Genomic DNA, 143,491 nt, shown 5'->3' with positions numbered 1-143,491 from the left:
TCCTCAATACACTTTGAACCTAAACACACAAGTACAGGTGTGGCACGGGGGCTCACACCTCTAATCACAGCACTTTAGGAGGCCACGACGGGAGAATCACCTGAGCTCAAGAGTTGAGACCAGCCCCGGTAACATGGTGTAACCCCATGTGTACAAAAAATACAAAAGTGAGCCAGGTGTGGTGGTGCATGCCTGTAGACACCAATTCAGGAGGATTAGATGGGAGGTGAGCCAAGATGGCACAATTGCACTTCAGACTGGGTGACACAGCCGGACCTTATCTCATAAGCAAACAAACAAACAGAAAACACACACACACATACAAACAAAAAAATACCCAAAGGGATATAAGAGTATTCTGTGTGTGTAGAAGAGTATTTTGTGTGTATATGATATTATACATATGATAAGAATATATGATGGCCGGGCCCAGTGGCTCATGGCTATAATCCCAGCACTTTTGGAGGCCAAGGTGGGTGGATAACCGGAGATCGGGAGTCTGAGACCAGCCTCGCCAACACGGAGATGCCTGTCTCTACTGAAAATACAAACTTAGCTGGGCGTGGTGGTGGGTGCCTATAATCCCAGCTCCTCAGGAGGCTGAGGCAGGAGAATGGCTTAAACCCAGGAGGCAGAGGTTGCAGTGAATTGAGATCATGTCATTACACTCTAGCCTAGGTGACAGGAGCGAAACTCCCTCCCAAAAAAAGAAAAAAAAAAAAATGAAGACTATATATTGTCATACGCGCAAACATCCTCTATGATAGACCACAGTTTAGGCCATAAAAGCTCCTCGATAACATTTGGATAGAAAAATTCAAGTATGGTGGGTCATGGTGGCTCCTATCTCTCACCCCAGCACTTGTCAAGTTGGGAGGATCACTTGAGCTCAGGAGTTCCAGTGCAGCCTGGGAAACACGGTAAACCCTGTGTGTACAAAAAATACAAAAGTTAGTCAGGTGTGGTGGTAAACGCCTGTATTCAGCTCTTTAGGAGGCTGAAGTGGGCGGTGGAGGTTGCAGGGAGCTGGATCGCACCACTGCACTCCAGCATGGGCAACACAGCCAGATGTTGTCTCAAAACAAAACAAAACAAAACAAAACAACAAACCCACAAAACCCCCAAAACGCACACAAACAAAAAAACCCCAAAGTGATATGAGTATTCTCTGTGTATACAAGAGTATTTTCTGTGTATATGATTATATGATCAATATCAGACAATATAATAAAATGTGTATTATATAGTTTTGAGGTCCAGTATCAAAAAAAGAAAGGTCTCTATGTTTTTTGTTCACAAGAAGAATCATTCCTACACAGAACAGCATTAAAAACATTGGAATGACAGAGATTCCCATGTCCCCTGTACAAAGTGACATCCAAATCATCATGGGTCCCATATTTAAAATTAGGAAATATAGGCCGAGTGTGTTGGCTCATGCCTAAAATCCCAGCTCTTTGGGAGGCCGAGGCAGGTAGATCACCTGAGATCAGGAGCTCAGGACCAGCCCGACCAACATGGTGAAAACCTGTCTCTACCAAACGCAAAGACTGAGCTGGGTGTGCTGGCGCACGCCTGTAATCACAGCTACTTTGGAGGGTGAGGCAGGAGAATCACGTGAACCTTGGAGGCAGAGGAGGCAGTGAGCCAAGATCACACCATTGCACTTCAGCCAGGGCAACAAACTGAGACTCTGTCAAACAAACAAACAAACAAACAAACAAACAAAAAGTCTAAACAAGGTGTGATCAGTGCATAGTATAGTCTGCAAATCAAAGGAGCCTCCCACCCCGACATCTGCAGTAGCTGGGACTCTGTGCCCCACATTGCCTGGCCACGTCAACTATCTTTGAAATGGGTCAGCAGGAGAACGTGGCTCACACCTGTGGAATCGCTTGAGATCAGGAGTTGGGACCTTCCTGAACAACAGAGACCACATCTGGATGAAAAATTAAAAACTTAGCCAAGCGTGGTGGCACGTCCCATGTAGTCCCAACTATGTGGGAGGCTGAGTCAAGAGGACCACTTGAGGATGGGTGAGGTGGTTCACGCCTGTAATCCCAGCACTTTGGGAGGCCGAGGGGGCGGATCACCTGAGGTCAGGAGCTGAAATCAGCCTGGCCAACGTGGTGAAACGTTGTCTCTTCTAAAAATACAAAAACTAGGCCAGACGTCATGGCTCATACCTGGTATTCCAGCACTTTGGGAGGCCAAGGTGGGCGGCTCACTCTGCCAATGTATTACCAAGATCGGCGTTGCTTTTCTCAAAGCGTAACGCTCTAAAGGGATGCGGTTCCTACTCTTATAGCCAACAGAAAGCGCATCCCTCTAGAGAGTCACATCATGAGATCTTCTTGCTCCAGCACTGTGGGTTTTTTGTTGGAATCTTCCCTCACCGGGTTAAAATGGACACAAAAATAAAAATGCATTTATTGGCCCTGTTGGCATGTTTTCTGGAATCCAGAACATAAACCCATAAAAGGACCATCTCCAGTTTCTTGCTTCAAAGAATCAGCAGGTTAGCCTTGTTCATCAAGGGACAATCCTCCTGAGTTTCGTCTCTAGAAAGAAAAAGCAATGCCCAATACACATACCTTATCTTTAACCAAGAGAATTGAGCTGGATTTCTAGAGAACAGCAATGGATTTTGAGCCAAGTGTTCACTTGAGTTCCAGGACAGGGACACACAGTCACGAAGGGAGCATCCAAAATAGAATCTACGATGTTCAAGAACATACATTGTCTCACACACAAACATCCTGCAGGGTAGACCACAGGTTAGGCTGTAAAAACTCCTCAATACGGTTTGAACCTAAACACACAAGTACAGGTGTGGCACGGGGGCTCACACCTCTAATCTCAGCACTTTAGAAGGCCACGACGGGAGGATCACCTGAGCTCAAGAGTTTGAGACCAGCCCCGGCAACATGGTGTAACCTCATGTGTACAAAAACTACAAAAGTGAGCCAGGTGTGGTGGTGCATGCCTGTAGACACCAATTCAGGAGGATTAGATGGGAGGTGAGCCAAGATGGCACAATTGCACTTCAGACTGGGTGACACAGCCAGACCTTATCTCATAAACAAACAAACAAACAGAAAACACACACATACACACACACAAACAAAAAAATACCCAAAGGGATATAAGAGTATTCTGTGTGTGTAGAAGAGTATTTTGTGTGTATATGATATTACACATATGATAAGAATATATGATGGTCGGGCGCAGTGGCTCACGGCTATAATCCCAGCACTTTGGGAGGCCAAGGCAGGTGGATCACCGGAGGTCGGGAGTCTGAGACCAGCCTGGGCAACACGGAGACGCCCATCTCTACTAAAAACACAAACTTACATGGGCGTGGTGGCGAGTGCCTGTAATCGCAGCTACTCAGGAGGCTGAGGCAGGAGAATCGCTTGAACCCAGGAGGTGGAGGTTGCAGTGAACCGAGATCACGTCATTACACCCCAGCCTAGGCGACAGGAATGAAACTCCCTCTCAAAAAAAGAAAAAAAAAAAATGAAGACTATATATTGTCATACGCACAAACATCCTCCAGGATAGACCACAGTTTAGGCCATAAAAGCTCCTCGATAACATTTGGATAGAAAAATAAAAGTACAGTGGGTCACAGTGGCTCCTACCTCTCACCCCAGCACTTGCGAAGTCGGGAGGATCACTTGAGCTCAGGAGTTCCAGTGCAGCCTGGGAAACACGGTAAACCCTGTGTGTACAAAAAATACAAAAGTTAGTCAGGTGTGGTGGTAAACGCCTGTATTCAGCTCTTTAGGAGGCTGAAGTGGGAGGTGGAGGTTGCAGGGAGCCGGATCGCACCACTGCACTCCAGCATGGGTAACAGAGCCAGATGTTGTCTCAAAACAAAACAAAACAAAACAAAACAAAACAACAAACCCCCAAAAACCCCAAAACGCACACAAAAAAACCCCAAAGTGATATGAGTATTCTCCGTGTATAGAAGAGTATTTTCTGTGTATACGATTATATGATCAATATCAGACAATATAATAAAATGTGTATTATATAGTTTTGAGGTCCAGTATCAAAAAAAGAAAGGTCTCTATGTTGTTTGTTCACAGAAAGAATAATTCCTACACAGAACAGCATTAAAAACATTGGAATGACAGAGATTCCCATGTCCCCTGTACAAAGTGACATCCAAATTCATCATGGGTCCCACATTTAAAATTAGGAAATATAGGCCGAGTGTGTTGGCTCACGCCTAAAATCCCAGCTCTTTGGGAGGCCTAGGCAGATAGATCACCTGAGATCAGGAGCTCGAGACCAGCCTGACCAACTTGGTGAAAACCTGTCTCTACCAAACGCAAAGACTGAGCTGGGTGTGCTGACGCACGCCTGTAATCACAGCTACTTTGGAGGGTGAGGCAGGAGGATCACGTGAACCTTGGAGGCAGAGGTGGGAGTGAGCCAAGATCACACCATTGCACTTCAGCCAGGGCAACAAACTGAGACTCTGTCAAACAAACAAACAAACAAACAAACAAAAAGTCTAAACAAGGTGTGATCAGTGCATAGTATAGTCTGGAAATCAAAGGAGCCTCCCACCCCGACATCTGCAGTAGCTGGGACTCTGTGCCCCACATTGCCTGGCCATGTCAACTATCTTTGAAATGGGTCAGCAGGAGAACGTGGCTCACACCTGTGGAATCGCTTGAGATCAGGAGTTGGGAAGTTTCTGAGCAACAGAGACCACATCTGGATGAAAAATTAAAAACTTAGCCAAGCGTGGTGGCACGTCCCATGTAGTCCCAACTATGTGGGAGGCTGAGTCAAGAGGACCACTTGAGGATGGGTGAGGTGGTTCACACCTGTAATCCCAGCACTTTGGGAGGCCGAGGGGGCGGATCACCTGAGGTCAGGAGCTGAAACCAGCCTGGCCAACGTGGTGAAACGTTGTCTCTTCTAAAAATACAAAAACTAGGCCAGACGTCATGGCTCATACCTGCAATTCCAGCACTTTGGGAGGCCGAGGTGGGCGGCTCACTCTGCCAATGTATTACCAAGATCGGTGTTGCTTTTCTCAAAGCGTAACGCTCTAAAGGGATGCGGTTCCTACTCTTATAGCCAACAGAAAGCGCATCCCTCTAGAGAGTCACATCATGAGATCTTCTTGCTCCAGCACTGTGGGTTTTTTGTTGGAATCGTCCTCCACCGGGTTAAAATGGACACAAAAATAAAAATGCATCTATTGGCCCTGTTGGCATGTTTCCTGGAATCCAGAACATAAACCCATAAAAGGACCATCTCCAGTTTCTTGCTTCAAAGAATCAGCAGGTTAGCCTTGTTCATCAAGGGGCAATCCTCCTGAGTTTCGTCTCTAGAAAGAAAAAGCAATGCCCAATACACATACCTTATCTTTAACCAAGAGAATTGAGCTGGATTTCTAGAGAACAGCAATGGATGGAGAGCCAAGTGTTCACTTGAGTTCCAGGACAGGGACACACAGTCACGAAGGGAGCATCCAAAATGGAATCTACGATGTTCAAGAACATACATTGTCTCACACACAAACATCCTGCAGGGTAGACCACAGGTTAGGCTGTAAAAACTCCTCAATACAGTTTGAACCTAAATACACAAGTACAGGTGTGGCACGGTTGCTCACACCTCTAATCTCAGCACTTTAGGAGGCCACGACAGGAGGATCACCTGAGCTCAAGAGTTTGAGACCAGCCCCGGTAACATGGTGTAACCCCATGTGTACCAAAAATACAAAAGTGAGCCAGGTGTGGTGGTGCATGCCTGTAGACACTCATTCAGCAGGATTAGGTGGGAGGCAGAGGTTGCAGTGAGCCAAGATCGACAACTGCACTCCAGACTGGGTGACACAGCTAGACCTTATCTCACAAACAAACAAACAAACAGAAAACACACACACACATACAGACAAAAAAATACCCAAAGTGATATAAGAGTATTCTGTGTGTGTAGAAGAGTATTTTGTGTGTATATGATAATATATATAAGAATATATGATGGTCGGGCGCAGTGGTTCATGGCTGTAATCGCAGGACTTTCGGAGGCTGAGGTAGGCAGCTCACACGAGGTCAGGAGTTTGAGACTAGTCTGGCCAACATGGTAAAACTCCTTCTCTACTAAAAAAAAAATCCAAAAGGTAGGTGGGCATGGTGGTGTGTTTCCATAATTCCAGCTACTCGGGAGGCTGAGGCAGAATTGCTTGAACCTGGGAGATGAAGGTTGTAGTGAGCTGAGATCACGCCACTGCACTACACCCTAGGCAGCAGCGAGACTTGGTCTCAAAAATTAAAATAAAAAAAGAATAATAAAGAAAACTACAAATATTAGCTGGGTGTGGTGGTGAGCGCCTATAATCCCAGCTACTCGGAAAACTGAGGCAGGAGAATCGCTTGAGCCCGGGAGGCGGAGCTTGCAGTGAGTGGAATTCCTGCCATTTTACTCCAGCCTGGGCCACAGAGCAAGACTCTGCCCCAAAGAAGAGGACCATCTGGGCTGGGCGCGGTGGCTCACGCCTGTAATCCCAGCACTTTGGGAGGCCGAGGCGGGCGAATCACAAGGTCAGGAGATCGAGACCACGGTGAAACCCCGTCTCTATTAAAAATACAAAAAATTAGCCGGGCGAGGTGGCGGCGCCTGTAGTCCCAGCTGCTCAGGAGCCTGAGGCAGGAGAATGGCGTGAACCCGGGAGGCGGAGCTTGCAGTGAGCCGAGATTGCGTCACTGCACTCCAGCCTGGGCGACAGAGCAAGACTCCGCCTCAAAAAAAAAAAAAAAAAAGAAGAGGACCATGTGAACCCAAGAGATCTAGGTTGGAAGTGCCACTGCACTCTAGCCTGCGCAACAGACATCGTGTTGTAGAAAACAAAAACAAAAAGAGAACACCACCATCAGCCAAGTCTGATGATAAGCGTGCTCTGCAAATGTATTACCAAGATCAACATCAATTTAAACGTTGCTCTTCTCAAAGAGCAACCCTCTGAAAGGATGCACATTCTTTGCTTTCAGACAACAGAAAGTGCTTTCCTCTAGACGGGTCACAGCACGAGATCTTCTTGCTTCAGCACCATGGACATGGTGTTGGAATCCTCCCTGGCCTGGTTAAAACAGACACAAAAATAAAGTTACATTTATGTGTCCTGTTTATGTGTTACATTTATGTGTGCCTGGGCAACAGACACCCTGTCTTAGAAAAAACAAAACTCCACCATCATCCATGTCTGATAAGCATGCCCTCCAAACATATTACCAAGATCAGCATCAACTTCAACGGTGCTTTTCTCAAAAGAGTAACCCTCTGAAAGGAAGCACTTTATTTCACAAAACAAAGTGCTTCTTACCTCCAGATGGTCATATCATGAGATCTTGCTCTAGTACCATGGATTTTTTGTTGTAATTTTCCTTGACCAGGTTAAAATGGACACAAAAATAAAGATGCATTTATTGGCCCTGTTTGCATGTTTCCTGGAATCCAGAATATAAACCCCTAAAAGGACCATCTCCAGTTCCTTGCTAAAGAATCAGCAGGTTAGCCTTGTTCATCCAGGGACAATCCTCCTGAATTTTTGTCTCTGGAAAGAAAAAGCAATGCCTACTACACATACCTTATATTTAACCAAGAGAATTGGGCAGGATTTACAGAGAACAGCAATGGATTTGGAACCACGTGTTCACTTGAGTTCTAGTACAGGGACCCACAGTCCCGATGGGAGCATCCAAAATCGAGTCTACGATGTTGAAGAATATACACTGTCACACACACAAACATCCTCCAGGATAGACCACAGGCTTGGTCATAAAAACTCCTCAATACAATTTGAACAGGAACCCACAAATACCAGTGGGGTGTGGTGGCTCACACCTCTAATCCCAGTACTTTAGGAGGCTGAGACAGGAGGATCACATGAGTTCAGGAGTTTGAGACCAGCGCCGGCAACATGGTGTAACCCCATGTGTATAAAAAATACAAAAGTGAGCCAGGTGTGGTGGTGCATGGCTGGAGACACTAATTCAGCAGGCTTAGGTGGGAGGTGGAGGTTGCAGTGAGCCGAGATCACACCACTACACTCCAGCCCGGGCGATAGAGCCAGACCTTGTCTCAAAAACAACCAACCAATCAAATAAAACACACACACACACACAAAGAATCAAAAAATACCCAAGGTGATATCAGAGTATTGTCTGTATTTAGAACAGAATTTTATGTGTACATGGTATTAGATATAAGAATATGATAAAATATACATATTTTTGAGACCCTGTCTCACAGAAAGTTCCATACATTGTATGCTCTCAGGAAGAATGATTCCTACACGAATTCTTTTTTTTTTTTTTTTTTTTTGAGACGGAGTCTCGCTCTGTCGCCCAGGCTGGAGTGCAGTGGTGCGATCTCCGCCTGCTGCAAGCTCCGCCTCCCGGGTTCACGCCATTCTCCTGCCTCAGCCTCCGCGCCCAGCCACCTACACAAATTCTTGCTTTGGCAATGCACATAAAAAAAATTGGAATGACAGAGATTACCCAGGCCCCTGCACAAAGGTGACACTCAAATTCATGATGGTCCTGTCTTTATCTATTTGTTTTTTTTTTTTGTTTAATTTTATTATTTATTTTATATATTTTTGAGACAGAATCTTGCTCTGTGGCCCAGGCTGGAATGCAATGGTGTGATTTCAGCTCACTGAAATCTCTCTTGGGTTCAAGTGATTCTCCTGACTCAGCCTCCTGAGTAGCTGGAATCACAGATGTGCACCACCGCACCCAGCTCATTTTTGTATTTATAGTAGAGACGAGGCTTTGCCATGTTGGCCCCGTTGGGTCTTGAACTCCTGACCTCAGGTGATCCTCCCGTCTCAGCCTCCCAAAGTGCTGGGATTACAGGTGTGTGCCACCACGCCTGGACTATGTTTTACTTTGTTGAGAATGAGACTCAGCTGCCCAGGCTAAAGTGCAGTGGCGCAATCTCGGCTCACTGAAAGCTCAGCCTCCTGGCGTCAAGCGAGTCTTCTGCCTCAGCCTCCAGAGTAGCTGGGATTATACGTGTGTGTGACCATGCCTGGCTGATTTTTGTATTTTAAGTATGGACAGGGTTTCACTATGTTGGCCAGTGTGGTTTTGAACAACTGACCTCAGATGACCCTCCTGTCTTGGCCTCCCAAAGTGCTGGAATTACAGATGGGAGTCACCATACCTGGACTAGTCCCATATTTAAAATTAGAAGAAAAAAAAAAAAATGTCCACACCTAAAGAGCAAATCATTTGTTGTTCAAGTACATTTCAAACACATTGTTTATCTAAAATGCAAGTTTAACTGAGGGCCAGGGTGAACCAAAAAATGGTCCTTAATTTTCTTCCTGCCTGTGCATAATATTTACAAGTAGTCCCACCTACCAAGGACTGGGGAGGGGCAGAGGTAGGAGGATCTAAGCCCACTTTAGCCTGGGCAGTGTAGTGAGACCCCCATCTCATGCATTTATCTCCTGGTCATGCACCCAAGAGTTCAGCTTCATTTCCCCAATAAACACTGAAGCCCCACGCACTCCACCTCCGTGCTCCTGCTGAGCCGTGCACATCCCATCTGCAGGGGACACTGAGGTCCCTTCAACTCCACCTGACCCCACGTGAGGTTCTATCCCAGTGCCAGATAATTTCCATAAAGTAAAAGGTGGTGATGGCCGCGTGGTGTCTCATGCCTATATTCTCAGCATTTTCGGAGGCCAAGGTGAGTGGCTTACTTGAGGTCAGGGATTGAGACCAGCCTGGCCAACATGGCAAAACCCGTCTCTTCTAAAAAAAAAAAATTGAAACGTAGCCAGGCGTGGTGGCAGGCACCTGTAGTTCCATCTACTCAGGTGACTGAGGCAGAACTGCTTGAACCTGAGAGGCAGAAGCTGGAGTCAGCCGGGATCACACCACTGCCCTCCAGCCGGGGTAACCACAAGACTCTATTTCAAAAATAAATAAATGAATGAATAAAAAAGAAAAATACAAATATTAGCGGAGTGTGATGTCGGGTGCCTGTAATCCCAGCTATTCAAAAGCTGAGGCAGGAGAATCGCTTGAACCCAGGAGGTGGAGGCTGCAGTGAGCCAAGATCACACCACTGCACTCCAGCCTGGGTCACAGAGCAAGACTCTGTCCCAAAAAGGAGGGCCATCTGAGCCCAAGAAACCTAGGTTGGAAGTGCCTCTGTACTCCAGCCTGGGCCACAGAGACCCTGTCTTAGAAAACAAAAACAGGCCAGGCGCGATGGCTCAAGCCTGTAATCCCAGCACTTTGGGAGGCCGAGACGGGCGGATCACGAGGTCAGGAGATCGAGACCTCCTGGCTAACACGGTGAAACCCCGTCTCTACTAAAAATACAAAAAACTAGCCGGGCGCGGTGGCGGGCGCCTGTAGTCCCAGCTACTCGGAGGCTGAGGCGGGAGAATGACAGGAACCCGGGAGGCGGAGCTTGCAGTGAGCCGAGATCGCGCCACTGCACTCCAGCCTGGGCGACACAGCGAGACTCCGTCTCAAAAAAAAAAAAAAAAAAAAAAAAAGAAAACAAAAACAAAACAGACTGCCAACATCCTCCAAGTCTGATGACAAGCACGCTCTGCAAATGCATGACCAAGATCAGCACCATCTTGCATGTGGCTTTTCCCAAACGGTCACACTCTAAAGGGAAGCACTTTGTTTTTTCTCAGACAACAAACAGAAAGTGCTTCCTCTAGAGGGCCACAGCATGGGATCTTCTCACTCCAGCACTCTGGGTTCCTTGTTGGAATTTTCCTTGACCAGGTTAAAACAGACACAAAATAAAGATGCATTTATTGGCCCTGCTTGCATATTTTCTGGAACCCAGAACATAAACCCCTAAAAGGACCATCTCCAATTCTTTGCTTCAAAGGCTCAGCAGGTTAGCTTTGTTCATCAAGGGGCAATGCTCCTGAGTTTTTTCCCCAAAGAGAAAAAGGAATACCTACTACTCATACCTTACATTTAACCAAGAGAATTGGGCTGATTTTGAATATATATTGTCACACATGCACTTTCCAGGACAGACCACAGTCTAGGCTGACTGTAGAGGACCACTTGAGATTAGTGGTGGTGGCTCGCGCCCAGCTCTTTGGGAGGCCAAGGCTGGTGGATCACCTGATGTCAGGAGTTTGAGACCAGCCTGACCAACATGGTGAAACCCCGTATCTACTAAAAACAAAAAAAATTAGCTGGGAGAGGCAGTAGGCGCCTGTAATCCCAGCTACCTGGGAGGCTGCAGTAGGACAATCGCTTGAACCCAGGAGACGGAGGCTGAAGTGAACCTAGATTGCACCACTGCACTCCAGCCTGGACCTCAAGAGTGAAACTCCATCTCAACAACAACAACAAAATAATAATAACTGGTAGGACACGATGGCAGGCATCTGTGTTCCCAACTATTCAGCAGGCTGGAACCTGGGAGTTTCTGGTCAACAGAGATCCTGCTACTGCACTCCAGCCTGGACAACAGTGAGAATGCATCTCAAAAAAATCAAAAAATAAAAAGAGCACCACTGGAGCCCAAGAGATCTCGGTTGGAGGTGCCACCCACTCCCGCCTGGGCAACCGAAAGCCTGTCTTGGAAAAAAACAAACAAACAGAACTCCAGGATCATGCAAGTCTGATGATAAACACACTCTGCAATGTACCACCAAGGTCAGCATCATCTTCACCGTTGCTTTTCTCAAACAGTAATACTCTAAAGGGCTGCACGATCTTTTCTTAGAACACAGACAGTGCTGCCATTTAGAGTGTCACTGCATGAGATCTTCTTGCTCCAGTACTCTGGGTTTTTTATTTTTTTTTCGAGACGGAGTCTTGCTCTGTTGCCGAGGCTGGAGTTCAATGGCACAATCTCGGCACACTGCAAGCTCCGCTTCCTGGGTTCAAGTCATTCTCACGCCTCAGCCTCCCGAGTAGCTGGGACTACAGGTGCCCGCCACCATGCCCGGCTAATTTTTTGTATTTTTAAATAGAGACGGGTTTTCACTGTGTTAGCCAGCATGGTCTCCATCTCCTGACCTCGTGATCCACCCGCCTCGAACTCTCAAAGTGCTGGGATTACAGGCGTGAGTCACAGCGCCTGGCATTTTTTTTTTTTTTTTTTTTGAGATGGAGTCTCACTCTGTCACCCAGGCTGGAGTGCAGTGGCACGATCTTGGCTCACTGCAACCTCCGCCTCCCGGGTTTAAGCAATTCTCCTGCCTCAGCCTCCCAAGTAGCTGAGATTACAGGTGCCCACCACCACACTGGGGTAATTTTTTGTTGTTGCTGTATTTTTAGTAGAGACAGATTTCCACCATGTTGGTCAGACTGGTCTCAAACTCCTGACCTGAGATAATCTACTCGCATCAGCCTCCCAAAGTGCTGGGATTACAGGCATGAGCCACCACGCCCGGCTTTATTTTGTATTTTTATTCATTTGTTCATTTTTTGAGACAGAATTTCACTGTGTCACCCAGGCTGACCATCTGAATCCAAGAGATATATTGGACATGTCACCGCACTGCAGCATGGGTAGCACAGAGCCTTAGAATAAATAAGCAAAACCAAAACAGAACCCCACCATCGTTCAAGCGTGATAAGCATGCACTGCAAATGTATTACCAAGATCAGCACCAACTTCAACGTTGCTTTTCTCAAACCGTAACCCAGCAAAGAGAAGCACTTTCTTTTCGTTTAGACAACAGAAAGGGCTTCCCTTTGTAGAGTCACAGCATGATCTTCTGGCTCCAGCACTCTGGGTTTCTTGTGGAAATTTTCCTTGACCTGGTCAAAATGGACACAAAAATAAAGATGCGTTTATTGGTCCTGTTTGCACGTTTTCTGGAATCCAGAATATAAACCCCTAAAACCATCTCCACTTCCTTGCTTCAAACATTCAGCAGGTTAGCCTTATTCATCAAGGGGCAGTCTTCCTGAGTTCTGCCTTGAAAGAGAAAAAGCAACTCCTAACTACATATACCTTATATTTTGCAAAGAGAATTGGGCAGGATTTCTAGAGAACAGCAATGGATTTTGAGCCAAGTGTTCACTTGAGTTTCAGGACAGGGACACACAGTCCCAATGGGAGCATCTAAAATGGAATCTAAAATGTTGAAGAACAGACATTGTCTCACACACTAACATTCTCCAGGATAGACCACGTTATGCTGTAAAAGCTCCTCAATAACATTTGAACAGAGACACACAAGGACAGGTGGGGCACGGTGGCTCACACCTCTAACTACAGCACTTACGTAAGCCAAGGCTGGAGGATCACTTGAGCTCAGCAGTTAGACACCAGCCTGGGAAACATCATAAAACCTCATCTGTAAAAATACAAAAGTGAGCCAGGTGTGGTGGTGCATGCCTGTAGACACTAATTCAGGAGGCTGAGGTGGGAGGTGGAGGTTGCAGGAAGCCGAGATCACACCACTGCATGCCAGCATAGGTGACAGAGCCAGATCTTGTCTCAAAAACAAACAAAAAATGCACACACACAAACAACAAAATGCCCAAAGTGATAAGAGTATTCTGTGTGTGGTATTTTGTGTGTGTATGATATTATATATGTAAGAACATATGAAGGCCAGCTGTGGTGCTTCATGTCTGCAATCCCAGTACTTTGGAAAGCCAAAGTGGGTGGATCACCTGAACTTGGGAGTTCGAGACCAGCCTGACCAACATGGAGAAATCCCGTCTCTACTGAAAATACAACAAATTAGCTAGCCCTGGTGGTGTATGCCTATAATCCCAGCTACTCAGGAGGCTGAGGTAGGAGAATGGCTTTAACCCAGGAGGCGGACATCGCGGGCAGCCGAGATCACACCACTGCACTTCAGCCTGTGCAACAACAGCAAAACTCAGTCTCAATAAAAGAAAAAAAGAAAAAAAGAAACTTCCGTATATTGTATGCCCACAGGAAGAATGCTCCCTACACGTAAGTGCTTGCTTTGGCGGCACGCGTAAAAAAATTGGAAGGATAGCCTGGCCCCTATGCAAAGGTTTCACCCAAATTCATGATGATCTCATATTTATCTATTTATTTTTACTTTTTAATGTTTATTTTAATGTTTATTTAATATCGTTTTATTTATTTAGAGACGGAGTTTTGCTCTTGTTGTCCGGGCTGGAATACAATGGCACAATCTCGGCTCACCGCAACCTCCACCCCCCGGGGTTCAAGTGATTCTCCTGCCCTCTGCCTCCCCAGTAGCTGCGATTACAGGCACGTGCCACCGTGTCCGGCTAATTTAGTGGAGACAGGGTTTCTCCATGTTGGTTAGGCTGGTCTTGAACTCCTGACCTCAGGTGATCCACCCACCTCAGCCTCCCAAAGTGCTGGGATTACAGGCGTGAGCCACCGCGCCCAGCCTGAGGTCCCTTTTAACTCTATCTGACCCCAAGTGAGGTTCTATCAATCAGCGCCAGTATCATTTTCATGGAGTAAAAGGTGTTGATGGCTCGGCGCAGTGGCTCACACCTGTATTTCTAGCACTTTGGGAGGCTGAGGCGGGCGGATCACTTGAGGTCAGGGATTTAAGACTAACCTGGCAAACATGATGAAACCCATTTTCTACTACAAAAAAAAAATACAAAAGTAGCAGCGTGTGGTGGCGGCACATATAATTCCAGCTACTTGGGAGGCTGAGGCAGGAAAATTGCTTGAACCCGAGAGGCAAAGTTTGACGTGAACCGAGATCCTGCCACTGCTCTCCAGCCTGAGCGACAGCGAGACTACGTCTCAAAAATAAATAAATAAGAAATATGAAAATTATAGCCAGGCATGGTGTCAGGCACCTGTAATCCCAGCTACTCAGGAAGTTGAGCCAGGGGAATCACTTGAACCTGGGAGGCAGAGATCGCAGTGAGCCAAGATCGCGCCACTGTGCTCCAGCGTGGGTCACAGAGCAAGAAGACTCTGTCCCAAAAAAGAGGACCAAAAAAGAGACCTAGGTTGGAAGGGCCACGACACTCCAGCCTGGGCAACAGAGATCCTGTCTTAAAACAGACCCCCACCATTGTCGAAGCCTGATGATAAGCAGGCTCTGCAAAGTTATTACCAAGATCAACATCAATTTCAGCACTGCTTTTCTCAAATGGTAACACTCTGAAGGGAAGTGCGTTCTTTTCCTTCAGACAACAGAAAGTGCTTCCCTTTGGAGAGTCACAGCGTGAGATCTTCTTGCTCCAGCACTCTCGCTTTTTGGTTGACAGTTTTGTGGACCAGGCTAAACTGGACACAAAATAAAGATGCATGCATTGGCCCTGTTTGCATTTTTTCTGGAATCCAGAACATAAACCCCTAAAAGGACCATCTCCAGTTCCTTGCTTCAAAGAATCAGCAGGTTAGCCTTGTTTAACATAGGACAATCCTCCTGAGTTTTGTATCTGCTAAGAAAAAGCAATGCCTAAGCCGGGCGCGGTGGCTCAAGCCTGTAATCCCAGCACTTTGGGAGGCCGAGACGGGAGGATCACAAGGTCAGGAAATCGAGACCATCCTGGCTAACACGGTGAAACCCCGTCTCTACTAAAAAATACAAAAAACTAGCCGGGCGACGAGGCGGGCGCCTGTAGTCCCAGCTACTTGGGAGGCGGAGGCAGGAGAATGGCGTGAACCTGGGAGGCGGAGCTTGCAGTGAGCTGAGATCTGGCCACCGCACTCCAGCCTGGGCAACAGAGCCAGACTCCGTCTCAAAAAAAAAAAAAAAAAAAAAAAAAAAAAAGAAAAAGCAATGCCTATTACACATAGCTTGTATTTAACCAGGAGAATTGGGCAATATTTCTACAGAATAGATTATGAGCCAAGTGTTCCCTGGAGTTCCGGTACAGAGACACATAGTCCCAATGGGAACACCCAAAATGGAGTCTACGATGTTGAAGAATATGCATTGTCACACACACAAACATCCTCCAGGATAGACCACAGGCTTGGTCATACAAACTCAATAAAATCTGAACAGAAATACAGAAGTATGGGGGGCGCGGGCTGGCTCACACCTCTCATCCCAGCACATTAGGGGGCCAAGACGGGAGGATCACATGAGCTCAGGAGTTTGAGACCAGCCCCAGCAACATGGTGTAATCCCCTGTGTATGAAAAACACAAAAGTTAGCCAGGTGTGCTGGTGCATGTCTGTAGACACTAATTCAGCAGGTTTAGGTGGGAGGTGGAGGTTGCAGTGAGCTGAGATCGCACCACTACACTCCATCCTGGGCGATAGAGCCAGACCTTGTCTCAAAAATAACCAACAGGCCCGGCTCAGCGGCTGATGCCTGTAATCCCAGCACTTTGGGAGGCCAGGCAGATCATGAGGTCAGGAGACCGAGACCATCCTGGCTAACATGGCAAAACCCCATCTCTACTAAAAATACAAAAAAAAAAAAAAAAAAAAAATTAGCCGGGCGTGGTGGCCGGCGCCTGTGGTCCCAGCTACTCGGGAGGCTGAGGCAAGAGAATGGCGTGAACCTGTGAGGCGGAGTTTACAGTGAGCCAATTGTTTTGAGACAGAGTCTCAAAACAAACAAACAAACAAAAACAACCAAAGAACACACATACACGAAGAAAAAAAAAAAAATACCCAAGGTGATGTCAGAGTATTCCCTGTATTTAGAACAGTATTTTGTCTATGATTATATATATATATTTCTGAGACCCTGTGTCAAAGAAAGTTCCATATATTGTATTCTCACAGGAAGAATAATTCCTACACGTAAGTGCTGGCTTTGGCAGGGCACATAAAAAAAATTGGAATGACAGAGACTACACTGGCTGCTACATAAACGTGACACCCAAATTCATGATGGTCCCATATCTACCTACTTGTTTTTATTTATTTTATTTTATTTATATTATTTATTTATTTACTTATTTATTTTTGAGATGGAATCTTGCTCTGTGGCCCAGGCTGGAACACAATGGCGTGATTTCAGCTCACTGAAATCTCCTCCTCCTGGGTTCAATCCTCCTGGATTCTCAGCCTCCAAGTAGCTGGAATCACAGACCTGTACCAGTGCACCCAGCTAATTTTTGTATTTTTAGTAGGGACGAGGCTTTGCCATGTTGGCCCTGTTGGTCTTGAACTCTCGACCTCAGGTGATCCTCCTGTCTCGGCCTCCCAAAGTGCTGGGATTACAGGCGTGTGCCACCGTGCCCGGCCTATTTTTTCTTTCTTGAGACTGAGTCTCACTCTGTTGCCCAGGCTGGAGTGCAGTGGCGCAATCTTAGCTCACTGAAAGCTCAGCCTCCTGGTATCAAGCGATTCTCCTGCCTCAGCCTCCCGAGTAGCTGGGACTACAGGTGTGCACAACCACGCCTAGCTGATTTTTCTACTGAAACAGACGGAATTTCACCATGTTGGCCAGGCTGGTCTCGAACAACTGACCTCAGGTGACCCTCCTGTCTCAGCCTCACAAAGTGCAGGAATTACAGACAACAGCCACCATATGCAGACTAGTCCCATATTTAACATTAGGAAAAATAAACCAGCAAACAAAGATATACACACTTAACCAGCAAATCATTTGTTGTTCAAGTACATCTCAAATACACTGTTTATGTAAAATACAAGTTTAAGTGGGGGCCAGGTGTGAACCAAAGAACTGTCCTTACTTTCTTCTTGCCTGCGCATGGGTTAATATTCACATGTAGTCCCATCTACCAAGGACTGGGGAGGGGCAGAGGCAGGAGGATCCAAGCCCACTTTAGCCTGGATGGCACAGTGAGACCCCCATCTCATTGCATAGATGACCTGGTCATGCACCCAAGATTTCAGCTTCATTTCCCCAATGAAAACTCAAACTCATGCACTCCACCTCCGTACTCTTGCTAAGCAGTGCACATCCCATCTGCAAGGGACACTGAGGTCCCTTCAACTCCACCTGACCCCATGTGAGGTTCTAGCCCAGTGCCAGATAATTTCCATAAAGTAAAAGGTGTTGATGGTCACGCACCGTGGCTCACACCTGTATTCTCAGCGCTTTGGGAGGTCGAGGCCAGCGGCTCACTTGAGGTCAGGGGTTTGAGACCAGCCTGGCCAACATGGTAAAACCCCATGTTTACTTAAAAAAAAAAAAAAAAAAAAAAAAAAAGGCTGGGCACGGTGGCTCAAGCCTATAATCCCAGCACTTTGGGAGGCCGAGACGGGCGGATCACAAGGTCAGGAGATCGAGACCATCCTGGCTAACATGGTGAAACCCCGTGTCTACTAAAAAAAATACAAAAAAACTAGCCGGGGGTGGTGGCGGGAGGCTGAGGCAGGAGAATGGCGTAAACCCGGGAGGCGGAGCTTGCAGCGAGCTGAGATCCGGCCACTGCACTCCAGCCTGGGCGACAGAGCGAAGACTCCGTCTCAAAAAAAAAAAAAAAAAAAATTCAAAAAGTAGTCGGGTGTAGTGGCAGGTGCCTGTAATTCCAGCTACTCAGGAGATTGAGGCAGGTGAATTGCTTGAACCTGAGAGGCAGAGGTTGGAGTCAGCCAGGATCACGCCACTGCCCTCCAGGCTGGGTGACAGTGAGACTCCATCTCAAAAATAAATAAATGAATGAATAAAAAAGAAAAATACAAATATTACCCGAGTGTGATGTCAGGCGCCTGTAATCCTAGCTACTCAGGAAGCTGAGGCGGTAGAATCGCTTGAACCCAGGAGGTGGAGGTTGCAGTGAGCCAAGATTGCACCACTGTACTCCAGCCTGGGTCACAGAGCAAGACTGTGTCCCATAAAAGGACCATCTGAGCCCAAGAGACCTATGTTAAAAGTGCCTTTGTAGTCTCTCCTGGGCAACAGAGACCTTGTCTTAGAAACAAACAAACAAACAAACAAATAAAAAACAAAAAAGGAAAACAAAACAGAAACAGACTGCCACCATCATCCAAGCCTGATGACAAGCACGCTCTGCAAATGCATGACCAAGATCAGCACCATCCTGAACGCTGCTTTTCCCAAACGGTCACACTCTAAAAGGAAGCACTTTGTTTTCTCTCAGACAACAAACAGAAAGTGCTTCCCTTTGGAGGGTCACAGCATGGGATCGCGCTCCAGCACTCTGGGTTTTTTGTTGAAATCTTCCTTGACCAGGTTAAAATGAACACAACAATAAAGATGCATGTATTGGCCCTGTTTGCCTGTTTTCTGGAATCCAGAACATAAACCCCTAAAAGGACCATCTCCAGTTTCTTGCTTCAAAGGCTCAGCAGGTTAGCCTTGTTCATCAAGGACAACCCTCCTGAGTTTTGTCTCCAAAGAGAAAACGCAACACCGACTATGCATACCTTATCTTTAACCAAGAGAATTGGACTGAATTTCTAGAGAACAGCAATGGATTTTTGAGTCAAGTGTTCACTGGATTTCCAGACCAGGGACACACAGTTCCGATGGGAATATCCAAAATGGAATCTACAATGTTGAAGAATATACATTGTTGCACACATGAACATCCTCCAGGATAGATCACAGGCTAGGCTGACTTAAGAGGACCACTTGAGATTAGAGGTGGTGGCTCACGCCTGTCATCCCACTATTTTGGGAGGCCAAGGCTAGTGGATCACCTGAAAGCAGGAGTTCAAGACCAGCCTGGCCAACATGGTAAAGCCCGGTCTCTACTAAAAACATAAAAAATTAGCTGGGTAGGGCAGTAGGCGCCTGTAATCCCAGCTACCTGGGAGGCTGAGGCAGGAGAATCACTGGAACCTGGGAGGCAGAGGTTGCAGTGAGCCTAGATCGTGCCAGTGCTCTCCAGGATGGGCAACAAGAGTGTAGGACATGATGGCAGGCTCCTGAACTCCCAAGGATTCGGCAGGCTGATATGGGAGAATCACTGGAACCTGGGAGGTAGAGTTTCTGGTGAGCAGAGATCCTGCTACCACTGCACTCCCAACCAAACGAGAGTGCGTCTCAAAAAATCAAAAAATAAAAAGACCACTGGAGCCCAAGAGATCCTGGTTGGAGGTGCCACCCACTCCTGCCTGGGCAACAGAAAGCCTGTCTTGGAAAAATTTCAAATCAAACCCCACCAGCACCCAAGTCTGATGATAAACATGCTCTGCAAAAGTATTACCGAGATCAGCATCGACTCCACCGTTGCTTTTCTCAAACAGTAACACTCTAAAAGGATGCACGATCTTTTCTTGTAGACCACAGACAGTGCTTCCATCTAGAGGGTCACTGCGTGAGTTCTTCTTTTATTTTGACACGGAGTCTCACTCTGTCGCCCAGGCTGGATGCAGTGGTGCGATCTCGGCTCACAGCAACTTCTGCCTCCTGGGTTCAAGCGATTCTCCCGCGCTGAGTAGCTGGGATTAGAGACACCCACCACCACACCTGTAATTCCTATGCGTCAGTGCTTGCTTTGGCAGGGCACATAAAAAAAAATTGGAATGACAAGAGATTAACATGGCCCCTGCACAAAGGTGACAACCAAATTTATCTATTTAATTTTTCTATTTTTATTTTGTTTTTATTATTATTATTTTTTGAGACGGAGTCTCACTCTGTTACCCAGGCTGGAGTTCAGTAGCACGATCTCAGTTCACCGAAAGCTCAGCCTCCCAGCTTCAAGAGATTCTCCTGCCTCAGCCTCCTGAGTAGCTGGGATTAAAGGTGCGAACCACCACCATTCTGAGCTAATTTTTGTATTTTTAGTAGAGATGGGGTTTCTCCATGATGGCCAGGCTGGTCTCGAACAACTGACCTCAGGTGATCCACCTGCCTTGGCCTCCCAAAATGATGGAATTACAGGCGTGAGAGTTGCCGTACCTAGCCTTTTCCTATATTGAAAATTAGGGGGGAAAAAAAGATGCCCACACCTAAATAGCACATCATTTGTTGTTCAAGTACATCTCAAATACATTGTTTATCTAAAATACAAATGTAACTGGGGGTGGGGCGTGACCCAAAGAATAGTCCTTACTTTCCTCTTTTTGTGCATGGATTAATAAAATTCACATGTAGTCCCTGCTACTAAGGACTGGGGAGGGGCAGAGGCAGGAGGATCTAAGCCCACTTTAGCCTGGGCAGCATAGTGAGACCCCCCCCTCGTTGCATAGATGACCTGGTCAGGCACCCAAGAATTCAGTTTCATTTCCCCAGTGAAAACTGAAACCCCATGCACTCCACCTCTGTGCTCCTGCTAAGCAATGCACATCCTATCTGCAGGGACATCGGGGTCCCCTTCAACTCCACCTGACCCCACGTGAGATTCTGTAAACAAGTGCCAAAATAATTTCCATGGAGTAAAAGGTGTTGATGGCCAGGTGCGGTGGCTCATGCCTGTATTCTCAGTACTTTGGGAGGCAGAGACCGGTGGATCCCCTGTCAGGAGCTAAGACCAGCCTGGACAACATGGTGAAACCCCGTCTCTGCTGAAAATATAAAAATTAGGCCAGGTGTGGTGGCTCATACCTGTAATCCCAGCACTTTGGGAGGCAGAGGCAGGTGGCTCCCTTGAGGTCAGGGGTTTGAGACCAGTCTAGCCAACATGGTGAAATTCCATCTCTACTAAAAAAAAAAATACAAAAAGCAGCCAGATGCGGTACTGGGCTCCCGTAATTCCAGCTACTCAGGAGGCTGAGGCAGAAGAATTGCTTGAACCCGGGAGGCGGAGGTTGCAGTGATCACATCACTGCACTTCAGCCTGGGTGATAGAAAGAGACTCCGCCCCCTAAAAAAAGCCATTTGAATCCAGGAGACCTACGTTGGATGTGGCACTGCAGTCCAGCCTGGGCAACAGAGACCCTGTCTTAGAATAAAAAAGCAAAACCGAAACAGACCCCCTTAATCATCCAAGTCTGATGATAAGCATGCTCTGCAAATGTGTTACCAAGATCAGCATCAACTTCAACGTTGCTTTTCTCAAACCGTAACACTCCAAAGGGAAGCGCCTTCTTTTCTTTTAGACAATAGAAAGAAAGTGCTTCCCTTTGTAGGGTCACAGCATGAAATCTTCTCGCTCCAGCACTCTGGGGTTTCTTGTTGGAATTGTCCTCGCCCAGGTTAAAATGGACACAAAAATAAAGATGTATTTATTTGCCCTGTTTGCAAGTTTTCTGGAATCCAGAACATAAACCCCTATATAAAGACCATCTCCAGTTCCTTGCTTCAAAGAATAAGGAGGTTAGCCTCACCCCTAATCTCAGCACTTTGGGAGGCCGAGGGGGGCGGATGACCTTAGTTCAGGAGTTCAAGACCAGCCTGCCCAACATGGTGAAACCCTGTCTCTACTAAAAATACAAAAAAATTAGCTGAGCGTGGTGGTGTGTGTCTGAAAATCCCAGTTACCCTGGAGGCAGGGAAGGAGAATCACTGGAACCCGGGAGACAGAGGCTGCAGTAAGCTGAGATTGCACCACTGCACTGCAGCCTGGGCGACAGAGCAAGACTATCTCAAAAAAATAAAAATAAATAAAAATAAAAAATATTTAGTGTCAGGGACAAGGAGATTCAATTAAAAAGACACAAATAAATAGAAAAAATAAGAAAATTATATTAATATTGACATCCATTGGGGATTACAGAATAGACTGGATAGATGTGGAGGCCTACATTTTTTTGTTGTTGTTTTGTTTTTTTGTTTTGAGATGGAGTCTCGCTCTGTCGCCCAGGCTGGAATGCACCTGCGCAATCTTGGCTCACCGCAAGCTCTGCCTCCTGGGTTGAAGCGATTCTGTTGCCTCAGCCTCCTGAGTAGCTGGGATTACAAGCACGCACCACCACGCCCACCTAATTTTTGTATTTTTAGTAGAGATGGGGTTTCACCATGTTGGTCAGGCTGGTCTCGAACTTCTGACCTCATGATCAGCCTGCCTCGGCCTCGCAAAGTGCTGGGATTAAAGGTGTCAGCCACCACCACGCCCAGCCCTTACTCTCCTCATGAAGGAAACATGGTTTGGATTAATTAAATTAAACTGATGAGAGGTCTGTGTTTGACCAACCCAAATGGAGCCTCTGGAACCAGGTGCCGTGTAATCTGTGTCTTTAAAGAGATGGGATCATGCTATGTGGCCCAGGCTGGAGTGCAGTGGTTATTCAAAGGTGTGATCAGTGCATGGTATAGCCTGGAAATCAAAGAAAGGACCCTTCCACCCTAGCCTTTGCAGTAACTGGGACTCTGTGTGCCCCAGGATGCCTGGCCGTGTCACCTCTCTTTGAAATGGGTCATCAGGAAAAGGTGGCTCACACATTGAGAATCACTTAAGTGCAGTTGAGACCATCCTGGGCCAAAGAGACCCCATCTCTACCAAAAATTAAAACCTGAGCCCAGTCTGGTGGCACGCTCCATGAGATCGGGAGTTCGAGACCAGCCTGACCAACATGGAGAAACCCCGTCTCTACTAAAAATACAAAATTAGCCGGGCGTGGTGGCACATGCCTGTAATCCCAGCTACTAGGGAGACCAAGGCAGGAGAATCACTTGAACCCAGGAGGTGGAGGTTGCGGTGAGCCGAGATTGCACCATTGCACTTCAGCCTGGGCAACAAGAGCAAAACTCCGTCTCAAATAAAATAAAATAAATCGAAACAAAATAAAATAAAATAATACAGCAAAACTTGGCCCCAAGAGATCTAGGTTGGAGTGCCACCCCTCTCCAGCCTGGGCAACAGAGACCGGTCTTGGAAAAAAACAAAACCAAAACAGAACCCCGCCATCGTCCAAGCCTGATAAGCACGCTCTGCAAATGCATTACCAAGATCAGCATCAACTTCAACGTTGCTTTTCTCAAACCGTAACTCTCTAAAGAGAAGCGCTTTGTTTTCTTTCAGACAACAGAAAGCGCTTCCCTCCAGAGAGTCACAGCATGAGATCTTCTCGCTCCAGCACTCAGGGATTTTTGTTGAAATTTTCCTTGACCAGGTTAAGATGGACACAAAAATAAACATGCATTCATTATCCCTGTTTGCCTATGTTCTGGAATCCAGCACATAAACCCCTAAAAGGACCATCTCCAGGCTCAGCAGGTTAGCCTTCCTCATCAAGGGGAATCCTCCTGAGTTTTGTCTCCAAGGAGAAAAAGCAATGCCCACTATACATACCTTATCTTTAACCCAGAGAATTGAGCTGGATTTCTAGAGAACAGCAATGGATTTTGAGTCATATGGTCACTTGAGTTCTAGCACAGGGACACACAGTCATGATGGGAGCATCCAAAATGGAATCTAAATTTGCCGAGCGTGGTGGTACCCACCTGTAATCCTAGCTACTCAGGAGGCTGAGGCAGGAGAATTGCTTGAACCCGGGAGGCAGAGGTTGCAGTGAGATGAGTTCATGCTACTGCACTCCAGCCTGGGCGACAGAGCGAGACTCTGTCTCAGAAAAAAAAAAAAAAAGAATATACATTGTTGTACACACAAACATTCTCCAGGACAGAGCACTGCCTAGGCTGTGAAAGCTCCTCAATAACATTTGATACAGAAGTACAGGTGGGGTGCAGTGGCTCACACCTCTAATCCCAGCACTTTAGGAGTCGAAGGCGGGAAAATTACATGAGCTCAAGGGTTCAAAACTAGTCCACCCAACATGGCAAAACCTCATCTGCAAAAATACAAAAGATAGCCAGGTCTAGTGGTTCATGCCTGTAGACACTAATTCAGGAGGCTGAGGTGGGCAGTAGAGGTTGCAGTGAGTTAAGGTCACAACAACTGCACTCCAGCCTGGGCCACAGAGCCAGATTGTGTCTCAAAAAAAAATAAAACACAAACAAAAACAACTCCAAAGTGATATAAGAGTATTCTCTGTGTGTAGAAGACTATTTTGTGTGTATTAATTAGACACAGAAGATTATATGATGCCATGTATATATTTTGGAGACCCTGTCTCAAAAAAAACAAAGTTCCATATACTATATGCTCACATAAAGAGTAATTCCTACATATTAGTGCTTGCTTTGACAGCACACATGAAAAATGAATGGAGTGACAGAGATGACCACGGCCCCTGCACAGAGGTGATGCCCAAATTCATGACGGCTCCCATATTCAAAATTAGGTAAAAAGGCCAAGTGTAGTGGCTCATGCCTGTAATCCCAGCACTTCGGGAGGCCTACGTTGGCGAATCACCTGAGGCCAGAAGTTTGAGAACACAGCCTGGCCAACATAGAGAAACTGTCTCTAAAAAAAAATACAGAAGACAAAATAACTGGCGTGCAGATAGGCGTCTGCAATGCCAGCTACTTGGAAGGTTGATGTTGCAGTGAGCTGAGATCGCACCACTGCAGTCCAGCCTTGGAGACACAGTGAGATTCTGACTCCAAAAAAAAAAAGAGAATTGTTTGAACCCAGGAGGCAGAGATTGCAGCGGGCCGAGATCATACTACTGCACTCCAACCTGGGTGACAGGGCAAGAGTGTCTCAACAAGTCAAAGACAGAAACAAAGAACGGGACTTGCTTTCTTCTTGCCTGTGCATGGGCTCACTTAAGGAGACGAGGCTGGCCAACATGTGGAACCCCTGTCTCTACTGAAAAAATACAGAAATTAGCTGGATGTGCTGGTGGGCATCGATAATCCCAGCTACTTGGGAGGCTGAGGCAGGAGGATCACTTGAACCTGAGAGGAGGAGGTTGCCGTGAGCAGAGACTGTGCCACTGCACCTGGGCAAGAGTGAGACTCTATCTCAACAATAAATAAATAAATAAATACAGAAAATAGCCGGGCGTGGTGGCTCATGCCTGTCATCCCAGCTGCTTGGGAGGCTGGGTCAGGAGAATGGCTTGAACCTGGGAGGCAAAAGGTGCAGTGAGCAGTGTTCCTGCCAGTGTAGTCCAGCCTGGGTCACAGAGCGAGACTGTCCCAAAAAAAGAGGACCACTTGAGCCCAGGAGATCGAGGTTAAAAGTGCCACCACACTCCAGCCTGGGCAACAGAGACCTCGTCTTAGAAAAAAATCAAAACAGCTGGGCACTGTGGCTCACACCTGTAGTCCCAGGACTTTGGGAGGCCGAGGTGGGTGGATCACCTGAGGTCAGGAGTTCGAGGCCAGCCTGACCAACATTGAGAAACCCCACCTCTACTAAAAATACAAAATTAGCTGGGTGTGGAAGCAGATGCCTGTAATCGCAGCTACTCGGCAGGTTGAGGCAGAAGAATTGCTTGAGCCCGGTTGGTGGAGGTTGTGGTGAGCCATTGCATTCCGGCCTGGGCAACAAGAATGAAACTCCGTCTCAAAAAAAGAAAAAAGAAAAAAGAAAAAAAAACAAAAAACGAAAAACAGAAGCCCACCATCATCCGAGTATGATGATAAGCATGCTCTGCAAATGCATGACCAAGATCAGCATCAACTGCAACGTGGCTTTTCCCAAACGGTAACCCTCTAAAAGGAAGCACTTTCTTTTCTTTCAGACAACAGAAAGTGCTTCCCTCTAGAGGGTCACAGCCTGAGGTCTTCTTGCTCTGGCACCATGGATTTTTTGTTCAACAGAAAGTGCTTCCCTCTAGAGGGTCACAGCCTGAGGTCTTCTTGCTCTGGCACCATGGATTTTTTGTTGGACTCTTCCTTGCCCAGGTTAAAATGGACACAAAAATAAAGATGCAATTATTTGCCCTGTTTGCATGTTTTCTGGAATCCAGAACATAAACCCCTAAAAGGACCATCTCCAATTCCTTCCTTCAAAGAATCAGCAGGTTAGCCTTGTTCATCAAGGGGCAATGCTCCCGAGTTTTGTTCCCAAAGAGGAAAAGCAATGCCGACTACACATACCTTATCTTTAACCAAGAGAACTGGGCTGGATTTCTGGAGAACAGCAAGGGATTTTGAGCCAAGTGTTCGCTTGAGTTCCAAGACAGGAGCACACAGTCCCCGTGGAGGCATCCAAAATGGAATCTAAGATGTGGAAGAATATACATTGTTGTAGGCACAAACATCCTGCAGGGTAGACCACAGGATACCCCCGTAAAAGCTCTTCAGTAAAATCTGAGCAGAAACACACAAGTACTGGTAGGGCACGATGGCTCACACCACTAATCCCAGCACTTTAGGAGGCCACGGCGGAAGGATCACCTGAGCTAAGGAGTTCAAGACCAACCTGGGGAACATGGTGAAACCACATCCGTAAAGAAAAAAAAAAAAAAAAAAAAGCCAGGTGTGGTGGTACATGCCTGCACACAGCTATTCAGGAGGCGGTGGTGGGACCTGGAGGTTGCAGTGAGCCGAGATTGCACCAGTGCACTCCAGCCTGGGCAACAGAGTGAGACTCTGTCTCTAAAATGAATAAAATAATAATAATAATATAAAAATTAGCCGGGTGTGGTGGTACATGCCTGTAATCCCAGCTGCTCGGGAGGCTGAGGCAGGAGAATCGCTTGAACTCAGGAGGAAGAGGTTGCAGTGAGTGAAGTTCCTGACACTGCACTCCAGCCAGGGCCATAGAGCAAGACTCTGTCCTAAAAAAGAGGGCCACGTGAACCCAAGAGATCTGGGTTGGAGGGGTCACCACACTCCAGCCTGGACAACAGACACCCTGTCTTAGAAAACAAAACAAAACAAAACCCACAAAACCCCAACATCCAAGTCTGATTATAAGCATGCCCTCTGAGATCAGTGTGAACATCAACATTGCTTTTCTCCAAGAGTAATCCTCTAAAAAGAAGCGCTTTCCCTTCTTTCAAGCAACAGAAAGTGCTTCCCTCTAGAGGGTTACAGCCTGAGCTCTTCTTGCTCCAGCACTGTGGGTTTTTGGTTGGAATTTTCCCTTCACCAGGTTAAAATGGACACAAAAATGAGGATGCATTTATTGGCCCTGTCTGCGTGATTTCTGGAATCCAGAACAGAAAACCCTAAAAGGACCATCTCCAGTTCTTGCTTCAAAGGCTCAGCAGGTTAGCCTTGCTCATCAAGGGACAATCCTCCTGAATTCTGTCTACAGAAAAAGCATTGCCTACTACACATACCTTACATTTCACCATGAGAATTAGGTTGGATGTCTAGAGAACAGCAATGGATTTTGAGCCAAGTGTTCACTTGAGTTCCAGGACAAGGGCACACAGTGCCAACAGGAACATCCAAAACGGAATCTACGATGTTGAAGAATATACATTGTTGGCCGGGCGCAGTGGTTCACGCCTGTAATCCCAGCACTTTGGGTGGCTCACTTGAGGTCAGGGGTTTGAGACCAGCCTGGCCAACATGGTGAAACCCATTCTCTACAAAAAAAAAAAAAAAAAAAAATAGTAGCCGGGTGTGGTGACGGGTGCCTGTGAGTCCAGTTACTCAGGAGGCTGAGGCAGGAGACTTGCTTGAACCCAAGAGGCAAAGGTTTGAGTGAGCCAAGGGTCCTGCCACTGTCCTCCAGCCTGAGTGACAGTGAGACTCCATCTCAAAACAAATAAATACATGAATAAATAACACGCAAATATTAGCCAGGTGTGGTGTCAGGCACCTCTAATCCCAGCTACTCAGGAATGTGAAGCAGAAGAACTGCTTGAAACTGGGAGGCGGAGGTTGCAGTGAGCCAAGATCGCATCACTACACTCCAGCCTGGGTCACAGAGCAAGACTGTCCGAAAAAAGAGGACCATTTGAGCCCAAGAGACCTAGGTTGGAAGTGCCGCCACGCTACAGCCTGGGCAACAGAGACCCTGTCTTAGAAAAACAACAGTAACAACCAACAGGACCCCACCATCCTCCATGTCTGATGATAAGCACTCTCTGCAGAGTTATTACCAAGATCAGCATCAGCTTCAATGTTGCTTTTCTCAAACGGTAACACTCTAAAGGGAAGTGCGTTCTTTTCTTTCAGGCAACAGAAAGTTCTTCCCTTTGGAGAGTCACAGCATGAGATCTTCTTGCTCCTACACTCTGGGATTTTTGTTAAAATTTTCCCTGACCGGTTTAACTGGACACAAAAAATAAAGATGCATGTATTGGCCCTGTTTGCATGTTTTCTGGAATCCAGAACATAAACCCCTAAAACAACCAACTCCAGTTCCTTGTTTCAAAGGCTCAGCAGGTTAGCCTTGTTCATCAAGGGACAACCCTCCCGAATTTAGTCCCCAAAGACAAAAAGCAATGCCTACTACACATACCTTATCTTCAACCAAGAGAACTTGGCTGGATTTCTAGAGAACAGCAATGGATGGAGAGCCAAGTGTTCACTTGAGTGAACACAGGGACACACAGTCCTCATGCGAGCATCCAAAATAGAATCTAAGATGTTGAAGAGGCTGGGCACGGTGGCTCACGCCTGTAATGCCAGCACTTTGGGAGGCCGAGGCGGGTGGATCACCTGAGGTCAGGAATTCAAGACCAGCCCTGGCCAACACGGCAAAACTCTGTCTCTATTAAAAATACAAAACTTAGCTGGTTGTGCTGGTGGGTGTCTGTAATCCCAAGTCCTCAGGAAGCTGAGGCAGGAGAATCCTTTAACCCGGGAGGCGGAGGTTGCAGTGAGCCTGGGTGACAGGGCAAGACTCAAAAATAAAAAGAAAGAAAGAAAGAATTTGGGTGAATGGTAAGAAGAAGAGCTGCCACGCATCCCACCTGTTACCGGGGAGCCCCTTCTAGGGTTCTCAAGGTTTTTGTGGAAGTATCTGTGGTTTTGTCCCATGTCACGTTTATCACTTTCACTGAGACTCATCTTGTCTACAATAGTTTGTTTCTTATATCAGCCACAGCAAACATTTCACAGCTTACCAGGCAACTGGCATTTAGATGCGAGGTGTCGCCTGTTGAAATGGTACCTTGGAATCATTAGCTGAAGAAAATAGTATAAACAGGGCAGCTGCAGTCAAAGAACTCACGGGGGTTGGCCTTAGTGGGTGACGGTTGAATCAACTACACCATTCCTCAGAGAAAGCAGGTCTATTCCGAGAAACCACGGGAAGTTGTTGGAGAGAAAAATGTTTGAGTGTCAAGGACAAGCAGATTAAACTAAAAAGACACAAACAGGAAAAACAAGAAAATTGTTAATATGGACATCTATTTGAGATTACAAATTAAGACCGGATAGACTTGAAGGGTTACTTACTTTTTTTTTTTTTAAGTCGGAGTCTAGCTCAGTCGCCCAGGATGGAGGGCAGTGGCACAATCTCAGCTCACTGCAACCTCCGCTTCTCAGGTTCAAGCCGTTCTCCTGCCTCCAGAGCAGCTGGGATTACAGGTGCCCGCCACCATGCCTGGCTAATTTTTGTATTTTTAGTAGTGACGCGGTTTCACCATCTTGGCCAGGCTGGTCTTGAACTCCTGACCTAAGGTGATCCACCTGCCTCGGCCTCCCACAGTGCTGCAGTTACAGGCATGAGGCACCATGCCCCGGCTACTTACTCTCTCAATGAAGGAAATGATTTGGATCGATTACACTAAATTGTGGGAGGCCAGTTTCAAATCATGAACCCAGATAGAGCCTCCAGAACCAGGTACCATGTAATCTATGTTTTTAAAGAGATGGGGTCTTGCTATGCTGGCCCAGGCTGGAGTGCTGTGGCTATTCAAAGGTGTGATCTGTGCATGGTATAGCCTGGAAATCACACGACCCTCGGACCCCGGCATCTGCAGTGGCGTGAAGCCTGGCCATGTCAACTATCTTTGAAATGGGTCATCAGGACAAGGTGGCTCACACGTGTAGGATCGCATAAGCTGCAGAGATGAGATGATCCTGGGCAAAAGACACCCCAACTCTACCGAAAATTTAAAACTTAGCCAAGTGTGGTGGATGCCCCACGTAGTCCCAACTACTTGGGAGGCTGACTCAAGAGGGCCACTAGAGGGCGGGCGCGGTGGCTCAGGCCTGTAATCCCAGCACTTTGGGAGGCCAGGGAGGAGGATCACTTAAGGTCAAGAGTTGAGACCAGCCTGGCCAACATGGTGAAAGCCTTTCTTGTCTAAAAATACAAAAAGCAGGGCGTGGAGGTGGGTGCTCATAATCCTAGCTACTTGCGAGGTTGAGGTGGGAGAATGTCTGGAACCTGGGAGCCTATAGTTGCGGCAAGCGGAGATCCTGCCCCTGTACTCCAGCCTGGGTGACAGAGTGAGACTCTGTCTCCAAAAAATAATGAAATAAAATAAAAAGAAGACCACTTGAGCCCAAGAGATCTAGGTTGGAAGTGCCACTGCACTCCAGTCTGGGCAACACAGACCCTGTCTTAGGAAAAAACACAACAAAATCAGAAGCCCACCATCCTCCAAGTCTGATGGTAAGCATGCTCTGCAAATGTATTACCAAGATCAGCACCAACTTCAACGCTGCTTTACTCAAACTGTAATCCTCTAAAGGGGAGCGCTTTGCTTTCTTTCAGACAACGGAAAGTGCTTCCCTCTGGAGGGTCACAGCCTGACATACTCTCGCTCCCACACTGGTTTTTTTTTGTTGTTGTTGGAATTTTTTTGACCAGGTCAAAATGGACACAAAAATAAAGATGCAGTTATTGGCCCTGTTTGTGTATTTCCTGGAATCCAGAACGTAAACCCCTAAAAGGACCATCTCCAGTTCTTTGCTTCAAAGGCTCAGCAGGTTAGCCTTGTTCATCAAGGGACGATCCTCCTGAGTTTTGTCCCTAAAGAGAAAAAGCAATGCCTACTACATATACCTTATCTTTAACCAAGAGAATCGGGCTGGATATCTAGAGAACAGCAATGGATTTTGAGCCAAGTGTTCACTTGAGTTCCAGCCCAGGGACACACAGTCCCGATGACAGCATCCAAAATGGAATCTAAATTAGCTGGGCATGGTGGCGCACGCCTGTAATCCCAGCTACTCAGCAGCCTGAGGCAGGAGGACTGCTTGAACCCAGGAGGCAGAGGTTACAGTGAACCGAGATCATGCCATTGCACTCCAGTCTGGGTGACAGAGTGAGACTCTATCTCCGAAAAAAAAAAAAATATATATATATATATATATATACATTGTCATACACACATTCTCCAGGATAGACCACTGCCTAGGCTGTAAAAGCTCCTCAATAAAATTTGAAAAGAAATACGCAGGTACAGGTGGGGTGCAGTGGCTCACACCTGTAATCCCAGCACTTTAGGAGTCGGAGGTGGGAGGATCACTTGAACTCAGGAGTTCAATACTAGCCTAGGTAACATGGTGAAACTTCATCTGTCCAAAAATACAAAGGTTACCACGTGCGGTGGTTCATGCCTGTAGAGACTAATTCAGGAGGCTGAGGTGGGAGGTAGAGGTTGCTATGAGCCGACGTCACGTCACAAGACTGCACTCCAGCCTAGGTAATAGAGCCAGATTTTGTCTCAAATTTTTTTTTTTTTTTTTTTTTTTTTTTTAACGGAGTCTCGCTCTGTCGCCAAGGCTGGAGTGCAGTGGCCGGATCTCGGCTCACTGCAAGCTCCGCCTCCCGGGTTCACGCCATTCTCCTGCCTCAGCCTCCCGAGTAGCTGGGACTACAGGCGCCCGCCACCTCGCCCGGCTAGTTTTTTGTATTTTTTTAGTAGAGACGGGGTTTCACTGTGTTAGCCAGGATGGTCTCGATCTCCTGACCTTGTGATCCGCCCGTCTCGGCCTCCCAAAGTGCTGGGACTACAGGCTTGAGCCACCGCGCCCGGCAAAAAAATTTTTTTAAATACACAAACAAAAAACAACCCAAGTAACATAAGAGTATTCTCTGTGTTGGCCAGGTGCGGCAGCTCACGCCTGTAATCCCAGCACTTTGGGAGGCTGAGGCGGGTGGATCACAAGGTCAGGAGTTCGAGACCAGCCTGGCCAAGATGGTGAACCCCCATCTCTACTGAAAATACAAAAATTAGCTGGGCATAGCCGTGGGCGCCTGTAATCCCAGCTATTTGGGAGGCTGAGACATGAGAATCACTTGAACCCGGGAGGCGGAGGTTGCAGTGAGCCAAGATCTCACCACTGCACAGAGCAAGACTCTATCTCAAAAAAAAAAAAAAAAAAAAAAGTACTCTCTGTGTGTAGAAGACTATTTTGTGTGTATATAATTATATATAGAAGATTGTATGAAATGAGACCCTGTCTCAAAAAAAGGAAGTTCCATATACTGTATTCTCACACCTAATTCCTAATAATTCCTACACCTAAGTACTTGCTTTGACAGCACACATAAAAAAATGAATGGAGTGACAGAGATGACCACAGCCCCTGCCCAGAGGTGACACCCAAATTCATGATGGGTCCTATATTCAAAATTAGCAAAAAAGACCCACACTTTGGGAGGCCTAAGTAGGCGAATCACCTGAGATCTGGAGTTTGAGAACAACCTGGCCAACATGGTAAAACCGTCTCTAAAAATATAGAAGACAAAATAACCAGTATGGGTGTACACCTCTGCAATCCCAGCCTGAGAAACACGTCGAGACTCTGACTCCAAAAGAAAAAGAGAATTGCTTGAATCCACGGGGTGGAGGTTGCAGTGAACCGAGATCACATTACTGTTCTCCAGCCGGGGAGACAGAGCGAAATTGTCTCAACGAGTCAAAGACAGAAACAAAGAACAGGCTTTGCTCTCTTGTTGATGGTACCTGGGTTCACTTAAGGTCAGTAGTTGGAGACCAGCCTGGCCAACATGGTGAAAGCCCATCTCTATTAAAAATACAAAAATTAGCTGGTGTGGTGGCTCACGCCTGTAATCCCAGCTGCTCGGGAGGCTGGGTCAAAAGAATGGCTTGAACCTGGGAGGCAAAGGGTGCAATGAGCAGTGTTCCTGCCACTGTACTCCAGACTGTGTCACAGAGCGAGACTGTCCCAAAAAAGAGGACCACTTGGGCCCAAGAGATCTAGGTTAAAAGTGCCACCGTACTCCAGCCTGGGCGACAGACACCCTGTTTAAAAAAAAGAAAGAAAGAAAAAGAAAAGAAAAACAAAAACAGAACCGTACCATCAACCAAATCTGATAAGCATGCCCTGCAAATGTATTACCAAGATCAGCATCAACTGCGACGTGGCTTTTCTCAAACGGTAACCCTCTAAAAGGAAGCACTTTCTTTTCTTTCAGACCACAGAAAGCGCTTCCTTCTAGAGGGTTACAGCCCGAGACCTTCTTGCTCCAGCACCGTGGATTTTTTGTTGGGATCTTCCTTGACCAGGTTAAAATAGACACAAAAATAAAGATGCACTTATTGGCCCTGTTTGGATGTTTTCTGGAATCCGGAATATAAACCCCTAAAAGGACCATCTCCAGTTCCTTCCTTCAAAGAATCAGCAGGTTAGCCTTGTTCATCGAGGAGCAATCCTCCTGAGTTTTGTCTCCAAGACAAAAAGCAATACCTGCTAGACATACCTATCTTTGACCAAGAGAATTGGGCTGGATTTCTAGAGAACAGCAATGGATTTTGAGCCAAGTGTTCACTTGAGTTCCAGGACAGGGACACACAGTCCCCATGATGGCATCCAAAATGGAATGTAGCATATTGAAGAATATACATTGTCGTAGGCACAAACATCCTCCAGAGAGACTACAGGCTATACCATAAAAGCTCCCCAATAAAATTTGTGCAGAAACACACAAGCACAGGTGGGGCACGGTGGATCATACCTCTAAATCACAGCAGTTCAGGAGGCCGAGGTGGGAGGATCATTTGAGTTCAGGAGTTCATCACCAGCCCGGGCAACATGGTGAAACCATGTCTGTACAAAAAATACAAAAGTTAGCCAGGTATGGTGGTGCATGCCTGTAGACAGCTATTCAGGAGGCTGAGGTGGGAGTTGCAGTGAGCCGAGATTGCACCACTGCACTCCAGCCTGGGCGAAAGAACAAGACTCTGTCTCAAAAATAAATAAATAAAACTACAAAAATTATAGGCACATGACTGTAATCCCAGTTGCTCTGGAAGCTGAACCAAGAGAATCGTCTGAACCCAGGAGGTAGAGGTTGCAGTGAGCAGAGTTCCCGACACTGCACTCCAGCCAGGGCCACAGAGCAAGACTCTAACCCAAAAAAGAGGGCCGCTTGAACCCAAGAGATCTAGGTTGGAGGGGCCACCACACTCCAGCCTGGACAACAGACACCCTGTCTTAGAAAACAAAACAAACACAAAACCCCACCATCATCCACGTCTGATGATAAAGCATTCTCTGCACATCTATTACCACGATCAGCACCACCTTCAACGTTGCTTTTCTCAAAGAGTAACCCTCTAAAGGGAAGCGCTTTCTTTTCTTTCACACAAGACAAAGTGCTTCCCTCTAGAGGGTCACAGCCTGAGATCTTCTTGCTCCAGCACTCTGGGTTTTTTTGTTGGAATTTTCCTTCACCGGGTTAAAATGGACACAAGAATAAAGATGCATTTATTGGCCCTGTTTGCCTGTTTTCCGGAATCCAGAACATAAACCCCGAAAAGGACCATCTCCAGTTCCTTGCTTCAAAGGCTCAGCAGGTTAGCCTTGTTCATCAAGGGACAATCCTCCTGAGTTTTGTGTCCAAAGAGAAAAAGCAATGCCCACTACACATACCTTACCTTTACCAAGAGACCTGGGCTGGATTTCCAGAGAACAGCAACGGATGGAGAGCCAAGTGTTCACTGGAGTTCCAGGACAGGAGCACACAGTCCCGATGGGAGCATCCAAAATGGAATCTGTGATGTTAAAGAATATACTTTGTTGGCCGGGCGCGGTGGCTCAAGCCTGTAATCCCAGCACTTTGGGAGGCCGAGACGGGCGGATCACAAGGTCAGGAGATCGAGACCATTCTGGCTAACACGGTGAAACCCCGTCTCTACTAACAAATACAAAAAAACTAGCCGGGCGAGGTGGCGGGCGCTTGTAGTCCCAGCTACTCGGGAGGCTGAGGCAGGAGAATGGCGTAAACCCGGGAGGCGGAGCTTGCAGTGAGCTGAGATCCGGCCGCTGCACTCCAGCCTGGGCCACAGAGCAAGACTCCGTCTCAAAAAAAAAAAAAAAAGAATATACATTGTTGTACACACAAACATTCTCCAGGACAGACCACAGGCTTGGTCATAAACAGTCCTCAATAAAATTTGAACAGAAATACACAACTACAAGTGGGATATGGTGGCTCACACTTCTAATCCCGGCACTTTAGGAGGCTGAGACTGAAGTGTCACCTAAGCTCAGGTGTTCGAGACCAGCCCCGACAACGTGCTGTAGACCCATGTGTACAAAAAATACAAAAGTGAGCCAGGTGTGGTGGTGCATGCCTGTGGGCGCTAATTCAGCAGGCTTAGGAGGGAGGTGGCAATCGCAGTGAGCCAAGATTACACAACTGCATTCTAGACTGGGTGACAGAGCCAGAGCTTGTCTCACAAACAAACAAACAACACTCACACACACACACACAAACAAAAAAATGCCCAAAGTGATGTGAGTATTCTGTGTGTGTAGAAGAGTAGTTTGCATGTATATGATATTATATATATGATAAGAATATATAATGGCCAGCCGTGGTGGCTCACACCTGCAATCCCAGCACTTTGGGAGGCCGAGGCAGGCAGATCACCTGAGGTCGGGAGTTCGAGACCAGCCTGACCAACATGGTGAAACCCTGTCTGTACTAAAAATACAAAAAATTAGCCAGGCTTGGTGGCACATGCCTGAAATCCCAGATACTTGGGCGGCTGAGGCAGGAGAATCACTTGAACCCGGGAGGCGGAGCTTGCAGTGAGCCGAGATCGCACCACTGCATTACATACAGCCTGGCGACATAGCAAAACTCCATCTCAAAAAAAAAAAAAAAAAAAAAGAAAGAGAGAAAGAAAAAAGAAAAGAAAAAAGAAAAGAATAAAAAAAGAAAAAAGAAAAATGCCAATATTAGCCAGGCATGGTGTCAGGTGCCTATAATGCCAGACACTCAGGAATCTGAGGCAGGAGAATTGCTTGAAACTGGGAGGTGGAGGTTGCAGTGAGGCGAAATAACGTCACTGCACTCTAGCCTGGGTCACAGAGTAAGGCTCTATCCCAAAAGAGAGGACCGTTGGAGCCCAAGAGAGCTATGTTGGAAGTGCCGCCGAGCGCAGTGGCTCATGCCTGTAATCCCAGCACTTTGGGAGGCCAAGACGGGCAGATCACGAGGTCAGGAGATCGAGACCATCCTGGCTAACACGGTGAAACCCCGCCTCTACTAAAAATACAAAAAATGAGCTGGGCGTGGTGGTGCGCGCCTGTAGTCCCAGCTACTCGGGAGGCTGAGGCAGGAGAATGGCATGAACCCGGGAGGTGGAGTTTGCAGTGAGCCGAGATCGTGTCACTGTACTGCAGCCTGGGCGACAGAGCACAACTCCATCTCAAAAAAAAAAAAAAGAAAAGAAAAGGAAGTGCCACCACATCCACCACACCCCAGCCTGGGCAACAGAGATCCTGTCTTAGAAAAAAAACAAAAAACAAAAAACAGAACTCCACCTTCATCCGAGTCTGATGATAAACAGGCTCTGCAAATGTATTACCAAGATCTGCATCAACTTCAACATTGCTTTTCTCAAAGGGTAACCCTCTAAAGGGAAGCGCGTTCTTTTCTTCCAGACAACAGAAAGTGCTTCCCTCTAGAGAGTCACAGCATGAGGTCTTCTTGCTCCAGCACTCTGGGTTTTTTGTAGAAATTTTCCTTGACCAAGTTAAAATGAGCACAGAAATAAAGATGAATGTATTGGCCCTGTTTGCATGTTTTCTGGAATCCAGAACATAAGCCCCGAAAAGGACTATCTCCAGTTCCTTGCTTCAAAGGCTCAGCAGGTTAGCCTTGTTCATCAAGGGGCAATGCTCCTGAGTTTTGTCCCCAAAGAGAAAAAGCAATGCCTACTACTCATACCTTATCTTTAACCAAGAGAACCAGGCTGGATTTCTAGAGAACAGCAATGGATGGAGAGCCAAGTGTTCACTTGAGTTCCAGCACAGGGACACATAGTCCTCATGCGAGCATCCAAAATGGAATCTAAGATGTTGAAGAGGCCTGGCAGGTGGCTCACGCCTGTAATCCTAATGCTTTGGGAGGCTGAGGCAGGTGGATCACCTGAGATCAGGAGTTCAAGACCAGCCTGACGAACATGATGAAACCCCATCTCTACCAAATTAAAAAACTGGGCCGGGCGTGGTGGCGCATGTCTGTAATCCCAGCTACTCAGGAGGCTGAGGCAGGAGAATCGCTAGAACCCAGGAGGGGGAAGTTGAAGTGAGCCAAGATTGTGCCACTGCACTCCAGCCTGGGCGACACAGTGAGACTCTGATTTAAAACAAAAAACAAAACAGAAACCCACCATCATCCAAATCTGATAAGCATGCTCTGCAAACATATTACCAACATCAGCATCAACGTCAACGTTGCTTTACCCAAACCGTAACGCTCCAAAGGGATGCGCCTTCTCTTTTTTCACATACGAGAAAGTGCATCCCTCTGGAGAGTCACAGCCTGAGACCTTCTTGCTCCAGCACCGTGGGTTTTTGGTTGAACTCTTCCTTCGCTGGGTTAAAATGGACAGAAAAATAAAGATGCATTTATTGGGCCTATTTGCATGTTTTCTGGAACCTAGAACATAAACCCCTAAAACAACCATCTCTGGTTCCTTGCTTGAAAGGCTCAGCAGGTTATTCTTGTTCATCGAGGGACAATCCTCCTGAGTTTCATCTCCAGAAAGAAAAAGCAATGACTAGTATGCATACTTTATACTTAACCAAAAGAATTGGGCTAGATTTCTAGAGAACAGCAATGGATTTTAAGGTAAGTGTTCACTTGAGTTCCAGGACAGGGACACTCCAGGATAGACCACAGGCGAGGCCATAAAAACTCCTCAGTAAAATCTGAACAGAAATACACAAGTACAGGTGGGGCAGGGTGGCTCACACCTCTAACCCCAGCACTTTAGGAGGCTGACGTGGGAGGATCACTTGAACTCAGGAGTTAAGAGTCCAGCCTGGGGAACATGGTGAAACCTCATCAGTACCAAAAACACAAAACTTAGCCAGGTAGTGGTGCCTGCCTGTAGACACTAATCCAGGAGGCTGAGGTGGCAGGTGGAGGTTGCAGTGAGCCGAGATCTCACCACTGCACTCCAGCCTCGGCGATATAGCCAGGCCCCGTCTCATGAAAAGCAGAACAAAATACACAAGTGAAAACAACTCCAAAGTGATATGAGTGTTCTCTGTGTGTAGAAGACTATTTTGTGTGTATATAATTATATACAGAACATTATATGATGAAATGTACATCATATAGTTTTGAGACCCTGTATCAAAACAAAAAAAAACGAAGTTCCATATACGGTATGCTCACATAAAGAATAATCCCTACATATTGGTGCTTTGACAGCACACATAAAAAAATGAATGAAGTGACAGAGATGACCACAGCCCCCGCACAGAGGTGACACCCAAAGCCATGATAGGTCCCATATTCAAAATAAGGAAGAAAGGCCCGAGTGCAGTGGCTCATACCTGTAATCCCAGCACTTCGGGAGGCCTAGGTCAGTGAATCACCTGAGGATTCAAGAACAGCCTGGTTCACATGGTGAAACTGTGTCTAAAAATACATATATATATAAATCACTGGTATGGGGGTACGTGTCTGCAATCCCAGCTACTTGGAAGGCTGAGGTTGCAATGAGCTGAGATTGCACCTCTATAGTCCAGCCTGGGAGCCACAGTGAGACTCTGTCTCCAAAAAAAAAAAGAGTATTTCTTGAGCCCAGGAGGCAGAGGTTGCAGTGAGCCAAGATCACACTACTGCACTCCAGCTCGGATGACAGAGCAAGACTGTCTCAAACAGTCAAAGACAGAAAAAAAGAATAGGCCTTGCTCTCTTCTTGATTGTGCATGGGCTCACTTAAGGTCAGGAGTTGAAGACCAGGCTGGCCAACATGTTGAAACCCTGTCTCTACAAAACAAACAAAACAAAACAAAAAAAGAACACAAAAATTAGCCGGGTGTGGTGTGCACCCGCAATCCCAGCTACTCGGGAGGATGAGGCAGGAGAATTGCTTGAACGTGGGATTGTGCCACTGCCCTCCAGCCTGATGGAGAGAGCAAGACTCTGTCTCAAAAATCAATGAGTAAATAAATAAATAATAAAAATACAAAAATCAGCCAGGCGTGGTGGCTCACATCTGCGATCTCAGCTACTGGGGAGGCTGACTCAGGAGAATGGCTTGAATCCGGGAGGTGGAGGGTGTGGGGAGGAAAGTTCCTGCCACTGCATACTCCAGCCTGGGTCACAGAGCAAGACTCCATCTCAAAAAAGAGGACTGTCGGGTGCAGTGGCTTACTGCCTGTAATCCCAGCACTTTAGGAGGCCGAGGCGGGTGGATCATGAGGTCAGGAGTTTGAAACCAGCCTGGTCAACATGGTGAAACCCAGTCTCTACTAAAAACACAAAAATTAGCTGGGTGTGGTGGCAGGCACCTGTAGTCCCAGCTACTCAGGAGGCTGAGGCAGAAGACTTGCTTGAACCCGGGAGATGAGCTTGCAGTGAGATCACACCACTGCACTCTAGTCTGGGTCACAGAGCAAGCCTCCACCTCAAAAAAAGAGGACCATTTGAGCCTAAAAGATCTTCGTTGGAAGTGCCACCCCACTCCGGCCTGGGCAAGAGACTGATGGTAAGCATGCTCTGCAAATGTATTACCAAGATCAGCATCAACTTCACCATTGCTTTTCTCAAACCGTGATCCTCTAAAAGGATGCACTTTCTTCTCTCTCAGATGACAGAAAGCGCTTCCCTCTAGAGGGTCAGAGCCTGAGATCTTCTTGCTCCAGCACTGTGGATTTCTGGTTGGAATTTTCCAGGACCAGGTTAAAATAGAGACAAAAATAAATATTCATTTATTGGCCCTGTTTGCGTGTTTTCTGGAATCCAGAACATAAACCCCTAAAAGGACCATCTCCAGTGCCTTGCTTCAAAGGCTCAGCAGGTTAGCCTTGTTCATCAAGGGACAATCCTCCTGAGTTTTGTCTCTAGAAAGAAAAAGCAATGCCTACTACACATACCTTATATTTAACCATGAGAACTGGGCTGGAATTCTAGAGAACAGCAATGGATTTTCAGCCAAGTGTTCACCTGAGTTCCAGCACAGGGACACACAGTCCTGATCTGAGCAGTCAAAATGGAATCTACAATGTTGAAGTATATACATTGTTGCACAGATGAACATCCTCCAGGACAGACCACAGGTGAGGCCTTAAAAGCTCCTAAAGAAACCATGTCTCTACTAAAAATACAAAACTAGCCAGGCATGGTGGCGCAGTCCTGTAATCCCAGCTACGCGGGAGGCTGAGGCAGAAGAATCACTTGAACCCAGGAGGCGGAGGTTGCAGTGAGCCGAGATCGTCCCGCTGCACTCCAGCCTGGGCAACAGAGACCCTGTCTTAGATAAAAAACAAAAGAAAAACAAAATCCCAACATCATCCAAGTCTGATAATAAGCATGCTCTGCAAAGATTATTACGGAAATCAGCATCGACTTCACCGTTGCTTTTCTCAGACCGTAAGCCTCTAAAAGGAAGCACTTTCTTTTTTTTCAGACAACAGAAAGTGCTTCCCTCAAGAGGGTCACAGCCTGAAATCTTCTTGCTCCAACGCTGTGGATTTTTTCTTGGAATTTTCTTTGACCAGGTTAAAATGAACACAAAAATAAAAGACGCATTATTTATTGACCCTGTGCATGTTTTCTGGAACCCAGAATATAAACCTCTACAAAGAATGTCTCCAGTTCCTTGCTTCAAAGGTTCAGCAGGTTAGCCTTGTTCAAGGGGCAATCCTCCTGAGTTTTGTCCCCAAAGAGAAAAAGCAATGCCTACTACACGTACCTTGTATTAGCCAAGAGAATTGGGCTGGATTTTTAGAGAACATCAATGGATTTTCAGCCAAGCATCACTTGAGTTCCAGCACAGGGACACACAGTCCCAATGGCAGCATCCAAAGTAGAATCTACAATGTTCAAGAACATATAAGGTTATGTTCTTGACATAACAGGGACACACAGTCACGAAGGGAGCATCTGAAATGGAGTCTACGATGTTGAAGAATATACACTGTCGTATGCACAAACACTCTCCAGGGTAGACCACGGGCTAGGACGCAAAAACTCCTCAATAAAATTTGAACAGAAATACACAAGTACAAATGGGGCCCGATGGCTCAGACCTCTAATTCCTCAAACTTTAGGAGGCCCAGGCGGGAGGATCACCTGCTTCAGGAGCTCGAGACCTGTGCCGACAACATGGTGAAACCCATGTGTACAAAAATTACAGAAGTTACCAGGTGTGGTGGTGCATGCCTGTAGACACTAATTCAGCAGGTTTACGTGGGAGGTGGGGGGTGCAGTAAGCCGAGATGGCACCTCTATACTCCATCTTGGGTGACAGAGGCAGACACTGTCTCAAAAAAAAATCACACATACACACACACACCCCCAGAGTGATATCGGAGTATTCTCTCCGTTTAGAAGAGTATTTTGTGTGTATATTTTATATGTATATAAGAATATAAACTGAAATATACATCATGTATTTTTGAGACCCTGTTCCAAATATTGTATGCTTATAGGAGGAATAAATTCCTACATATAAGTGCTTGCTTTGGCAGTACACATAAAAACATTTAAATGACATAGAATAAATACCCTGGCCCCTGCACAAAGACGACACCCAAGTCCATGATGGTCTCATATTCATCTATTTCTTTATATTTATTTATTTATTTATTTTGGACAGAGTCTCGCACTGTTGCCCAGGCTGGAGTGTAATGGTACGATCTCTGCTCACCATAACCTCCAATTCCCGGGTTCAAGTGAATTTTCCTGCCTCAGCCTCCCGAGTAGCTGGGATTACAGGTGCGTGCCACCACACCCGGCTATTTTGTGTAGTTCTAGTAGAGACGGGGTTTCACTATGTTGGCCAAGTTGGTCTTGAATTGCTGACCTCATGATCCGCCCGCCTTGGCCTCCCAAAGTGCTGGGATTACAGGCATGAGCCATCACGCCCGGCCTATATTTATTTTTAATTAATAAATTTATTTTTTGAGACTGAATCTCGCTCTGTCACTACTCCTGTCAAAGTGCAAGGGCGTGATTTCGGTTCACTGAAATATCTTCCTCCTGGGTTCGGGCAATTTTCATGCCTCAGCCTCCATAGTAGCTGGGATTACAGGTGGGCACCACCACGCCCGGGTAATTTTTGTATGTTTAGTACTAACGGGGTTTCACCATGCTGGCCAGACTGCTCTCGAACAACTGACCTCAGGTGATCCTCCTGTCTCAGCCTCCCAAAGTGTTGGAATTACTGGCAGAAGTCACCATACCCAGACTACTCCCATATTTAAAATTAGGAAAAAGCAAAAGATGCCCACACCTAAACAGCAATGTCCAAGTACATCTCAAATACATTGTTTATCTAAAATACAAATTTAACTGGGGGCCGGGCATGAACCAAATAACATTCCTTACTTTCTTCTTGTCTGTGCATGGGTTAATATTCACATGTAGTCCCAGCTACTAAGGACTGGGGAGGGGCAGAGGCAGGAGGATCTAAGCCCATTTTAGCCTGGGTGGCACAGCGAGACCCCCATCTCGTCGCATAGATGACCTGGTCATGCACCCAAGATTCCAGCTTCATTTACCCAATGAAAACTCAAACTCATGCACTCTACCTCCGTGCTCTTGCTAAGCAGTGCACATCCCATCTGTAAGGGACGCTGAGGTCCCTTCAACTCTACCTGACCGCACGTGAGATTCTATAAACCAGGGTGCAAATAATTTCCATGTAGGAAAAGTTGTTGATAGCCAGGCGTGATGGCTCACACCTAGTACTTTGTGAGGCTGAGGCAGATGGACCAATTGAGGTCAGGAGTTCCAGACCAACCTGGCCAACATGGCGAAACCCTGTCTCTATTAAAAATACAAAAATTAGCCGGGCATGGTGGCGCACTGTTGTAGTCACAGGAGGCTGAGGCAGGAGAATCACTTGAACCCGGGAGGCAGTGGTTGCAGTGAGCTGAGATCACGCTACTGAACTCCAGCCTGGGCGACAGAATGAGACTCTGTCTCAAAAAGTAAATAAATAAATAAATGAATAAATGAATAAATAAATAAAAGGTGTTGAGGGCTGGAAGAACACGCATCGCTCACTATGGCAACAAGAACAGCTGCTGAACATTCCACCTGTTACTAGGGAGCCCCTTCTAGCGTCCTCAAGATTTTTGTGAAAATAACTGTGGTTTTGTCGCATGCTACATTTATCACTGTCACTGAGATTCGTCTTGCCTACAACAGTTTCTTTTTTTTCTTTTTCTTTTTTTTTTTTTTTGAGACAGAGTCTCACTCTCTCACCCAGGCTGGAGTGCAATGGCATGATCTCAGCTCACTGCAACCTCCGCCTCCCAGGTTCAAGTGATTCTTCTGCCTCAGTCTCCCCACTAGCTGGGATTACAGGCACCCGCCATCATCATGCCCAGCTAATTTTTTTTGTACTTTTGTAGAGATGGGGTTTCAACCATGTTGGCCAGGCTGGTCTTGAACTCCTGACCTCAGGTGATCCACCCATCTCGGCCTCCCAAAGTGCTGGGATTACAGACGTGAGCCACCACGCCCAGCCAACAGTTTCTTATATTAGCCACAGCAAACATTGGACCTCTTACCAAGTAACTGGCATTTAGATGCAAGGTTTAGCCCATTGGAATGGTACCTCGAAATTGTTACCCGAAGAAAATAGGATAAACATGGCAGCTTCAGTCAAAGAACTCACTGGGGTTGGCATTAGTGGGTGAGGGTTGAATCAACTACACTCTTCCTGCAGAGAGTCTATTCTGAGAAATGATGGCAAGTTGCTGGGGAAAAACAAATTTCAGTGTTACGGACAAGCAGATTAAACTAAAAAGACACGAGTGAACAGGAACAAAAAGAAATTGTACCAATACGGACATCCATTGGGGATTACGGAATAGACTGGAAGGACTTGGAGGATTACTCACTCTCTTAATGAAGGAAACATGGTTTGGATTGATTACACTAAATTGATGGGAGGCCATTGTATGACATGACCAACCCAAATTAAGTCTGTGGGACCAGGTGCCATGTAATCTACGTTTTAAAAGAAATGGGATCTTGCTATGTTGGCCCAGGCTGGAGTGCAGTGGCTATTCAAAGGTGTGATAGTTGGCCAAGTCAGCTATCTTTGAAATGGATCATCAGGACAAGGTGGCTCACACCTGTAGATCGCTTGAGCTCAGGAGGACCGTCCTCTACCAAAAATTAAATCCTGAGCCAAGTGTGGTGGCAGGCCCCATGTAATCCCAACTACTTGGGAGACTGGGCCGGGCACGGTGGCTCAAGCCTGTAATCCCAGCACTTTGGGAAGCCAGGGAGGCAGATCACTGGAGGTCAGGAGTTGAGACCAGCCCAACAAACATGGTGCAAACCCATCTCTGCTAAAAATACAAAAATTAGCACGACATGGTGGCGGGTGCCTGTAATCCCAGCTACTTGGGAGGCTGAGGTGGCAGAACCACGGGAACCTGGGAGGTGGAAGTTGCAGTGAGTGGAGATCGTCCTACTGCACTCCAGCCTGGGTCACAGAGCCAGATTCCATCTCTGAATGAATGAATGAATGAATGAATGAATGAATAGAAGATCACTTGGGCCCAAGAGAGCTAGGTTGGAACTGCCACCGCACTCCAGCCTGGGCAACAGAGACCCTGTCTTGGGAAAAAAAAACAAAACAAAAAAAAACAAAATCAGAAGCCCACCATCATCCAAGTCTGATGATAAGCACGCTCTGCAAATGTATTAGCAAGATCAGCATCAACTGCAATGTTGCTTTTCTCAAACCGAAACAGTCCAAAGGGAAGCACTTTCTTTTCCTTCAGACAACAGAAAATGCTTCCCTCTGGAGGGTCACAGCCTGAGATCTTCTGGCTCCAGCACTCTGGGTTTCTTGTTGGAATTTTCCTTGACCAGTTTTAAATGGACACAAAAATAAAGATGGATTTACTGGCCCTGTTTGCATGTTTTCTGGAATCCAGAATAAAACCCCACTAAAAGGACCATCTCCAGTTCCTTGCTTCAAAAGGCTCAGCAGGTTAGCCTTGTTCATCAAGGGACAATCCTCCTGAGTTTCATCTCTAGAAAGAAAATGCAATGCCCACTAGACATACCTTATCTTTAACCAAGAGAATTGAGCTGGATTTCTAGAGAACAGCAATGGATTTTCAGCCAAGTGTCACTTGAGTTCCAGTACAGGCACACATAGTCCCCACAGGGGCATCCAAAATGGAATCTAAGATGTTGAAGAATATACATTGTTATTATACACACAAACCTCTTCCAGGACAGACCACAGGCGATGCTGTAAAAGCTCCTCGATTAAAAAAATACGCAAACACCGATTGGGTGCGGTAGCTCACACCTCTAATCCCAGCACTTCAGGACGCCAAAGTGGGAGGATCATTTGAGCTCAAGAGTTCAAGACAAGCCTGGGCTACACGGTGAAACTTAGTCTGTACAAAAAAATGCAAAAGTTAGCCTGGTGTGGCGGTGCATGCCTGTAGACGCTAATCCAGGAGGCTGCGTTGGCAGGTGGAGGTTTCAGTGAGCTGAGATCGCACCACTACACTCCAGCCTTGGCAGTATAACCAGGCTGTGTCTCGAAAGAATTAGAAAACACACACACACACACACACACACACACACACACACACAAATACAACCTCCAAGTGATATTCTCCTGCCTCACCCTCCGGAGTAGCTGAGACTACAGGTGCGCGCCACCACGCCCAGCTAATGTTTTATATTTTTAGTAGAGACATGGTTTCACCATGTTGGCCAGTCTGGTCTCGTCCTCCTGACCTCAGGTGATCCACCTGCCTCGGCCTCGCAAACTGCTGGGATTACAAGCACAATCCACCGCACCTGGCCATACATGATATATTTTTGAGACCCTGTCTCCAAAGAAAGAAAGTTCCATATACTGTATGCTCACAGAATAATTCCTACATATAAGTCCTTGCTTTGGCAGCACACATAAAAAATAAATGGAATGACAGAGATTACCATGGCCCCTGCATAAAGGTGACACCCAAATTCATGACGAGTTTCAGATTCAAAATTAGGGAAAAAAGGCCGGGCACAGTGGCTCACACCTGTAATCCCAGCATTTTGGGAGGCCAAGGTGGGCGGATCACCTGAGGTCAGGAGTTGAGACCAGCCCCGCAAGCTGTACTAAAAATACAAAAACTGGCAGGTCGTGGTGGTGAGCATTTGTCATCCCAGCTACTTGTGACATGGACGCTAGAAGTGCCACCGCACTCCAGCCCGAGCAACAGAGACCCTGTCTTAGAAAAACCCAGAACCAAAACAGAACCCCACCATGGTCCAAACCTGATGATAAGTATGCTCTGCAAATGTATTACCAAGATAAGCCTCAACTTCAACACTGCTTTTCTCAAACCGTAATTCTAAAAAGGGAAGCGCTTTCTTTTCTTTCGACAACAGAAAGTGCTTTCCTTTGTAGAGTCACAGCTTGGGATGTTCTTGCTCCAGCACTCTGGGTTTCGTGGTGGAATTTCCTTTGATCAGGTTTAAATGGACAGAAAAATAAAGATGCATTTAGTGACCCTGTTTGCATGTTTTCTGGAATCCAGAATAAAACCCCGAAAAGGACCATCTCCAGTTCCTTGCTTCAAAGGCTCAGCAGGTTAGCCTTGTTCATCAAGGGCAATGCTTCTGAGTTTTGTTCCCAAAGAGAAAAAGCAATGCCTACTACACATACCTTATACTTACCCAAGAGAATTAGACTGGATTTCCAGAGAACAGCAAATGGATTCTGAGCCAAGTGTTCACTTGAGTTGCAGTGTGGAGACACACAGTCCCGATGGAAATGTCCAAAATGGAATCTAAGATGTTGAAGAATATACATTGTCACACACACAAACACCTTCCAGGATAGACCACAGGCTAGGTGGTAAAAGCTCCTCAATAAAATTTGAGCAGGAATACACATGTACCAGCTGGCTGTGGTGGCTCACACCTCTAATCCCAGCACTTCAGGAGGCCAACGCAGGAGGCTCACTTGAGGTCAGGAGCTCAAGACCAGCCTGTACAACATGGTGAAACCTTGTCTGTACAAAAAATACAAATGTAGGCCAGGTGTGGTGGTGCATGCCTGTAGATACTAATTCAGGAGGCTGAGGTGGGAGGTGGAGGTTGCAGTGAGCCAAGATTGCAACACTGTACTCCAACCTGGGTGATTGAGGCAGATCTTGTCACAAAAAAAAATTTTTAAAAACACATAAGCAAAAACAACCCCAAAGTGACATGAGTCATCTCTGTGTGTAGAAGAGTATTTTTTGTGTATATAATTATATATATATGGTTATATGATGAAATATACATCATATATACATACATATGTATACACTCACACACACCCATATATGTGTGTATATATATATACACACACACACGTATATATAAACACACACACACATATATATACACTTTTTTTTTTTTGAGACATAGTCTTATTCTCTCGCCCAGGCTGGAGTGTGGTGGCGTGATCTTGGCTCACTGCAACCTCCGTCTGGTTCAAGTGATTCTCCTCCCTCAACTTCCCCAGTAGGTGGGGATACAGGCGTGCGCCACCACACCCGGCTAATTTTTTGTATTTTTAGTAGAGACAGGATTTCACCATGTTGGCCAGGCTGGTCTCAAACTCCTGACCTCAAGTGACCCACTCGCCTCAACCTGCCAAAGTGTTGATATTGCAGGCATGAGCCACCGCTCATATACACACAAAAAACCGCTCATATACTCACGTGCCCGGTTGTACATCATTTATTTTTCAGACCCTATCTCAAAAAAAAAGAAAGTTCCAGATACTGTATGCTCATATAAAGAATTACTCCTACACATAAATGTTTGCCTTGGCAGTACACATAAGAAATGAATGGGGTGACAGAGATCACCACGGCCCCTGCACAGAGGTGACACCCAAATTTATGATGGGTTCCATATTCAAAATTTGGATCAAAGGGTGGGTGCAGTGGTTCATGACTGTAATCCCAGCACTTTGGGAGGCCGAGGTAGGGGGATCATGAGGTCAGAAGATGGAAACCATCCTGGCCAACATGGTGGATCTCCATCTCTACTAAAAATACAAAAATTAGCCAGGTGTGCTGGCACATGCCTGTAATCCCAGCTACTGGGGAGGCTGAGGCAGGTGAATCACTTGAACCCAGGAGGCGGAGACTGCAGCGAGCTGAGATGACACCATTGCACTCCAGCCTGGGCATAAAAGCAAGACTCTGTCTCAAAAAAAAAAAAAAAACAAAAAAAAAAAGATGGGATCTTGCTATGTTGGCTCAGGCTGGAGTGCAGTAGCTTAGTGCATGGTAGAGCCTTGAAATCAAAGGACCCTCCCACCCTGGCCTCTGCAGTAGCTGGGACTGTGTGGCCCACGATGCCTGGCCACGTCAACTATCTTTGAAATGGTCCTCAGGACAAGGTGGTTCACAGCTGTAGAATGGCTTGAGCTCCAGAGTTGAGAGTGTCCTGAGCAACAGACCAAAAATAAAAAACTTAGCCAAGTGTGGTAGCACGCCCCATGTAGTCCCAACGATTTAGGAGGCCGAGGCAGGTGGATCACCTGAGGTCAGGAGCTGAGACCAGCCTGGCCAACATGGTGAAACCCAGTCTCTGCTAAAAATACAAAAACTAGCAGGGTGTGGTGGCGTGCGCCTGTACTCCCAGCTACACAGGAGACTGAGGTGGGAGAACCGCTCCAACCTGGGAAGGGGAGATTGAAGTAAGTGGAGATCATGACCCTGTAAAGAGGGCCACGTGAGCCCAAGAAAGCTAGGTTGGAAGTGCCACTGCCCTCCAGCCTGGGCAATAGAGACCCACAAAACAGAAACCAAACCCCACCGTCATCCACGTCTGATGATAAGCATGCTCTGCAAATGTATTACCAAGATCAGCATCAACTTCACCGTTGCTTTTCTCAAACTGTAATCCTCTAAAATGATGCACTTACTTTTCTTTCAGACAACAGAAAGCGCTTCCTTCTAGAGGATTACAGACTGAGATCTTCTTGCTCTAGCACCGTGGATTTTTTGTTGGAATTTTTCTTGGCCAGGTTAAAAGGGAAACAAAAGTAACGATGCATTTATTGGCCCTGTTTGCATGATTTCTGCAATCCAGAACATAAACCCCTGTGAGTACCATCTCCAGTTCCTTGCTTCAAAAAGCAATGCCTACTATATATACCTTATATTTAATCATGAGAATTGGGCTGGATTTCTAGAGAACAGCAATGGATTTTGAGCCAAGTGTTCACTTGAGTTCCAGGACAGGGACACACAGTCCCGATGGGGGCATTCAAAGTGGAATTTAAGATATTGAAGAATATATATTATCACACACACAAACATCCTCCAGGATAGACCACAACCTAGGCAGTAAAAGCTCCTCAATAAAATGAGCAGAAATACACAGCTGCAGGTGAGGCATGGTGGCTCACACCTCTAAACCCAGCACTTTAGGAGGCTGAGGCAGGGGGATCGCTTGAGTTCAGGAGTTTGAGACCAGCCTGGGCAACATGATGATACCCTGTGTGCAGAGAAAACAGAAAAGTTAGCCGGCTGTGGTGGTGTGCACCTGTAGACAGCTACTCAAAAGGTTGAGGTGGCAGGTGGAGGCTGCAATGAGACAAGATGGCACCACTGCACTCTAGCCTGGGTGACAGACCCAGACTTTATCTAAAAAAAAAAAAATACACACACACAAACAAATAATTACCCAAAATGATACGAGAGTATTCTCTGTGTGTAGAAGAGTGTTTTGTGTATATATGACTGTGTGTATATGACTATATTACATGTATAATAAGAATATGAGGACAGGCGCAGTGGCTCACGCCGGTAATCCCAGCACTTTGGGAGGCCGAGGCGGGTGGACCACGAGATCAGGAGATCGAGACCATCCTGGCTAACATGGTGAAACCCCGTCTCTACTAAAAATACCAAAAAACCAAAAAATTAGCCAGGTGTGGTGACGGGCAGCTACTCGGGAGGCTGAGGCAGGAAAATGGTGTGAACCCAGGAGGCAAAGCTTGCAGTGAGTGGAGTGCGCCACTGCACTCCAGCCTGGAGCAAGACTCCATCTCAAAAAAAAAAAAAAGAAAAAGAAAAGAATATGATAAAATACATATATTTTTGAGACTCTCTATCAATAAAAATAAAGTTCCATATACTGTATGCTCATATGAAAAATAATTCCTAAACATATGTGCTTGCATTGGCAGCACACATTAAAAAAAAAAAATGGAAGCCAGGTGGGGTGGCTCAAGCCTATAATCCCAGCATTTTGGGAGGCTGAGGCGGGTGGATAACCTGAGGTCAGGAGTTGGAGACAAACCTGGCCAATGTAGTGAAACTCCATCTCTGCTAAAAATGTAAATATTAGCCAGGGATGGTGGCACGTGCACCATCTACTCGGGAAGCAGAGGTTACAGTGAGCAGACAACATGCCATTGCACTCAAGCCTGGGCCACAGAGAGAAACTGCCTCAAGAAAAAAATAAAGAGAAAAAAAAAAAAACAAGCACAGGACCGCTTGAGCCCAAGAGATCTAGGTTGGAAGAGACACTGCACTCCAGCCTGGGCAACAGAGACCCTGTGTTGCAAAAAAAAACTAAACAAAAACAGAACCCCAACATCACGCAAGCCTGATAAGAAGCAGGCACTGCAAATGTATTACTGAGATCAGCATTAACTTCGACGTGGTTTTTCTCAAACAGTAACGCTCCAAAAGGAGGCACTCTGCTTGCTTTCAGACAACAGAGGGTGCTTTCTTTTGGAGAATGACTGCATGAGATCTTCTCGCTCCAAAACTCTGGGTTTTTTGTTGTAATTTTCCTTACCAGGTTAAAATGGACACAGAAATAAAGACGCACTTATTGGCCCCGTCCCCATGTTTTCCGGAATCCAGAACATAAACCCTGAAAAGGACCATCTCCAGTTCTTTGCTTCAAAGGCTCAGCAGGTTAGCCTTGTTCATCAAGGGACAATCCTCCTGAATTTTGTCTCCAAAGAGAAAACGCAATGCCTACTACACATACCTTACATTTAACCAAGAGAATTGGGCTCGATTTCTAGAGAACAGCAATGGAGTCAATGGAGTTTGAGCCAAGTGTTCACTTGAGTTCCAGCCCAGGGACACACAGTCCCCAGGGGAGCATCCAAAATGGAATCTACGATGTTCAAGAACATACATTGTCTCACACACAAACATCCTCCAGGATAGACCACCGGGTACACTGTAAAAGCTCCTCAGTAAATACAGAAATACACAAGTACGGGTGGGGCGTGGTGGCTCACACCACTAAACCCAGCACTTAAGGAGGCCAAAGCAGGAGGATCACTTGAGCTCAGGAGTTCGAGACCAGCATGGGCAACGTGGTGAAATCTTGTGTGTACAAAAAATACAAAAGTTAGCTGGGTGTGGTGGTGCGCACCTGTAGGCAGGAACTCAGGAGGCTGAGGTGGCAGGTGCATGTTGCAGTGAGCTGAGATGGTAGCACCACACTCCAGCCTGGGCGATAAAGCCAGACCTTGTCTCAAAAGAAAACAAACAAATAAGAAAAACACAGAAAGAAACAAATAAATAAATACCCAAAGTGATATAAGAATATTCTCTGTGCGTAGAACAGAATTTGGTATACATATGACTATATTATATACATAAGACTATATGATTAACTATACATCATATATTTTTGAGACCCTGTCTGAGAAAAAAAATAATATACTGTATGCTCACATTAAAAATAACTCCTGACCGGGTGTGGTGGCTCACGCCTGTAATCCCAGCGCTTTGGGAGGCCGAGACGGGCAGAGCACCTGAGGTCAGGAGTTCAAGACTAACCTGGCCAATATGGTGAAACTCCACCTCTGCTAAAAATACAAAATTCAGCCAGGCATGGTGGCACGTGCCTGTAATACCAGCTACTCGGGAGGTAGAGGTTGCAATGAGCAGAGAATGTGTCACTGCCCGCCAGCCTGGGCCACATAGTGAGATTCTGTCGCAAGAAAAAAAAAAAAAGCTGGGGGGACCAATTGAGCCCAAGCGATCTAGGAAGCGCCACCGCACTCCAGCCTGGACAGCAGAGACCCTGTGTTGCAAAACAACTAAACAAAAACAGAACTGAACAGAAACAGAAAATGCCAAGTCTGATGATAAGAAGCATGCACTGCAAATGTGTTACTGGATCAGCCATCAGCTTCGACGTGGTTTTTCTCAAACAGTAATGCTCCAAAAGGAGGCACTCTGCTTGCTTTCAGACAACAGAGGGTGCTTCCTATTGGAGAATGACTGCATGAGATCTTCTCGCTCCAAAACTCTGGGTTTTTTGCTGTAATTTTCCTTACCAGGTTAAAATGGACACAAAAATAAAGACGCATTTAATGGCCCCGTCCCCATGTTTTCCGGAATCCAGAACATAAACCCTGAAAAGGACCATCTCCAGTTCCCCAAGGCTCAGCAGGTTAGCCTTGTTCATCAAGGGACAATCCTCCTAAGTTTTGTCTCAAAACAGAAAAAGCAAAGCCCACTACACATATCTTATGTTTAACCAAGAGAACTGGCCTGGATTTCTAGAGAACAGCAATGGATTTTGAGCCAAGTGTTCACTTGAGTTCCAGGACAGGGACACACAGTCCCGATGGGAGCATCCAAAATGGAATCTAAGATGATATTTAAGAACATACTTTGTCGGCCAGGCACAGTGCCTCATGCCTGTAATCCCAGCACTTTGGGAGGCCAAGGCAGGCAGATCACCTGAGGTCAGGAGTTCAAGACTAACCTGGCCAATATGATGAAACTCCATCTCTGCTAAAAATACAAAAATTAGCCAGGCGTGGTGGCAGGTGCCTGTAATCCCAGCTACTCAGGAGGCAGAGGTTGCAGTGAGCAGAGAACGTACCACTGCATCTGGGCCACAGAGCAAGACTGTCTCAAGAGAAAAATAAGGGAGGGGGGGAATCAATTGAGCCCAAGAGGCCTAGGTTGGAAGTGCCATGCACTCCAGCCTGGGCAACAGAGACCCTGTGTTGCAAAAAAGCCTAAACAAAAACAGAACCCCAACATCACGCAAGCCTGATGATAAGAAGCATGCTCTGCAAATGTATTACTGGATCAGCATCAACTTCGACGTGGTTTTTCTCAAACAGTAATGCTCCAAAAGAAGGCACTCTGCTTGCTTTCAGACAACAGAGGGTGCTTTCTTTTGGAGAATGACTGCATGAGATCTTCTCGCTCCAAAACTCTGGGTTTTTGTTGTAATTTTCCTTACCAGGTTAAAATGGACACAGAAATAAAGACGCATTTATTGGCCCCGTCCGCATGTTTTCTGGAATCCAGAATATAAACCCCGAAAAAGACTATCTCCAGTTCTTTGCTTCAAAGGCTCAGCAGGTTAGCCTTGTTCATCAAGGGACAATCCTCCTGAGTTTTGTCTCAAAACAGAAAAAGCAAAGCCCACACTACACATACCTTATGTTTAACCAAGAGAATTGGCCTGGATTTCTAGAGAACAGCAATGGATTTTGAGCCAAGTGTTCACTTGAGTTCCAGGACAGGGACACACAGTCCCGATGGGAGCATCCAAAATGGAATCTAAGATATTTAAGAACATACTTTGTCGGCCGGGCACAGTGCCTCATGCCTGTAATCCCAGCACTTTGGGAGGCCAAGGCAGGCAGATCACCTGAGGTCAGGAGTTCAGGACTAACCTGGCCAATATGATGAAACTTCATCTCTGCTAAAAATACAAAAATTAGCCAGGCGTGGTGGCAGGTGCCTGTAATCCCAGCTACTCAGGAGGCAGAGGTTGCAGTGAGCAGAGAACGTACCACTGCATCTGGGCCACAGAGCAAGAGAAAAATAAGGGAGGGGTGGGGATGAATTGAGCCCAAGAGGCCTAGGTTGGAAGTGCCACTGCACTCCAGCCTGGGCAACAGAGACCCTGTGTTGCAAAAAAGCCTAAACAAAAACAGAACCCCAACATCACGCAAGCCTGATGATAAGAAGCATGCTCTGCAAATGTATTACTGGATCAGCATCAACTTCGACGTGGTTTTTCTCAAACAGTAATGCTCCAAAAGGAGGCACTCTGCTTGCTTTCAGACAACAGAGGGTGCTTCCTATTGGAGAATGACTGCATGAGATCTTCTCGCTCCAAAACTCGTTTTTTTGTTGTAATTTTCCTTACCAGGTTAAAATGGACACAAAAATAAAGATGCTTTCATCGGCCGGGCGTGGTGGCTCACGCCTGTAATCCCAACACTTTGGGAGGCTTAGGCAGGCGGATCACGAGGTCAAGAGATCAAGACCATCCTGGCCAACATGGTGAAACCCCGTCTCTACTAAAAATACAATTACCCGGGCGTGGTGGTGGGTGCCTGTAGTCACAGCTACTCGGGAGGCTAAGGCAGGGGAACTGCTTGAACCAGGAGGCAGAAGTTGTAGTGAGCCAAGATCGTGCCACTGCACTCCAGACTGGAGACAGAGTAAAACTCCATCTCAAAATAAAATAAAATAAAAATAAAAAAGATCCACTCATTGCCCCTGTCTGCAAAGACAGCCAGGGAGCAGAGGGAAAATCCCAGGCTCTGTCTCTCCCAGAAGACACCTGCTTCATCCAGATCAAACCCACCATGGCCCCAGCCAGTGATGCCTGGCCCTCCTTTCCCCTCGGCTGTCCTGCCTGCACCCGTGCAGTGCCCTGGTGTTCCCAGTCCAGATGCCTTCACTCCTTCCAGTGTCCCAGGAGGGTCACCTTGCAGTTCTCAGGGAGGAACATGGCGTCTTCCACCCTTGTGAGCTTCCCAGACATCAGGGTCTGCCCATCCCACTCCATTCCCAAAGGATGTTCTCCCAGTTCTCCCAGCCTCCTGCTTCCATCCAGGGACCACCCTTCAGTGGTAAGATTCACACTGCAGACAACCAGGTCCAACTCGTTATCCTCAATAAGTGGTCACAACAGGCCACCCATTCAAAACTGATCTATGTCACATGCCCACAAGAGGCAGATCCAGAGGTAGAGAGACGGGGAGCGGTGGCCAGAGTCTGGGTAGATGAGTGGGGTGGGAACTGACTGCAAATGGGAATAAGACTGGAGTGATGAAAATCTTCTAAAACTAGAGTGGTGGTTGTTGCAAATATGCTAAACATTCACATTTCAGAGTTGTATTTCAAAAGATCATTTCCTCAGTTTAGAAAGGTCAGAGATAGGGCTGGGCATGGAGGCTCACACCTGCAATCCTGACACTTTGGCAGGCTGTGGTGGGTGGATCCTGGCCAACGTGGTAAAACCCAGTATCTACAAACATACAAAAATTAGATGGGCGTGGTGGCATGTACCTGTAATCCCAGCTACTCAGGAGGCTGGGATTACAGTGAGCCAAGATCCTGCCACTGGACTCCAGTCTAGGAGCAGAGAGACTGACTGAATAAAAAGAGAATTGCTTGAACCCAGGAGGCAGAGTTTGCAGTGAGGGGAGGTCACAGACTGTCTCAAAAAGTCAGACAGAGCCAAAGAATAGTCCTTCCTTTCTCCTTGCTTGTGCATGGGTTAATATTCGCCTGAAGTCCCAGCTACTAGGGAGGGCAAAGGGGCACAGCCCGGTTTAGTCTGGGTGGCATAGAGAGACGCCCATCTCTAAAATTTAAAAATTAAATCGAGGCTGGGTGCAGTGGCTTACGCCTGTAATCACAGCACTTTGGGAGGCTGAGGCGGGCGGATCACAAGGTCAGGAGATCGAGACCATCCTGGCTATCACAGTGAAACCTCATCTCTACTAAAAATACAAAAAATTAGCCAGGCGTGGTGGCAGGTGCCTGTAGTCCCAGCTACTTGGGAGGCTGAGGCAGGAGAATCGCCTGAACCTGGGAAATGGAGCTTGCAGTGAGCCAAGATCGCGCCGCTTCACTCCAGCCTGGGCGACAGAGCGAGACACCGTCTCAAAAAAAATAAAAAATAAAAAATTTACACTCCTGAAGATCTTTCATGCAGGGAAATTCTCAATTTACTCACTGTAGCTTCATGAAATTACCAGGATGCTTATGAGTATTTTCGTTAAAACGAATTTTCTAAGTATATTTCTTGGATCAACAGCATCCAGAAGTAAACACAGGAATCTGATTTCATGTTTGTTTACAAAACTATTAACACTGCCATCAACTTCCTTAGATGACTGCTCTCAAACTGTGAGCTTCAAGCCCTGGAGGTGCTTTTCATCCAGTTACAGAAAAACGCCCCCTGGCTTGAAATCACAGCCTGAGCTTCACTTCCCAAGGAGGATTTGGGGCTTGAGCATTCCCAAGGTGGCATCCCAGTCCATCTGAAATCAGAGTACGAACAAAACGCATCCCAGAGCAGTCCTCTCTCAGTAATAAGCAGAATTAGGCAGAAGTAGGTAGAAGTTTCAAATAAGTTTGTAAACCAACTCAACATACTGAACCCTTCCCAACATTCAAGTGCACATGTAGCATAGGACGGGATAGACGTTATGGGACACATAATACGTGAGGCGTACAGTGGAGAAGGATTGAAGTACATTATGTTCAATCACCACCGTGAAATGAAATTAGAAATCACTGTTGAGGACAGGCACGGTGGCTCACGCCTGTAATCCCAGCACTTTGGGAGGCTGAGGCGGATAGATCACGAGGTCAGGAGATCGAGACCATCCTGGCTAACACGGTGAAACCTCGTCTCTACTAAACAAAATACAAAAATTAGCCGGGCGAGGTGGCGGGCGCCTGTAGTCCCAGCTACTCGGGAGGCTGAGGCAGGAGAATTGCTTGAACCCAGGAGGCGGAGATTGCAGTGAGCCGTGATCGTGCCACTGCAGTCCAGCCTGGGTGACAGAGCAAGACTCCGTCTCAAAAAACCAAACAAAACAAAAAACAAAAAATTAGCCAGGTATGGTGGTGCGCACCTGTAATCCCAGCTACTCGGGAGGCTGAGGCTGGAGAATCGCTTGAACCTAGGAGGCGGAGGTTGCAGTGAGCCAATATTGTGCCATTGGGCAACAAGAATGAAACTCTGTCTCAAAAAAAAAAAAAAAAAGAAAAAAGGAGAATGCTTAGACAATTTCACTGAGACCAAGAAAAATGGCTCCCTGGACTTTCTCACTTTAGATCCCAACCTAGGGCTATGGCACCAAACAAAATCTGTGGGTGGGCCCAGCATGCTGCTTCAGCCAGGCTTCCAGGTTTTTGTCATAAAATTAAGAGCCTCTGGGCATGGGGGCACGTGGGCCTGTAATACCAGCTACTTGGAGGCTGAGGCGGGATGATCACTTGAGCCCAGGAGGCTGAGGCTGCAGTGATCCACAGTCACACCACTGCACTCAAGGCTCGGTGACAGAACCCTTGGTCCATGATATCCTGGGTAGAAACTAGGACATCTACTGGCCAGGAGGGAAAGGAAACCTTCACAGGAAGCACTTTTTTTTTTTTTGAGTCTCACTCTGTCACCCAGGTTGCAGTGCAGTGGCATTATCTTGGTTCATTGCAACCTCTGCCTCCTGGGTTCAAGCGATTCTCCTGTCTGCACCTCCCAAGGAGTTGTGATTACAGGCACACGCAACCACGTCCAGCTAATTTTTGTAGTTTTAGTAGAAACAGGGTTTCAAGTGCCCCGCCCATCTCGGCCTCCCAAAGTGCTGGGGTTACAGGTATGAGCGCCCCCACCTGCCTTAGGAAGCACATATTAAGGAGCCAAGTTAACTGCAATTCCTGGGGTCTCAGAACAAGGTGGCATAACAGACATTTTTGCTTTGCACTGGAGGGATTTTTGCCTAGGAGAGAGCTTAGAAAATAGAATGCATTCAAAGTGAGAAAGCTGATTGCAGTGGAGAGAAAAAGAAACAAGAAAAAGCAAAGGCCAGTCCACTACGTGCATGCGTCCATGTGGTGCGATGCGATGGGGGACTGGGGATGGGTTATGATGAGTATTCACAATTGACATCCCCAAAACTGGGTGCACTTTCCTTTCAAATCACAGAAAATGCCCCTCAGTTTTGAGGACATCAGTTTGAATGTCATGTCTGACTTCAAACTCTTCCTACATGGTTAACTCACACTAGGGTTCGCTGTCCTCATACTGCAGATGGAGGACATTCACACAGCACTCATGCAGAAGCTCCCAGCCAGATCTTTTTTTTTTTTTTTTTTTTTTTTTTTTTTTTTTTTTTTGAGACGGAGTCTAGCTCTGCCGCCCAGGCTGGAGTGCAGTGGCGCGATCTCGGCTCACTGCAAGCTCCGCCTCCCGGGTTTACGCCATTCTCCTGCCTCAGCCTCCCAAGTAGCTGGGACTACAGGCGCCCGCCATCTCGCCCGGCTAGTTTTTTTGTATTTTTTAGTAGAGACGGGGTTTCACCGTGTTAGCCAGGATGGTCTCGATCTCCTGACCTCGTGATCCACCCGTCTCGGCCTCCCAAAGTGCTGGGATTACAGGCTTGAGCCACCGCGCCCGGCCGCTCCCAGCCAGATCTTGAAAAAAATAATCTTAAAGAATCCTCAGGCTGCCCAGAGAGTTGCTAGAAAAAGGCAGACACACCAGCATTTACACAAACTCAAGTTACATCACTAGTGGTAGGTTTCACATAAAAACCTTTGATTTATGAGAAGGCTATGTACATGTTACACATCTGATCAGAATCAATCATTTACTCTAATCATACACTTTATTTTCAGAGATGGGGTTTCACCATGTTGGCCAGGCTGGTCTTGAACTCCTGACCTTGTGATCTGCCTGCCTCTGCCTCCCAAAGCACGAGCATTACAGGTGGGAGCCACAGCATCCGGCCGTTTTTGGTTTTAAATTTCTCAGTATTACCTGAGAAAGAATCCAAGTGTACATTCCCACAGTCCTATCTATGAACACAGAAGAATGAGCGATTGGCAGCAAACTGATGGTTCGATGCCATGATAGGAGTACGTGGGCTTCAAAACTATCCTAATACCTGTCCTTTTTTTGGGGGGGTGGGGGATGGAGTCTTGCTCTGTCGTCCAGGCTGGAGTGCAGTGGCGCGATCTCGGCTCACTGCAAGCTCTGCCTCCCGGGTTCACACCATTCTCCTGCGGCGCCCGCCACCACGCCCGTCTAATTTTTTTGTAATTTTTTAGTAGAGACGGGGTTTCACCATGTTAGCCAAAATGGTCTCAATCTCCTGAATTCGTGATGCACCCACCTCAGCCTCCCAAAGTGCTGGGATTACAGGCGTGAGCCACCGCGCCCGGCCAATACCTGCCCTCTTGATGGAAATCCAAGTTTGGTATCCTCATCTGGGCATTCATTTGTTAACCTATTCTGCAGTCTTCTGACCTACCTCTTCTACTACTCTTCTTTGCAATGTTACTGTAAGGCAAGAAAATCCTAGTTTTCAGTAACCAGCACTCAAAATGCCTGGGTCCCACACGTCACAGGCAATGTGCCAGTATGTTCTTATCAGACTCCAAAAAGCACTCCCAGACTGCATGTCACCAAGTGGACAATTATCACAAGCCCCTGGGAAAACCTGCAAGGCAGCATAGAACCCATGTCTGTCCACAGGCAGTCCTCCTACAGTTCAACAGAAGAAAGTGTTGGAATGTGTTGAATTCTGACATTCTGTTCTACCATCTCACGGGAGACAGCGACTGTAAAAGTCTTTGGGAGAGTGTGGCTGGGAAATGGGCACATCGCTTCTCAGCACACATCCAGCAAGTGATCAAAAAATCTGATGCTTGCTGGGCACGGTGGCTCACACCTGTAATCCCAAGACTTTTGGAGACTGAGGTGGGAGGATCACTGGAGGTCAGGAGTTCGAGACCAGCCTGGCCAACATGGTGGCACCCCATCTCCACTAAATACAAAGACTAAGCCAGGCACAGCTGTAATCTCAAGCTACTCGGGCGACTGAGGCAGGAGAATTGCTTGAACCCAGGAGGCAGAGGTTGTAGTGAGCTGAGATCACTGCACTACACTCCAGCCTGGGCAACAGAGTGAGATCCTGTCTCCAAAAAAAAAAAAAAAAAAAAATAGTGATCTCAGGTGATCCACCGTCTTAGCCTCCCAAAGTGCTGGGATTCCAGGCGTGAGCCACCGCGACCGGTCTCAACTTGCTTCTTTCACTGTATTCTGTGACTTGCCTCAAAATTCTTTCCAGCAAGAGATCCAAGAACCCGCTTTTGGGGTCTGGATTGGGTGCCTCTTTTCTGGCAATGGTGTGACTGGGCTATCCCTGAGTCCAAGCTGCTATGTAACCCAGCCTCACAACCCAGAGACCCTGGTCATTTCCTTAAAGCTGGACTGAAGTCCAATTTATGGCACAGAGCAAGCACCACGGTTTAGCTTTTACCTGCAGTGGCTCCTGGAGGCCCCCGCTCCCCCTATGGTGTTTTTTCGGTGCTCGCCTCAGTCATTGGACCTCAGCTATGACAGCACTTTCATTCTGACACCAGAAAGTGCCCCCGAGGCTGAGTGCCACAGAGTGAGAAGTACCCTCCCTGTATTGTCCGGTATCTGGAAACTGCAAGCACATCCTCTATGCAGATGTAGGAGATTTAAAACTGACTTCTGAATATGGCTCAGTAGTGAAAGGTAGAGTGAGCCCTCTCTCCAGTTCTTAGGAACAATGCAGATCCTTGTAACGCAAATCCTAGGCCTGCCCGGAGGCTCATGCCTGTAATCCCAGCGCTTTGGGAGTCCCCAGCCTGAATAACACCTTCTTGTACACACCTTTTACATTAGGTGGACAGGACCGGTGTGGTGTCTCGCCTGTAATCCTAGCAGTTTGGGAGGCCAAGGCAGGAGGATTGCTTGAGCACAGGACTTTGAAACCAGCCTGGGAAACATACTGAGGCCCCTTATCTACAAAAAATGTAAAAATCAATTGGGTGTAGTGGTGCACACCTATAGTCCCAGCTACTGGGGAGGTGGAGGTGGATCACTTGAATCTGGAAGGCAGAGGTTGCAGAGAGCCAAGATCTGGCCACTGCACTCCACCCTGGGCAACACAGTGAGACTCTGTCTTTTTAAAAAATCAAATAAAAAAAAATCTGCCTTTGTGGGTAGCTAAATAAAAAACAGGTGCAGTGGCTCACACCTGTAATCCCAGCACTTTGGGAGGCCGAGACAGGTGGATTACAAGGTCAGGAGATTGATACCATCCTGGCTGACATAGTGAAACCCCATCTCTACTAAAAATACAAAAAATTAGCTGGTCATGGTGGTGGGCGCCTGTAGTCCCTGCTACTTGGGAGGGTGAGGCAGGAGAATAGCGTGAGTGAACCCAGGAGGCGGAGCTTGCAGTGAGTCGACATTGCACCACTGCACTCCAGCCTGGGTGACAGAGCGAGACTCTGTCTCAAAAATAAATAAATAAATAAATAAATAAATAAATAAATAAATAAAAACCAACAATGCAGTCTGAACATGGAGGCTCATGCCTGTAATCCTAGCACTTTGGGAGACCAAGGTGGGAGGATCACTTGAGGTCAGGAGTTCGAGACCAGCCTGGCCAACATGGTGAAACCCCATCTCTACTAAAAATACAAAAAATAAGCCGGGCACAGGTGTAGTCTCAGCTACTCCGGAGACTGATGGGAGAATTGCTTAAACCCGGGAGGTGGAGGTTGCTGTGAGCTCCCACCACTGCACTCCAGGCTGGGCAATAGAGTGAGATCCTGTCTCAAAAAATGAAAAATATTTTTTCTCTACAAGATTACATTTAATTGGCAACTACCTAGCTTTGAACCAGCAAGGGGAATAGCAACAGAACGGCATGTCTGTCTCACTAACTTTTTGTTTTTTGAGACAGGTTCTTGCTCTGTCTCCCAGGCTGGAGAACTGTGACACAATCATCGACTCACTGCAGCCTCAACCTCCCTGGTCATACACAACTGTAGCATTTTGGCTAAACGAGCATGGCTTACAGATAACAAGTAGTTCTTTCTCTCTCTCTCTCTTTTTTTTTTTTTTTTTTTTAAGACAAGTCTTGCTCTGTTGCCCAGGCTGGAGTTCAGTGGTGCGATCTTGGCTCACTCCAACCTCCACCTGCTGGGTTCAAGCAATTCTCCTGCCTCAGTGTACCGAGTAGCTAGAACTACAGGCGTGCGCCATCATGCCCAGCTAATTTTTTGTATTTTTAGTAGAGATGGGGTTTCACCATGTTGGCCAGGCTGGTCTCGAACTCCTGACCTTGTGATCCGCCCGTCTCGGCCTCCCAAAGTCCTGGGATTACAGGTGTGAGCCACTGCGCCCGGCCTCAACTTGCTTCTTTCACTGTGTTCTGTGACTTGCCTCAAAATTCTTTCTAGCGGCCGGGCGCGGTGGCTCAAGCCTGTAATCCCAGCACTTTGGGAGGCCGAGACGGGCGGATCACAAGGTCAGGAGATGGAGACCATCCTGGCTAACACGGTGAAACCCCGTCTCTACTAAAGAATACAAAAAATTAGCCGGGCGAGGTGGCGGCGCCTGTAGTCCCAGCTACTTGGGAGGCGGAGGCAGGAGAATGGCGTAAACCTGGGAGGCGGAGCTTGCAGTGAGCTGAGATCCGGCCACCGCACTCCAGCCTGGGCGACAGAGCCAGACTCTGTCTCAAAAAAAAAAAAAAAAAAATTCTTTCTAGCAAGAGATCCAAGAACCTGCTTTTGGGGTCTGGATTGGGTGCCTCTTTTCTGGCAATGGTGTGACTGGGCTATCCCTGAGTCCAAGCATTATAGCTGCTACGTAACCCAGCCTCACAACCCAGAGACCCTGGGTCATTTCCTTAAAGCTGGACTGAAGTCCAGTTTATGGCACAGAGCAAGCACCACGGTTTAGCTTTTACCTGCAGTGGCTCCTGGAGGCCCCCGCTCCCCCTATGGTGTTTTTTCGGTGCTCGCCTCAGTCATTGGACCTCAGTTTTGACAGCACTTTCATTCTGACACCAGAAAGTGCCCCCAAGGCTGAGTGCCACAGAGTGAGAAGTACCCTCCCTGTATTGTCCGGTATCTGGAAACTGCAAGCACATCCTCTATGCAGATGTAGGAGATTTAAAACTGACTTCTGAATATGGCTCAGTAGTGAAAGGTAGAGTGAGCCCTCTCTCCAGTTCTTAGGAACAATGCAGATCCTTGTAACGCAAATCCTAGGCCTGCCCGGAGGCTCATGCCTGTAATCCCAGCGCTTTGGGAGTCCCCAGCCTGAATAACACCTTCCTGAATGACACCTTTTTAATTACTTTCTTTTTTCTTCTTCTTCTTTTTTTTTTTTTTTTGCTTAGTGTTGCTCTGTAGCCCAGGCTGGAGTGCAATGGCGCAATCTTCAGCTTACTGCAGCCTCTGCCTCCTGGGTTCAAGCAATTCTCCTGCCTCAGCCTCCCGAGTAGCTGGGATTACAGGCGCCCGCCACCACGCCTGGCTAATTGTTGTATTTTTAGTAGAGACAGGGTTTCACCATATTGGCCAGGCTGGTCTCTTGGCCAGGCTGGTCTCGAACTCCTGACCTCGTGATCCGCCCACCTCAGCCTCCCAAAGTGCTGGGATTACAGACACAAGCCACGGAGCACGTCCAGCACCTTTTAAATTACGTGGACAGGACCGGTGTGGTGGCTCGCCTGTAATCCTAGCAGTTTGGGAGGCCAAGGTAGGAAGATTGCTTGAGCACAGGACTTTGAAACCAGCCTGGAAAACATACTGAGGCCCACTTGTCCACAAAAGATTTAAAAAGTAGCTGGGTGTGGTTGTGCATACCTATAGTCCCAGCTACTCTGGAGACGGAGGTGGATCACTTGAGTGGAAGGCGGAGGTTGCAGAGAGCCAAGATCACACCACTGCACTCCAGCCTGGGCAACAAGAGCGAAACTCTGGTCTCAAAAAAAAAAAGGGTATTGGGGCAGAGAATCAAGGTGTGGGAGTCATGACTACAAATAGAGAGGACTCAGTGTTGGAGATTTTAGGGCAGTCTTACAACCTAAATATGAGGCTCCTGTGACCATGGGGGAAGTGAATATGGGAAGACAATACTTAGTGAACTCTATGAGGACTTCCCATCCTGAGGATGAAAGGCAGGGCAGGGGCCCTGGAGCTGTTTTATACCCCAGGGACCACCCATAGATGGAGAATGGATTAGAGTCTGGCCACACCCACTCTTTGCCCTCCAGCCTCCTCCCTGAATTTGATTTTCCTAGCTTCTGTAAATGCATTTTTGTTTTCTTTTCTTTCTTTCTTTGTTTTTTTTTTTTTTTTTTTTTTTGAGAGGACGTCTGGCTCTGTCACCCAGGCTGGAATAGCATGATCTTGCCTCACTGTGACCTCTGTGCCCTGGGTTCAAGTGATTCTCCTGCCTCAGCCTCCAGAGTAACTGGGATTACAGGCATGCAACACCCCACCCAGCTAATCTTTTTTTTTTTTTTGAGTGGAGTGATCTCAGCTCACTGCAACCTCTGCCTCCAGGGTTCAAGCGATTCTCCTGCCTCAGCCTCCTTAGTAGCTGGGATTACAGTCACACGCCACCATGCCCAGCTAATTTTGTATTTTCAGTAAAGACGGGGTTTCTCCATGTTGGTCAGGCTGGTCTCAAAAACTCCTGACCTCAGGTGATCCGCCCACCTCGGCCTCCCAAAGTGCTGGGATTACAGACATGAGCCACCATGCCTGGCCCCCAGCTGATTTTTATCTTATTTATAGAAACAGGGTCTCACTATGCTGCCCAGGCTAACCAGTCTGGTACAGGTGCTCACCAGCAAAGCCAGCTAATTTTTAAAATTTTTAGTAGAGATGAAGTCTCACTTTTTTGCCCAGGCTGGTCTCAAACTACTGAGCTCAAGCGATCTGCCTGCTTCAGCCTCTTAAAGTTCTGGGATTATAGGCATGAGCCACTGCACCCGGCCTTTGAATAAATTTAGACTTATAGAAAAGTTGCAAAAGGTACACAAAGTTCTCTATGTTCTCCACCCAGTTTCCTTTAATGTCCACGTTTTCCATTAGACTTGCCACAACTAGGAAATAAACAATACCATTGTCCCAATTCCAGAGCTTATTATGATTTCCCATTTTTCCATTTTGCCCCAGGTAGAACCTCTCATTGGGATTCCTTGTCATGTCTAAGACCATCTACCCTATTTCTGTTGCTCTGTTTCATTCTATTGACGTCACCTTATTGCTATTACAATTGTCTCAGGTATTTACACGTTCATTTTCTCTCTCCTACTGACCATAATGCTCTGCAAAGACAGAGACCTGGTACATCGCCTTTAAATTCTAGGTTTCCCAGTGCCCAGAACAGGGCTTGATTTCCCACAGGTAGTGTAGTGGGTTTGATTCCTGCACAAAAATCTGCTTAACTGCAGGCCTGGACTATAACTCTAGAAGGGTGGAGACCCAGTCTCCCTCCCACCATGGCGTCCCCAGTACTAACAGGGAACCTACCAGGAAGCCCAGTCAATACTCTTGAAATGAATGATGGGCTGAACACAGGTTAATATCACAGACAAACAATCCCAGTTGACACATGGGGGAAACAGGCTCAATGCTGGCCTGATTTGTCCCTCCTCAAGCAAACAAAAAACAAAACATGGCGGAGAAGTGGAGAAGTCAAAATTAAAACCCAGGAGGCTAAGATATCGCCTTTAAAGCTGAGCTTAATTAACCCTAACCATGGGTGACAGAGCTCGCCACCAGCCTTGTCTCACTTCACCCCAGATAGGCAGGTCATTTGTTAATTTATTAAAAAATTTTTTTTTTAAATTATTATTGTTTTTTTGAGATGGTGTTTCACTCCTATTGCCCAGGCTGGAATGCAGTGCTGTGATCTTGGCTCACTGCAGCCTCTGCCTTCCCGGGGTCAAGTGATTCACCTGTCTCAGCCTCCCGAGGCACTGGGATTACAGGCACGCACCACCATGCCTGGCTAATTTTTTAATTTTTAGTAGAGATGGGGTTTCACCATGTTAGCCAGGCTGGTCTTGAACTCTTGGCCTCAAGTAATTCATGCACCTCGGCCTCCCAAAAAAAGTGCTAGCTTACTTCAGCCTCAAGCTCCTGATCTTAAGGGATCCTCCCACTTTAGCCTCCTGAGTCAAATTGTTGGGATTACCAGGAAGGAGCCACCACACCCAGCTAAATTTTTTTTAGTTTTAGATCTCCCTGTGTTACCCAAGCTGATCTAGAACTCCTGAGCTCAAGCAATCCTCCCATCTCAGCCTCCCAAAGTGCTGGGATTACAGTCCTGGGTTACCACACCCAGACGATTACTAGAAGAGTCAATGTTGTCACCATTCCCTAATTTCTGTATGTAATATCCTCCCAACCAGTATACCCTACACCCTCCACTCAAAGTTTCTCCACTTGGCCAATATCCTTTCATCTATTCAATTCACAATTTAAAGCCACCTCTTCAAGAGGAAGCCAGCACCCTCGTACCCAGGTGATGGCCCCTGTCACAGTACCTATAAATCTGCTCACGGTACGGTACAATTGATGTGGAATCATCAATTGCAGTAACTATCTGTGCACGCCTTTGCTTAGTATTTACCTCCCTGGGGTTATTAATACACCTATATGCATGTGGAGAACAATGATTTTCCCCTCCCAACATGGTCTAAGTGTCTGTCAAAGGTAATACTTTCCTCGGTTTGACTCCAGACTGGAGCCTTGCCTGGCCAGAGCCAGGTCCTCAAAAATGAACATTTATTGAAATACGGAGAAATAACAAAGAATGGGCAGGAGGCGGAAGAGCATCAGAACAAATAGCTAGTGGCTGCAGGGCTTAACACCTAGGTCGCTAGGTTCAGCAAACCACCACGGCATGCATTTACCTATGCAGCAAACCTGCACATCCTGCACCCAGAACTTTAAATTAAATTAATGAAAAATGAAAGAAAAAAGTAACAGAATGAGGGCCTTGCACAGTGGCGCCCGCCTGTAATCCCAGCACTTTGGGAGGCCGAGGTGGGTGATCACTTGAGACCAGGAGTTGGAGACCAGCCCGGTCAATGTGGCAAAACCCCGTCTCTACTAAAAATACAAAAAAATAAGCCAGGCGTAGTGGCACGTGCCTGTAGTCTCAGTGGCTTGGGAGGCTGAGGCACTAGAATCACTGGAACCCAGGAGGTGGAAGTTGCAGTGAGCCAAGATGGTGCCAGTGTACTCCAGCCCAGGCGACAGAGTGAGATTGTGTCTCAAAAAAAAAAAAAAAAAAAAAAAAAAGGAAGAAGGGTGAGTGCGGTGGCTCCCGCCTGTAATCCCAGCACTTTGTGAGGCAGGTGGATCACGAGGTCAGAAGTTCGAGACTAGCCTGGCTAACATGGAGAAACCGAATCTCTATTAAAAATTTAAAAAGTAAGTCAGGTGTGGTGGCGGGCACCTGTAATCCCAGCTACTCGGGAAGCTGAGGCAGGAGAATCGCTTGAACCCGGGAGGCGGAGGTTGCAGTGAGCCAAAATCGCGCCACTGCACTCCAGACTGGGGGACAGTGCCAGACTCAAAAAAAAAAAAAAGAAAAGAAAAAAAGAAAGAACAGAATGAACAAGCCAAAAGCTTTTTAATGCAAATTTGGAAGCTGGTGGAGGGTGTGGGAAACCTGAGAGGCCTGCAGGGATCAGGGCTATTTCAGGCCTGATTTGCAAGACACTGAACTTTACTCAATTCAATTCAATTCAACTTTACTCTAATTCCATAGTCGCCCCACCCTCTCCAAACACTCCTAAATACTGGCAAGTGCTCTCTGAATGAAGTTTTCTTTCTCTCTTCTTCCAAATACCCAGCCTTCAAGGAGATGAATGGGTTTCTTTGTGACACTCTATTTACTGTTTCAGAACCTTTCTTATACATTATTCACTCCCTAAACTCTTCATTCTTTCTGAAAACCTTTTCTGGATCATCTCGGGGCCATAATCCCATTCTGTGGAGAGCAGGGAGCTTTTAAAAAAGTCCCCAATCACTTTTTAGCCAGGGGGCGAGGCAAAACCAAGGGAAGAGAAATTCTTCCTTTCTTTTTTTTTTTTGAGACAGGGTCTCACTGCCTCCCTAGCTAAAGTTCAGTGGTACAATCAAGGCTCACTGCAGCTTCAACCCGCTCCTGGGTTCAAGCAATCCTCCTACCTTTTACTGCCAAGTAGCTGGGCCTACACCATGCGTTGGTAATTTTTAAATTTTTTTGTAGAGACAGAGGTGGAGGTTCACTATGTTGCCCAGGCTGGCCTTGAACTCCTGGGCTCAAGTGATCCGCCTGCCTCGGCCTCCCAAAACGTTGGGATTACAGGTGTGAACCACCTAAGCTCACCTCAGCTTTAATACTGAATATTAAGCTCTTTGAGAAGTTGGATGTATCCATTTTGTCCACCAAGGCATCCAGATACTTACAAGGATTCCATGTGTGTTTTCAGTTCTGGGTTTAGAAGGTCTTCATCTACATGAGGAAAAGCACCTCCACTTCCTGTGTTTGCCTCAAAAGTCACCTTGGATTTGGTGATTCCTCAAAGTTAAATATCACTTCAGTTAAGCTTGGGGGGAAAAAGTTAAACACAGAACTACAGAATTATCTGCGGGGGGCGGTGGCTCACGCCTGTAATCCCAGCACTTGGAGAGGCTGAGGTGGGCAGATCATGAGGTCAGGAGTTCCAGACCAGCCTGGCAACATGGTGAAAACCCATCTCTACTAAAAAAAAAAAAAAAAAAATTAGCAGGGCGTGGTGGCAGGCACCTATAATCCCAGCTACTCACTGCAGGAAAGTCATTTGAGCCCGGGACGTGTAAGTTACAGTGAGCTGAGATCACGCCACTGCACTCCAGCATGGGTGACAGAGCAAGACTCTCCAAAAAAAAAATTTAAAGTTTGATTTGGTACTATCACGGAGATCATAATTAAATATATATATACACACACACACACACACAATTAAAAATAAATAAATAAATAATAAAATAAAGTTTCCCCAACTGATATTTGACTTCATATAATTCAGTTCTATTTAAATGAGTTCAGAAGCTTCCAGGCTGTGGCAAGGGGCTCCCTCTCCTGGTTAAGATCTGCCAGCTCTTACACTTTCCTTTTCAGGTCTACAAACCACTCTGCCCTCGTGCAGCCATCACAGCCCTCCCTGCTTATCTCAGGACAGACTCTAGGTTAACCGGGGAGTAGAGCTTTACTAAGCTGTGTGCAGAGAAAACACGGAGAATTACAGCACAAAAAGAGACAACGGAAGCCTGAATATCAGACATCGTTGTTCAGAAATTCATCAGGTTTTTTTTTTTTTTTTTTTTTTTTTTTTTTTTTTTGAGACGGAGTCTCTGCCACCCAGGCTGGAGTGCTGTGGCTGGGTCTCAGCTCACTGCAAGCTCCGCCTCCCGGGTTTACGCCATTCTCCTGCCTCAGCCTCCCGAGTTGCTGGGACTACAGGCGCCTGCCACCTTGCCTGGCTAGTTTTTTGTATTTTTTTAAGTAGAGACGGGGTTTCACCGCGTTAGCCAAGATAGTCTTGATCTCCTGACCTCGTGATCCGCCCATCTCGGCCTCCCGAAGTGCTGGGATTACAGGCTTGAGCCACCGCGCCCGGCCAATTCATCAGGTTTAATGCATTCTCTGGAGTCTCATGGACTGTCCTTTGGTCCTTTCCACCTTTTTTTCCTTACTCTCCTATCCAGCCTCTCTCAACTTGTAGCCCCATCTGTACCTGCCCTGATGGTAGGACCCATTCTCTCCTGAGCAAGTCTGATCTACCTCGTCTCAAGATTCCAGATCTCAGACAACTGCCATCTCTGGTTCTCAGTCCGTTTTGCATTGGAACAATCTTTCCACACCAGAGGAGATCCCTTTTTAGGTTGCTATGCCCAACAGTTCTCACTTCATCTTCAATTCTGATTCCAGGCTATGCTCTGGAAATTGTCTTTTACAGGTATAAGACAGAGAAAGGCTATGCAAAGCTGCTGTGACCAAGAAATTAAAAGATCAGTACGTAACATGGCTACATAATATCTACCTTTGTTTATTTACTTTTTTTTTTTTTTGAAATGGAGTCGCACTCTGTCACCCAGGCTGGAGTGCGATGGCACAATTTTGGCTCACTGCAAACTCCGCCTCCCGGGTTCAAGCGATTCTCCTGCCTCAGCCTCCTGAGTAGCTGGGACCACAGGCGCCCGCCACCATGCCTGGCTAATTTTTGTGTTTTTAGTAGAGATAGGGTTTTACCATGTTGGCCAGGCTGGTCTCGAACTCCTGACCTCTGGTGATCAGCCCGCCTTGGCCTCCCAAAGAGCTGGGATTACAGGCGTGAGCCACCGCGCCCGGCCATGGAGAGACAGTTTCCATAAACAAGACCAAACCCATGTTAACATTGAGAAAGTGCCAAAAACCTCCAGAGAAAGTAACAGAGGGAAATGGACCAGATGGGACCTTAGGGAGCTGCTGGTTCAAGATCTGCATAAAATAAGATGAGAAGTGGCTGCTGACTTTGATTCAGAGTCAATGAATGCAACGCCCCTTCCTCCTGATTCCGTTTGGCTATGAGAAAACGCAGGCCCACATCTTTGTGGAGAATGCCAGCATCGCCTAGGCACTGAAGAATGTCAGTGGCAAGATTTGGGATGAGGATAATATAAAATATCAATCTTTGTCAACCCTGCTGATATGTTCTGCAGAGAAAGCTGAAATCGGAAAAGGCAAAGCAGATAAAGCTGATGGTGAAGAAGCGATGTGATTCCTCCCAGTACAGTCTTGACAGCCAGAGACTCCCCTTTGACCCAGACCCGGTGACCAGTGACTCTAAGATGGCATCGAAACCTAGAAGTGCACGGCTGCCTTTCTGCACGTCCTCCAAGACAATATGCCTGAGGCGTAGTCTGTAGGACAGATGGACACGGGAAAGGGCTGCAACCAGGAGACACGTGTGCAGACAGGAACTTCCTGTCTACCACTTTCCCGGACAAACAAGTCTAGCAACGTAACCTCCATCCTGGAATTGCTCCCCAAGTTATTATGCCTGGATGGCCAGCCATCACCCAGACCAACTCTGCATGGTATTGAAGTCACCTCAAAGTTACTAATTTGCAAGGGAAGTTTCTTTGGATCTAACATGCTGCAAAATCTGCTCCTGCCATTTCTGCAGTAATATTGCTTGATCTACGTCTACGGCGATTGACGGCGTCTCCTAGCTGCTTACCATGACGGGGCCTGCCTCTGCCTGACCACTCCCCTCACCCAGAGAAACCAGCCTGGTGCAGGTACTTCAAAAATACCTGGAAGGCTGGGTATGGTGGCTCATGCCTGTAATCCCAGCACTCTGGGAGGTCGAGGCGGGTGGAACACCTGACATCAGGATTTCAAGACCAGCCTGGCCAACATGGTGAAACCCTGTCTCTACTTAAAAAAAATTTTTTAAACATACAAAAAAAAAAAAAAAAAAATTAGCCAGCGACGTGGCATGAGCCTGTAATCCCAGCTACTTGGGAGGCTGATGCAGGAGAATCGCTTGAACCTGGGGTGCAGACGTTGCAGTGAGCCAAGATCCCACCACTACACTCTAGCCTGGGTGACAGAGTGAGACTCCATCTCAAAAAAATAAAATTTAAAAAGACCAGCCTGGTCAACATAGTGAGACCCCGTCTCTATGAAAAAATAAAAGAGAGAGAGTAGTGGTGTCTGTTACGTCAAAAAAAAAAAAAGTAATTAAAAAAAGAAAAAGCAGCTGGATGCGGTGGCTCCCGCCTGTAATCCCAACACTTTGGGAGGCTGAGGAAGGTGGCCTGAGATCAGGAGTTAGAGACCAGCCTGGGCAACACGGCAAAACCCTGTCTCTATTTAAAAAAAAAAAAAAAAAAACAAAAATTAGCTGGGTGCAGTGGCTTACACCTGTAATCCCAGCACTTTGGGAGGCCGAGGCAGACAGATCATTTGAGGTCAGGAGTTTGAGACCAGCCTGGCCGACATGGCGAAACCCCGTCTCTACTAAAAATACAAAAATTTACTGGGCGTGATGGTGCGTGCCTGTAATCCCAGCTACTTGAGAGGCTGAGACAGGAGAATTGCTTAAACCTGGGAGGTGGAGGTTACGGTGAGCCGAGATTGTACCATTGCACTCCAGCCTGCGCAACAGAGCAAGACTCAGTCTCAAAAAACGAAAACAAAAACAAAAACAAAAAAATTGTGGTGGCTGGCATCTGTGATCTCAGCCACTCAGGAGGCTGAGGTGAGAGGATCACATGACCCCAGGAGGCAGTGGCTGCAGTGAGCCAAGATTGCACCATTATACTATAGCCTGGGCAACAAAGTAAGACTTTGTCTCCAAAAAAAAAAAAAGAAAGAAAGAAAAAGAAGATTCCTTCTCCAATGATAGCGTGGAATGGCACAGGGCGTGTATCTTACTATGAGCCCATGCACTGCCAGATCTCCACTGCCGCTGATGGCACGATGAATGGTGCATGCCAGCACTGACTGGTTTGGACCAATTGCTAGATCTCCTTTGTAAATACCCAACATCCTGCTCTTCCTTGAACTGGGTTACCTTGGTGACTGTACCTATGGTGTATCCTGAAGGCAGTAACCTTTCACCAATGTCCACCCAGGGCACTCGTGAGGAGAATCTGGGTGGTCTGGAGATGGAAGTTTGGAGAGGATTAAGGAGGGTTGCTGCAGAAGGCAAGGGCAGGTGTGAGGCCACTTTAACAAGAGGGAGTTCTAACGAGGAATTCAACCCCCAAAGACAGAGAGAGGAATGTCCTAGGAGTCAGAGGAGACCTGACTTCCCATTCTCACTGACACCTGACACCCAGGGAGCTATTGCTTTTCTTTTTTCTTTCTTTCGAGATAGGGTCTTGCTTTGTCACCCAGGCTGGAATGCAGTGGTGCAATCTTGGCTCACTGCAACCTCTGCCTCCCGGGTTCAAGCAATTTTCCCGCCTCAGCTTCCTGAGTAGCTGGGATTACAGGCATGCACCAACATGCCTGGCTGCATAGTTGCCCATAGCCTAGGCAACAAAAAAACAAAAAAAAAAACCCTGTTTGTCCTTTTATTTCCATGTTTAATTTATGGAAAACTAAAAAATACCCCTTTAAATTTAGTCAGCATGTTCCCACACAGAGTTTTTTGTGCAAGATTAATTTTTACAAACCTTCCACAACTTGTTCAAACCGTGAGCTTATTCTTATCTAATTTAAAAATCACATAACCCTCTAAACTAGGCGAAAAGTTACATTCTCCTGCCTTTTTAAAATCTTTTACCAAAAACATGTTTCACTCTTCTCACACACTTTCCACGTAAAACTATTTTTTCAGTAGTTTCAATCACATGTTATAATGGTAATGAGCAACTTTTACTTTTGGTGGCTTAAATTTCCTTTCACAATCCTTTCATGACTTTCCCAGACCATCTACAACATGCTTTGACTTTCTGACTTGTCCTTAACATCCCCCTTTTGAACCAACCAGTTACTTTACTTTAGAACAACAATTTACCATACAAGATGCTTTCTTATAGACCAAAGAGTCTAACATATACACAAGTCAGTGGCTCACATGAAAGCTGCCATGGTGCAATGAAGGTGAAGGTCAGCATGCTATCCGGCTGAGGTGGGATCCTGTGGCCTCTTCATTCCACGGAGGGTGCACCAACTCACCTGCTGCGCTGGGTAGGCGGAGCACAAGCACCTGTGGTTTTTTTTAATTAAAAAAAATCTCTTTTCTTTATAATCTTTGCATAGATAGAGTAGAGTGCATGGCTAATTCCACATGTTCCCAGGCCTTATCTAGAATCTAATGCTCCAAAGTAGGTAAACTGAACAATTTTCAAAGGCCTAAGAAGCAGTTGATGACCTTAAAGCATTGAACAAACCTAATATCTGACCTGCCTGATTTAGACTAAATGTCTTCATTTTCCCCAATTATCTTTAAAACTTTTTACTTCCCAAAGATTACTAAAGTTATGTGAACTAAAAAGTATTAGTTTTTATTGTTCTTTCAAAATATTTGATTTAGGTGTTTATTTATTTGAGATTACTGGCTTTAGGGTGGAGTCCTTGGACAAACAGGACCAGGAAAGCATGCCATTTCTAGGGCCCAATATAATAAGTGGGCACAGAAGAAAGGCAAAACAGATCTTCAAAAATTAAGGGTCCCGTTTTTATACCAGATCCCGAATCCCAAAAAGATCAGAGCCTTAGATTTCTGAAGAGGAATCTATCGATTTCAAATTCCTGTGGTTCCATGAGGAAAACAGGTTTTTTTCCAAAATGGCATCTCTGGTGCCTCCTGTTTTTCCCAAGGAGTCCCAGGCTGTTAGAATTTGAATATACACATTGCCGGGCACGGTAGCTCACACCTGTAATCCCAGCACTTTGGGAGGCCGAGGCGGGTGGATCAGGTCAGGAGTTCAAGACCAGCCTGGCCAACATGGTGAGACCCTGTCTCTACTAAAAATACAAAAATTAGCTGGGCGTGGTGGTGGGTGCCTGTCATGCCAACAACTCGGGAGGCTGAGACAGAAGAATCACTTGAACCCGGGAGGTGGAGGTTGCAGCGAGCCAAGATCGCACCACTGCACTCCAGCCTGGGTGGCAAGAGTGAAATTCCGTCTCAAAAAAAAAAAAAAGAATTTGAATATATACACACACACATATATAGTATACATATTATATACATTTTTATATTTATATATTTTTTTAATGAAAATCACAATTTCGTTATTGGGTGCCACCCGTTTTTGCTTAGATTCACACGATTTCCTTAGTGCTAGTTTGCAGATACAGAAATGATCTTGCCAGGCTGCACAAAATATGGAATGCTTCATGGATTTGCATGTCATCCTTGTGCAGGGGCCATGCTAATCTTCTCTGTATCGTTCCAATTTTAGTATATGTGCTGCTGAAGCGAGCACTACGCTTTTATTTTTTATCTTTAATTTAATTTAATTTTATTATTATTATTATTATTATTATTATTATTATTTGAGACAGAGTCTTGCTCTGTCACCCAGGTCGCAGTGCAGTGGCGTAATCTGGGCTCACTGCAAGCTCCGCCTCCTAGGTTCAAACAATTTTCCTGCCTTCCTGAATAGCTGGGATTACAGGCGTGTGCCAACATGTCCGGCTAATTTTTTTTTTTTTTAAGTAGAGACAGAGTTTTGCTATGCTGCCCAGGCTTGTCTTGAATTCCTGACCTCAAGTGAGGCCTGCCTCAGCCTCCCCAAGTGCTGGGATTATAGGCATGAGCCACGACGCCCAGCCAAATATCCACTTTTAATGTACCTGAGTTTTAACTATAGCATTTGTTTAGAAAAGTCCTTTTAAATCTTTTATTACCCAACCTTGGCTAGGCCTAAGAGCCAATATTTCTGTGTTCTATAATGGAGAGGGAAGAGAATCAACACACGGCAAAGGTCACACCAGAAAGTACTCATTGAGTAAGCCGGGAATGGAACCCTGAACCTGGCCCGCCTTTGTGAAAAGAGAAAGCACGGCCACATGGTTAGGAGGTTAAGCTTCCAAGGACATGATTGACCAGTTTACTGGGCTGTCTTGAACGGGGGCTTATGGGGCCCTAGGCACGCATTTTATCCCAAGGTACCCCTCTTTGTGACAGAATACAGAAAGACGCAAAGCATACCAGATTTATTATAGTTTAAGACCAGCCTCAGAATTCTTTTTTGTATTAATCAAAGCATTACGGGAGATAAACAGTGATTTTTACCGTTCATTTAACCAGTTTGCACAGAGACAGAGAGGCCAGAGTCTGACTGGTAAGAAATAACTTTACCTTTTGCCAGCATGCCAGACTTCTGGGTTCCCTCTGCCCAGGTGGCTCTAGTGACCCTGCTTGCCACACTATAGTCCTGAGGGCCAAGCCTGCCGCATCATAAAAGAAATTCTTTTTTGTTTTATGGAACCTCAGGCAAAAACCTTTTAGTTTTGCAAGTTGTCACCCAAGGGGTTGGTTGCATGGGGTAAGCCAATTAACATTTTTCATTCTGGCGCCAAAGCAAAATACGTGACAAAACACAGACACTGGCCACTCTGCTTAGCACCCAATATTGAACTTGCAAGGCTCAAACTTGCTCCCAGCTGGGCCCTGTCATCTTTTACCCATTTTTAACCAAGGGGGACTTTACTGAGGGAAGGGCCTCTAACCCGATCCCATTCTTTACTCAGGTAAAATGGACCCCATTACTCATCCAAAGTCAGCCAACGGGTGCTGCGGTCTGCGTCCTTTGGATCAGGATAGGAACTCAGCTGAAAGATTAGCAGATTTAACTTTCGGGAGCCCTCATTTTAATTTTTTAATTTGTATTTATTTATTTGTTTTTGAGATGGTCTTTTGCTCTTGTTGCCCAGGCTGGAGTGTAACGGAGCAACCTCGGCTCACTGCAACCTCAGCCTCCTGGGTTCAAGATTCTTCCGCCTCAGCCTCCCAAGCAGCTGGGATTACAGGTGTGTGCCACCACACCTGGCTAATTTTTTGTATTTTTAGTAGAGACAGAATTTCACCATGTTGACCAGATTGGTCTCGAATGCCTGACCTCAGGTGATCCACCTGCCTTGGCTTTCCAAAGCGCTGGGATTACAGGCGTGAGCCACTGCACCCAGCCATTTTTATTTTTTGAGATAGAGTCTCACTCTGTCACCCAGGCTGGAGTAGAGTGGTGCAATCTCCACTCACTGCAATCTCCACTCTGCCTCCTGGGTTCAAGCAATTCTCGTGCCTCAGCCTCATAAGTAGCTGGGAATACAGGCGCAAGCTACCACGCCCCACTAATTTTTGTCTTTTTAGTAGAGATGGGTTTCACCATGTTGGTCAGTTTGTTTTCCAACTCCTGAGCTCAGGTGATCCACCCACCTCAGCCTCCCGAAGTGCTGGGATTACAGGCGTGAGGCACCACGCTCAGCCAGATTTTGCCATTTCTGTAACTCTTTGCCCCTTCCTGTGCCTGATGTATATGCGGAAGGAACTCAATTTCTCAGAATTTAAGGATCCCATTTTTACCTAAAATATTGGCGTTACTCGCAGCTTCCGTTGATTAACTTACCCAGGAATTTTTTTTACTACCTAAGTGCACAAGGAAAATGAAACAAAGGGGTGGAACACAAACATCCCCGTTAATTTTTAAAAGCCAAATTTTACATCTCCTGCAATATTACCATTTGCTACCAAGTTTCTTTCTGACGCAGTCATACCTATGAGGCCTCTACCTGGATCCAAGCCAGTTAATTACCAGATCAGATCCGTTCCCGGAACCCGTCCAGTTTCTGTCATAGCTTCCAAACCCAGTTTGGATCAGATATTTGCTCAGTGAAACTCGGAGAGCTCAAAACACAAATCTGCGGAGCTCTGAAATCCGAGAGGGCACTTACCCACAATCCCCAGCCACTCCGAGAGGTCAATGGACACAAGAGGGTTCCGCAGGCACCTTGCGTGTTCACTCGGCGCTCCTGAGGGTCCCTAGAAGCTCTACTTTGGACTCCGCTTCTGACACCATCTGTTAAAAGAAAAACTTCAGCCGAATTAAATTTAAAGGGGGCCAGGTACAGTGGCTCACACCTGTAATCCCACACTTAGGGAGGCTGAGGTGGGAAGATCACTTGAGGTCAGGAGTTCAAGACCAGCCTGGCCAACGTGGTGAAACCCCGTCTCTACTAAAAACAGAAAAAATTAGCCAGGCGTGGTGGTGGGCGCCTGTGATACCAGCTACTCGGAAGGCTGAGACAGGAGAATCACTTGAATCAGGAGGCAGAGGTTGCAGTGAGCAGAGATGGTGCCACTGCACTCCAGACTGGGGGACAGAGCGAGAGTCTGTCTCAAAAAAATAAAAATAAAAATAAAAATAAAATAAAATAAAATAAAATAAATAAAAATAATAACATAAAATAAATACAAATAAAATAAAGTAAAAATAAAGAAATCAAATAAAATAAAATACATAAAATGAATAAATTTAAAAGCATTTAACTGAACAATGAACCACTCGCAAATCGGGCAGCTCCGAGAGTCACGGCAGATTCAGACGAACTCCAGGGGTGCCTCGTGGTCAGAACAAATTTATGGACAAGAAAAGGAAAGTGACATACAGAAACCGGAAGTGAGGTACAGAAAGAACTGGATTGGTTACCGCTCAGCATTTGCCTTATTTGAACACAGTTTGAATGCTCAGCAGCCTGTGAGTGGATGAAGTACAGTTGCTGGGCTGCTGGGATTGGCCAACACTCAGTGGCGGTTACAGGCACATGAAACGTAAGTTAGGTTTTTTTTTTTTTTTTTTTTTTTGATATGGAGTTTCGCTCTTGTTGACCAGACTAGAGTGTGCAATGGCGCAATCTCGGCTCACCGCAACCTCCGCCTCCCGGGTTCAAGCTATTCTCCTGCCTCGGCCTCCCGAGTAGCTGGGATTACTGGCATGAGCCACCACGCCCAGCTAATTTTGTATTTTTAGGAGAGACGGGGTTTCTCCATGTTGGTCAGGCTAGTTTCAAAGTCCCAACCTCAGGTGATCCGCGCGCCTCGGCCTCCCAAAGTGCTGGGATTACAGGCGCGAGCCACTGCGCCCGGCCTAACTTAGGTTTTCAATCTTTTGTACCTATTAAGTTAGGTTGCAGCTCATCCACAAGGACTCAAACATAGAATTACGCAGTCCTTCTCAGGCCATATTTAGTTTGCTTTAACACAAAAGTCTCAACAAACAAACAAACACAGGGGTCTCACTATATTGCCCAGGCTGGTCTCTTAACTCCTGGTCTCAAGCGATCTTCCTCCCGCGGCCTCCTACAGTGCTGGAATTGCAAGCCTGAGCCACCAGGCCGGGCCTGGCCTACCCTTTTTCTTTTTCCCCCCAAGACAGAGTCCTACTCTGCTGCCCAGGCTGGAGTGCAGCGGCACAATCTCGGCTCACTGCAACCTCCGCCTCCCGGGTTCACTGATTCTCCCACCTCAGCCTCCCGAATACCTGGGATTACAGGCGCCCGTGACCACACCCTGCTAAATTTTGTATTTTTCCGTAGAGACGGGGTTTCGCCATGTTGGCCAGGCTGGTCTCAAACTCCTCACCTCGGGTGATCCACCCGCCTCGGCCTCCCAGAGTGCTAGGATTACAGGCGTGAGCCACGGTGCCCGGCCTGGACCCCTCTTAATTGGTGCTCTGATGCGAACTACCGCGCCCAGCGTGGACCCCTCTTAATAGGTGCCCTGATGCAAACCACCGCACCCGGCCTGGACCCCTCTTAATGGGTGCTCTGATGGGAACCACCGAGCCCAGCCTGGACCCCTCTTATCAGGTGCCCTGATGTGAACCACCGCGCCCGGCCTGGACCCCTCTTAACGGGTGCCCTGATGGGAACCACCGCGCCCGGCCTGGACCCCTCTTAACGGGTGCCCTGATGGGAACCACCGCGCCCGGCCTGGACCCCTCTTAACGGGTGCCCTGATGGGAACCACCGCGCCCGGCCTGGACCCCTCTTAACGGGTGCCCTGATGGGAACCACCGCGCCCGGCCTGGACCCCTCTTAACGGGTGCCCTGATGGGAACCACCGCGCCCGGCCTGGACCCCTCTTAACGGGTGCCCTGATGGGAACCACCGCGCCCGGCCTGGACCCCTCTTAACGGGTGCCCTGATGGGAACCACCGCGCCCGGCCTGGACCCCTCTTAACGGGTGCCCTGATGGGAACCACAGTGCCCGGCCTGGACCCCTCTTAACGGGTGCTCTAACGCCGCGGTTTCCCAAGGTCTGGCGGGCCAGATGGGCCCTGGACTTCCTGGTTGGATGAAGGGCTGTGGCTGCAGAGCTTTCGGGGGGTGGGGTGCGGGGGAGGTGGCGATACTTCCAGGCAGCGGGCGAAAGGGAAACCCGTTAGCTAGGGGCCCATGGCCCGGGGAACATCGTGGGATATACATACCGACCTGCCGCGTTGGCACTGGAAGATAGTCGCAGGGCTGGACAGCAGAACTTGGAAGTTGGAATAGAGACGGCAGAAAAATTCAAAATTGTGCCGTATTCCAATTAAACAAGTTCTGATCCCTCAAAAGGGAACCAAGATATTGGTTCCAGGTGGCAAAGAAAGGTGTCGCCGAGCCCGGGGTAGATGGACCTGGAGTCGAGCGCCTGCGCCTCGTGGCGCACGGAAACTCCTAAGGGACGTGCAGCGGGCGCGCAGTTCTAAAGACCTCCGTCCAGGGCGTGGCGGCGTCGGGGGGGGTGTGGAAACGCCGGCGGCGGAAACAGGGGTCAGGCAAGAGGGCGTAGAATGCGCCGGGGGGGCTTCAGAGGGCATGGGGGATGTGCAAGTTGCCGCGTCCAAGGCAGGCGGCAGGAAGCAAGCCTGGCATCAGGGTATGGTGGAGGGAGGAGGCCGCGGCGGGGGCTTTGCAGGTAAAGAGGCCAGCCTTGCAGGGGTTAGGGACGTGGAGGGGTGTGGAGACCCCGAGAGCACACCTAACGCTGCAGGTGAGGAGATCCACGCCCAGGGTGTCCCAGGTGAGAAGGTGGGCGAATGTACCCGCTTGGGGGGCAGTGGAGACAAGAAGAGGGACAGGGTCACGGGCATAGGGCAGAGGAGATGCTCGAAGCGCCTTGTTCCGCAAGAATCAACACACATAGAGAGATCGCAGGCAGGCAAAGCCGTCAGTGTGACTGATGTCTCAGGTTTGGAGACTGGAGAGGAGACTGGTTCCTGCTCTGGCTCTCCAGTGTTATCGTTTTGTTTTCTTGAGGCACAGTCTGGCTGTGTCGCTCAGGCTGGAGTGCTGTGTCTCCATCTCAGCTCACTGCAGTCTTAACCTTTCAGGCTCAAGTGATTTTCCTGCCTCAACTTCCTGAATATCAGGGACTACAGACACGTGCCACCACACCTGGCGAATTTTTGTAGTCAGGGATCTCACCATGTTGCCCAGGGTGGTCTGGAACTCTTGAGTTCAAGTGATCTGCCTGCGTTGGCCTCTCAAAGTGCTGGGATTACAGGCGCGAGCCACGGCACATGGCCTAGCTCTTAAGTTCTTGAACCAAATCTGGGAAGAGAGAAAATGTGAGAGGCCAGGCACAGTGGCTCTTGCCTGTAATCCCAACACTTTGGGAGACCAATGTGAATGGATCACCTGAGGCCAGGAGTTTGAGACCAGCCTAGCCAATGTGGTGAAACCCCATCTCTACCAAAAACACAAAAATTAGGGCCAGGCGCAGTGGCTCACGCTTGTAATCCCAACACTTTGGGAGGCCGAGGCGGGTGGATGACGAGGTCAAGAGATTGAGACCATCCTGGCCAACATGGTGAAACCCCGTTTCTACTAAAAATACAAAAATTAGCTGGGCGTGGTGGTAGGCGCCTGTAGTCCCAGCTACTTGAGAGACTGAGACAGGAAAATCACTTGAACCTGGGAGGCAGAGGTTATAGTGAGCCAGTGAGCCGAGATCATGCCACTACACTCCAGCCTGACACAGAGTGAGACTCCGTCTCAAAAAAAAAAAAAAATTAGCCAGGCGTGGTGGTGTATGCCTATAGTCCCAGCTACTCGGGAGACTGAGGCAGGAGAATCACTTGAACCTGGGACACAGAGGTTGCAGTGGGCTGAGATCACACCACTGCACTCCAGCCTAGGCAACAGAGCGAGACTCCATCTCAAAAAAAAAAAAGTGAATCAGGGTGCTTGAAATGGGATAGGGTTCCTTAGGAGAGGCCACATTTTTCCCAGGACAGAAGCTCCCTTACCAAGAATAGCATACCCATCTGTTTTCTCTATACCCAGTTAGCGGCCCAATCCCCAACTCCCACCTGCATTTGTGTTACAGGAAGGAGGGCTGGAAAGGGATGGAACAATGGGTTAGTAAAAATGCCATCAGGGCATAGGAACACCCTAGCATGGTTGGAGAACATATGGAAAATCAGAGCTCTCTTTCCTGTAAGAGGCTCCCTGGTAAGGAAAATTGCTTTTGCTTTGATCTTTGCAAAGATGCTGACTTATTTACTAGTGGGAATTGACTGACCTAGGGACCTTTGGGGTTTTTTTGGAGGTTTGCGGAAACATAAATGAGAATAAAAATCTGGGACTGGGAGCAGTGGCTTCCGCCTGTAATCCCAGCACTTGGGAGACCGAGTTGGCAGATGGCTTGAGGCCAGTAGTTGGAGACCAGCATGGGCAACACAGTGACACTCCATCTCTACCAAAAATACAAGAATTAGTTGGGTGCAGTGGTGCATGCCTGTAGTCCCAACACTTTGGGAGGCTGAGGTGGGAGGATTGCTTGAGCCCAGGAGGGTGCGACTGCACTCCAGCCTGGGCGATAAAATGAGATCCCATCTCAAGAAAAAAAAAAAAAGAGCTGGATAGAACAGCCTCAGCAGACCTTAATAACATGGTTATATAGAACAAGTTCTAAAGATAGTTCCTTACGTTTTGAATTTGTTAGGTATTGAGTTGTACTGAACGTTAATTATCCTAGCTAGTTTTAGGTCAAAGTGGTTCTGGTCTGGCACTGCAAGTGAAGCAACAGATGAAGAAAACTGAGTTGGAGCCACACAAAATTCATGGTCTGCCTTGCCTTTTTCTTGGAACTTGAGACCGGGGCACCCCAATACCAGACGCTGACACTGTGCATTGCACAGCTAAATGTTGTTTGTTCCAGGGCATGTCCAGGACCAATCGATCCAGCCTCAGTTTTCCCACAATTCAAATTTAAAAAATGAGACTGGCCATGATGGACTCACGCCTATAATACCACCATTTGCTTGAGACCAGCCTGGAGAACGTGGCAAAACCCTGTTTCTACAAAAAATACAAAAATTAGGATTGGTGGCTCGTGCCTGTAATCCCAGCTACTTAGGAGGCTGAAGCGAAAGGATCATTTGAGCGTAGGAGGTAGAGGTTGCAGCGAGCCAAGATCCCCACGCCATTGCACTCCAGCCTGGGTGAAAGAGGAATACTATTTAAAAAAAAAAAAAAAAGAAAGGGCCGGGCATGGTGGCTCACACCTGTAATCCCAGGACTTTGGGAGGCAGAGGCAGGTAGATCACCTGAGGTCAGGAGTTCGACACTAGCCTAGCCAACATGGTGAAACCTCATCTCTACTAAAAATACAAAAAATTAGCTGGGTGTGGTGGCGAGCTCCTATAATCCTGGCTATTCCGGAGGCTGAGGCAGGAGAATTGCTTGAACCCGGGAGGTGGAGGTTGCAATGAGCAGAGATTGTGTCATTGCACTCCAGCCTGGGCGACAAGTGTGAAACTGTCTCAAAAAAAAAAAAAAAAAGAAAAGAAAAGAAAAGAAAAAGGAAGGGAGGGAGGAAAAGTGTAGTAGCGGGCATTTTTTAAAAATTGATTTTATTTATTTATTTATTTATTTATTTATTTATTTATTTATTTATTGGACATAGAGTCTTGCTGTGTCACCCAGGCTGGAGTGCAATGATGTGATCTCAGCTCACTGCAACTTCTGCCTCCCAGGTTCAAGCAATTCTCCTGCCTTAGCCTCCCAAGTAGCTGGGATTACAGACACCCGCCACTACACCCAGCTAATTATTTTGTATTTTTAGTAGAGATGTGGTTTCGCCATGTTGGCCAGGCTGATCTCAAACTCCTGACCTCAGGTGATCCACCTGCCTCGGCCTCCCAAAGTGCTGGGATTACAGGTGTGAGCCACAGCACCTGACCTAATTTTTTTTTTAGACTGGCTCTTGCTCTATTGCGCAGGCTGGAGTGCAGTGTCATGATCTTGGCTCACTACAACTTCCAACTCCTGGAGTGAAACCATTCTCCCACCTCAGCCTCCCGAGTAGCTGGGAATACAGGTGCATGCCACCACACCCGGCTAATATTTGTAATTTGGTAGAGATGGGGGTCTCACCATGTTGCCCCAGCTGGTGTAGGACTCCTGAGCTCAAGTGATCCGCCTGCCTCAGCCTCCCAAAGTACTGGGATTACAGGCATGCTTCACTGTGCCTGGCTGGGCCTATAATTTTAAAAGGGTTATAAAAACAGAGAATGAGGAGGATGACATATAGCAGGGAGGGTGGAATGCTTGGAAGCGGGGGACCCAAGGAGTAGGGAATGTGTTGCGGGGGAGGGGGAGAAGCAGAAGGCGTGGAGGGTGTTGAGGCCAAGGTGAAGGCTGCTTTTGGTCTCTGAAGGTTGGCTGAAAAGAACCGATAGGAGGCAGATTAGCAGGAGAAAAGACTTACAAATGTGTTTAACCTGAGCATGGGGAGAGCCACAGTGATCGCCCACCCCTCAAGGGCTTATGTGTTCTCCTGGCAAACTGATTATGGGAGGGGGCTAGAGGAATTCCGTTGAGGGCAATCAAGGATTACTAGAGAGCCTGAATGGGTCCCGGAAAGCATTCCCCTCGACAGTGATGGGATCTGTTCAGGTGTGGTTACATTCTTTGTCTCGCAGGGAGGAGAAGGAAAGACAATTATTCCCCTTAGCAGGTCTGGCTCTTACACAGATAAAGGTCTGTGCTTTGGGAGAGATGATGGGGGGGTGGTCAGAGACCTTGAGGCTCATTTATTTATTTATTTATTATTTTTTGAGATGGAGTCTCGCTGTGTTGCCCAGGCTGGAGTGCAGTGGCGTGATCTCGGCTCGCTGCAAGCTCCGCCTCCCAGATTCTTCTGCCTCAGCCTCCCAAGTAGCTGGGATTATAGGCCCATGTCACAACGCACGACTAATTTTCTTTTTCTGTGTTTTTAGTAGAGACAGAGTTTTGCATGTTGGTCAGTCTGGCCTCAAACTCCTGACCTCGAGTGATCTGCCTGCCTCGGCCTCCCAACGTGCTGGGATTACAGGCATGAGCCACCGCGCCCCGCCCTTGAAGCTCCTTTAACGTGCTATATTTAGGGGTATCAGTTTCTGAACCCCAACAAGGGGGAGAGGGTCATGAAGAGGGAGGACTCTAGAAGAGGGACAGGTCAAGGACTAGGAGGATGAAAGTAGGAAGACCAGACCAGGCACAGTGGCTCATGCCCATGATCCCAGCATTTTGGGCAGCCAAGGCAGGAGAATTGCTTGAGGCCAGGTGTTGGAGACCACCCTGGGCAACATAGGGAGACCCCGCCTCTACAAATAATAAAAAATTAGTGGGGCATGGTGGTACATGCCTGAGGTCCCAGCTACTCTGGAGGGTGAGGTGGGAGATTGCTCAGAGGGGCCGGGTTGTCGAGGCTGCAGTGAGCTGTGATCGTGCCACTGCATTCCAGCCTGGGTGACAGAGCAAGACCAGTCTCAAAAAATAAAAATAAAAATTAGCCGTGCATGGTGGCATGTGCCTGTTGGTCCTAGCTACTTGGAAGGGTGAGGTGGGAGGATCACCTGAGCCTGGGGAAATTTTTCTGGGCTGCAGTGAGCTATGACTGCATCTTGGCATTTCAGCCTGGGTGACACAGCAAGACCCCGTCTGAAAGAAATAAAAAGAAAGAAAGGAAAGAAAGGGAAGGAAGGAAGGAAGGAAGGAAGGAAGGAAGGAAGGAAGGAAGGAAGGAAGGAAGGAAGGAAGAGAAAGAAAGTGGAGGTTGCAATGAGCAGAGATTGTGCCAAAAGAAAGAGAGAGAGAGAGAGAGAGAGAGAGAGAGAAAGAAAGAGAAAGAGAAAGAAAGGGAAAAAAAAAGAAAAGAAGGAGAAGGGAAGGAAAGGACAGGAAAAAGGAAAGGAAAGGAATACATGATGGACTGTGCTTGACAGTGAGGAATTATCCCTCACAGGAGGACATCAGCTGCGGGGGGCTGCCCGCAGACCCTCACCCAAACAACGGCTGAATGAAATGTACACTGACATACAGATGCTCTGCTTTGCCAGTTCAGCTGAGTGTCAGTGTAAGAGAATGTTTAAAATATTTACTCTGTGGCTTTTTCCATAAAATGTTGCTGACCCTGGAGGTTAAACTTCAAGCCCCACCATAGAGTCTCTAGAGCAGTCACACGAAAAGTACCCAGTCTTTCAGGGAAGTTTGAAGGATTGGGTTCCTGGCAAAGAAGAGGGCTGAGCCAGGGCAGCTTATACTCACGGGAAGAATTCAAGGACTTGGATGCTGAATCCACCCTGGTGTCCATAGGATCAAAGGTGTTCATGGCATCACCACGATGGGCGTCCATAGACAAGGCAGGGGGGTTTTTAGCAACTGTGGATGCCACAACAGTGGCCTGTAGAACAAAGGGACATTGTGGCTCATTCTTTTATTTCTTATTTTTTATTTATTTTATTTTATTTATTTATTTATTTTTGAGACACAGTTTCACTCTGTCCCCAGGCTGGAGTGCAGTGGCGCGATCTTGGCTCACTGCAACCTCCGCCTTCTGAGTTCAAGCGATTCTCCTCACTCAGCCTCCCAAGTAGCTGGGATTACATGCGCCGGCCACCACGCCTGGCCAATTTTTGTATTGTTAGTAAAGACGGGGGTTTCACCGTGTTGGCCAGGCTGGTCTCGAACTCCTGACCCCAAGTGATCTGCCCACCTCGGCCTCCCAAAGTGCTGGCATTACAGGCGTGAGCCACCGCGCCCGGCCTTGGGAGACTGAGGTGGGAGAATTGCTTGAACCCAGGTGGTGGAGGTTACAGTGAGCCGAGATTGCACCACTGCACTCCAGCCTGGGAAACCAGAGTGAAACCCTGTCTCAAAAACAAAAACAAAAACAAAACAAAACAAAAAAATCATCAACTAATGATTCCTTCTAGGGAGATACAGATGACAGATGACACCAGAGAGCACATTTTATAAGAACATGTAACAACAGAGTGAGAAAAGCCCCACCGCAGGGGAATTACCCTCCCGGTCCATTCATCAGGTGAGGAAGTCGGGACCAGGAACAGTGGGGACACAAGGGGTGGCTTCAGTCAATAGTTCGCCCAGGAAGGAGGCTCGGTGCAGGGCCAGCATTGGCGTCTCTACATATTCACACCCCCTGGACTGGGAATTTACACTCAGCCCCCCAGACTGTGGTTCACAGACTCACAGCCTAGCTGGCTGGGTGCAGCCCTCAGCCTTTCCCCTCCTGTTTCCTCTGGGAACTTTCTTTGGAAACTTCTCCTCTCTCTCTCCCTCTCTCTCTCTCTCTCTCTCTCTTTTTGTAGAGGTGAGGGTCTCACCACCTTGGCCAGGCTGGTCTCCAAAGCCTGGGCTCAAGAGATCCTGCTGCCTTGGACTCCCAAAGTGCTGGGATTACGGGCAAGAGCCACTGCGCCCGGCCGGACTTTCTCTTTTTCATCTTCCCTGAGAAGTCTTGAGTCTCCGGATGGCTCAGGTTTTGATTGTACCTCCTGGGTTTTGAACTTTGTTAAATGCAACCCCAGGGAAAAATCATGCCCACACCTGGGAACCATGCCCCTGTCTGGTCTCGGAGTCTGGGTTTTAACAGCTCCCAGGTGATTCTTATTATTCTTACATTGGGGAAATACTGGGCTAGAAGGTGATGAGAGGGAGGAAGACAGGATTTGATGTGAGGCCCTTCTCCAAAGATGCTAGGAAGTGGTTCTTTTTCTTTTCTTTTCTTTTCTTTTCGAGATAGAGTCTCGTTCTGTTGCCCAGGATGGAGTGCAATGGTGCAGTCTTGGCTCAGCACAACCTCCACCTCCCAGGTTCAAGTGATTCTCTTGCCTCAGCCTCCCAAGTAGCTGGGATTACAGGCACACACCATCACTCCCAGCTAATTTTTGTATTTTTGGTAGAGTCAGTGTTTCACCATGTTGGCCAGGCTGGTCTCGAACTCCTGACCTCAGGCGATCCGCCCGCCTTGGCTTCCCAAAGTGCTGGGATTACAGGTGTGAGCCACTGCGCCCCGACTCTGTCTCTTTCCCTCTGTCTCCATCTCTGTGTCTCCCTTCCCTCTCCCTTCCTGTCTCCCTCTCTCACTTTCCTCTCCTCCCACTTTCTCTTCCTACCTCCTTCCCTTCTGTTTCTCTCTCTTCCAAAAATATGCTTTGAAAATATACTTGGTGACAGGCACTGTGACGGGAACTGCGACACAGTGGGGGAATGACTGGGGTCCCTGCACACATTAAAGAGTGAGGTTCCATGGCTGGGCACAGTGGCTCACGCCTGTAATCCCAGCACTTTGGAAGGCCGAGGTGGGCAGATCATTTGAGGTTAGGAGTTCGAGACCAGCCTGGGCAACATGGTAAAACCCCATCTCTACAAAAAAACAAAAACAAACAAAAAAAAAATAAAAAATAAATAAAAAATAAAAAAATTAGCCAGGTGTGGTGGTGCATGTCTGTAATCTCAGCTACTCAGGAGGCTGAGGTGTGAGAATCGCTTGAACCCGGAAGGCGGAGGTTGCAGTGAGCCAAGATCAAGCCACTACATTCCAGCCTGGGAGAGAGAGTTAGACTCCACCTCAGAAAAAAAAAAAAAAAGAAAGAAAGAAAAGAAAGAAAGCTTTATAGCAGAAAAAAAGACAAGGCTTCAGATATGTCCTGATCAAAGGCTGCTGGCGTTGGGAGGCTGCCAGGGAGCTAACCAGAAGTAGGATCCTGTGGGATTGTTTAGGCAAACATTGGCTTTCTCTGGTTGATCCTAAGTTGAAATCAAGGTTGGGGGGTGGGCACAAAAATTAGGGAAGCTATGAGTGATGGATCAAGCCCTGGCCATTTGGGTCTGATTGCTGCAGAAATTGTGACTTGGTTTCCTGGACTGGTGGTTGTAGAAATTTTGGGGTCATGGTTCTTTTTTAATTAATTGTAGAGGCCGGGCTTGGTGGCTCAAGCCTGTAATTCCAGCACTTTGGGAGGCTGAAGCAGGTGGATCACCTGAGGTCAGGAGTTTGAGACCAGCCTGGCCAACATGATGAAACCCTGTCTCTACTAAAAATACAAAAATTAGCCTGGTGTAATGGTGCGTACCTGTAGTCCCAGCTACTTGGGAGGCTGAGGCAGGAAAATCACTTGAACCCAGGAGGTGGAGGTTGCAGCGAGCCGAGATCACACCACTGTACTCCAGCCTGGGTGACAAAGCGAGACTCCCTCTCAAAAGAAAAAATAAATAAATAAATAAGTTGTAGAGATGGGTCTTACTATGTTACCCAGGCTGGTCTCAAACTCCTGGGTTCAGGCAATCCTCCTGCCTATGCCTCCCAAAGTGCTGGGATTACAGGCATGCGCCAATGCACTCGGCCAGGGTCCTATTTTTCTAGACGGTCTGGCCACTGGCCTTCGTATATTCAATCTTTCAGGCTATTTCAGGTTTTCTCCACCTGGAGCAGTTGACATTTTGGGATAGATAATTCTTTGTTGCGGGGGACAGCCTGTGTGTTGAAGAATATTTCATACTATCCATACTCTTAACCTCCTAGATACCAGAGACATCCCCTTGAGTCCTGACAACCAAACATTTTCCCCATACATGGCCAAATGTCAGCTGTTGCCCAAAATCAACCCTGGTTGAGAACCACTGGGTTATACCAAGGAATTCTGTTTTTGTTATTATGTTTTGAGACAGGGTCTCCCATTGTTGCCCAGGCTGGAGTACAGTGGCGTGATCTCTGCTCACTGCAACCTCCACCTCCCAGGCTCAAGTGATTCTCCTGCCTCAGCCTTCCAAGTAGCTGAGACTACAGGCGCGAGCCACCACGCCTGACTGATTTTTGTGTTTTTGTAGGGACAGGGTTTCGCCATGTGGCCTAGGCTAGTCTCGAACTCCTGAGCTGAAGTGATCAACCTACCTCAGCCTCCCAAAGTGCTTGGATCACAGGTGTGAGCCACCGTGCCTGGCCTGTTTTTGTTATTCATTTAATAATTTTTCTTGATAATGTTTGTTTTAATATAGGGTCTCACTCTGTCACCCAGGCTGGAGTGCAGCTGTGCAATCAGCTCACTGCGGCCTCCACCTCCTGGGCCCAAGCAATCCTCCCTCCTCCCCCTCCACCTCCGGAATCCTGTAGGATTACAGGTGTGGGCCGCCGAGCTGGCATGCTGTTATTAAGACTGTTTTTAACATTTCTCCTGAGCCCCAACCCACCAAATATTCCCCTCTGGCTAAGCAATGGCTGCCACCCATTTAGCTATTGCAGCTTTGTTCTCTTTCTAGTCAGCCGTCCTGTAGATAAGATGTATTGAGATACTTATTCATAGAATCTGCCGCTGGCACCACCCAATCCAGAAGTTTCTCTTCCTTTGACTCTGCCTGATATTGCTCAACTCCAAATCCTCCAGCAGGTTTTTTTTTTTTTTTTTTTTTTTTTTAGATGGAGTTTCTCTCTTGTTGCCCAGGCTTGGAGTGCAGTGGCGCAATCTCAGCTCACCGCAACCTCCCCCTCCCAGGTTCAAGCGATTCTCCTGTCTCAGCCTCCCCAGTAGCTGGGATTACAGGCATGTGCCACCATGCTTGGCTAATTTTGTATTTTTAATAGAGATGGGGTTTCTCCGTGTTGGTCAGGCTGGTCTTGAACTCCCAACCTCAGATGATCCGCCCACCTCTGCCTCCCAAAGTGTTGGGATTACAGGCATGAGCCACCACGCCCGGCCAGTAGGTTCTTTCTAACACACTCATGTTTATTTTATGTTTAAATGTCAATCTATTTATTTATTTTGAGACTGGTATATGAGACTGGCTAACTTTTATGTGTTTGGTAGAGACAAGGTTTTACCAGGTTGGCCAGGCTGGTCTCATACTCCTGGGCTCAAGCCATCTGCCTGCTTCAGCCTCCCAAAGTGCTGGGATCACAGGCATGAGGAACATTGGCAGAGGACCAAGGTTCAAGGGGATGGAGATTCTCTGGTGGTTGTGAAATTGCATGGGAATACAGCCAGGGAGGTTTAGGACAGCTTGCTTTTTCTGAGAATTTTCTAGGAACTTGAGATTTTTAGGAATCTTGGGGTTGCAATCCAATTGACTCAACTCTTAGGAACGGAACGCTTCAGGTTCTCCATAGGGTGTTTTTGTGTTGCCAACCTCCAGGACTTGAGGAAGGGTTTGTGTTGATTCGAAAGGCTAGGTGGACCTGAACTATATGCCTAGACAGTTTGAATTTTAAGGACATTTTCTGGTCTTCCAAATATTCCAGCTGGTCCTCTGTGCTTTCTTTTTTTTATTTATTTAGTGTTTTTTTTTTTAACTTTTTTTTTTTTTTTTTTGAGACAGATTCTTGCCTGTCGCCCAGGCTCGAGTGCAGTGGCACGATCTCCTCCGCTCACTGCAACCTCTGCCTCCTGAGTTCACGCCATCCTCCTGCCTCAGCCTCCCGAGTAGCTGGGATTACAGGCGCCCGCCACCACTCCCAGCTAATTTTAGTACTTTTAGTAGAGATGGGCTTCGCCATGTTGGCCAGGCTGGTCCCGAACTCCTGACCTCAGGTGATCCACCTGCCTTGGCCTCCCAAAGTGCTGGGATTAGCGGTGTGAGTCACTGCACCCTGCCAGGATGAGGCATATGAGGAGGGGCCCGGCGCTTTCATGCCCTCCCCAGATAGGCCACCCTCCAGGTACGTCCTCATGCTTAGCTGTCAGGGACCTCTTCAAACCCTGTCCTCCTGGGTTTTGATGGATGATTCCTTACCCAGACATGACTGATGAAACCATTGGCCAATGGTGATCAGCGTCACCCTCAGCTTCCTTCCCCTCCCGGATGTTTGCCCTCTAATCCTACTGGGGTCTTTCCAGAGACCAGTCCCCATCCTAAAGCTATCGGTCAATATTAGCATACAAAATACAAAAGACAGCACTTTGGAGACTCCATGGAATTCTGGAGCTGCTTTCCAGGAAACAGGCATGAAGACCAACTACAAATGTCACAGTATCACACACACACCATTACAACGTGTTGTAATTATCATCTCTTTTTTTTGTATTTATCATCTCTCTCGACTTTGGAGAGATGAACAGGCAGAAGATCCAGCATGGAAGCCTGGAGCGCAAACTTGGGATTCCATAATGGGATAGAGGCAATATATATTAGGATCTTGGCAGCAGCCAAAATGGACTATTCTGTGGCCAGCGAAGTCATTTGCAGGGACCTTGAGGTTGGGGTACAGGATGAGCTGGAATGAAGGGACTCGTTGACCCGTGTACACCAGGCCGATCGGGTGAGCAGCACTGGGCAATCTGGGTAGTGTGCCTGCATTTCTCGGGCTGACTCTGGTGGTAACCCCACCCTCTGGTACTGGCGGTTGTGGAGTTTCTTGTTTTTGATGAATATGCTTGCATTTGGCTTTCTTGAGTTTTGCTCTGTGATTCTTGAACCAGACCTGAAGGGAAGAGAGAGAAGAGCTAGGGGTTGAGAATGGGGTGGAATTCAGAAGACTCGTCATTCTATTTTTTAAAAAGTTTTACTTTTTAATTTTTATTTTGTTAAACGTATTTTGTTTATTTATATTCTTTTTTTAACCTTTAAGTTTTTAACTTTTCTTTTTTTTCTTTTTCTTTTTTTTTTTTTTGGCCCTTAAACTCTCCTATCCAAATATTTATTTATTATTATTATTTTTTTAGATGGAATCTCACTTTGTTGCCTAGGCTGGGGTTCAGTGGCACGATCTCGGCTCACGGGAACCTCCGCCTCCCAGATTCAAGTGATTCTTCTGCCTCAGCCTCCTGAGTAGCAGGGATTATAGGCTCACACCAGTACGCCCGGCTACATTTTGTATTTTTAGTAGAGACAGGGTTTCACCCTATGGGCCAGGCTGGTCTCGAACTCCTGACCTCACGATCCACCCGCCTTGGCCTCTCAAAGTGCTGGGATTACAGGGGTGAGCCACCATACCCAGCCCAAGTTTTCCTTTTAGTTGCTAATACAAGTACTTGTAGGTGAGAATAGGTAGTGCCACAGCTTGGCCACTTATATCCTCTTTGTGGAACCCTTCTCAATCTGCTCCTAGGAAGGAGCAGAAATGAGAGATTCTGGGGACAGAAATTGAGACAGAGGTCAGAAAACCCAGAGCAGGGGACAGGAGAGCAAGGGGATGAGTTGTAGGGCTGCTCTGGGGCTCAGGCCAGCCAGCTGAGGCTCGTGGTCAAATCTGACCACCCCCTGCCTTTGTATCACCCATGCGCTAAGAATAGGCTTTACATTTTAAAATGGTTGAGAAAAAACAAACACAATAAGAGTACTATTTTGTGTTGTAGGTGTGTTGGGACTGAAAGAAAAAAAGAGAAAAAATAAAAGAATACTACTGGCCAGGCACAGTGGCTCAGGCCTATAATCCCAGGACTCTGGGAGGCTGAGGTGGGTGCATCACTTGATTTCAGGAGTTTGAGTCCAGCCTGGGCAATATGACGAAACCCCATCTCTACAAAAAACACACAAATTAGCTGGGGCTGGTGGTACACACCAGTAATATCAGCTACTCGGGAGGCTGTAGTCCCACACACCTGTAGTCCCACCTACTTGGGAATCTGCGTGAGAGGATGGCTTCAGCCCAGGAACGCGAAGCTGCAGTGAGCTGTGATCATGCCACTGCACTCCAACGTGGGCAAGAGTAACACTCTGTCTTTAAACAAAACAACAGTATTTTGTAATGTGAAAATTGTATAAACCTCAGGCCAGGCGCAGTGGCTCATGCCTGTAATCCTGACAGTTTGGGAGGCCGAGGCAGGTGGGTCACTTGAGACCAGGAGTTCAAGATCAGCCTCCTGGGCAACATAGCAAAACCCCATCTCTACCAAAAAAAAAAAAAAAAAAAAAAAAAAAAAAAAAAAAAAAAAAAAAAAAAATACAGCCGGGCATGGTGGCTCACACCTGTAATCTCAACACTTTGGGAGGCTGAGGGAGGCAGATCACCTGAAGTCAGGAGTTCAAGACCAGGCTGGCCAACTTGGTGAGACCCTGTCTCTACTAAAAATACAAAACATTAGCTGGGCGTGGTGGTGCACTCCTGTAATCCCAGCTACTACGGAAGCTGAGGCAGGAGAATTGCTTGAACCTGGGAGGTGGAGGTTGCAGTGAGCCGAGATCATGCCATTGCACTCCAGCCTGGGTGACAGAGTGTGAGACTCCATTTAAAAAAAAAAAAAAAGTCAGCCAGGCATGGTAGTGCGCACCTGTAGTCCCAGATACGTGGGGAGCTGAGGTGGGAGGATTGCTTGAGCCCAGGAGGTAGAGACTGCAATAAGCTGTGATTGCACCACTGCACTCTGACCTGAGCAAAAGAGTTTCTGGGAACACAGATGGGCCTCTTGTTTACGTTGTCTGTGGCTGCCTTTGCACTGTGGTGGCATAGTTAAAATAGTTGCTAGAGAGGCAGTACGGCCCACAAAGCCTCAATTATTTACTAACTGGTCCTTTACTGGAAAAATTTTCCCATTCTTGCTCTGGGGGTTTGAAGAAAGGTTTACGGGGATGCGGGTAGGAGAGTGTGGGTTTGGGAAATATTGGCAATCGGAATGAGACCTCGAGAATTATCCTAGAGGGACTTTGAATTTAGATTAGATCAGGAAGGCAGTTTAGTGAGAAGAGGGATCATTTTCCAACCTGCAGTACTGTTGGGTGGATGTCTATTTTCGAGGCCATTTCTTTCTGAAGGCTGGGGTTTGGGTATGGGTTCTCATTGAACAAGATGTTCAGATCTTCCAGTTGCTTCTTAGTGAACATGGTTCGTTTCCTGTGTGAATGCATCTGGTCCTTGCCTTGAAAGAAAGGGAAAGAGACACAAATGGGAACTGCTAACAACTCCATTCTCAAAAGCCTGAACTTTCCTTTCCTTTCCACTGAGGTACACTGTGATGATCAAGTGACTGAGGCTCTGTTGCCCAGGCTGGAGTGCAGGGGCACAGTCTCAGCTCACTGCAACCTCCACCTCCTGAGTTCAAGCGATTCTCCTGCCTCAGCCTCCCGAGTAGCCAGGACTACAGGCATCCGCCACCACACGTGGTTAATTTTTGTATTTTTAGTAGAGACAGGGTTTCACCATGTTGGTCAGGCTGGTCTTGAACTCCTGACCTCAGGTGATCCACCCGCCTCGGCCTCCGAAAGTGTTGGGATTACATGTGTGAGCCACCGTGCCCGGCCATGACTGAGGTTCTTAGATATTGAGACACCGCCGGCCTGGGGGGTGCCTTAGGCTGCAGTCCCAGTACTGTAGGAGGCTGAATCGGGAGGATCTGTCTTTTGTCCTTATTTTTCCAAGCCTCGTTTGTCATTTTCCTAGGAAAGGGTTGTTCCTTTCCCCCTTGGTTCCTCCATCCTTTTTTTCTGTTATCATTTAAATATGGGATCCCTTGCCAGGTGTGGTGGCTCACGCCTGTAATCCCAGCACTTTGGGAGGCCAGGTCGGGCGGATCACATCGGGTCATGAGTTCCAGACCAGCCTGGCTAGCATGGTGAAACCCCGTCTCTATTAAAAATACAAAAATTAGCCAGGCGCGGTGGCACATGCCTGCAATCCTAGTTACTCAGGAGGCTGAGGCAGGAGAGTCACCTGAACCCCAGAGGCAGAGGCTGTGGTGATCCAAGATTACGCCATTGCACTCCAGCCTGGGATACAGGGAGACCCTGTCTCAAAAAAATAATAAATAAATAAATAAATAAATAAATAAATAAGGGATCGCTTGTGCCTTACCTCTTGGGTTCTATTTTCTTTGTGTAGAAATAGGCAACTCAATCCAAGGTGAAATGGATGGACATGGTTTTATCCTTATCATTTATTCAATGTTTATTAAGTAGGTTCTTTTAGGAATATAGCAAGGAAATCAGCAGAAAAATAACATCACTTTTCTCATGGATGTCACCTTTTACTTTCTTTTTCTGGAGACAGTGTACTGCTGTGTTGCCCAGTGGCATGATCATGGCTCACTTCGGCCTCAACCTCCCCAGGCTCAAGCGATCCTCTCACCTCAGCCTCCCAAGTAGCTGGAACTACAGGACACTGCCATGCCCGGCTAACTTTTGTATTTTTTGTAGAGACGATATCTTGTTTTGTTGCACAGGCTGGTCTTGAACTCCTGGGTTCAAGCGATCTGCCCGCCTTGGCCTCCCAAAGTGCTGGGATTACAGGCACGAGCCACCGCATGCCTGACTCTAAAAGATCTGAATCAGATCATGCCTGAAAATGGTTTGGCAGCAACCCCAGAATCTAGTAAGTGCCCACGAACATGAGATTTCCACCTTGGCTAAGCCTATATTCTATCTAGGACCAAATCACCCTCATAGGAATCAGATTCCCCTGAGCTCAAGAACAAGCATCGGGGTGGGAGGAATTAAGACACAACAAGAAGGGAGAATATTTGGGATTCGAAGGCAGAAACCGGCTTCCCTGCGTTTGCCTGCGCTGTTGGATGACAGCCGCAGCCGGGCACTGTGGCTCACGCCGGTCATCCCAGCACTTTGGGAGGCCGAGGCGGGCGGATCTCATGAGGTCAGGGGTTTGAGACCAGCCTGGCCAACATGGTGAAACCCCCTCTGTTTAAAGATGCAAAAATTGGGTGCAGTGGCTCACGCTTGTCATCCCAGCACTTTGGGAGGCTGAGGCAGGCGGATCACAAGGTCAGGAGTTTGAGACTAGCCTGGTCAATATGGTGAAACCCTGTCTCTACTAGAAATACCAAAAAAAATTAGCCGGGTGTGGTGGTGCGTACCTGTAATCCCGGCTACCTGGGAGGCTGGGGCAGGAGAATTGCTTGAACCTGGGAGGTGGAGGTTGCAGTGAGCCAAGATCACGCCACTGCACTCCAGCCTGAGTGACAGTCCATCTCAAAAAAAAACAAAAAACAAACAACAACAACAACAAAAGCGATGACAGCCTCTGTGGGAAGTCCCCGCCACCCACGTGGACGAAGCACTGGCTTCAGCCACCTGGTCCCTCTGCCTTTTCCCGCCACCAGCTGCTTTCCACTTCTTCACGTGTCTTGGCTTGGGTTCTCTTACCTTTACGCAGATCCTCTGAGCCTGGCATGCTTCAATCCAGATGTCTGCCTGGGTTCAGGTCCAGGGATAAGAACCAGCAAAGATCAAATCCGGACTTAAATAGCTTCCTCCACAGCCACACCCGACTCCCACCTCCTCCACCTCTCTGCCCTGTTTGGCTCCAATATGATCCCTCGGTCCTCCAGAGCCCCCTGGAGTTCTCCCAATACTGTCATTTATCTAATATTGATTGAGCGACTCAAAGGCAAGTCCACAAACGAGCTCCACTAACACTCCTGGGAGTTGTTAAAATGCAGAAGCTTGGCCCACTCCAGACCTCCTGAGCAGAGGCTGCAATTTTTTCTTTTCTTTTCTTTTCTTTTTTTTTTTTTTTTTTGAGACAAAGTCCTGCTCTGTCACCCAGGCTAGAGTGCAATGGCACCATCTTGGCTCACTGCAGCCTCTACCTCCCGGGTTCAAGGGATTCTCATGTCTCAGCCTCCGGAATAGCTGGGATTGCAGGCCTGTGCCACCATGCCTGACTAATTTTTGTACTTTTAGTAGAGATGGGGTTTCCACCATGTTGGCCAGGCTGGTCTTGAAATCCTGGCCTCGACGTTTCTGATCGGTTGGTCTGAGGTGGGATCTGATGATTTCCATACCTAACAAGTGCCCAGGTGACCAGGCTCCATAATGGGGACTGGGAATGTGATTGTGAATAATAAAGTCCAGGTTTAAACCCTTAAGGGGCTTTCAGGCAACTTACATATTCTTTAGTGGCTGATATATGCTTGGTATCCTGATTTAGTTAATTCACTCAGAAATCATCTCATTTTAAAAATTTATTTACTTGCCAGGCGCGGTGGCTCATGCCTGTAATCCCAGCACTTTGGGAGGCCCAGACGGGCGGATCACGAGGTCAGGAGATCGAGACCATCCTGGCTAACACGGTGAAACCCCGTCTCTACTAAAAAATACAAAAAACTAGCCGGGCGAGGTGGCGGGCCCTTGTAGTCCCAGCTACTCGGGAGGCTGAGGCAGGAGAATGGCGTAAACCCGGGAGGCGGAGCTTGCAGTGAGCTGAGATCCGGCCACTGCACTCCAGCCCGGGCGACAGAGCAAGACTCCGTCTCAAAAAAAAAAAAAAAAAAAAAATTTATTTACTTATCTATTTACTTTGAGATGGAGTCTCACTCTGTCACCCTGGCTGGAGTGCAGTGGCACGATCTCGGCTCACTGCAACCTCCGCCTCCCGGGTTCAAGCAATTCTCCTGCCTCAGCCTCCCCAGGAGCTGGGATTACAGGCGCACACCACCAAGCCCAGCTAATTACAGATGGCTCACACCTGTAATCCCAGCACTTTGGGAGGCCAAGGCAGGCGAGTCACCTGAGGTCAGGAGTTTGAGACCAGCCTGGCCAACATGGCGAAACCCCGTCTCTACTAAAACTACAAAAAATAGTTGGGTGTGGTGGCGGGCGCCTGTAATCCCAGCTACTTGGGAGGCTGACGCAGGAGAATTGCTTGAACCTGGGAGGCGGAGCTTGCAGTGAGCCGAGATCGTGCCACTGCACTCCAGCCAGGGTGACAGAGTGAGACTCCATCTCAAAATAAATAAAAAAAGAAAAAGTTGCAACACCTTTCAGATGCCCAGGCTCACACCATGTATAACTCTTACCTTGATGACAAGGGCAGTTTGAGTTCAGGTTCACAGAAGTGGCAGCTTTTCTTGCCATTTCAATTCATTTGAATCTCAGTTCTGCACATCTCTACTTGTGATAGTGGTTAGCCTTTGCATAAATGAGTTTGTAGCTACTTTTTTTTTTTTTTTTCTTTTTGAGACGGTCTTGCTAGGTCTCAAAAAACACAGCTGACTGTAGCCTCAACCTCCCGGGCTCAAGTGATCCTCCTACATTAGCCTCCCAAGTAGCCGTGACTACAAAGACCCAGGCCTAGGCTGGAGTGCAGTGGCAAAATCATAGTTCAGTGCAGCCTTAACCTCCTGGGCCTAAGTGAGCCTCTCACCTAAGCCTCCTGAGTAACTGGGACTGCAGGTGCACACCACCATACCCAGCTAATTTTTGTATTTTTGTAGAGTTGGGATTTTGGCTAGACTAATCTCAAAGTCTTAGGCTCAAGCCATCCTCCCATCTCAGCCTCCCAAAGTGCTGGGATTAGTAAGAGACAGGATCTTCCTGTGTTGCTCAGGCTGGAGGGCAGTGGTTATTCACAAGCTGATTTCACTACTGATCAGCACGAAACTTTTTTTATTTTTTTGAGATGGAGTCTCACTCTGTGTCCCAGGCTGGAAGCACAGTGGCGTGATCTTGGCTCACTGCAACCACCACCTCCTGGGTTCAAGCAATTCTCCTGTCTCAGCCTCCGGAATAGCTGGGATTACAGGCGCACGCCACCACACCCAGCTAATTTTTTTTTTTTTTTTTGGTATTTTTAGTAGAGACAGGGTTTCACCATGTTGGCAAGACTGGTCTTGAACTCCTGACCTCAGGTGATCCGCCCGCCTCGGCCCCCCAAAGTGCTGGGATTACAGGCGTGAGCCACTGTGCCCAGCCAGCATGTGAGTTTTGACCTGCTCCATTTTCAACCTAGATCACTTCCCCACTTCTTAGGCAACCTGATGGGAGGTCACCATATTGATGCCGAACTTAGTGTGGACGCCCAGTTGGCAGAGCACATTACAGCCTAGAACTCCCGGACTCAAGCCATCCTCCCGCCTCAGTCTCCCAAGTCACCGGACATGGCCCCCCTTGCCTTTTTTTCTTCTCATCAGTGCTCTGCAGGGTTCCAGCTGGAAAAAGAGTGAAAATACTTTAGAAATAGTACTTCTAGAAAGTTCACTTCTTCTGCCTACATTTTTGCCTACTTTTTGTCTTGGGTTTAGTCATCCCGCCACTTCAACTAACGTTTCGGCTGTAAACAAATAATAATGGCTGGTCCAAGTGCAGTGGTGTTTACAAATAATTGATCACAACCAGTTACAAATTTCAGCATTCCTTCCCCACTCCACTGCTTTGCTTGACTAGCCTAAAATCATCATCATCATCATCATCACGCCACAAAAGGCCGTTCTCTTTGGGTACACCATTAATCTGCACAAAAAATAAGATGTCTGCCAATAATGAACAGTGCATCTTTTTTTTTTTCGACAAAGTCTCACTCTTGTCCCTCAGGCTGGAGTGCAATGGCATAATCTCAGCTCACTGCAACCTCCGCCTCCCGGGTTCAAGCCATTCTCCTGCCTCAGCCTCCCGAGTAGCTGGGATTACAGGCACATGCCACCACACTCGGCTAATTTTTTTTTTTTTTTTTTTTTTTTTTTTGAGACGGAGTCTCGCTCTGTCGCCCGGGCTGGAGTGCGGTGGCCAGATCTCAGCTCATTGCAAGTTCCGCCTCCCAGGTTTATGCCATTCTCCTGCCTCAGCCTCCCGAGTAGCTGGGACTACAGGTGCCCGCCACCTCGTCCGGCTAGCTTTTTGTATTTTTTAGTAGAGACGGGGTTTCACCGTGTTAGCCAGGATGGTCTCGAACTCCTGATCTCATGATCTGCCCGTCTTGGCCTCCCAAAGTGCTGGGATTACAGGCTTGAGCCACCGCGCCCGGCCTAATTTTTGTATTTTTTAAAGAGATGGGGTTTCACCATGTTGGCCAGGCTGGTGTCAAACTCCTGACCTCACGTGATCTACCCACCTCAGCCTCCCGAAGTGCTGGGATTATAGGCGTGAGCCACCGCACCCGGCCTGATAAACAGTATATCTTTAGAGGTGAATAAGACATACCAAGCAACAATTTTAAGCCACATTTTTATCTTGTGATAGTGTCAGAAACCAATTTAAAAAGAGCCAGTAATCTGCCATCTGTTTCCCTGGATTTGTCTTTTCCAGGTATTTCATTAAAAAATAATTACAGGCCGGACGCAGTGGCTCACACCTGTAATCCCAGCAGTTTGGGAGGACAAGAAGGGAGGATTGCTTGAGCCCAGGAGACCAGCTTTTCAAAAACTAAAATAAAATGACATTGTACAATATGTGACCTTTTGTGTGCTGGCTTCTTTTATTGAGCATGTTGTTTTCAAGGTTCATCCTCATGGTATAATGTGTCAGTATCTCATTCCTCTTTTTTATTTTTATTTTTTTTGGGACAGAGTCTTGCTCTGTTGCCCAGGCAGGAGTGCAGTGGCAGGATCTCAACTCACTGTAACCTCTCTGCCTCCCAGATTCAAGTGATTCTCATGCCTTAGTCTCCTGAGTTGCTGGGATTACAGGCGTGCACTAACACACCTGGCTAAATTTTATATTTTTAGTAGAGACCTGGTTTTACCATGTTGGCCAGGGTGGTCTCCAACTCCTGGCCTCAAGTGATCTGCCTGCCTGGGCCTCCCAAAGTGCTGAGATTACTGGTTTGAGCCACCGCACTGGGCCCCTTTTTACAGCTGAATTATTTTCCATTGTATAAATAAACCAATTTGTTTAATCCATTCATTTGTGGATGGACAGGCTGGGCGGAGGAGGGAGTGGGGAATACCTGCTTATGGGACTTTATTTTGGAGTTGGGAAAATGTTTTGGAGCCAGGCACAGTGGCTCACCTCTATAATCCCAGCACATTGAGAGGCCGAGGCGGGTGGCTCACCTGAGGTCAGGAATTTGAGACCAGCCTGACCCAACATGGAGAAACCTCATCTCTACTAAAAATACAAAATGAGCCATGCGTGGTGGCACACGCCTGTCATCCCAGCTACTCAGGAAGCTGAGGCAGGAGAATCGCTTGAACCCAGGAGGCAGAGATGGCGGTGAACGGAGATTGTTCCATTGCACTCCTGCCCGGGCAACAAGAGTGAAACTCTGTCTCAAAAAAAAAAGTTTTGTAACTACCTAGAGGTGGTGGTTGCACAACCTTGTGATTACTAAATGCCACCAAACCACTTATTTTTAAATGGTTAATTACATGTTATTCGTATGTCACCACAATTAGAAAAAGAACACTAAGAAGTGTAAAAGTTCAGTTATCGGAGCTACAAAGACATGCTTTCCCTCATGCTGGTACCATTAGTCCGAAGATGCTAAACCTACAGACTGCTTATTATTTTTATTTTTATTCTTTTTGAGACAGGGTCTTGCTCTGTTGCCTAGGCTAGAGTACAGTGACGTTTTATTTTATTTCATTTTATTTTATTTTAAGTTTCAGAGACAGGGTCTCACTGTGTTGCCCAGGCTGGTCTCAACCTCTGGGATCAAGTAATCCTCCCACCTCAGCCTCCCAAATCACTGGGATTACAGGCGTGGGCCACTGCACCCAGCAAGTTCGCTTACGTGTATCTTAACCCCTTATCCTGGGTTAAAGGTAGGGCCAGCTACTGTATGTTGACATCAGAACAGCCCAAGTGCTTGCTTTAGAAATTTTCTTTTTTTTTTTTTATTTTTGAGATGGAGTCTTACTCTGTTGCCCAGGCTGGAGTTCCGTGGCTTGATCTCAGCTCACTGCAACCTCCGCCTCCCGGATTCAAGCAATTCTCCTGCCGCAGCCTCCTGAATAGCTGAGATTACAGGCACGCACCACCATGCCCAGGTAATTTTTGTATTTGCCATGTTGACCAGATTGGTCTTGAACTCCTGACTGCAGACTCCTGACTGCCAAAAACTTTTTGTGTTAAAAAAAACATCGTGGCCGGGCACGGCGGCTCACATCTGTACTCCCAGCACTTTGGGAGGCCGAGGCGGGGAGATCGCTTGCAGTCAGGAGTTTGAGACCAACGTGGCCAACATGGCGAAACCCCGTCTCTACTAAAAAAGTACAAAATTTAGCCGGGCGTGGTGGTAGGCACCTGTGATCCCAGCTACTGGTGAGGCTGAGGCAGGAGAATTGCTTGAACCCAGGAGGCAGAGGTTGCAGTGAGCTGAGATCACACCATTGCACTCCAGCCTGGGCAATAAGAGTAAAACTCTGTCTCAAAAAAAAAAAAGGAAAAAAAAGAAGAAAGAAAAACATCTCTGCCTTCCAAGTCCTTCTCCAGGAGTTCTTCCCCTCCTTTCCTCTTGTGAGAGGCCTCAGTATATTAATTAAATGTTCGCAGTAATGCTCACTGGAGTCTGAGAAAGCACACCTCAAGGATAAGCCTGTTTTTAAGGAGAGAAAAGAAGACTTGAATGAACAAAATTTACAAATCTTAGTGGTGGTTTTCAACCTCAGCTGTATATTATCCTTCTCAGGATTATAAGAACATGCCTGCGGCTTCACTCCAGGCTCAGTCCACTTGAATCTCTGCGGGTGGAGTCTAAGTATGAGGATTTGTAAATAATCCTTCTAGTGGGCAAATAGGGCTGAAAACCGCTGGCTCTGTTGCCATGTTTAGAGGGATTAAATTGGTGTCCTAAGGAGTCACCTTGGACGCTGAGAAGTCAAGATGTGCAACAGTGGGGCCAGAAGCAGTCAACCCCAGCACTCTGGGAGGTCGAGGCAGGCAGCTCACCTGAGGTCGGGAGTTCAAGACCAGCCCGGGCAACATAGTGAAACCCTGACTCTACTAGAAATACAAAAAAAAATTAGCCGGGCATGGTGACAGGCGCCTATAATCCCAGCTCCTCGGGAGGCTGAGGCACCAGAATTGTTTGAGCCCTGGAGGTAGTAAGCCAAGATGGGGTGCCCCTGCACCCCAGCCTGGGAGACAGGGTAAAAAGATGTCGAACAGAGTGCTTGAGCCAGCCCATGAGAGCCTCATGCCTTGAATAAGAGTCATTGCCAAACCGGAAGACCAGTTCTGGGAAGGAGCCTGGCCACCACTCCCAAAATATCACTGGGATTAATATGATCTGTGCCTGGGGCTCAATCTCTAATCTTTTTTTCTTTTTGGAGATAGGGTCTCCCTCTGTCTCCCAGGCTGAAGTGCAGTGGTGTGAGCTCAGCTCACTGCAGCCTTGACCTCCTGGGCGCAAGCGATCAGCCTCCTAAGTAGGTAGCTGGGACTAGGGTGCCTGCCACCATGCACAGCTAATTAAAAAGTTTTTTTTGGACCGGGTGCGGTGGCTCACGCTGTAATCCCAGCACTACAGGAGGCTGAGGCAGGCGGATCACCTGAGGTCAGGAGTTCCAGACCAGCCTGGCCAACATGGTGAAACCCCATCTCTACTAAAAATACAAAAATTAGCCGGGCGTGGTGGCACGCACTTGTAGCCCCAGCTGCTTGGGAGTCTGAGGCAGGAGAATCGCTTGAACCTGGAAGGTGAAGGTCGCAGTGAGCAAAGATCATACCATTGCCTTCCAGCCTGGGCAACATGGTGAGACTCCCTCTCAAAAATAAAAAAGAATTATGAGAAGAGGCAGAGGCATGCTATCTCTGTGTCTTATGTTAATATTCTCCAGGGAGTGCTCACCACAGGGAAGATCCTGAGCAACCAGGAGACAGGGTGCCTTGTGCAGTGGGCATCACTGAGGCTCTATCCTCAGACCACTGCTTGTGTAATGCACCCATGAACAGAGACGCGGTAGCAGGGTAGCAGGAGAAGAGACAAAGGATGTGCCTGATGGCATGAACTGTCTCTCATGAAAGCTGAGCTCATTATCGCAGCCTGGGAGTTTCTGGCCATGATTAGGGCCAGACATGCTGGCTTATGCCTGTGATAACAGTACTAGTGAGAGGCCGAGGCGGGAGGATCGCTTGAGGCCAGGAGTTTGAGATGAGTCTGGGCAAAAAAGCCAAATCCTGTCTCTACAAAAAAAAATTTTTAATTAGCCAGGCATGGAGGCACGCGCCTATAGTCCTAGTACTCCAGAGGCTAAGGCAGGAGGAACACTTGAGCCCAGAAGGTTGAGCTATGGTGGTGCCACTGCACTCTAGGCTGGGTGACAGAGCAAGACCCTGTCTCAAAAAAAAAAAAAAAAAAAAAGGCCCATGATGAGACCTTGATATGCTATTGCCCTTTAAGAGGAATGACTGACTAGTTAGTGGTAAGTTGATTACATTCGATCCTTTTCCCTGGAGAGGGCAGTGGTGGAGGTGATTGATTTGTGCTTCCTGTTTCTGTGGCCATACCACTGGGAACACACCCAATCTTGTCTGATTTGTACTTCCTGGAATTGATGTGTTTTCTTTCTCTCTCTCTCTCTTTTTTTTTTTTTTTTTTTTTTGGTGACTGTCGCCCAGGCTGGAGAGCAATGGCCTGGTCTCAGCTCACTGCAATGTCCCCCTCCCAGGTTCAAGCGATTCTCCTGCCTTAGCCTACTGAGTAGGTGTAAGCCACCAGGCCCAGACATTTTCTAACATCCTTGTAATCCCAGCACTTTGGGAAGCCAAGGCAGGCGGATCACTTGTGGCCAGGAGTTCAAGACCAACCTGGCCAACATGGTGAAACTCTGTCTCTACTAAAAATACAAAACAAAAGGCCGGGCGCGGTGGCTCACGCCTGTAATCCCAGCTACTCGGAAGGCTGAGGTAAAAGAATGGCTTGAAACTGGGAGGCTTCAGTGAACCGAGGTTGCAGTGAGCCAAGATCAAGCCACTGCACTCTAGCCTGGGCAACAGGGTGAGACTCTGTCTCAAAAAAACAAAAAACAAAACAAAAATACAGCTGGGCGTGGTGGCTCCCTGTGCCTGTAATCCCAGCCCTTTGGGAGGCCAAGGAGGGTGGATCACCTGAGGCCAGGAGTTTGCGACCAGCCTGGGCAACATGGCAAAACCCCGTCTCTACTAAAAAAGTACAAAAATTGGCTGGGCGCGGTGGCTCACGCCTGTAATCCCAGCACTTTGGGAGGCCGAGGCGGGCGGATCACAAGTCAGGAGATCGAGACCACGGTGAAACCCCGTCTCTACTAAAAATACAAAAAATTAGCCGGGCGCGGTGGCGGGCGCCTGTAGTCCCAGCTACTCAGGAGGCTGAGGCAGGAGAATGGCCTGAACCCGGGAGGCGGAGCTTGCAGTGAGCCGAGATCGCGCCGCTGCACTCCAGCCTGCGCGACAGAGCGAGACTCCGTCTCAAAAAAAAAAAAAAAAGGACAAAAATTAGCTGGGCGTGGTGGTAGGCACCTGTGGTCCCAGCTACTCAGGAGGCTGAGGCAGAAGAATCACTTGAACCCGGGAGGCAGAGGTTGCAGTGAGTTGAGATTGCGCCACTGCACTCCAGCCTGGGCGACAGAGGAAGACTCTGTCTCAAAAAAAAAAAAAAAAAAAAGTACAACAATCAGTGCATTAATACGAAATACACTCTTTATATCACATATCTATTATCTTACACAGAAATAGCTGCCATCATGGGATAACATAATGGTTATTTTTTATTTTTATGTATTTATTTATTTTTTGAGATGGAGTTTTGCTCTTGTCACCCAGGCTGGAGTGCAATGGCGCAATCTTGGCTCACAGCAACCTCCACCTCCTGGGTTCAAGAGATTCTCCTTCCTCAGCCTCCTGGGTAGCTAGGATTACAGGTGCCTGCTATCACACCCGGCTAATTTTGTATTTTCAGTAGAGACAGGGTTTCACCATGTTGGCCAGGCTGGTCTCAAACTCCTGACCTCAGGTAATTCACTTACCTTGACAAGTGTTATCTTAAAGAGTTGGGATTACAGGTGTGAGCCACTGTGCCGGGTCAGGAATAGCTTTTTTTTTTTTTTTTTTTTTTTTTTTTTTTTTTTGAGATGGCATTTCACTCTTGTTGCCCAGGCTGGAGTGCAATGGTGCGGTCCCTGCTCACTGCAACCTCTGCCTCCCAGATTCAAGCAATTCTCCTGCCTCAGCTTCCCAAGTAGCTGGGATTACAGGCATGTGCCACCACGCTCGGATTATTTTGTATTTTTAGTAGAAATGGGGTTTCTCCATGTTGGTCAGGCTGGTCTCGAACTCCCAACCTCAGGTGATCACCTGCCCTCCTCGGCCTCCTGTAGCTGGGATTACAGGTGCCTGCCATCACACCCAGCTAATTTTGTATTTTTAGTAGAGACAGGGTTTCACCATGTTGGCCAGGCTGGTCTCACACTCCTGACCTCAGGTAATTCACTTACCTTGGCAAGTGTAATCCCAATGTATTGGGATTACAAGCGTGAGCCACTTCGCCCAGCCAGGAATGGCTTTCTATTTATTTATTTATTTTTGAGACGGAGTCTCGCTCTGTTGCCCAGGCTAGAGTGCAGTGACGTGATATTGGCTCACTGCAATCTCTGCCTCCTGGGTTCATGCCATTCTCCTGCCTCAGCTTCCTGAGTAGCTGGGACTACAGGCGCCCGCCACCTCACCCAGGTAATTTTTCATATTTTTAGTAGAGACAGGGTTTCACCATGTTAGCCAGGATGGTCTCAATCTCCTGACCTCATGATCTGCCCGTCTCGGCCTCCCAAAGTGCTGGGATTACAGGCGTGAGCCACCGCGCCCGGGCCAGGAATGGCTTTTTTTAGGACTCAACTGAAGTATCATCTCAGGTATAACGTCCCATGGGGTTGGGGTGCTGTCCTCTAAGATGCAGTATCTGCTTATAACCAACAGTCAGTATAAGGGACTGTGACCCTAGTAGTTAGAATACACAGGTGTAGCTCCCAGGGAGTGAAATAGAATGGGCATTTATCAATACCCTGTCTAGGGACCCACTTGAAGAAATTGTGCTTCTTGTCGTCAAACCTTATCTGGCACGATGTCTTCATTTTGGAAGGGGGAACACTTCCACCAAGAAACACAGTGAGGTTTTCTGCCTGGTGACTTTGGGCTCTACAGGCTGATTAAGCACTGGGCAGAGAAACGAGGTAGCTGGCTGGCATGGAGAATGAACCACGAGAATTATGAAGAGCCTGGGTTGCTGCTGCATATTGGGGCAGGAAGGTTCTTGTCTGGAACTCAGAGAATTCCCTGTGACCAACAGGAAATTGCACAACCACAGCCCAGTAACAGTACAGTAACTGAGATAAAACCAAGGGATGGTGGAATAAGACTCTTAATAAGACGAAGTCTCACTATGTTACCTAGGCTGATCTTACACTTCGGGGCTCAAGTGATCTTCCTGCCTCAACCTCCCAAAATGCTGGGATTATAGGCATGAGCCACCATGCCCAGCCCTTCTCTCTCTCTCTCTGATAACTAAGTATGTGACACTGACATTTTCCAGCAGCTCATGCTCATAAACCCCTAAACTCCTTGTTTACGGCAAGACATTAAGAAAGAACAAGTATATCCTGCTGAAAGCATCTCACGGATAAGAATCTCTGGTTGTTTTCCTCTAATAAATACCATGAGATCTGATTAGCATGTTTACAAAGAAGTTTGACCAAGGGATGTCTCCTCAGACACCACCAGGTTTGGAGAAAGAATGGATTATAGACTAGTTAACCTTTTCCTGCCTAGCAACCCGGGACTCAGATTTTTCAGAAACAAAGGCCTGCGTCACCCCTGCAGACAAATGAGTTACAAAAAATGAAGTACTGGCCCACCAGGAGGAAATGTAGAAGACGTGGGGGAAACAGATGAGTATCAGTAATGGTTTGGGGGGCCACATAACAATGAGGATTGTAGTTTGCTCTGGTAAACATTATTGTATTGAAAATTTTAAATAGCTATAGCAGTATACAAATGCGTGCCCAAGAATGTTCAGAAAATAATTTTTTTCTAGGAAAGATTGCCTTTTATATTTTTTTTGGAACAGAGTCTCGCTGTTTCCCAGGGTGGAGTGCAGTGGCGCGATCTTGGCTCACTACAACCTCTACCTCCAGGTTCAACCGATTCTCTTGCCTCAACCCCCCCAGCAGCTGGGATTACAGGTGCTGACCATGCCCAGCTAATGATTTTATTAGACAGCGTTTCACCATGTTGGCCAGGCTGGTCTGGAACTTCTGACGTCAAGTGATCAGCCCGCCTCGGCCTCCCAAAAGTGCCAGGATTATAGACGTGAGCCACCGTGCCTGGCCTGTATTGAAAATTTTATATAGATCGTGGCTGAATCTTTCCTTAAAGGCTTAATGGCTAAATGAACTTACATATAGAAATGAGACTGGATGCAGTGGCTCATGCCTGTAATCCCAGCACTTTGGGAGGCACAGGTGGGAGGATTATTTGAGGCCAGGAGTTCAAGACCAATCTGAGCAACATAGCAAGCTCTTGCCTCTACAAAAAATAAAAAAATTAGCGGGGTACTGTGGCACACAACTGTAGTCCCAGCTACTCCAGAGGCTGAGGCAGGAGGATTGCTTGAACCCAGGGGGTTGAGACTTTAGTGAACCTTGATTGTGCCCCTGCACTCCAGCCTAGGTGACAGAGTGAGACCTTGTATCTGAAAATAAATGAAAAATAAAAAAAATATGGAAATGAGCATTTTCAAGAAGCACAAGGATTGTTCAGTAGCAGATGTCCATACTATACTCTCTTGAACACCTCTAATTTTAACCTGAGCCTCACTGTTCAGTCTCATGAAAGCAGAGACTCACTTGATTCTACCATACTCTCACCTCAAGCACGTGCCATACATCTTTTCACATTCTGCTCTGGGGTCCTTTCTGATGTCCTTTATCCCACAGAAAATAGCTTTGGCAGGCCGGGTATGGTGGCCCACGCCTGTAATCCCAGCACTTTGGGTGGCTGAGGTGAGTGGATCACCTGAGGTCAGGAATTTGAGACCAGCCTGGGCAACAAGGTGAAACCCCATCTCTATGAAAAACACATTTAGAGATCGTGCCACTGCACTCCAGCCTGGACAACAGAGTGAGACTTGGTCTCAAAACAACAACAACAAAAAATTAAAAATGGAAAATAGCTTTGGCCAGGCGGGGTGGCTCACACTTGTAATCTCAGCACTTTGGGAGGCCAAGGCAGACAGATCACTTGAGGCCAGGAGTTCGAGACCAGCCTGACCAACATGGTGAAACCCCATCTCTACCCAAAAATGCGAAAAATTAGCCAGGAGTAGTGGCACATGTCTGCAATCCCAGCTACTCAGGAGGCTGAGGCAGGAGAATCTCTTGAACCCAGGAGGCAGAGGTAGCAGTGAGCCAAGATCGTACCACTGCACTACAGCCTGGGGTAACAGAGCAAGACCCTATCTAAAGAAGAAAATAGGCCAGGCACGGTGGCTCACGCCTGTAATCCCAGCACTTTGGGAGGCCAAGGCAGGTGGAGCACGAGGTCAGGAGATCGAGACCATCCTGGCTAACACGGTGAAACCCCGTCTCTACTAAAAATATGAAAAATTAGCCGGGCGTGGTGGCGGAGGCCTGTAGTCCCAGCTAGGGAGGCTGAGGCAGGAGAATGGCGTGAACCCGGGAGGCGGAGCTTGCAGTGAGCCGAGATCGTGCCACTGTACTCCAGCCTGGGGGACAGAGTGAGACCCTGTCTGAAGAAGAAAACAGCTTTGAATTGCAGGAAGTCAGCATGTCTCAGGGAAACCCTCAGGCAATGTGGGATGAAATTAGGCACGTAAATGTCCCAGCCTTTCATCTCTGTGGCAGGGGATGAGGCTTTCATCTCTGTGGCAGGGGATGAGGCAAGGGATGATATGAGGTAGCGTAAACAGTCTTCAACAGGCTTCAAAGGAATCAAGCCCCCATTGCCCTCTTCACAGGCTTCAGCAACTTATCCTTTCTTTTTTTTTTTTTTTTTGAGATAGAGTTTCACTCTGTCACCCAAGCTGGAGTGCGGTGGCTTGATCTCGGCTCACTGCAACCCCTGCCTCCCAGGTTCAAGCAATTCTCCTGCCTTTGTCTCCTGAGTAGCTAGGACCACAAGCATCTGTCACCAGGCCTAGCTAATTTTTTCTGGGTTTTTTTTTTTTTTTTTTTTTTTGAGATGAAGTTTCGCTCTTGTCACCCAGGCTGGAGTATGGAGTGCAATGGTGTGATCTTGGCTCACCGCAACCTATCTACGCCTCCCAGGTTCAAGCGATTCTCCTGCCTCAGCCTCCCGAGTAGCTGGGATTACAGGCATGTGCCACCACGCCTGGCTAATTTTTGTATTTTTAGTAGAGACGGGGTTTCTCCATGTTGGTCAGACTGGTCTCCAACTCCTGACCGCAGGTGATCTGCCCATCGTGGCCTCACAAAGTGCTAGGATTACAGGCGTGAGCCACTGCGCCCAGCCTTTTTTCTGTACTTTTAGTAGAGACAGAGTTTCTCCATGTTGGCCAGGCTGGTCTCAAACTCCCGACCTTGTGATCTGCCCGCCTCGAATTCCCAAAGTGCTGGGATTACAGGCGTGAGCCACCACGCCCGGCCTCAACATGTCCTTAGATAAGGTGTTGGCTCCTCATCCTTCCCTATCTTACTCTCCCTGCTACCTCCCTCTTGGTTTAGGATCACATTCTAAATAAACCTCTGGAACTCAAGCCTTTGTATCAGTGTCTGCTTTAAAGAACCCAAATTAAGTCAGTGTCATTCTGATCAACAGAATGGAGGCAGAGATGCAATCAATGGGGACATAAAAAGGACACGAAAGTGAAAGAGCTCCATTTCCCTAGAAAAGATGAATCTGTTACAAGGATAAAAGACTACTGGCCGGGCATGGTGGCTCACGCCTGTAATCCCAGCACTTTGGGAGGCCGAGGCGGGTGGATCACCTGAGGTCAGGAGTTCAAGACCAGCCTGATCAACATGGCAAAACCCCGTCTCTGCTAAAAATACAAAGTTATCTGGGTTTGGTGGCGCATGACTGTAATCCCAGCTACTCGGGAGGCTGAGGCAGGAGAACTGCTTGAACCTGGGAGGTGGAGGCTGCAGTGAGCCAAGATTGTGCCGCTGCACTCCAGCCTGGGTGACAGGGCAAGACTCTGTCAAAAAAAAAAAAAAAAAAAATCTGGAGGCAATATGAATAATTTCCATTTTTCTATCTCTGAGTCTTTAGTACTCTTTTTTTTTTTTTTTTTTTTTGAGATGGGATCTTGCTATGTTGCCCAGACTGGTCTCCAACTCCTTGAACTCCTTGGTTCAAGCAATCCACCCACCTTGGCATCCCAAAGTGCTAGGATTACAGGCATGAGCTACCATGACCACAGTAGTATTTTGTGTTTGTTTTTTCTTATTTTGTTTTTTAATTAGAAAAAGTATTTATTTCTGCTCCTTTCATACATGTTATTGTTCAGGAAACAGTCTTACACACCTATCTGAAATAATCCACCATCACACACTCTAGTTAAAGCCAAAGCACCATAGGTAAAGCTGACCAGCTGTCCAGAGTTCTTAGCTCATGGAATCTTGCTTCTTGACTTTATGTTAATTTCTGAAAATCAGAAACGTCACCTCCAAAAAATGTTAAGGGGGTTGTAAAAAATAATCACTTTATTTGCTACTGTAGTTGTAGGTATGGAGTGTATTTTCTTTTCTTTCTTTTTTTTTTTGAAACAGAGTCTCACTCTGTCACCCAGGCTGGAGTGCAGTGGCACGATCTAGGCTCAGGAAAGCTCCGCCTCCCAGGTTCACGTGATTCTCCTGCCTCAGCCTCCCAAGTAGCTGGGATTACAGGTGTCCCGCCACCACGCCCAGCTAATTTTTGTATTTTTAGTAGAAACGGGGTTTCACCATGGTGGCCAGGCTGCTCTGGAACTCCTGACCTCGTGATCTGCCCACCTTGGCCTCCCAAAGTGCTGGGACTACAGGCATGAGCCACTGTGCCCGGCCTATATTTTCTTTTCTTTTTTTTTTTGAGATGGAGTCTCGCTCTGTCGCCCAGGCTGGAGTGCAGTGGCCGGATCTCAGCTCACTGCAAGCTCCGACTCCCGGGTTCACGCCAATCTCCTTCCTCAGCCTCCCGAGTAGCTGGGACTACAGGCGCCTGCCACCTCGCCCGGCTAGCTTTTTGTATTTTTTAGTAGAGACGGGGTTTCACCGTGTTAGCCAGGATGGTCTCGATCTCCTGACCTCGTGATCCGCCCACCTTGGCCTCCCAAAGTCTGGGATTACAGGCCTGAGCCACCGCACCAGGCCATCTATAGTTTCTTAAAGACAAGAAAAATTAAGAAGAAAATGCCACTCATCATCGTTGGTATAGCAATATGCTCAGCAAGAAAAAAAAATACTGTGATAAACTTGTCTCTTTAATACCAAGAAGAAATTCTCTTCCAAGCTTCAATACACTTCCTGTGTTTTCACTAGATATTTCTTTTACTGCTGCTGTTCCTTCTTTTCTACATTTCATATTAGAGGATTGGACAGCCTTTAAAACGTCATTGACAGGAGCAAATCCAGGATCCACTGATTTCTTCTCAAAGGCGCTCTAACACATCAAATAGCCCGGCAGTTGCATTCTCACGAATACTCCAGCCATGAAAAAACTCAATAGGACACAGATAAATCCCATGAATAGAAGAATAAATCTATTGAGTTTTGGGATATTTGGTGTATTCGATCGGTCCAGGATTATGAGACCTAAATCTCCCATTGTAAACAGGAAGCTGGATGCAAGTCCTTCCGTAATATGTTGTCCACCTTCTCTGTAGGCCAAGAAAGCTACTGGCCTCTGATGCCTTTGTTCATCAGTCATAAAGTCAACACCTGGCGGTTCAACAATAACATCATAAATGATTCCTCTGGTGATGAGGAAGTAAGACACCACCACGAGAGCATACACAGTCATGGCCAACGGCGTGTGCAGCCAGGGCGGCTTCTTCAGCTTCAGGTTGGGACATTTAAGCACTAAGAACGGGACACAGTACAAAGTTCCCACGCTGGTGGCAGCAAGGGCTGTTCTTGGCCTCTATATTTTCTTATTTTTGAGACAGAGTTTCGCTCTTGTTGCCCAGGCTGGAGTGCAACGGTGCGATCTTGGCTCATTGCAACCTCCGCCTCTGAGGTTCAAGCAATTCTCCTGCCTCCGCCTCCCAAGTAGCCGGGATTACAGGCATGCGCCACCAAATCCGGCTAATTTTATATTTTTAGCAGAGATGGGGTTTTGCCATGTTGGTTAGGCTGGTCTTGAACTCCTGACCTCAGGTGATGCACCCGCCTCGGCCTCTGAAAGTGCTGGGATTATAGGCGTGAACCACCGCGCCAGGTCCAGGACAGTCTTTTAAATAAATGGCACAGGGACAGCTCAACATCCATATGGAAAAAAGGTGTTTGACCTCCACCCCGTGCTATTTATACAGAAGATTAATTCCAGTGGGTTGTAGATTGAAATGTTAAAGGCAGAACAATACAGTTTACAGAAGAGCTTCATGTCTTCATGCTAGGGAAACACCTCTTTTTTTAATTTTTAAAAAACAGAGAAAAGGGTCTCACTATGTTGCCCAAGCTGGTCTCAAACTCCTGGGTTCAAGTGATCCTCCCACCTTAGCCTCCCAAGTGCTAGGATTACAGGTGTGAGCCACCACACCCAGCCAGGAAACACCTCTTAAGCAGAAGAAAAAAATGCTAACCATAACAGGAAAAATTGAACATTTCATTATATTAAAATTAAGAAAAATAAAAAGTAATAAAAGAGAGAAGACTGTAGTAAAAAAATAAATAAAAATAAAAGTAAGGGTTTATATTAATCAGAAGAAACTAGGAAAAGATTTCCCATAACATAATAGCAGGAATCTAAATCTGAATCTTCATACATTCTTTAAAATTAGACAGATCTGGGCCGGGCACAGTGGCTTGCGCCTGTAATCCCAGCATTTCGGGAGGCCAAGGCGGGCAGATCACTGGAGGTCAGGAGTTCGAAACCAGCCTGGTCAACATGACAAAACCCCATCTCTACTAAAAATACAAACATTAGCTGGGCGTGGTGGTGCACACCTGTAATCCCAGCTACTCGGGAGGCTGAGGCAGGAGAATCATTCAAACCTGGGAGGCAGAGGTTACAGTGAGCCAAGATCATGCCACTGCACTCCAACCTGGGTGACAGAGCGAGACTGCGTCTCAAAGGAAAAAAAAATTAGACAGATCTGGCTGGGCACAGTAGCTCATTCCTGTAATCCCAGCATTTTGGGAGGCTGAGGCGGGCAGATCACCTAAGGCCAGGAGTTCGAGAGCAGTCTGGCCAGTATGGTAAAACCCTGTCTCTACTAAAAGTACAAAAAATTAGCTGGGCATGGTGGCTTTGGGAGGCTGAAGCATTCCAGCCTGGGTGACAGAGGAAGAATCCGTCTAAAAAAAAAAAAATTATAGACAGATCAACAGAGCAAAGTAAATCACAGATTAAATGCCCACAACTATAGCACCACAAATGATCTTTGAAAAAGTATATATTTAATTAAAAAAAAAAATAGACAGGGTCTTCCTATGTCCCCCAGGCTGGTCTGAAACTCCTGGACTCAAGAGATCCTCCTGCCTCAGCCTTCCAAAGTGCTAGGATTACAGGCCTGAGCCACCATGTCTGACTACAAATGATCTTTTTTTTTTTTTTTGAGACAGTTTTGCTTTCATTGCCCAGGCTGTAGTGCAGTGGTGCAATCTCGACTCACTGCAACCCCTGCCTCCCGGGTTCAAGTGATTCTTCTGCCTCAGCCTCCCGAGTAGCAGGGATTACAGGCACACACCACCACGCCTGGCTAATTTTTTTTGTATTTTTAGTAGAGATGGGGTTTCACCATGTTGGCTGGGTTGGTCTCGAACTCCTGACCTCAGGTGATCCCCTGCCTTGGCCTCCCAAAGTGCTGGGATTACAGGCGTGAGTGATAGCGCCCGGCCCACAAATGATCTTAACCCTACCTAATCCCAGACACAAAAAATCAAATAAAGATGAACTGCAGACCTAAAATCAGAAACTAAAACAATGTTTTCTTTTAGAAGACAACATAGAAGAATGTCTTTATTGTAGAGAGGTAAGCTAAGATTTGCTATATAGGACCCAAAAATGTTTACAATGGAGAGAATATATAAATTAGACTATATTAAAATTAAGGACTTCTTGCTATAACAGGATGTCTTAGAAAACAAAATAAAATTAAGGACTTCTGTTTCATTAAAAAAAATTTTCTTTTTCTTTTTCGAACTTCTGATAGAGATGAAGGTCTCGCTATGTTGCCTAGGTTGGTCTTGAACTCCTGGTTTCAAGCAATCCTCCCGCCTAGGCCGCTGAAAGTTTGAGACTACAGGTGTGAGCCACTGTGGTCCACCTGTTAAGGGTCTTCGTACTTTTTCACCCAGGCTGGAGTGCAGTGGTAAGAGCATAGCTCATTGCTGCCGCAAACTCCCAGGCTCAAGAGATCCTGCCTCCTCAGCCTCTGAGTAGCTGGGACCACAGGCACTCACCACCTCTCATGGACAATTTAAAGATTCTTTTAGGCCGGGTGCGGAGGCTCACGCCTGTAATCCCAGCACTTTGGGAGGCCGAGGCGGGCGGAACACGAGGTCAGGAGATCAAGACCATCCTGGCTAACATGGTGAAACCCCATTTCTACAAAAAATACAAAAAATTAGCAGGGCATGGTGGCGGGTGCCTGTAGTCCCAGCTACTCAGGAGGCTGAGGCAGGAGGATGGCATGAACCTGGGAGGCGGAGGTTGCAGTGAGCTGAGATTGCACCACTGCACTCCAGCCTGGGTGACGGAGTGAGACTCCGTCTCAAAAATAAATAAATAAAAAATAGCCAGGCGCCGTGGCTCATGCCTGTAATCCCAGCACTTTGGGAGGCAGAGGCGGGCGGACCACGAGGTCAGGAGTTCGAGACCAGCCTGGTCAACATTGTGAAACCCTGTCTCTATTAAAAATACAAAAATTAGCTGGGTGTTGTGGCACGTGCCTATAATCCCAGCTACTCAGGAGGCTGAGGCAGGAGAACTGCTTGAACCGAGACCCAGGAGGTGGAGGTTGTGGTGAGCCGAGATCACGCCATTGCATTCCAGCCTGGGCAACAAGAGTGAAACTCTGTCTCAAAAACAAAATTAATTAATTAATTAAAAATAAAGATTGTTTTAGGGATGGTGTCTCCCTCTGTGGCTCAGATTTCTGTTGAACTCCTGGCCTTTATCCGTCCTTCCTCCTCAGCATCCAGAAGTGCTGGGATTTCAGGTGTGAGTCACTAAGCCCAGCCAGGACTTCTGTTTTTATTATTTTTTATTTTTTTCTAGGACTTCTGTATTTTTGTTTGTTTTTGAGATGGAATCTCGCTCTGTCGCCCAGGCTGGAGTGCAGTAGCACAATCTCGGCTCACTGCAATCTCTGCCTCCCAGATTCAAGTGGTTCTCCTGCTTCGGCGTCCTCAGTAGCTGGACTAACAGGCATGCGCCAGCACACCCAGCTAATTTTTGTATTTTTAGTAGAGTCAGGGTTTCACCATGTTGGCCAGCTGGTCTTGAATGCCTGCCCTCGTGATCCGCCCGCCTTGGCCTCCCAAAGTGCTGGGATTATGGCATGAGTCACTGCACCCAGCCAGCTTTTGGTTTTAAAAGGACATTATTAAGAAATTGAAAAAGCAATCCACAGAGTGGGAAAAGACATGCAACCAAGGAATTATATCTAAAATGTAATTCCGGGCACGGTGGCTCACGCCTGCAATCCCAGAACTTTGGGAGGCCGAGAGAGGCAGATCACCTGAGTCAGGAGTTCAAGACTAGCCTGGCCAACATGGTGAAATCCTGTCTTTACTAAAAATATAAAAATTATCCAGGCACAGTGGTACATGCCTGTGGTCCCAGCAACTTGGGAGGCTGAGGCAGGAGAATCGCTTGAATCCAGGAGGTGGAGGTTGCAGTTAGCTGAGATCGCACCACTGCACTCCAGCCTGGGCAACAGAGCGAAACCCTGTCTCAAAAGAAAAAAAAAAAAGAGAGAAATAACTTCCATAGAAAAGAGAAAGGAAGAGAGAGAAAGAGGGAAGGAAGCAAGGAAGGGAAGGAGGGAGGGAGGAATGGAGCCAGAGAAAGAAATACTAACCAATGGGCCGGGCGTGGTGGCTCATGCTTGTAATCCCAACACTTTGGGAGGTCGAGGTGGGTGGATCACCTGAGGTCAGGAGTTTGAGACCAGCCTGGCCAGCATGGTGAAACCCTGTCTCTACTAAAAATACAAAAATTAACCAGGTGTGATGGTGCGCACCTGTAGTCCCAGCTACTTTGGAGGCTGAGGCAGGAGCATTGCTTGAACCCAGGAGGCAGAGGTTGCAGTGAGCCGAGATGAGGCCACCGCATTCCATCCTGGGCAACAGAGTGAGACTTTGTCTCAAACAAAAAACAAAAAACAAAAAACCAAAGGAAATACTACCAAATGGAGAAATGGGCAAAAGTCTTGGACACATATTTTACAAAGGCAAAATATCCACGTGCCCAACAAACATAGGGAAAAAAAATCCTCAATCTCCTTAGTCATAAGAGAAGTGGTATTTGAGAATTATTTAGGGGGGCTTATTAGGGGCCATCTTCTGTCCCAATTCCCTGTGAAACTCTTGTTATGTAGGTTTGAAATGATTCCAAACACAACGTTTGGGGTTGTGCAGTACACTCTTCCCTTCCTTCTGGTGCGTAACTTCTTAATCAGATCTCACACGTGAGGCCGGGCATGGTGGCTCATGCCTGTCATCCCAGCACTCTGGGATGCTGAGGTGGGCAGATGGGTTGAGGTCAGGAGTTTGAGACCAGCCTGGCCAACATGGTGAAACCCTGTCTCTACTAAAAATAAAAAATAAAAAATAAAAAATAAAAAGCCACCTGTGGTGGTGCGCACCTGTAATTCCAGATACTCAGGAGGCTGAGGCAGGAGAATTGCTAGAACCTGGGAGGTGAAGGTTGCAGTGAGCTGAGATGGTGCCACTGTACTCCAGCCTGGGTGACAGAGCGAGATTCCATCTCAACAACAACAAAAACAGCAACAACAACGATCTCGCACGTTCTCCCGTTCCTCTTGGACCCCGTATGTGAGTTGTTGATTCTGGACTTTAAAAAGGATAGATACACAAGAGTTTGACAGATGCTTTGAAAGCTTAGACTGTGGCAGGCTCATACTGGGGCTCAGAAACGGAAACCTCAAAACGAAGTCTTCCGAAGCAGCTTCAGAAGCAGAATTTCTTCCTGACCCTCATTCTCCCCCAAGGCTGGCCATAGAAACTAGAAACAGTCTTTCCTAAAGTGAGCCGTGGACACCAGAATCCCTTTTCCCCAAATCCCGCCATAAAACCTAAAATCTCTGACTAATTTTCCCTCCATCTTTCCCTGTAAACACTGACCATAAAGGAATTCCTGTCCTATCTTGTTTGGTTTTAAGTCTATGACTCTCATTCCAGAGAGGCTTCTGCCCTCTGCCCAGCAGGAGGGAAGTCTGCTCAGAAAGGCCAGGAGGAATCCAGAGAGACAGGTTTGCTGGGTTCCCCATCCGCCCGCCCTCTGCGGTGTGTGACCTTTAGGTCAGACCTGTTTTGTCCAATCCTATTTCTTTTCTTTCCTTCTCTTTGTCTCTCTCTCTCTTTCTCTCTCTCTCTCTCTTTCTCTCTCTTTCTCTCTTTCTTTTCTTTCTCTCTTTCTTTTCTTTTCTTTCTTTCTTTCTTTCTTTCTTTCTTTCTTTCTTTCTTTCTTTCTTTCTTTCTTTCTTTCTTTCTTTCTTTCTTTCTTTCTTTCTTTCTTTCTCTCTTTCTCTCTCTCTCTCTCTCTCTTTTCTTTTTCCTTCCTTCTCTTTCTTTTATTTTCTTTCCTTTCCTCCCTCCGTCCCTCCCTCCCTCCCTTCCTTCCTTTCTTATATTCTTTAACATAGAGAGGGGTATTTTCTTTTCTTTTCTTTTCTTTTTATTTTTGAGACTGAGTCTCACTCAATTGCCCAGGCTAGAGTGCAGTGGCGCAATCTCAGTTCACTGCAACCTCCGCCTCCCGGGTTCAAGCCATTCTCCTGCCTCAGCCTCCCAATTAGCTAGGATTACAGGCGCCTGCCAGCAGGCCCGGCTAATTTTTGTATTTTTCATAGAGACGAGGTTTTACCATGTTTGGCCAGGCTGGTCTCAAACGCCTGACCTCAAGTGATCCACCCGCCTCGGCCTCCCAAACAGCTTACAGGCGTGAGCCACCGCACCCAGCCATGTCCAATTCCATTTCTATGCTGCTGTTTTTTGTGTTTAGTTTTTGAGACTGGTTTCACTCTGTTGTCCAGGCAGTGGTAGGATCATAGCTCACTGTAGCCTCAACCTCCTAGGCTCAAGCCATCCTCCTGTCTCAGCCTCCCAACTAGCTGGGACTACAGGTGTATGCCACCACGCCCACTCATTTTTAAATTTTTGTAGAGACAGGGTCTTCCTATGTTTCTCAGGCTGGTCTTGAATTTCTGGGCTCGAGCAACTCTCCCGCCTTGGCCTCCCAATGTGTTGGCATTACAGGCGTGAGCCACTACACCACCCAGCCTACTTTTTTTTTTCTTTTTTTTTTTTGAGGTGGAGTCTCACTTTGTCACCCAGGCTGGAGTGCAGTGGCACGATCTTGGCTCACTGCAACCTACACCTCCTGGGTTCAAGCAATTCTCCTATCTCAGCCTCCTGAGTAGCTGGGATTACAGGTGCCCATGACCATGCCCAGCTAATTTTTTTTTTCTTTTTTTTGAGACAGAGTTTCACTCTTATTGCCCAGGCTGGAGTGCAATGGCATGATCTCCGCTCACTGTAACCTCCGCCTCCGGGGTTCAAACGATTATCCTGCCTCAACCTCCTGAGTAGCTGGGATTACAGGCATGTGCCACCACACCTGGCTAATTTTTCTTTAGTTTTAGTAGAGACGGGGTTTCTCCATGCTGGTCAGGCTGGTCTCGAATTCCCGACCTCAGGTGATCCGCCCACCTTGGCCTCCCAAAGTGCTGGGATTACAGGCGTGAGCCACCACGCCTGGCCATTAATTTTTGTATTTTTAATAGAGACGGGGTTTCACCATGTTGGTCAGGCTGGTCTCGAACTCCTGACCTCAGGTGATCCACCTGCCTTGGCCTCCCAAAGTGCTGGGATTCCAGGCGTGGGCCACCGTGCCCGGCTGGTTCACTTCAAATTTGAATTAGATTTTACTTTTCACATAGTCCTTCTCCATCCTGTGAGCATCAGGACTTTAACAATTTGGAACTCACTCACTATTCGCTTAATGTACTTCGCCTATGGAGTGCATTCCATGAAGTGTGTTCATGTTATTCTTCTCCTCCTTAAGCACTGTCAATTTTTTTTTTTAATCCCTTTTTATGTCGATAAACTGTGGAAGGCATGAAATCATACCGTAATCATCTCCTTATCTCCACCATAAATAATAGGGCCAGGTGTGGAGGCTCACGCCTGTAATCCCAGCACTTTGGGAGGCTGAGGCGGGTGGATCACTTCAGCCCAGGAGTTCAAGACCAGCGTGGGCAACACGGCAAAACTCCATCTCTACCAAAGATACAAAAATGATCTGGGTGTGGTGACGTGTGACTGTAGTCCCAGCTACTCGGGAGGTTCAGGTGGGAGGGTGGCTTGAGCCTGCCGCACTCTAGCCTGAGTGACAGAGTGAGACCATGTCTCAAAAAAAAAAAAAAAAAAAAAAAAAAAAATTAAAAATTAAAGAAATTACCATGAGAGCACTTTTTGTCTTGCAAAAAGGATTTTTTTTTTTTAAGAAGGTCACTTTGTGACTGGGCTCGGTGGCTAGTGCCTGTAATGCCAGTACTTTGGGAGGCCGAGGCAGGTGGATCCCCTGAGGTCAGGAGTTCGAGACCAGCCTGGCCAACATGGTGAAAACTTGTCTCTACTAAAAATACAAAAATTAGTCAGGCGTGGTGTTGAGTGCCTGTAATCCCAGCTACTCAGAGGCTGAAGCAGGAGAATCGTTTGAACCTGGGAGGCGGAGGTTTCATTGGGCTGAGATGGTGCCACTGCACTCCAGCCTGGGAGACAGAGCGAGACTCCAGCTCAAAGAAAAACAAAAACAAAACAGTGTCCCGTGCTCTGTGTGAAGGTGGCCTCATTTGCCTACAATCAGTGGTGTCCAGTCTTTTGGCTGCCCTGGGCCACGTTGGAAGAAGAAGAATTGTCTTCAGGTACACATAAAATACACTAAGGATGGCTGATGGGCTGAAAAAAACCCCAAATCACAAGCAAACTCATCATGTTTTAAGAAAGTTTATGGGCCGGGCGTGGTGGCTCACGCCTGTAATCCCAGCACTTTGGGAGGCTGAGGCAGGCGGATCACGAGGTCAGGAGATCGAGACCATCCTGGCTAACACGGTGAAACCCCGTCTCTACTAAAAATACAAAAAATTAGCCGGGTGAGGTGGCGGCGCCTGTAGTCCCAGCTACTCGGGAGGCTGAGGCAGGAGAATGGTGTGAACCCGGGAGGCGGAGCTTGCAGTGAGCTGAGATCCGGCCACTGCACTCCAGCCTGGGTGACAGAGCGAGACTCCGTCTCAAAAAAAAAAAAAAAAAGAAACTTTATGAATTGGTGTGGGGCCGCATTCAAAGCCATCCTGAGCTGCAGGCAGCCCGCGGGCCGCTGGTTGTACAAGCTGGGACTCCACATCAACCCCGCACCCTCCCCCTGGCAGAGCTCCTGCTTCTGGAGCTAAACTTTCACTATAATCTAAACTCCGCAGCTAAACTTTCTAAGCGGCAAGATTTCACTCAGGGTGGTATAAAATTAAAACAGCCAATGAAGGGAACTTTTCTTCTTTTTCTTTTCTTTTTTTTTTTTTTTTTGAGATGGAGTCTCGCTCTGTCCTTTTTTTTTTTTTTGACACGGAGTCTCGCTCTGTCGCCCAGGCTGGAGTGCAGTGGCTCAATCTCGGCTCACTGCAAGCTCCGCTTCGCGGGTTCACCCCATTCTCCTGCCTCAGCCTCCCGAGTAGCTAGGACTACAGGGGCCCACCACCACGCCTGGCTAATTTTTTGTGCTTTTAGTAGAGACAGGGTTTCACCGTGTTAGCCAGGATGGTCTCCATCTCCTGAACTTGTGATCCGCCCGCCTCAGCCTCCCAAAGTGCTGGGATTACAGGTGTGAGCCACCACGCCCGGTGGAACTTTTTTTCTTAATTGATAGATAATAATTTTACATATTTATGGGGCACTTGATATTTTGATACATGCATGGAGTAGGTAACGATCATCATATCAGTTATCAATTTTATTGGCCAGGAACTATGGCTCATGCCTGTTGTCATAGCACTTTGGGAGTCCAAGGCTGGTGGATCACTTGAGGTCAGGAGTTCAAGACCAGCCTGGCCAACATGGCCAAATACTGTCTCTACTAAAAATACAAAAATTAGCCAGGTGTGGTGGCACGTGCCACCTAGAGACTACATACCTACAACTCCTGGTAGATTGATTGCAGGGTTCTTTTTTCTTTCTTTCTTTCTTTTTTTTTCGAGATGAAGCTTGCTCTCTCACCTAGGTTGGAGTGCAGTGGCACAATCTTGGCTCACTGCAACCTCCGCCTCCCAGGTTCAAGCGATTCTCCTGCCTCAGCCTCCTGAGTAACGGGGATTAACAGGTGTGTGCCACCACACCAGCTAATTTTTGTATTTTTAGTAGAGACGGTGTTTCACCATGTTGGTCAGGCTGGTCTTGAACTCCTGACCTCGTTATCCGCCTGCCTCAGCCTTCCAAAGTGCTGGGATTACAGGTGTAAGCCACGGAACCCGGCCCTGGGTTGTTTTTCTATCTGGGAATCAGGTTCTCCTTCTCCTTCCCATGTTCTGACTTCTATGAACAGTAGTACTTCTTACCTATGTTGCACCTCTCTGCCTGCATGCTCAGCTCTCTTGGCAAACAGAGCTTCTTGTAAGATGGGACCAAGTTTCACTCACCTTTATCTTCTAAGGTCCTTATGCACAGGGCTACATGTGTGTAGGATGCTTATTAAATGCTTTTTTTTTCTTTGAGATGGAGTCTTGCTCGGTCGCCCAGGCTGGAGTGCAATGGTAAAATCTTGGCTCGCTGCAGCCTCCGTCTCCCAGGTTCAAGCAATTCTCCTGCCTCAGTCTCCAGAACAGCTGTGATTACAGGTGCCTGCCACCACACCCGCCTAATGTTTTTTTCTTTTTTTTTTTAGTAGAGATAGGGTTTCACCGTGTTGGCCATGCTGGCCTCCAACTTCTGACTTCAAGTGATCTGCACGCCTTGGCTTCCCAAAGTGCTGGGATTATAGGCATGAGCTGCCACTCCCAGCCCGTTACATGTTTTTCTTGTGTGAATTCACAAATATCAGCAATCTTTAGCTCCCCCTTTTGCAGTTTGTGACTAGCTTGGTTTGGGGGTCCCTGACACTTGAATGTCTGGGTAGACTGTAGAAAGCTGATGTGGGTAAGACTAAGAGAGAGTAGGAGTGTGAGTGGGATCCCATGTTATGGGATCAACCCCTACTTCACAGGGTCTTTAATGATCAATGGATTCAAACACTTAAAAAAATCTTAGAACTGTATGACGCAGCAATGCCACTTCTCGGTATATACCTCCACAGATTGAAAGCAGGGTATTGAAGGCCAGGCGTGGTGGCTCACGCCTGTAATCCCAGCACTTTGGGAGGCTGAGGCGGCAGATCATGAGGTGAGGAGATCGAGACCATCCTGGATAATATGGCGAAACCCCGTCTCTACTAAAAGTACAAAAAATTAGCCGGGTGTGGTGGCGGGTGCCTGTAGTCCCAGCTACTCGGGAGGCTGAGGCAGGAGACTGGTGTGAACCCAGGAAGCAGAGCGTGCAGTGAGCCGAGATCAGCTACTGCACTCCAGCCTGCGCGACAGAGTGAGACTCCGTCTCAAAAACAAAAGAAAGCAGGGCATTGAAAGATACTTGGATACCCATGTTGATAGCAGCATTATTTAATAGCCCTAAAGTGAAGACAACCCAGATGTCCATCCGTGGGTGAACTGATAAGGAAAACGTGGCATGTCCAGACAATGGAATATGACTCAGCCTTAAAAGGGAAGGCAATTCTGACACACGCTGCCACACGGATGAACTCTGAGGGCATGACGCTAAGTGAAACAATCCACTCGCAAATATTGTATGATTCTACTTATATGAAGAGCCTAGAGTCGTCAAATTTACAGAGACAGAAAGTTGAACGGTGGTTGCCAGGGACTGCAGGGAGAGGAGAAGAGGGAGCCAGTGAGTAGAGTTTCAGTTTTGCCAGATGAAACCAGCTTGGGAGATGGATGGTGGTGATGGTCGTACAACAATGTGAATGTACTTAACGCCACCAAACACTACCTGTAAAAATGGTTAAAATGGCCAGGCGTGGTGGCTCACGCCTGTAATCCCAGCACTTTAGGAGACTGAGGCAGGTGCATCACCTGAGGTCAGAAGTTTGAGACCAGCCTGACCAACATGGTGAAACCCCGTCTCTACTGAAAATACAAAATTAGCTGGGTGTGGTAGCTCATGTCTGTAATCCCAGCTACTCAGGAGGCCGAGGCAGGAGAATCACTTGAACCCGGGAGGCGGAGGTTGCCGTGAGCAGAGATCGTGCCATTGCACTCCAGCCTGGGCAACAAGAGCGAAAGTCCATCTCGAAAAATAAAAAAAAGGTTAAAATGGCCTGGCGTGGTGGATCAAGCCTGTAATCCCAGCACTTTGGGAGGCCAAGACGGGAGGATTGCTGGTGGCCAGAAAGTTTGAGATCAGCCTGGGCAACATATGAAGATCCCCCATCTCTACAAAAAGTAAAAAAATTATCTGTGCGTGTGGGCGCACCTGTGGTCCCAGCTACTCCAGAGGCTGAGCTGGTGAGGTGGGAGGATAGCTTGAGCCCAGAAGGTGGAGGCTGCAATGAACCGTGTTTGTACCACTGCATTCCCAGCCTGGTCGACAGAGAGACCCTGTCTCCCCCTACCCAAAAAAAAAAAAAAAAAGTAACGCCTGATTGCATCACTACAGATACGCCCACCCGGCCGGCCCTGTCAGTCCCACCCTGCCGGCGCAGGATTTAATAGGGTCTCAGCGTATCCCGCTGCCATTTTAAAGATCCCACAGCTCCAGCTCACGACTGCTTGCAGTGAGCCTCGTTGCCTCGGATCCAGGGCTCCTCGGTCGTCGCAAGTAGTCTGGTAAAAGTCTTGGGTGTCCCCCTCCTCTGTCGACGTCGGGCCGTACGGTTCGGGGTCCCGGAAGGAGGCCTCTGCAATGCGCGCGCGCTGTTGCATCAGCCTGGCCCCCTGGGCGGACTGCGGAGATACCCACTTTTCAGATGAGAGTCCAGGGAGCTTGGAGCAGTGGATGTGAGCAGGGATTGCGCTGGGCTTGGATGCGTGTCCAGAGACTCGTTTCCTGGGTTCAGCCTTACGCAGGGGCTCTGCTGGATGTGAGAGTGATTTCAGCCTTCTATCGGTGATTTCTGTACGACCACCCAGAAATTCTCGGAGGCCGGCTGTATTATCGGCAGCATTTAAAAAATTGTGGTAGAAAACACATAATATAAAAATAACCGGGAGGCTGAGGCAGGAGAGTTGCTTGAACCCAGGACGCAGAGGTTGCAGTGACCCGAGATTGTGCTACTGCACTCCGGCCTGGGCAACAGAGGAGACTCCGTCTAAAAAAAAAATTTGCCACCTTTTCCATTTTTTCTTTATTTTTTATTTTATTATTTTATTTTTAATTAATTAATTAATTAATTAATTTATTTGAGATAAGGTCTTGCCTGAGCTGACCACAAACTCCTGGGCCCTATCCATCCTCCCACCTCAGGCTCCTGAATAGCTGGGAGTACAGGGTCATCACTGTGCCTGGCTTAGCCATTTTGACTTTATATTTTCTTTGTTCATTTGTTTTTTGAGAGAAGGCCTTGCCCTACTGCCTATGCTGGAGTGCAGTGGTGCTATCACTACCCAATGCGGCCTCCACCCCCTTGGTTCAAGAAATCCTCTTGCCTCAGCCTCCCCAGTCGCTGGAACTACAGGCATGCACCACCACGCCCGGCTAATTTTAAAAATTACTTATTTTTGTAGAGACAGGGTCTCACTACCTTGCTCAGGCTGGTATCAAACTCCTGATCTCAAGCGATCCACCCACCTCAGCCTCCCACAGTGCTGGGATTACTGGCATGAGTCGCTGCACCCAGTCTGCAACTATTGTTTTCAGAGCAGTTTTAAGTTTGCAGCAAAATCCAGAACTTTTTCATGTTGCAAAACTGAAAACTATGTCCATTAAACAACTTTCTGTTCCACCCCTCTCTGCCAGCCCTTGGTAGCCAGCTTTGTGTCTCTGAGTTTCACTACTCCAGATTCCTCATGCAAGTAGGATCATACAGTATTTGTCTTTTTGTGACTTGCTTTTCTTTCTTCCTTTCCTTTCCTTTCTTTCTCTCTTTCTTTCCTTTCTTTCTTTCTCTTTCTTTCTTTCTTCTTTCTTGCCTTTCTTTCTTTCTTCTTTCTTTCTTTCTCTTTCTTTTTTCTCTCTTCCTCCCTCCCTCTCTTTCTTTTCTGTTCTTTTTCCTTCCTTCCTTTTTCTTTCCTTCCTTCCTCTTTCTTTCTTTTCTTTTCTTTTTCTTTCTTTTTCTTTTTTTTTTGAGATGGAGTCTCACTCCGTTGCCCAGGCTGGAGTGTAGTGGAACGATCTCAGCTCACTGCAACCTCCGCCTCCCAGGTTCAAGCGATTCTCGTGTCTCAGCCTCCCAAGTAGCTGGGATTGCAGGCGCCCGCCACCATGCTCGGCTCATTTTTGTATTTTTAGTAGAGACGGGGTTTCACCATGTTGGCCAGGCTGGTCTCGAACTCCTGGCCCCAGGTGATCCACCCACCTTGGCCTCCCAAAGTGCTGGGATTACAGGCATGAGCCACTGAGCCTGGCCTCTTTTCTTTTCTTTTCTTTCTTTCTCTTTCTTTTTCTTTCTCTTCTTTCTTCCTTTCGCTCCTTCCTTCCTCTCTCTCTCTCTCTTCCTTCTTCGGTTTTTTTCTTCCTTTTTCTTTCTCTTTCCTTCCTTTCTCTCTTTCCTTTTCCTCCTTCCTTCCTTTCTCTCTTTTCTTTCCCTCCTTCCTTCCTTTCTCTCTTTTCTTTTCCTCCTTCCTTCCTTTCTCTTTCCTTCCTTCCTTTCTCTCTCCTTCCTTCCTCTTTCCTTCCTTCCTTTCTCTCTCCTTCCTTCCTTTCTCTTTCCTTCCTTCCTTTCTCTCTCCTTCCTTCCTTTCTCTCTCCTTCCTTCCTTTCTCTTTCCTTCCTTCCTTTCTCTTTCCTTCCTTCCTTTCTCTCTCCTTCCTTCCTTTCTCTCTCCTTCCTTTCTTCCTTCCTCCCTCCCTCTTTCTTTCTTTCTCTTTTCTTTTCTCTCTTTCTTTCTTTCTTTCTTTCTTTCTCTTTCTTTCTCTTTCTTTTTTTCTCTCTCTCTTTCTCTCTTTCTCTCTCTCTCTCTCTCACTCACTCTCTTTCTTTCTCCCCTTCCCTTCCCTCGCCTGGTCTCCTCTCTTCTTTTTTTTTTCTTTTTTTGAGGCGGAATCTCACTCTGTCACCCAGGCTGAAGTGCAGTGGCATGGTCTCGGCTCACCACAACCTCCGCCTCCCGCATTCAAGCAATTCTCCTGTCTCAGCCTCCTGAGTAGCTGGAATTACAGTCATGTGCCACTGCGCCTGGCTAATTTTTGTATTTTTAGTAGAGACGGGGTTTCACCTTGTTGGTCAGGCTGTTTTCAAACTCCTGACCTCAAATGATCCACCCACCTCAGCCTCCCAAAGTGCTGAGATTACAGGCGTGAGCTACTGCGCCCAGCCAGTTAACTCCAATTATATCAATTACACAGCTCCTGTGTCCTGTGTGCTGGCACCATACTGGAAGCTTTTGTTTGCATCTCTTTAAAGAAGAAACCCTTCCAGTAACTTTTATTTTATTTTTTTCCCTTGAGATGGGGATCTCGCTGTGTTGCCCAGACTGGTGTCAAACTCCTTGGCTCAAGCAATCCTCCCACCTCGGGGTCCCAAAGTGCTGGGATTTACAGGCGTGAGCCACCCCTCCCAGCCATGTAACTTTGAAAAGTATTAAAGTTCCTGTTTACATTTGAAGGCCGCGAGGCTCAGAGATGGATGCTTTGCCCAGAACGTTTTTCACTACCTGCTCTTCCCAGAACTGCACTGTTAAGAGGAGCTGGTTCTAAACCTGACTCCTAGGGCCACAGTGGTACAAATACTCTTCGTGGCTTTCTGTCTGAGTAGCCTTCTGTCTTGTGTTCTCTGCAGATCTTAGCACCCTCCTCAACTCCATCTAAGATGGTTTGGCAGAATATTCACCAATTTGGTGGGAAGCTGATGCGCAGGTGGCCTCTGCAGCTGGGCCAGGGGGACTCTGAGCATCGCTTGTTTCGTTGTCTGAAGACCCTGGATCTGGTGGCCTTGGGTGTGGGCAGCACCCTGGGAGCGGGCGTGTATGTCCTAGCTGGAGAAGTGGCCAAAGAGAAAGTTGGACCGGCCATCGTCATCTGCTTCTTGGTGGCGGCCCTGACTTCTATGTTGTCTGGACTCTGCTATGCAGAGTTTGGGGCCCAGGTGCCATGCTCCGGTTCTGCCTATCTCTACACTTACGTCACAGTGGGTCAACTGGTGGCTTTCATGACTGGCTGGAACCTCTTACTCTCCTACGTCATTGGTGAGATGATGGGGCATGGAGGGAGGTATGGGAAACACAAAGTAATTAGGATATGCATAGGGAGGGGGAGCTGGGGGAGCCATGGTGGCCTTCAGACTCGCTTTGTTTATCCACATTGTGGAAGGGAGTGTGGCTAATGGCGGCAGGAAAAGGCCCAGATGCCGTTTACGCAGCCTCATTCTGCTTCCCTTCCGGGATTGAACAATAAGAGAAGATGGGAACTGTGGGATGTACGGGATAGAGTTATTGTAGATTTGGGGGAGATGTGTGCCACAAACTCATTCCCCCACCATTTTTTTTTTTTTTTTTTTTTGAGATGGAGGCTTGCTCTGTCACTCAGGCTAGAGTGTGGTGGCGTGATCTCAGCTCACTGCAACCCCCACCTCCCAGGTTCAAGCGATTCTCCTGCCTCAGCCTTCCAAGTAGCTGGGATTACAGGCATGCACCACTAAGCCCAGCTAATTTTTGTATTTTTAGTACAAAAATTTAGTACAAAAATTTTGTATTTTTAGGCGGGGTTTTGCCATGTTGGCCAGGTTGGTCTCGAAATCCTGACCTCAGGTGATCCGCCTGCCTTGGCCCTCTCACAGGCATGAGCCACCACACCTGGCCTATTTTATTCTTCTTTTTCTTTTTCTACTACTCCTCCCCATCCCATCAAAATACTTTTTTTGAGATTAGGTATTTTTCTTTTCCCTTTTTCTTTTAAAAATGATTTATCCCTGGCCAGGCGCGGTGACTCATGTCTGTAATCCCAGCACTTTGGGAGGCCGAAGTGGGTGGATTACTTGAGGTCAGGAGTTCGAGACCAGACTGGCCAACATGATGAAACCCCATCTCTACTAAAAATACAAAAATTAGTCGGGCGTGGTGGCAAGTGCCTGTAATCCCAGCTACTTGGGAGGCTGAGGCAGGAGAATCACTTGAACCCGGGAGGCGGAGGTTGCAGTGAGCCGAGATCGCACATGGCACATGGTCAGGGTTCAGCACATGTTCATAAATGCACGTTCCTCCTTCTGCCGCTGCAGGTGCCGCCAGCGTGGCCAAGGCCTGGAGTTTTGCGTTTGACAGCCTGATCGGGAATCGCATCTCCCATGCCCTGCAGGGCATTTCTCTGCATGTGCCTCAAGTCCTGGCCAAGTATCCGGACTTTTTTGCGCTGGGCCTGGTGTTGGTCCTCACTGGTGAGGCGGGGGTCAGAGATAAGATGGGGTGAGGGGGCATGGAGGAGGAAGGGGGTGGGAAAGGCTTGAGGGAGGAGGCAACGGTGGTGGGTATTAGAAAACCAGAAGGAGAACCTATGATGGGAATCACAAGCAGGTAAGACTGGGGCCACTGTTTCCACACGGTGGCATTAACATCCTGGGGCAGGTGATTCTTTGTCACGGGGGCCACCCTGTGCATTACAGGGCATTGAGCAGCATCCCTGACCTCTACCCACGGGACAATCAGAAGCTGAGAACCACTGACTTAGACAAGTTTCTTCCTCTCTACTTAGGACAGTTTTTTTTTTTTTTTTTTTTTTTTTTTTTTTTTTTTAAGGCAGAGTCTCTCTCTTTTCCAGGCTGGAATGCACTGACACAATCGTGGCTCAATGAAGCCTCGGACTCCTGGGCTCAAGTGAGCTCAAGTGATCCTCCCATCTCAGCTTCCCAGGTAGCTGGGACTCCACACTAAAATCAATCATTTTATTTCATTTTTTATTTTTAGTTTAGTTTTCCGTTTTTTTTTTTTTTTTTTTTTTCGAGACTGAGTCTTGCTCTGTTGCCCAGGCTGGAGTGCAGTAGTGCAGTCTCAGCTCACTGCAACCTCCACCTCCTGGGTTCAAGTGATTCTCATGCCTCAGCCTCCTGAGTAGCTGGGACAACAGGCGTGTGCCACCAAGCCCAGCTAATTTTTTGTATTTTTAGTAGAGAAGGGGTTTCACCGTGTTAGCCAGGATGGTCTCGATCTCCTGACCTCGTGATCCGCCCGCCTCAGCCTCCCAAAGTGCTGGGATTACAGGCGTGAGCCACCGCACCTGGCCTGAAATGAACCATTTTAAAACATGCAGTTCAGTGGGATTTAGTACATTCATAACATTGTGCAGCCGCTACTTCCATCTAGTTGGGAAAGGTTTTCGTCACCCCTGCGGGAAACCCTGCACCTTTTAGGCAGTCGTTCCTCATTCCCTTTGGCCCCTGGCGACCACGGATCTGCCTTTTGTCTCCGTGGGCTTACTTATTCTGGATATTCCATGTTTGCTACAGGAGTGCTGGCTCTGGGAGCTCGGGAGTCAGCCTGGGGTTCCAAAGTCTTCACAGGTGTGAACCTTTTGGTTCTGAGCTGCGTCGTCCTCTCCCGCTTCATCAAGGGAGAGCTGCACAACTGGCAGCTCACAGATGCCGACTACAAACGGGCTGGGCTGGGGTCCAACAACACCCACAGGTGAGGGCACACTGTGTTTTTTTTTATTATTCTTTAAATTTTTGTTTTATTTTTTATTTAGTTATATTTATTTATTTATTTTATGTTTATTTATTTTATATTTATTTATTTATTTATTTGAGACAGAGTCTTGCTCTGTCGCCCAGACCGGAGTGCAGTCGCCCAGGCCGGAGTGCAGTGGCGTGATCTTGGCTCACTGCCTCCCGGGTTCACGCCATTCTCCTGCCTCAGCCTCCCCAGTAGCTGGGACTACAGGCGCCTGCCACCACGCCCAGCTAATTGTTTGTGTTTTCAGTAGAGACAGGGTTTCACCATGTTAGCCAGGATGGTCTCCATCTCCTGACCTTGTGATCTGCCCGCCTCGGCCTCCCAAAGTTCTGGGATTACAAGTGTGAGCCACCGCGCCCGGCCTGTTTTTTTTTTTTTTTCCTAATGTTTAAAAACTTTGAGCGCGGTGACTCACGCCTGTAATCCCAGCACTTTGGGAGACCAAGGTGGGCAGATTGCCTGAGCTCAGGAGTTCGCAACCAGCCTGGGCAATGTGGTGAAACCCCGTCTCTACTAAAATACAAAAAAAAAAAAAAAATTAGCTGGGTGTGGTGGCACATGCCTGTAGTCCCAGCTATTTGGGAGACTGAGGCAGGAGAATTGCTTTAACTGGGAGGCAGGGGTTGCAGTGAGCCGAGATCGCACCACTGCACTCCAGCGTGGGTGACAGAGTGAGACTCCGTCTCAAAAAAAAAATTTTTTTTTCATTTTATTATTTTATTTTATTTATTTTTTAAAAATGGAGTCTCGCTCTTATCACCCAGGCTGGAGTGCAGTGGCACGAACTCGGCTCACTGCAACCTCTGCCTCCTGGGTTCAAGCAATTCTCCTGCCTCAGCCTCCGAGTAGCTAGGATTACAGGCGCCTGCCACCACGCTCGGCTAATTTTTGTATTTTTAATAAGAGATGGGGTTTTACCATGTTGGCCAGGCTGATCTCGAACTCCTGACCTCAAGTGATCTGCCAACCTCTGCCTCTCAAAGTGCTAGGATTTCAGATGTGAGCCACTGTGCCTGGCCTGTTTTTTTATTTTAAAATTTATTTTTATTTTTATTTTTTGAGACAAGAGTCTCGCTGTGTTGCCCAGGCTAAAGTTCAGTGGCACAATCTCGGCGCACTGCAACCTCTACCTCCCGGGTTCAAGCGATTCTCCTGCTTCAGCCTCCTGAGTATCTGGGATTACAGGTGCCTGCCACCACACCTGTCCAATTTTTTTTTTTTTTTTTTTTTTTTTTTAGTAGAGATGGGGTTTCGCCATGTTGGCCAGGCTGGTCTCAAACTCCTGACCTCAAGTGATCTGCCCACCTTAGCCTCTCAAAGTGCTGGGATTACAAGTGTGAACCACTCACTGCTCCCAGCCTAAAATTTATTTTTATTTTTTGAAACAGGGTCTTGCTCTGTCCCTCAGGCTGGAGTGCTTTAGCATAATCATGGCTCACTGCAGCCTCTGCCTCCCAGGCTCAAGCGATCATCTAGAGTAGCTAGGACTATAGGTGTGCACCACCGCACCTAGCTTTTAATTTTTTGTAGAAATGGGGTTTTGCCATGTTGCCCAGGCTGGTCTCAACCTCTGGGTTCAAGATCCACCTGACTCAGCCTCCCAAAGTGCTGGGATTATAGGTGTGAGCCATTGCAACTGACCAGAGGTGCCCTCTTGGACACAGGAGTGAGGGCTGGGGTGCAGAACCTGGACTATTGTGGGAACAGGGGGAATCTGGGCTGACGGAGCCGGATGAAGGGGAAGGCAGGGGAGGTCCAGGGCTTGTGGAATTCACTGAGCAGTTGGAGTTAACTGAGTCGTCCCAGAAAGACAGCTACACACCTTACCAATGTTCCTTGTTCCTCCTCTCCCCTCAGCTTGGGCTCACTGGGCTTTGGCGGGTTTGTGCCTTTTGGCTTTGGCGGGATTCTCCATGGAGCAGCCATGTGTTTCTTTGCGTTTGTGGGTTTTGATGGCATCGCCACCACAGGTAACACGGTCATTCCGTCTCATCGGGGGTTGGGCACAGCTTGGGCTGCCGCTGGGCACAGGTTTCATTAAAGGCTACCCTGCTCTCAGATGGGGAAGAGGGAAGAGGGTTTTGCACCCTCGCTTCTGTGCGTTTTCCTGGCCCAGTGCATATACCTGTCCTGCAGGAGAAGCAGCCCTCCACCCTCACCGCTCCATCCCTCTGGGCATCGTGACCTCGATCTTCATCTGCTTCTTGGCCTATTTTGGTGTCTCAGCGGCGCTCACCCTCATGGTGCCCTACTACCTGATATGTCCCGAGAACCCCTTGCCGGAGGCTTTTGTCCACATTGGATGGGCCCCCATCAGATATGCTGTGGCCGTCGGCACCCTCTGTGCCCTGTCCTCCAGGTCAGTGCTGGACGCTCTGTCCCTGTCTGCTGTCTGGTTCTCGGGTGTCCTGGGCCTTGGGTAAAGGGAGGAGACAGTTCACCCACAGAGGTGATGGAGCGGAAGCCCCAGTCCCTCTTGCTTCCTGAGTCCCCACGCGTGTTCCCGTTTTCTCCTGCATGCAGCCTCCTGGGTGCTATGTTCCCCATGCCTCGCGTGCTCTACTCGATGGCCGAGGACCGGCTCCTTTTCCGTGGACTCGCCCAGATCCACACCCGCACCAGCACCCCTGTGGTGGCCACTGTCGTTTCTGGGGCCGTTGCAGGTAAAGGCCCAGAATTCAGGCTTTCTTTCATCCGTTTTCTATGAGTGAGTTCCTCATCCTCTCCCACAAGCCATCCATTTTCACTTTTATTATTATTCATTAATTAAAAAAAAATTTTTGTCTATTACAAAAGTTTATTTAATAAAAAGTTTAACAGGAAAATGGGACTGGGCTCAGTGGCTCATGCTTATAATCCCAGCACTTTGGAGGCTGAGGTGGGAGGATTGCTTGAGCCCAGGAGTTCAAGACCAGCCTGGGCAACACAGGGAGACTTCCATCTCGACAAAAATTAAAAAAAAAATTAGCCGGGTGTGCTGGCACGGGCCTATAGTCCCAGCTACTGGGGACGGTCAGGTGGGAGGACTGCTTGAGCCCAGGAGGTTGAGGCTGCAGTGAGCCGAGGTCACGCCACTGCACTCCAGCCTGGGTGACAAAGCAAGACCCTGTCTCAAAATAAAATAAAATAAAATAAAATAAAATAAAATAAGAAAATGGGGCAGGGTACAGTGGCTGATGCCTGTAACCCCCATACTTTGGGAGGCCAAGGCAGAATCACTTGAGCCCAGGAGTTTGAGACCAGCCTGGGCAACATAGTCAGACCCTGAGATCATTTTTTTGTCTCTGCAAAAAAACTTTTAACCATTAGCTGGCTGTGGGAGGTGGAGCTTGCTGTGAGCTGAGATCATGCCACTGCACTCCAGCCTGGGCCACAGAGCGAGACTCCATCTCAAACAAACAAACAAAAAATTAGCTGGGTGTGGTGGTACACCTGTAGTCCCAGCTACTCGGGAGGCTGAGGTGGGAGGATGGCTTGAGCGCAGCAGGTTAGGGCTGCAGTGAGGTACGATGATTCCTGTTTTTTTTTTTTTTTTTTTTTTGAGACGGAGTCTTGCTCTGTCACCCGGGCTGGAGTACAGTGGCTGGATCTCAGCTCACTGCAAACTCCGCCTCCCGGGTTTATGCCATTCTCCTGCCTCAGCCTCCCGAGTAGCTGGGACTATAGGCGCCCGCCACCTCGCCCGGCTAGTTTTTTGTATTTTTTTTTTTTTTTTTTTTTTTTGAGACGGAGTCTTGCTCTGCCGCCCAGGCTGGAGTGCAGTGGCCGGCTCTCAGCTCACTGCAAGCTCCGCCTCCCGGGTTGACGCCATTCTCCTGTCTCAGCCTCCCGAGTAGCTGGGACTACAGGCGCCCGCCTCGTCGCCCGGCTAGTTTTTTGTATTTTTTAGTAGAGACGGGGGTTTCACCGTATTAGCCAGGATGGTCTCGATCTCCTGACCTCGTGATCCGCCCGTCTCGGCCTCCCAAAGTGCTGGGATTACAGGCTTGAGCCACCGCGCCCGGCCTGTATTTTTTAGTGGAGACGGGGTTTCACCGTGTTAGCCAGGATGGTCTCGATCTCCTGACCTCGTGATCCGCCCGTCTCGGCCTCCCAAAGTGCTGGGATTACAGGCTTGAGCCACCACGCCCGGCAATTCCTGTTTTTAAAGAAAAGAAAGGGCCGGGCGCGGTGGCTCAAGCCTGTAATCCCAGCACTTTGGGAGGCTGAGACGGGCGGATCACAAAGTTAGGAGATCGAGACCGTCCTGACTAACACAGTGAAACTCCGTCTCTACTAAAAAATACAAAAAAAAAAAAACCTAGCTGGGCGAGGTGGCGGGCACCTGTAGTCCCAGCTACTCAGGAGGCTGAGGCAGGAGAATGGCATGAACCCGGGAGGCGGAGCTTGCAGTGAGCCGAGATCGCGCCACTGTACTCCAGCCTGGGTGACAGAGCGAGACTCCGTCTCAAAAAAAAAAAAAAAAAAAGAAAGAAAAAAAGAATTTAAGGAAAATGTACATAATCTGACTTTTGTTGTTGTTGAGACAAGATCTCACTCTCACCCATGCCAGTGTACAGTGGCACCACACCCAGCTAATATTTACATTTTGTAGAGGCGGGGGTCTCACTGTATTGCCCAGGCTGATGTGGAACCTCTGGGCTCAAGCAGTCCGCCCGCCTGGGCCTCCCTAAGTGCTGAGATTACAGGCATGAGCCCCCGCACCTGGCCACATTCCTAGTATTAATTAACACAATAATTGCACATATTCATGGGGTACAGTGTGATATTTCCATACATGTATACAAGATGTAATAATCAAATCAAGGTAATACCACAACCATCACTTCAAACATTGATTATTTCCTTGCACTGGGAACACTGAAACCCTATTTTTCCATCTCTCATTTTCTTTTTCTTTTTCTTTTGGAGACAGAGTCTCACTCTGTAGCCCAGGCTGGAGTGCAGTGGCACGATCTCAGCTCACTGCAACCTCCGCCTCCCAGGTCCACGCAATTCTCCTGCCTGAGCCTCTGGAGTAGCTGGGATTACAGGCACCTGCTACCATGCCCGGCTAATTTTTATATTAGAGATGAGGTTTCACCATGTTGGCCAGGATGGTCTTGAACTCCTGACCTCAGGTGATCTGCCCTCCTCAACCTTCCAAAGTGCTTTTTCCAGCTCTTATAAGTTGTTAACGACAGTCACCCTCTAATGCTGTAGAACATTGGAACTTACCCTGTTTTGTGCCCTGACTGTAGCAATCATGGCTTTCCTGTTTGAGCTCAGTGACCTTGTGAACCTCTCGTCCATCGGGACCATGCTTGCTTACTCCTTGGTGGCCTTTTCTGTTCTTGTCCTCAGGTGAGACTGGCCTAGACACGTGAAGACTGATGGGGTTCCCAGCCCTCTGCCTGCCTCCTGGCCCTCAGTGCATTGCTACACATACAGGAGTGGGTGGAGTACAGTAGCCCCTGCTTATCCACGGAGGACACGTTCCAAGACCCCCAGCCCGTGCCCGAAACCGCGGATAGTACCAGTCCCTATATAGGATCATTTTCCCATCCATAACTCAGATGTCTAAAGTGATTTAACACGGCCAGTAGAGTTCACAGCAGGGACACACTGGACAAAAGGATGATTTACATCCTGGGCGTGGGGAGCGTGGAATGCCGCTACTTGAAGCTGCACACAATTGAAAACTTACGAATTACGGTGGGGCGCGATGGCTCACGCCTGTAATCCCTGAACTTTGGGAGGCCGAGACAGGTGGCTCACTTGAGGTCAGGAGTTTGAGACCAGCCTGGCCAATGTGGTGAAACCTGGTACCTACTAAAAATACAAAAATTAGCTGGGCGTGGTGGTGGTCTCCTGTAATCCCAGCTACTCAGGAGGCTGAGGCAGGAGATTGCTTGAACCTGGGAGGTGGAGATTGCAGTGAGCTGAGATTGTGCCACTGCACTGCAGCCTGGATGACAGAGTGAGACTCCGTCTCAAAAAATAAAAAAGAAAAGAAAACTTACGAATTACTGCTGGACTTTTCCATGTATTATTTTTGGGCTGTAGTGGACACAGGTAGATGAAACCTCGGATACGTGGGAGCTACCGTGGGTGTATTAGGCTCTCTGATGTTGGATGAACAGGGACATGGGTTAGTCTTGCCCTACTCTCTCCGATTCAGGTGCCAGCCAGACCAGAATTTCAGCAAGAATGAGAAGCCGAAGGAGGAAGTAGTGGAGATGAATTCTGTACCCAAAGCGAAATCCCCAGAACGTGTTCCTGAAGCGTCCAGCACTCCGACGAGTCTGTGGAGCCCTGTCAGCACCATCCCCACCCCGAGATCTGGCCGCATCGTCTATGGATGTGCTTTTCTGCTTGGTGAGCAGTGGGGCTTCTCTGCAGGGTGTTTTGAACCTGATAGCAAGGGGCAGGGGGCCGGGCAGGGAGTGTGTGGCTTTGGTAGTTGAGAGGAGTCTTGAATTTATGGTGGTCCTTCTTAGTAGGGGCACTTTTGGCCGGGCACATTGGCTTACACATGGAATCCCAGCACTTTGGGAGGCTGCGGAGGGATGACTGCTTGAGCCTGGGCAGTCGAGGCTTCAGTGAGTCAAGATCACACCACTGTGCTGTAGTCTGGGCAATGGGGTGAGATCTCATCTCAAAAAACAAAAAACCATATATATATATATATATATATATGCACACACACACATATGTGCACACACAAATACATACATAAAATAAGAAGTTTAGGCTGGGTGTGGTGGCTCGCTTTGGAAGTCTGAGATGAGTGGATCACTTGAGGTCAGGAGTTGAGACCAGCCTGGCCAACATGGTGAAACCCTGTCTCTACTAAAAATACAAAAAATTAGGTTGGGTGCGGTGGCTCACACCTGTAATCCCAGCACTTGGGGAGGCCGAGGGGAGCACGGATCACAAGGTCAGGAGTTTGAGACCAGCCTGGCCAACATGGCGAAACCCCATCTCTACTAAAAATACAAAAATTAGCTGGGCGTGCTGGCAGGAACCTGTGATCCCAGCTACTCGGGAGGCTGAGGCAGGAGAATCACTTGAACCCAGGAGGCAAAGGTTGCAGTGAGCCAAGATTGTGCCACTGCACTCCAGCCTGGGCAACAAGAGTGAAAATACATCTAAAAAAATAAAAATTATTTGGTTGTGCTGGCACGTGCCTGTAGTCCTTACGGGGGAGGCTGAGACACACACACACACACATATATATACATATATATATGTGGTTTGGGGGATAGGATGTGGCCCAAGATCTTCACTTATTTAGCTTCTGGAGTTGAACCTGCTCTCCCCAACCTTGACCCTTTTCCAGTTATCCTGCTGACCATGCTCTGCCTGGTCCTGGCCCATTGACCCAAACGCTGGTTCTCTGGAGAGCCGATCTGCGTCACAGCTGCTGTGCTACTGCTGGTGCTCATTGCAGGATTCACTTTCACCATCTGCAGACAGCCCCAGAGCAACACTCCTCTCTACTTCAAGGTAGGTGACCTTATGTCCCCACACCACCCTCCTGAGTTGGTGGACTCTGCATGCCTCAAGCTCTCAATACTCTCCGGGACCAGGGGAAAAAAGGGCAGTAGCTAAAACCAATGGAGTGTTCATGGACATCCCCTCCAGCCCCCACCTATCAGTACTTCCCAAAACCTGTCTCTTCCAGAACACCCAATGGGATACCCACTCAGAACAGGCACTGAGCCAGATGAGGTGGCTCACACTTGTAATCCCAGCACTTAGGGAGGCTGAGGCGGGTGGATCGCTTGAGGCCAGGAGTTCGGGAACAGACTGACCAACATGGTGAAATCCCGGTTCTACTAAAAATACAAAAATTAGGCCGGGTGCGGTGGCTCATGCCTGTAATCCCAGCACTTTGGGAGGCCGAGGCGGGCGGATCACGAGGTCAGGAGATCGAGACCATCTGGCTAACATGGTGAAACCCCGTCTCTACTAAAAATACAAAAAAATTAGCCAGGCGTGGTGGTGGGCGCCTGTAGTCCCAGCTACTCGGGAGGCTGAGGCAGGAGAATGGCGTCAACCCAGGAGGCGGAGCTTTCAGTGAGCCGAGATCACGCCACTGCACTCCAGCCTGGGTGACAGAGCGAGACTCTGTCTCAAAAAAAAAAACAAAACAAAAATTAGCCAGGCATGGTGGTGCGTGCCTGCAATCCTAGCTACTCAGGAGGCTGAAGCAGGAGAATCACTTGAATCCAGGAGGCGGAGATTGCATTCAGCCGAGATCATGCCACTGCACTCCCGCCTGGGTGATAGAGCGAGACTCTGTCTCAAAAAAAAAAAAACCACAAAAAAACAAACAAAAAAAGAATAGTCATTGAATATGCAACTGGAACAGAGCTGTGGCCTTCCTGCCCCTTGGGCTAAGGGTCCCTTGCAGACATTCGTGGTGTGCTCAGTGTTAACTCTTTGCCTGCAGGTCCCCCTGTTGCCTGTCCTCCCGTTGGTCAGCATCTCTGTGAATGTTTATCTGATGATGCAGATGACCACTGAGACCTGGGCCCAATTTGGAGTCTGGATGTTGATTGGTGAGTAGCTTCCTGGAAAAACAGAGGCCTCTTGGGTGTCCAACACTCTTCCTGCTACCTTTCCCTACAACTGTCTCAGGCTGACAGTGTGGGCTGTGCCTGTAGTCCCAGCTACTCAGGAGATGAAGGCAGGAGCATCGCTTGAGACCAGGAGCTCCAGACCAGCCTGGGCAACATGGCGAGACTCCATCTCTACCAAAATTAAAAAGTGGCCGCACACAGTAGCTCGCACCTATAATCCCTGCACTTCAGGGGGCCAAGGCAGTGGATCACCTAAGATCAGGAGTTCAAGAACAGTCTGGCCAACATGGTGAAACTCCATCTCTACTAAAAATACAAAAAAGTAGCTGGGTGTGGTGGCGGGTGCCTTGTAATCCCACCTATGTAGGAGGCTGAGACATGAGAATCACTTGAACCTGGGAGGCGGAGGTTGCAGTGAGTCAAGATCATGCCATTGCACTCCAGCCCAGGTGACAGGAGCCCAGATTGTGCCACTGCACTCCAGCCTGGGTGACAGAATGAGATTCTGTCTCAAAAAAAAAAAAAAAAAAAAAAAAAATTAGCCGGGCATGGTGGCACCCACCTGTAGTCACATCGATTCTGAAGGCTGAAGTGGGAGGATTGCTTGAACCCGGGAGGTCGAGGCTGCAGTGAGCCATGATCATGCCACTGCTCTCCAGCCTGGGCAACAGAGCAAAGCTCTATCTCTAAATAAAAGAAACAAGAAAACCTCCAAATAAACAGACCACAGTATAATCGCTATAGGGCATTTATAAGGGAAGGGGTGACTACATTTCCTCTCATTGTGTCATTTCCCTGTTAGGATTTGCTGTGTATTTTGGATATGGGATCCGACACAGCTTGGAGAACGATCAACAGCCACCTGCGTCAAGCTCCCAAACTCCTCATGAAAACATCCCTAGTCCTCACTGAATTAGTTTCACCACAGAAAAGGGATGGGCCAGTCCACTGGAGGTGTCCTCTGCGTGAAGGGAGAGTGTGAAGCTCTGCAGAGTGTGAAGGTGGGATGCCTTTAAAGCCCCATGTGCATTGCCAGTGAGCAAATGCTTTTTTAAAAACTTTGTTTTGTTTTTTGTTTGTTTGTTATAGAGATGAGGACTTGCTCTGTTGCCCAGGCAGAACTTGAACTCCTGGGCTCAAGTGATCCTCCTGCCTCAGTCTTCCGAGTAGCTGGGACTACAGGCACCTCATCATGCCCACCTTAACAAAATAACTTTATTATTATTATTATTTTTTCTTTTTGAGACAGTCTCGCTCTGTTGCCCAGGCTGGGGTGCAGTGGTGCGATCTTGGCCCAGTGCAATCTCCGCCTCCTGGGTTCAAGTGATTCTCCTGCGTCAGCCTCCAGAATAGCTGGGATTACAGGCACGTGCCACTGTGCCTGGCTAATTGTTGTTTATTAGTAGACACGGGGTTTTACCATGTTGGCCAGGCTGGTCTTGAACTCCTGACCTCAAGTGATCCACCTGCCTCAGCCTCCCAAAGTGCTGAGATTACAGGCCTGAGCCACTGTGCCTAGCCAAAATAACTTTAAAAACTTACATTTTTTAAAAAATTGACAAATAAAAATTGTCTGTGTTTATGGTGTACAATTGCATATATTGTTTGTATTAAAATTGTCTATGTTTATGGTGTACATGATACTTCGAAATATGTATACATTGTGGAATTGCTAAATCAGGTTGATTAACATATTGATTACCTTACATACCATTTTTTTTGTGGTGAAAACATTGAAAATGGCCAAATGTGGTGGCTCATGCCTGTAATCCCAGCACTTTAGGAGGCCAGGGTGGGTGGACCATCTGAGGTCAGGCCTGGCCAACGTGGTGAAACCCCATCTCTACTAAAGATATAAACAATTAGCTGGGGCGCAGTGGCAGGTGCCTGTGATCCCAGCTACTTGGGAGGCTGAGGCAGGAGAACTGCTTGAACCCAGAAGCGGAGGTTGCAGTGAGCTGAGATTGTGCCATTGAACTCCAGCTTGGGCCACAAAAATGAAACTCATCTTAAAAAAAAAAAAAATAGCCGGGTGTGGTCTGGAACTCCTGGACTCAAGTGATCCTCTTGCCTCAGCCTCCCGAGTAGCTGGGAATACAGGCATGCACTACCACACCAGGGTAATTCTTGTATTTACAGTAAAGATGGAGTTTCACCATGTTGCCCAGGCTGGTCTCAAACTCCTGAGCTCAAGCCATCCTCCTGCTTCCGCCTCCCAAAGTGCTGAGATTCCAGGCATGAGCCAGCGTGCCCGGCCATCATGTTTACTTGAAACAGATTTTCTCTGGCATCTTCTAAGACACTTGTATCTGATCTTTACTGAAAGTCACATTCTCAGCAAGACTTAACCTTACATCCTGAGTAAAATCGCAAATTCCACAGATGCCCTCAGTCTTTCCTGTCCTCGGCTTCTCCTCTGTTTCCCGGCATGGCTTGAAGCACAACGACATTCCACCTGTTTACTCAGGATGTGTCTTGCCATTAAGGTCC

At 47.6% G+C, this 143,491-nt stretch overlaps 3 protein-coding genes and 2 non-coding genes across 5 annotated transcripts; 2 read left to right on the top strand and 3 right to left on the bottom strand.

The window, feature by feature from the left end:
• The first annotated feature begins 20,351 nt into the window (after positions 1-20,351).
• LOC115892511 lies at positions 20,352-20,459 on the top strand. The gene has a single exon (XR_004052389.1). It is a non-coding gene; the product is annotated as a U6 spliceosomal RNA (small nuclear RNA).
• A 55,167-nt stretch (positions 20,460-75,626) lies between these two features.
• LOC115892455 lies at positions 75,627-75,733 on the bottom strand. The gene has a single exon (XR_004052337.1). It is a non-coding gene; the product is annotated as a U6 spliceosomal RNA (small nuclear RNA).
• Positions 75,734-92,604: 16,871 nt separating this feature from the next.
• Positions 92,605-97,635, bottom strand: DPRX (divergent-paired related homeobox). The gene is made up of 3 exons (XM_010380715.1): positions 97,608-97,635; positions 95,217-95,371; positions 92,605-92,997 (listed from the first exon to the last, which is right to left on the bottom strand). Exons 1-3 carry the CDS (start codon positions 97,633-97,635, stop codon positions 92,605-92,607), a joined length of 576 nt encoding a protein of 191 aa, XP_010379017.1.
• A 9,033-nt stretch (positions 97,636-106,668) lies between these two features.
• On the bottom strand, positions 106,669-126,540 carry LOC104676033 (oligosaccharyltransferase complex subunit OSTC-like; the record flags this gene model as incomplete). Its single annotated transcript, XM_030942357.1, has 4 exons — positions 126,407-126,540; positions 124,573-124,705; positions 113,776-114,248; positions 106,669-106,741 (listed from the first exon to the last, which is right to left on the bottom strand). Coding segments are annotated over exons 1-4 (813 nt in total), but the record flags the coding sequence as incomplete, so codon positions are not given.
• Positions 126,541-129,583: 3,043 nt separating this feature from the next.
• LOC104676034 (cationic amino acid transporter 3-like) lies at positions 129,584-141,991 on the top strand. The gene is given in 11 exon segments (XM_010380716.2): positions 129,584-129,959; positions 130,988-131,143; positions 132,209-132,386; positions 134,292-134,404; positions 134,571-134,793; positions 134,958-135,097; positions 137,675-137,777; positions 138,595-138,791; positions 139,756-139,922; positions 140,872-140,980; positions 141,804-141,991. Coding segments are annotated over 11 exon segments (1,872 nt in total). The 3' UTR covers positions 141,914-141,991.
• Positions 141,992-143,491: the final 1,500 nt, after the last annotated feature.

The sequence above is a fragment of the Rhinopithecus roxellana genome, chromosome 12, assembly GCF_007565055.1.
Source record: "Rhinopithecus roxellana isolate Shanxi Qingling chromosome 12, ASM756505v1, whole genome shotgun sequence".
Taxonomy (NCBI): Eukaryota; Metazoa; Chordata; class Mammalia; order Primates; family Cercopithecidae; genus Rhinopithecus; species Rhinopithecus roxellana.
This window is presented reverse-complemented; position numbering and strand designations above follow the sequence as displayed.

Excerpts from the sequence above, each read along its gene's own strand:
- DPRX (XM_010380715.1), bottom strand. The coding sequence starts at position 97,635 with ATGCCAGGCTCAGAGGATCTGCGTAAAG. Across the intron at positions 95,372-97,607 it reads CTCAGAGGATCTGCGTAAAG|GCAAGGACCAGATGCATTCA; the intron begins GTAAGAGAACCC and ends CTTTCTTTCAAG. Across the intron at positions 92,998-95,216 it reads TCCACCCAACAGTACTGCAG|GTCTGGTTCAAGAATCACAG; the intron begins GTTGGAAAATGA and ends TCTTCCCTTCAG.